This window comes from Arvicanthis niloticus, chromosome 24, assembly GCF_011762505.2.
Source record: "Arvicanthis niloticus isolate mArvNil1 chromosome 24, mArvNil1.pat.X, whole genome shotgun sequence".
Classification (NCBI taxonomy): Eukaryota; Metazoa; Chordata; class Mammalia; order Rodentia; family Muridae; genus Arvicanthis; species Arvicanthis niloticus.
The window spans coordinates 8,872,931-9,015,066 of NC_133432.1; the positions used below are offsets into that span (position 1 = coordinate 8,872,931).

Genomic DNA, 142,136 nt, shown 5'->3' on the forward strand with positions numbered 1-142,136 from the left:
AGGAGCAAGAACCTTTCTATCCAGGGGCAGGTATCACCCAAAACCCAGGGCTCAGTCCTGCTGTGCTCCCACAAAGCACTGGGCTTACAGGTGGGTGCACCCACACCTTGATGTTCATAAAATTGGTATTTTAAGATTTTATTTCGCTGGGCGGTGGTGGCCCATGCCTTTAATCCCAGCGCTTGGGAGGCAGAGGCAGGCGGATTTCTGAGTTCAAGACCAGCCTGGTCTACAGAGTGAGTTCCAGGACAGCCAGGGCTACACAGAGAATCCCTGTCTTGAAACCCCCTTCCCACCCAAAAAAAGATTTTATTTCTACTTACATATGTGTGTGTGTGTGTGTGTGTGTGTGTGTGTGTGCATGCATGCATATGGGCACACAGGTGCCCAAGGAGGCTAGAAGAGGGTGCTGGGTCCCTTGGAGGACCCATAAATTACATTTATGGTTACTAAATGTAATTGTGAACCCCTCAACAAGGGCACTGGGGGTTGAAGTCTGGACCTGTGGGAGAGCAGCAAGCACTCATAACCAATGAGCCATCTCTGCAGTCTCAACAGCCCACCTTTTAAGCCAGTGCTAGCTAGAGACTCGAACTTTGGTCCTCAAGTTTGTGCAGAGAACGCGCCTATTCGTGAGCCATCTCCCAGTCCTGAGACATTTTTCCCACCATGATGTTCACTCAGACTCTTGGGAAACAAGAGCCCCAACATGCTTTTCTTTTGTAAATCCCAAGTCACCCCAACTTTTTTGTTGTTCCAGACAAACCCTCCTCATCAACAGAGTTCTCTGGAACCTTGTCTGACATTTTTCCGGACTCAGCAAGCAAGCAGTGGCAGCAGCCGGATGCTTTAGGGAGAAACCTGAGTCTTTCCTCTCTGTCCACCAACCTCTCACACCTGAGAGCCCTGACAGCCAGCTTTGATGTGACCTTGAGTCTCTCCCTCTCTCTACCGCCATCCTGATCCAAGGGGGTCATCGGGATTAAAGCAGGCTCGCAGAGGATGCCGGATGGTGACATCAAGATGATCCGACCGACCCCTTGATGAGATCTTAGCACCACACACTCAACCTTCTTCTGAGCCAGGAGGTGACACATTTCTCTTTTTCTGGAAAGAGCCAGATAACAAAGAGCTTCTTGAGCTAGACATTACGGCAAAGGATTCAACTCTGCCCCGCCCCCGTGGTATTGAGACACTGAGCTACTGTATAGAAACGAATGGGATGTCAATAAAATATTATAAAAGCAGGCAAAGGCCGGTTGAGCACACAGGCCACTCCGCTGAGGTTGTCAAGTGAATAACAGAACGCTGTCTGATTTGAAGCTGCTGCTTCTAGCACCAAATACGTGCTGAGCAACCTGCCTGGTGGAAGATTCTCCAAGGCAGTGTGTTGACATTTGGGGTTGAACCGGATTTGTTCTCTGTGCACAGCAGGGTGTTGGGCGTTGCTTTGGCCACTGACTGCTAGATGCCAACTAACCCTTCGTTTCTGTCCCTACTGGTCTAGACTGACTATCTAGAATGGGGTTCCAGGGTCAGAGAGGACTGTGCCAGTCCCTGGACTCTCTGGATGGCTACATGACAGTCACCCTTCCCTCCGTTCTTATCAGCTCAAGTCTCTCTCACCTCCGAAAGGTGATTATTGCCTGAGTGAGGGGCAGGCAATAAGGTGTAAGTTTCATAGCAGGGGCCTGAGTCGGATCAGCTCTGTGTTTCTTGACTCCTAAGCAAGGAGTCAAACTCCTTTATGCAAGGGAGGTTCCACTGTATTCACTAGACAGTAATTGGTTAATTTTGTGTCTCCCCTGCTGTGGTTGTTCTCCTGCTCTCTTCTTTCAACAAGGCTCTCAGGGGAAGGCACCAGAGGGGTCATTAGGAAGCCCCTGGAGAAAGGTTACCCTATCTTCTCAGGATACCCAGAAGGACAAGAACCACTCCGCTCAGGTCTGTCATCTAGAGGGAATGCTCCTGGGAAGAACTGTGAGACAGGATCCAGGATCTCTGAGAACTGACTGACTCTCTTTGCTTTCTCAGTGGGATTGGGTCGCGGTCCCTATTTTGTTTCTTAAGTGGCTATTTACCAATCCCAAGACGACCACAAAGGCCACAGTCATCTTTTCTGTCCATCACGTCATTAACTCCCCTTGTGAATTCTCTGGTTCAGTACTCACAGCCAGCCCAGTGGTAGGTTTGGCATTCCCTGTCAGTAGATGGGAAACCCAAGGCCCAGAGAGAGGAGCAACCTGCCAAGGCACCCAGCTGTCATTTAATATGGCCATGACCCAGCTCCCTCTGGCTCCCAACCTTAAATCTATCCCCCTGCTATCCTCAGCTTTGGGAGGAGAACACAGGGTACTATGAGCTGGCTCCCGGCATCAGAGCTGGACTTGGCACAGACAGGCGTCTTCCAGAAACACAGCTGTGTGGAAGAGGCAACAGCCGTCCCTTCATTTGCCACTGACACAACCACACATACGTTGAAACACCTGAGGAAAGGCTCCCTGGCTCTCAAACACCAGAGAGAGTAAAAAATGTATTAATCAAAGAAAAGAACTATATAACCCTTTCCAGCCCCAGACAGTGTTGGTTTCTGTAGGAAATGAAAGAATGACCTGGGCCAGACATACATACATGTGTATACATGTATATACATATATGTGCATGTATATACATGCATACATACATATGCTTGTAAATACATACACACAGAGACACAGTTCTATGTTATTTTATAACATTTCCACGTTTATCATTGTATTTTTAGACTTTTTCAATTGTGTGTATGTATGTGTGAATGTGTGTGTATGCATGTGTATGTGTCTATATGCGTGTATGTGTATACATGTGTTGTATGTATGTGTGTTTATGTGTGTATACATACGTATATGTGTGTATGTGTGTATGCATGTGTTGTATGTGTATATGTTTGTGTGTGTGTAATATATATGTCACATGTGTGCAGATGTTCACAGAGGCCAGAAGGCACTGGATCCCCTGGACCCGGAGTTACAGGTGGTGATGAGCTGTCAGATGCGGGTGCTGGGAACTGAACCTGGGACCTCTGGAAGAACAGCAAGTGTACTTAACCTCTGAGCTGTCTCTCCAGCCCCCACATTGTATTTTAAAAGAGAAAAAGACCAATAAAAACTCCTTTTTTCATCCCTCCATCCATCCATCCATTCATTATTCCATATTATTCTGTCAGAGAGTCAGCTGGTCATACAGTTTCCATTCACTCAGTGAGATGGTCATTTATTCCAGGAGTCAATCTGTGTCTCGACCAGCTACACTCCCCGCCAGACACCTGGAGAATCTTCTCACACTAGAATCTTCCTCAACGTGAAGCAGCTCACACTCCCTTGCAACTGACAGGAATGTTTTGTCTTTAAAAAAAATTAAATAAATAAATAAATAAATAAATAAATTCATTTCAAATTTTATGAACTGTTTTTGAAGTGACTTTGTTGTTGTTTGTTTGTTTTTTAAGATTTATTTATTTATTATATATACATGAGTACACTGTAGCTGTCTTCAGACACACCAGAAGAGGGCATCAGATCTCATTACAGATGGTTGTGAGCCACCATGTAGTTTCTGGGATTTGAACTCAGGACCTCTGGAAGTGCAGTCAGTGCTCTTAACCACTGAGCCATCTCTCCAGCCCCTGTTTTTGTTTTCTTGTTTGTTTGTTTTGTTTGAGACAGGGTTTCTCTGTGTAGCCCTGGCTGTCTTGGAACTACCTCTGTAGACCAGGCTGGCCTCAGACTCACAGAGATTCACCTGCCTCTGCCCCAGGAGCTGGGATTAAAGGCATGCACTGCCTTTAATCCTATGGCTGGCTGAAATAACTCCTTAAAGCTTCCTGGCTTCCCTCCCTCCCTTCCTCCCCTCTGTCTTCCCTCCCTCTCTTCTTCCTTTCTCTTTGCCATGTTGCCCAGGTCAGCTTCAAACTCACTCTGTGTGCGGTGCTGGGGGTCAAACAAGAGCCTGCAAGATATTAGCAAAATTAAATTTGACGGGAGTGTTGGGAGAGCATGGTGTTACTGACCAAAGGGTTTGCTTCTCTGGTCAACACTAGACCTCAGGGACTGATGAGAACCACACAGACAGGAGGCTGCACATGCCCTGCATTCTTCTGAGGGCTCTGAGTGACTACATGACAAAGTCTCTCTCTCTCTCTCTCTCTCTCTCTCTCTCTCTCTCTCTCTCTCTCTCCTCTCACCCTTTGCATTTGAGATGAGTACTCTATCACTGAACCCTAACCCTTGGATTAGCTTTTGTTTTGAGACAGGTCCTCGGTAAGCTATCCAGGTTAGCTTTCAATTCACTCTGTAGTGCAGAAAAGTCCTGGCAATGCTCCTGCCTCAGGCTCCTTGAGTAGCAGAGACTACAGGCATGGGCTATCAGGCCTGGCTCCTTTATTAAAGGAACACAGTATGCTAGGCTCCAGGCTAGTGGGAGTGGAGTGGCCTATAAGAGTCCTGAGCCTGTGTGGTAGATACAAATGTTATCTTTATTTCTCAGTTAAAGAAATGGATACTTCAAAGGGGCCCATCTTGGGGCTCACTGGATATAGGTGATTGCCACCAAGCCTGATAACTGGAGTTCAATCCCCGAGACCCCACATGGTGGGAGGAGAGAACTTACTCCTGCCAATTGTTCTCTGACCTCCATACGCACTCCATGTCACACGTGTGCATACACATACAGAAAGAGAGAGAGAGAGAGAGAGAGAGAGAGAGAGAGAGAGAGAGAGAGCACAAATAAAAAAAAAAACTTTTTAAAGGCTACATTTCAAAGTTCAGCTCCCAGTGACCACGTGTAGAGGGGGTCAGGATAATTGGTATGAGCAAGCTTCAGAGACTGTTTCAGTGATGGAGAGACAGAGGCCTTTTTCCCTTGACCCTCTTTTCCCATAACCCACTTCTCCTCTCCTCTCCTCTCCTCTCCTCTCCTCTCCTCTCCTCTCCTCTCCTCTCCTCTCCTCTCCTCTCCTCTCCTCTCCTCTCCTTCCCACAGCCAAAGCTATACTCTATCTGCTTCAAAAACATCTAAGCTGCTGGGAGCCAACCCAGTACCACCTTGTGAGCCTAGTGTTTCAAGGGGGCAGGCTTCCAAACAGGGTAATAATCGTCCCATTAAAATTAATGTCCATGAAGTGAGCCGTTAAAAGCGTGGAGATTAAAAGGGAGGGGGGATTGTTCAATTTAAATCCAAAGGGCTTTTTAAATAGACACAGTATCTTCAATCTTGGACCACTACAGTCGGGCAATGGTTCAGCTGCCCTCTGTAAGGATGGCTGGGATTAGGGAGGGAGAGTCCCGGGAGATGGGGAAGGAGTTCTGGCCAGAAGTAGAGAGGACCAAGGTTTATTTGAGTCCACTGCATGCCAGGCGCTTGGCACAGGGTTCTTTCATTTAATCTGGGCCCTGGTCCTGGGAGGGAGGCATTATCAGTCTCAGAATACTGTCAGAAGCCAATGTAAAACCACAGGGAGAGCTTTGTGCCTGCTACTGGGTGCCCTAGTTCACGGCCAGACTTTGCTTTCCACTAACCCTTATCTTGGACAAGAGGCCTTATGGACTGGGGCCTTAGCTTCCTCATCTTGAAAACAAGGTACCAAGAGATTCTCTGTAGGAACACAGGCCAGACCTTGGCAGGCAGCTGGCATGGAAGGTACTCAATAGTGTGGGCAGTTAGGGCACAGTGACTGTGACGGGGTGATGGAGAGGGCCACCGAGAGCACCCGGTCACTTCACCAAGCTGCCAAGGGAGCCAGCAGCCACTGATGCAGCTGAGAGTTGGTCAAGCTGCAGGCTGCAGACCTGTCATTTCGGGGCTCAGGAGGATGAGGCAGGAGAGTTTCTGGCTAAACCACAGCCTGGGCTGCAAAGCAGAGCTTTTTGAAACAAAACAAAAGTAACAATAACATTACAAACACACACACACACACACAAAAAAAAGGTGGGCTCATAGCTTTTTGTCTTTGGGGGGGTTGGTTTTTCCTTTTAAACTTATCTATCTATCTATCTATCTATCTATCTATCTATCTATCTATCTATCTATGTTCTATCAACCTATTTATCATTTGTCTGTCTGTCTATTTTATGGGTGTGTGTACAGGTAGCATAGTTTGCTTACGGAGGATGGAAGTCAGAGGACAACCTGTGGGTATCAGTTATGTCCTTGGATCACATCGATTCACCGGATTTACCATACTGAAATTAAATCATCAGCCTTGGTTGCAAGCACCCTTACCCACAGAGTCATCCCTGACTCCTTGGGATTTTTTTTTAAAATATAAGATTCTTTCTGTAACCCTGGCTGACCTGAAACCACTATATGGACCAGGTTGTCTTTGAACTTGTGTATCCCCCTGCCTCTGCTTCTGTAGTACTGAGACTGGAGGATTACTGCTAGGTGCTACTCCACCAAGTTCGTGATCATTAAGAATCTTTTCCAAGAGACCAGAGACCTCACCAGGCCTTAACCATACTCTGCAGGACTGAAAGGGCCACGGAAGCTTCCTCACTGGCCACCTCCCTGCTCCTTCAGGTCCCAATCCCAAAGCTGTCCAAATTCCAGTGGCTTTGACATGGTGGGCGGGTCTTTCTAGCACCCTAAGGGGTCCCTGGAGCCCCCTCGCTGGTCAGCAGCCTCCCCGGAGGACTTCCCATGCTGGAGCTAGGGCGGAACTGGATTGGTCTTCCTTGGGGTTAGGTAACCTCACTGGGCATCAAGCCAGCGCCTTACAGGGTCGCCAGCAAACCATGACCCCGTTAAAAAAGATACAGCTCACAAAGCAAGCAGGCAACAAGAACTTCTCTCTAGAACCACGTTCTTGATTGGGGGGCGGGGGGGGAGGGAATGTCTTGAGTGCAAAGGCGACTCGTCCAAGTTGGAGTCCAACCCCACCAGCTCCAGGTCCCCCCCACCCCCCGCCTTCATTTCAGGGTTCAGGCTCTCACCCAGGGGTGCGTTGAGGTCAGGGTGAAGGGGGTGTGAACGCGTGTCAGAAATGTGTGCACCGACCCGAAAATTGACAGGTGCCCCCCAAACCGGGCAAGTCGGTTTGAATCCCCCTGCCTCGCACCACCCACGCCACACAACAGCCCGGGGATCTTTTCGCATAACAGCCGAATTTTCCCGGAGCTCCATCCACAGTGTGCACCGAGCTGGCTTTCCAGCCTATGTCCGAGCTGGAGTCGCCCGCAGCCCGGGAAGCGAGACAGCGAACGCCACGGGCCAGCATCCCTGAAGCCCCGCATCCCCGCCTGTCCCCGCCCTGTCGGCGTCTCGAGGGTTAAAAGTTACCTCTCGGCTTTTTCTCCTGCACACACTCCCCACCCCCCGGGCCGGATGATGTAACCCCCTCCCCGCGCCCTCCCCGCCCCCTCCACCATGTGACACTTTAATTAATAATAGCGCCGTCAGCACAACAAACGCGCGGCGCAGGGCGAAACTTGGGGTCCAGGGAGGCTCCTCCGCACGCCATGTGCCCGTGTCCCCGGCATCGCGGCCGCGGGCCCCCGGCCGTGTGCGGTTGCGGCGACGCTCGCCCCGGGCTGCGCTGGGCGGCGGCGCAGGTGACCGCGCTGCGGCTGCAGGCGCTGGGAGACGAGCTGCACCGACGCGCCATGCGGCGTCGCGCGCGGCCCCGGGACCCGCTGCCCGCGCTGCTGCCCGCGCTCCGCGCCCGCTGGCCCTGGCTGTGCGCGGCCGCGCAGGTGGCGGCGCTGGCGGCCTGGCTGCTCGGCAGGCGGAGCGCGTAGGCGGCGCGCGCGGGGCCTTCTTGGTGGGGGGAACCGGAGCCGAGACCCAACCCGGACCGAGCAACAGGTACGCGGGCGAGCGGGCGGGAGAGCGACAGCGATAGCCGGAGCCAGGGCTCCTCGGCGAGGAACGGCAGACCCGGTCTCTCCTTCCTCGCTTGCCCTCTGTCCCTCTCTATCCAGACCCTGAGTCCCTGAGTGTCCTTTCTCTCTCTCTCTCTCTCTCTCTCTCTCTCTCTCTCTCTCTCTCTCTCTCTCTCTCTCTCTCCTCATTCTCTCTCTTCCCTCTGTTCCTCTCCTCTCTTGCTCCCTCCTTTATCTCTCTCTCCCTCTCTACTTTCTCTCTCCTCTATCACCTCCCCTCTCCCTCTCTCCCCTCTCTCCTCCCTCATTCTCTCTTCCCCTCTCTCTGTTCTCTCCTGTCTCTCTTCCTCCCTCTTTCCTTTCCTCCTCCGTCTCTCTCCTCTCTTCTTTCCCTCTCTTCCCCTCTCATCTACTCTCTCCCACTCTCCTTCTCTCCTTTCTCCCTCCCTCCTTCCTCCCCCCTCTCTCCTCCCGCTCCTCTGTCTCTGTTGTCTTCACTCTTTCCCCACTCCCCACGCCTCTCCCCTCCCTTCTCCTTTCTCCCTCATTCTCATCTCTCTTCAGTGTTTTCACTCTCTTCTTTCTCGCATCCTCTCCTCTGGCTCGCTCTATTCTTCCCCTGGTCTGGCTCTCCTTTGCCATCCCACTTTCTCCTGTTTTCCCTTTCTCCAGTCTGCTTTCTCTCTCCTTCTCCCTCCCCTTCCTTCTCCACTCTCTCCTCCCTCAATATCTCTCTCTCTCTCCCTCCCTCCCTCCCTCTCTCCCCTCCCTCCCTCCCTCTCCCCTTTCTCTTCTGTCTCTCCCTCTCTCTTTTCTCCCTCCTCTCTGTCTTCTTTCTCCCTCCCTCCCTCTCCTCTCTTCTCTGTCTCCTCCACCTTCCTCTGCAGCATAGTGGCTTTAGAAGGACATAAGCCACCACAATCGCCGCCAACCCCAGTAAACACATGCAGTAGAACCACACCAGTCCGAACCAAGAGCCTCTCCGATTAAGCACCACGGATTCTCAGCCCTTTCCAAGCCATCTGGTATTCCCACTTGACTAGGTCCCCATATCTCCACTGTCAACTCCCTTCTCCTCAAGAGTCTGCAGTTTGTGACCCCCATTCTCTATGACCCCCACTCCTTCCCACCCCCGCTCTGGTGGAAGTTTCTCATGGCTAGGTCGTAGTCCTCTCCCCAAGGCAGGCACACTTCAGGGTCCCATCTCCCGGGTAACTTTGTTGCTCCATTTACCACGAGGTGTCGCGGTTTACAGCTTGGCCTCCTGTCACCCGCCTAGCTACGGTGTGAGGTGTGGGCGCCTGTTGTGTGCTCCGGACCGTCCCAGGGTGCTGGGCACCTAAAGTTTGATGTCAGGAGGCTGTAGGTGGGTCCTTGGTAGGGCGACCTGCGCGCACCGCTGTGTGCCAGGTGTCCTGCTAGGCGTTTTGGGGGAGCAAGAAGTGTCGGGGTCTCCTTTCTAGGTTCTGGAGTGGAGAGGCTTCAGAGAACGGGAGTGGGGTGACTAGGCTGACTTCCGAGAGTGGGTCAAGATGTGAAGATCACAGGTGAGGTAGCCAGAGACCCCGAGATAGCGCACTGATCCCAGCCCAGCCCCTCGGGCACGCAGACACCTTAGGAAGCTGGCGCGGCGCCTCAGGGAGAGGCGGCAGCCGGAGCGTGGGGGGTGGCAGCGCTCGGGGAGCTGCGGGGGTGAGCGGGGTGTGAGCCGGGAGCGCGGGCGACAGATGTCGCGTGGGCCCGCGCAGCCCGGGCTCTGGCGAAGAGAACTGTCGCTTGGGGCGCCCTGCGGCCCGACTCCCTGGCTCTGGAGGTCCCAGGCGCACCTCCTCTCCGCTCTTCCTTTCAAAAGTACCGCTCCCGCAGAATCCCGGGAAGCGGGAGGGGTGGGACCAATCTTTTGGAGGGTGCCACAGCTTTGAGACCCAAAATGTAGACTTTGGGAGGAGGCAGAAAGAGAAGGAAAGAAAAGGGGAAACTGGTTATGAATTGGGGAGTGGGAGCGTGAGGCGGGGAGAAATGGAAGGTGCGGTAGTGAATGGGGAGGGAAGGAAATCTAATAGAAGCGGGGGGGGGGGTGGTGGTGGTGGTAGGGATGTTAACTCTGGAGTTTTGGAGTACAAGCGGGATGGCGGAAGTGCTCTGTTGGTGTTAGTGTGGTTCCACCCGAGACTCGGGGCGAGGGCGAGAGCCTGTACAGGTGTGCATGCATGTCGGGAGTTGGGGTGTTCAGGAAACTCGAAAAAGAGGCTGCGGTCCAGGTGGACCGGGTGCTCCACTCTGCGCCCTGACAAGGGCGAGAAGTTGGGAAACTGGAGGCCCGTGGTGCGGTATGGATGCGGGGTGCAGGGGAGACAGCAGAAAACTTTCGCCTTAGAATTAACTTTCTATCCTAGCTCTGTTTCCGTCCCAGAGGTAGCTCCAAGCTGCGCCCAGACCCCTGCCTCCAGCTCCTTCCCGGCTTCTCCTGCATACAGCATTCCCGCCTCCAACTGCCACACCCCCCAGAGTTCTCGCTTCTCTGGTGCTCCTGACCCCCTGGAAGTGTCGTTGCTTTCCCCAGCTGGTCCCTTGCACCCCTGAATCCCACCTTGGGGGTAGTCCCACCCTGGCTTGAGCTCTCTACCTCATCCCATGACAAGATGACCACACCCATCCTTTCCCAGTCAGCCCTAGTTGGCTATAGCCAAGAAATCCCGCTGAGAGGGTAATCAGTTGAATTCTGGCTAGTGGATATGAGATGCTCTCCCCTTGCCCCAGCATTGGCAGGGGGGGGGGGCAGGAGGTTGTGGGGGGGGGGAGGGATGAGAATGGTCTGGTCTACCTTGTGTGTCTCCGGGAGGGTGTTTGGCTTTTAAAGAACTTAACTTTAACCAGGGTCAGTGGGCCCAACAAACTTGTTCTGAGCCCCAGCCGTGACCCAGTAACATTTGGTCCACAAACTTACCAATAAAAGGGACAAAAAAGAAATAAAGCCCCAAGGCTCAGGTTTTTTTTCCTACTCAAAACGGGGACAGTAGTAGCAATGATGTTACCGCACAGGGAACTTTAGGAGGGTTGGAGGAGCAATCCTTACTGCTTCTGGGGTGGCTGTTAGGGCTGGGGCTCCTGTGTGGCTCAGCGATGGATCCTGGCATCAAATTAATGATGATGATGATGATGAAGATGATGAAGATGATGATGAAGATGATGAAGATGAAGATGATGATGATGATGATGATGATGATGATGATGATGATGATGATAGCGGTTGCAGGTGTGAGCTACTGTGACTATTACTGAGCTGGATCCTTTTCCACCTTTGGCCATAGTCTCTACCATGGTCATTGTGGTGAAGTGCGCCATTCTTTTGAAAACGTGTTTATTTTATTTATTTATTTGTTTGTTTGTTTGTTTGTTTATTGTGTGTGGGCACGAAAGTGCCATGGCACAAGTCCAGAGGTCCGGGGACAGCTCGCATGAGTGGATTCTCTCCTCGTAGCATGTCCTGAGAGATCAAACTGAAGTGGTCAGGCAGGGATGGAGATGATGTCTGTGCCTTCTGAGCCATCTTACACCCCCACCCCCACCCCTAAGCCCTCGGAGGAAGTCAGTCTAAGACCCGGTAGGGTGCTAAAACAGACAAGGCAGTGGGTTAAAGCGCTTGCTGTGTAGACGTGAGGACCCTTGCATTTGTGTCCAAGCCCTGTGGAGAGACTTGAGGCTGTAACCCCAGCTCTAGAGGGAGGGGTGGAGTGAGGGCAGAGACAGGTGATCCTGGCATTCCCTGGCCAGCCAGCTGAGTTAAAATGACATGGGCAGAGGAGGGGGGAGGGGAGGGACTCTGGAAATAAAATAGGTGTCTGACCTCCACTGTGTGCGTGTGCACAGCTGGCTTGATTTATCTGCATACATATGAGGTAGGTTTGGGACCAGAAGGGCTGGGAATGTGGCTCAGTGCTAAAGGGTTTGCTCGGCATGCTGGATGGTGTTGGGTACCTGTCCTTTGTGGGCAGGTAAGGGCCATAGCTGCACTCAACCTGGCTGTAAAGGAAAGCCATCTCCTTCCAGGGTGCATTGGGGGGAGGGGTGCTAAGGCCAGTGCCAGGCCTAGCTCTTAATTCACTCCACTTGAAACGATTAGGGTCACTCTCATCATTTCAAAAAATGGGAAACTGAGGCAGAGAACAGCCGTTGACCTGAGTCTTTGCAACGTGGAGGTGGAGCTGGAGCGTCAAGCTTTGATGGGCTAGCCACCTCTTGCCCTGGCTTGGGGGTGGGCTAAGGGGGGGCGGACACCCGGTAAGGAGGTGGGAGTGGGAGAATGCACAGTACACTCTGCACCTCGGAGGCTGGTGAGGCCAGGGGGAGAATGGGTGTGAGGTAACCTTAGTCACTGCCCAAAGATACCGAGAGAAACAAAAGAGCCTGTGTGAGGGGTGGGGAGGGAGGGAGCTGGAGCTGTCTGCCTTGAGAGGGGGAGGGGAAGGAGAAAGAATGGAGCCCTGGAATCTGTCTTTGAGAGGGGAACCAGGGAAGGGTAGCCTACTCTTGCTGTGGGACTAGATAGGGGGCCCCAGCAGTGGTCAGTGACTAGGAAGGTAACAGATAATAGGGAAGCCCTAAAGAATTAACGGCGGGCTGGTCGGCCAGCTAGACTTTGGTGATTAAGTGGTTAAATCTGGAGGTGCATCCAGCAGGCCACCCTCGCCAAAATTCTGTCGGGCTCACCAGCGCTGACTTCAGCTCGGCAGGGGAGGGGATAGTCGCTGCAGGGGGACAGCTGTTAAGGGTGAACTCCTCCGGGGAAGGGGCCAGGAAGCCCAGCTTTCTGGTCACAGGATCCCTGCCTTTGAGTCATGCTCATGCCTAGTGAGAGGCCACAAGGGCACAAGTGCCAGAGTTACCCACGGAAGCAGGAATAGCTGCCCCAGATGCAGCCAGATGGATTCAGCCATCCCATCTCTAGGTTTTGATGTACCTTAGAGGGAGGAAGGGACCAGGCTTCTGTTTCCCACTGTGTCACTAATGTTTGTGTGAACCAGTGCTGCTTAGCCCCTGGTGACTTACTGGTCCCTGCTGCATAGTTAGCTATGCACTGGGGAAACAAATCCATCACGAATGAAGCAAACTGGTTTTTTTCTTTCTTTCTTTCTTTCTTTCTTTTTTCTTTCTCTTAGTTTCTACTACTGTTCCTGTCTAGTCAGGAGTGTTTTATGGTGCTGGGGATGGAGACCATAGGCTCAGCTATGACCCTGGACTAATGACTGCTGCATGCCTGCTGTATGCTAGGCACTATATCAAAAAGTTTGTGTATGTGCATACAGTGTTTGCGTGTTAATGTGTGTGTGTGTGTGTCTGTAGACCAGAGGCTGATGATGGGTGTCTTCCTCTTCTTCAGTCACCTTTTCCCATTTGTATGTGTGTGTGCATGTGTACGTGTGTACGTGTGTGTGTGTGTGTGTGTGTGTTACCCACACACCTAGTACAGGTATAGAGATCCCAGTCAGCATAGGAGTCCTTGATCATTCTCCCACTTTATTTTTAAGGGCAGGCTTGCTCACCTGATTAGCTCGCTGATTGGCTACGCTGGCTGGCTATGGAGTTCCACCTATCTCTGCCTTCCCCAGTGCTGGGGTTACAGGTGCACACTCTGGTGCCCAACTTTTCAACCTTTTACTCAGGTGCTGAGGATCTGAACTCGGGGTCCTCGTGATTGAACAGCAAGTGCTTTTGTGCCTGAGCCATTCCTCAGCCCCTGGGAGATGTTTTACTGGGAACAGGCAGGCAATGGTGAAGAAGAAGGCGTGTCCGGCTACTGTAGCCATGTAATGAATTACTCCGATGCTTATCTCACTATTCCAGTGCCTGTTGGGGTTGGGAACCCAGTCAGGGTATAGACAGACATGCAGTATTCCTGCTGTGGAGTGGCTGGGTTGGGGTGAGGGAATCTTCACTTACAAGCCTGGCTGTTGAGGCTGGAGCTGTCAATCAGAGCCTTCTCCCGAAGCCTGGGCTCCTTCACAATATGGCAGACTTAGGAGAAGAGCCTGATATGGTGACTAGTGACTCAGAACTCTTCAAAGAAGTGAACAGGGAGCCAGGAGGAAGCTGCTTTGGTTGTTCTGATCCGGCTCTGAGAGTCACCTGAGTTAAGAGCAGTCCCAATCTGGTCCAGGTTACCAAAAACCCAAATAAACCCATTCTGCTGCAGCTGTTCTAAGCAGAGGTGGCTTAGTTCTGAGAGGCACAGATAATGTGTGTTTTATTAGACAAATAGCATCTTGTAGGCAGCGTGAACACGTCCTATGAGAGGGCAGCTCCTGCAGGCAGTGTGCTTAAAAAAAAATATTTATTTTATGTGTATAAGTGTTTCCCTGGAATCCCAGAGCTGAGGAGGCAGAGGCAGGCAGATCCCTCAAGCTGACTGACCACCCAGGCAACTTGGCAGCTTGGTGAGGTTCTGTGAGACCTTGTCTCAAAAACTAAAGTGGAGAGGAATTAAAGACACCTGACATGGATCCCCCTGGCCTCGTAAGCGCGCACGCACACACACACACACACACACACACACACACCAAAGAGACACCACCTGTTGGCAGATCATGGGACTTATTTATCAGTTCTGACTTCACCATTAAGAATATTCAACCATGGGCTGGAGAGACAGCTCAGTGGTTAAGAGCACTGGCTGCTCTTCCAGAGGTCCTGAGTTCAGTTCCCAGCAACCACATGGTGGCTCACAACCATCTGTAATGGGATCTGATACCATCTTCTGGTATGCATGAAGACAGGGTTCTCATATACTTAATATTCATCCATATTTCATGTTCAAGGGGGAGCAGCTGGGTGACATGGACCCTGAAGTCAGGCTAACTTTAAGTCCCCACCTGTCACTTGCCGGTAGTGTGACTTTAAGCACATCCACTTACCTTCCAGGCCCCGGTGCTCCTCTGTGAACTGGGATCCCAGTGACACCAGCACACGTGGGTCCTGGTATTGAGGGTCTGACCCCACATCACCAAACTGTGAGAACCAGCTCTGTGTGTCTGGTGTCCAGGAGACAGGCAGGTCTAAACTGCATGGCCTATCATGAATGAACCTCAGAGGTGGACACTTTGGGATTGTGCGTGGCTTTTCTCTCCAGTGGAGGTTAGCCTGTGTGCTCGCATTCATGGCATGGGAAGGGACTGTAAGGACTTTTCTGAGTTTAGTCTAAAGCACTTGCTTGTGTTACCTTCCCTGCTTCCCACCTGTGCCTTGGCAATCTGCTGAAGCCGGCAGGGCTAGGATGCATGGCCAGTGCCCTGGGTCATGCTCCCAGGCTGCCTATGCCGGCCTTGAACTTCTCCTAATGGAAGAAGCAACCATGTACATTGATCGCTCACCATATCCCAGTGCTAAGGTGTGTAGAACAGAGAATGTCTGCGGGGATTCAGCAAGTCCCAGAAACGACACAGTAAACCTGGCTGATGTCATCCTTATGTGCTCCCGTCTACTTGGGAAAAGAGCCATTGTTTTAATCTGTTCCCAAAAGATCTGTGACCCACCCAAATAATAGTATTCTAAAGACATCCAGACCTGATATTAGGACAATCGATACCATTCAATCCATCTCCTGTACCTTGCAGATGGGGGAACTGAGGCCCAGAGAGAAACCCCTGGTGGTAAAATGTAGTAGGTTTAAAAGCCAGCTAGCTGTTCCTTCGCATGGGTTAGGTACAGTGACCTCCACGTGGAATGTGGCCTTAGCCCTGCTTGATTGAGGATTTCCCTGAAACACTTACAAAGCAGGTGCTCTCTTACTGAAGCCTGTATTTCCAGTTTTTCTTGAAATTATGGAAAGTCCTGGCAACAATGAGTCTCTGTGCCCACGTGGCAGTAAGACCCCCTTATATGTGGGTTACCATCCATCCATATACCATAGCTCATCCTGGCTCACTCGAAGGGGCTCCGTGGATTTCAGTGCATACCTGTGGCAGTCCACCCCCCACCTGGAGGTTCCCCCCTCCCTGACAGTCCTCCCTCCAGGCCCACGCACACCTGTGCAGATCCTACTTTAAGCGCCTGAGCTCATCCACTGAGATCTCACCCTGCGAACACTGGAAGGTGGGTATCACCCTCGTTATGGCTGCAAGCCATTCCTTTGTCTTTGTATGAAGCACCACTGACTTAGCTAGTCACCTCCTCCACGGACATCCACCCTTCCCCACTTTGTAACCCTGGAAACCAGCTCGCAGTGAACATTCTTGTTTGGATACCTTCCAAGCAAAAGGCATAGTTCTCAAAGGTGACGTCTCATCAAAGCATGTCCACGTTATAACATGTAGCACATACGGGCGCGATTGTCTTTATATCCATTAGTCTGCTTTATGAAGGGCTTGTCCAGGTTGAGCTTGGTGGCACACAACTGTAGTAGCATAAGCTCAGGAGTGTGAGGCAGGAGGATTGCTTGAGACAGGAGTCTGAGGTTAGCCTGAGCAAAGAGAGAAAAGAATGTATCAAAGCAAGAAAGGGATGTATCAGAGAGAGAAAGGAATGTCCAGTTTATTTGGGCTTGATTCTAGGTTGATCTAGCCCTCCTGAAAGTCAGTGGTTGGGTTGGCAATGGTGGGGGCTGGAGCATTTTCATCTCTAGCAGGTTGGGTGAACGTCTAAAGATTGCTAGCAGGGGCCAGGCCAAGGGGAGCAGACACCTTTCCCAGAGGTCTATCAGCTCCTGTCAGTCTCCAGCATGAAAAACTCAGGTGAAGACTAAAATAAGAACCCACTGGAGCCATCTTCCATCATCAAGGATGCTGCCCCAAACAGCTTTCCTCCGAATCCTTGCATCAGGAGCATTGCCGCCGTTTGACTCCTTCAGGCACATGGAGCTGTCGACAGCTGATATGCCTGTGCTCGGGTGTGCAGCAGATGTGGAATTGAGCATAGTTCTGGGCTTTGGAGGCAGAAAGGTAGGTGGGCAAGAATCAAAAAGCCGGGCAGTGGTACCTTTGATCCCAGCACTTGAGAGGCAGAGGCAAGCAGATCTCTGAGTACAAGGCTGTCTGGTCTACAGAGTGAGTTCCAGAACAACCAGGGCTAAACAGAGAAAACCTGCCCTCACCCCCCCCACACACACACACAAAGGAGAGGAACTTGTATCATTTTGTCCATCTGTCAAATTATACACATATGTGCTAGATCATGTCTGTCAGTGAGCTGTCTGTGTCTCCACAAGTCTAGCTGGACCACATGAGCCACCCTAATCTGATCATGTAACCTCTAAAACATTGTGTGTGTGTGTGTGTGCAAGATCACCTGTATGCATGCTGGCAGCTCATGGTTAATGTCTGGTGTTTTCTTCCATCTCTCTCCACCTCATATATTGAAGCAGGGTCTTTCACTCGAACCCAGAACTTACTGGTTGGACAGCATACTCTGGGAACCTCTGGCTGCCTCATTTTTTAAAGAATTGATTGATTGGTTGGTTGGTTGGTTGATAATTATGTACACAGTGTTCTCTGCCAGCATATATGCCTGCATGCCAAAAAAGGGCATCAGACCTCATTCCAGATGGTTGTGAGCCATCATGTGGTTGCTGTGAATTGAACTCAGGACCTCTGGAAGAGCAGTCAGTGCTATCAACCTTTGAGCCATCTCACCAGACACCCCCTGTCTTCCTCTTAAGCACAGGAATTACAGATGGATTTTCACAATTGCTTAGCTTTATTCATTTAAAAAAAAATTAAAAATGTTGAACATTTAACATTTTCTTTATTACTCTTGTGTGTATGGGTGTTTTGCCTGCATGGGTGTCTATGCGCCATGTGTGTGCAGTACCCACAGCAGCCAGAAGAGGGTGTGAGGTTTTTCTTTGGCTCTGGAGTTCAGGAGGGTTGTGATCTGCCATGTGGAGTTAGGAATGGAGTATGGGTTCTTGACAGAGCAACAATTGCTCTTAACCTCTGAGACATCTCTTCATCCCCCCATGACCCCCCAAACCACTTTGATACCAAGTGTTTCAGATAAAGGATACTGTGGGACACTCTGTGTATGTGTGTATGTCTGCACAAATGCTCAGCAAAGGAGAAAAGGACCTTAGTGTGCAACCTTCCACCCTTCAGTACAGAACCACACCCATCACTCCACCTCCCAGTGTTTACCTTTGTGGTATTGGGGATGGAAGCCAGGGCCTTGCTATTCCACTGAACCCCAGCTCCACTTTAACACAGTTCAGTTTCCATCTGTCTGTCTATCCGTGGTCCTTTTTTTGAGAAGATTTGGCTGACCTGGAAGTCCCAGAGATCCACCTGCCTCAGCCTCCTGAGTGCTGGGATTATAGGTCTGTGCCACCTTACCCGTACGGAGGTTTCTATCTTTCTACTCCACACACGGTATAGTTTATCAATCTGGTGATCGAGTGCTCCTTCTGTCGGGGAGCTTTCGAGTCCTTTCAAATGGCTGCTGCTGTGGTTACAGATCAAGGTAGGGGTGAGACTTTGGGCACATTTATGGGACTTGTTCTAGAGGTGAGACCTGAAACCCTCATAATAAAAATACACACCCAGGCCAGACCCTGACTTTGGGACTTGGTCACGTGGCATCTGCAAAGTGAGGGGCACACAGTCATTAGTGGTACACATGGGCTCATATCTTTGTGGACATCACTCAGTAAACAGAGCTTAGAGGGGCTTTAGAGTCGGTCCCTTTGGCAGGTGCAAGGCTGTGGCTTTGATGCAATCCCCCCCTCCCCCGCCCCCGCACTTGAAGACTGAGTGTTTAAGGCTTGTTTTACTTTATTGTTTTAACATCTTGGAGACGGTAGAGCCTTTAAGTACTGGGGTTTAATGGAAAAATCTTCCAGTCATCAGAGGTCTAGCCTGAAGAGGACGTTGGGACCCCAGATGCTTCCTCTTTTGCTGCCTGGTCACCGTAAGGAAAGCAGCTTGGCTGTGCCCCACCCCCCAGCTCCAAAGCAATGTAGTCACATCAGTGAGCCTGAGTAAACCTTCTCTCTTGATGCATCAGTTACCTCAGGTATTTTGTTACAGGGATGGAAAGCCGGCTGACAGACTCAGAAAACCCTTAGATTCCTTACACGCTCCATGATTTACAGGTAGGGCAAGCCAGGGGATGTTACCACAGGGGGTGACAGTTCTGAACGCCACCGCTTGTCCTCTGTCTAGAAGCCACAGGTGTCTTCCTTTTACCAGCTGCATTCAGTGAACATCCGACACAACCCCCAGTTTCTACCGTTTTTCTGGTGCAGTTCCCGCCCCTTTGTCTGAGCCCTCTGGTTGTTCCAGGTCACTTTAATGACCCCTCCTGTATTCAGAGAGACCATGCCTGTGTCAAAGGCTCTGTTTGCATCCTGGGTCTTCTTGGAGGCGGCCCCAGTCTGGCTTTCTATTGCTGTGATAAACGCTGACCAAAAGCAACCGAAAGGGGAGGATTTATTTCATCATATACCCTGTAATCCACCATGAAGGGATTTCTAGGGACCCCGACAACAGGGGACCAAGTGTTCAAATACTTGAGCCTATGGGGGACATTTCTCATTCAGACCATGACAAGCACTGACCTCTGACCTGCCACACCTTTCCCACTGAGGCTGGAGGGCAAATCAAGCGAGCCTGCCCTTCTTTAGTACAGAGGTCAATGCTTAGCACATAGTCAGCACACTAGATAGAACACAGTATGTACACAGTAAATACTCCTTCCACTCCCTCCATTGCCCTACCTTGTTAGCTCTGGGATTACTAAATGTCGGCCACAGGATCCCCACCTTCTGTCTCAGTCACTGCCATGGGCCCTACTGATTTTCCCGTAGCCTTGTGTGCATCTGTTGGGTGGATCGACAGCACTGGTTTTGGATTCTTTGAAGGTAGAAAGTAGGCCCAGGCCAGTGTGGGGATCCCGGTGTGGCATGCCTTGCTTGTGGAAAAAGGGAGTTAGCAGATGGGCAGCTGAAGCATTGTCTATGGTTTGAAGTCCCCAGTCTGGATCCTTCTGACTCACTGATGTAAACATGGGGCCCCTATAGTGGGTCTGACTCACTATCATGAAGTCAGTGCGTGTCCAGGGAAGAGGCAGAGGCTAACCCCAACCTGAGTCATAAGAGGAAAGGTTGGCAAGGGTTCAAGAACAGGGCTTAGGGTGAGGTGGTGCCCCAAGGTTGGAAATGAGGGGCTGTCACCACTCTGCAGAATGGGGCAGAGCATGGCTGGGGCTGGGGCTTCCTGTGACCACTGGGAAGTCCCCTGAAAAGTAAATATCCAGGGTCTATGTCCCCTGCTTGATACATTCAGCAGGAAGCCAGACACCACAGACACCCACTGATTCAGTCAACACCCTAGATTTTTTTTTCAACCAGGAAATAAATATCTGTGGACTTTCTCTCAAACCACTGAGTGTCTTCTTCCTGCCTGTGCCTCCTTCGATAACCTGTGTTGCCTCTGCTTCCGAAATCCGCCAGGCATGATGGTACACACCTCAAATCCCAGCATGGGAAAGTGGAGACAGGGAAGTTGTGAGTTCTGGGCCAGCCTGAGCTACATAGGAAAATAAACTGTCCATGAGCAAGTACTCTCCAGGACTGCCCTATCCTCATATGTCTAGGCAACCGACACTCTGCTTTCTGTGTCCAAAGACTTGCCTGGTCTGGTGAATCTTTCCTATAAATGTATGCTGTGCTGTTTCTCACTTTCTTCTTAGTTTCTCCCACTTACCGTAAGATTTCCAAATAAGGGTCAGTAGAAAGTCTTTTTTTTTTTTTTTTATAGCCAAATAATATTCCACAGCACGGACAAACCACACTGTACTTAATCTGTCCGTCTCTGATGCATGTTTGGGAGTTTCCACCTGTTGATTTTGAATCACGTTGCTATGATTGTCTGTGTACAAGCTTCATATATTTATATAGTGAAAACAGGCATTTCCCTTCCCCACTGGCTCCCTTATTCATTCATTCTCTCTCTCTCTCTCTCTCTCTCTCTCTCTCTCTCTCTCTCTCTCTCTCTCTCTCTCTCTTTGTTTTTTTTCAAGACAGGGTTTTTCTGTGTAGCCCTGGCTGTCCTGGAACTCACTCTGTAGACCATGCTAGCCTTAAACTCAGAAATTCGCCTGCCTCTGCCTCCCAAGTGCTGGGATTAAAGGCGTGCGCCACCGCCCGGCTGGCTCCCTTATTCTCAACAAGGCCTCCTCAGATTTCCGTGTCGTCTTTCTGTTATGGCTCACTGAGTTTAACTAGAGTTACCAGCCCGAGTGTGGGTAGAAAAATTGCCCCGTGGAGCAAGGACAAGTTATCTGTGGCTACGCCACTGAAGGTAGTGACACCTACCCCCCCCCAACAAATGTTAATTCTCAGTGGTCCCACTAGGAGCAGTGAGAACTCGTGGGTTCCGTCCCCATCTATGACAAAATGTCGATGGGCCCAGTCAATGAGTTGAACAGCCATGCCATGTCCAGAAGACATCTTTTTGGTACAGGTTCTCTCTCATCCTCAGCTCTTACATTCTTCCTGCCCGTCTCTGGCGATGTCCCCCTGGGTCTCAGAGGACCTGTCCCCTTTGGGGTCGAGCACTCCACCATTATGTATCCTTACACTGGAGCCCCTGGAGCAAGAATGGCCATGAATGCTATAGCAGCAACCAACAACCACTTTGCAACTGGGACTGAGGTCCAGCCCACAGGAGTGAACTCTTGCCTGGTTCTGTAACCCTGATCGGGTGCCCTTTTCTGGGGAAACCATAGCCCCCAAGGGAGCCTACTATTACGTTTTTGTTAGTCACGTTATCACTGCTTTCTGAACACTCACGTTCATACCGATGGATCAGTACCACCTCCATCCTCTCGGAGGATATCACCACAGCAGGCTGTAGGGTGATTACTATGTACTAGGCTTTGATGTTTGGTGTGTGAGCTCGGCTCACTTGCTTGCTAGCTCTAGCCTCATCCTCCCCACCCCCACTCCATATCCAGCCTTGAGAGCCTTCTGGTAGTCTGGCTAGTTAGCTGGAATCCAATTCTCAGTAGGGATCTCTCTGTGCTTTTGCTGCTGCCTCTCCCTGGGCTGCCATGTTTCCCAAGACTGCATTCTTCTCCAGGAGAGCAGTGTTAGGAACTTCTTCCCCTCTGTCTCCAGTGGCCCGGGAATTTCCCATGGGCAGGAAGCACTGCAGTGGGTCATGGCTATGGGGTGTGTGGGGACGACGGGTGAGTAAGAAAATCAGACTGTAACTCTGTCTGAAATACGGACAGATGGAAGTGTGAAAGGAACAGATGAAGGACTTGTTCCTAAATAGGAAAAGGTAATGAGCCTTTAGATTTTCATCAATCTGGGCTGGGGAGATGGCTCAGTGTCTTCTCTTCTAGAGGACCCAGGTTCAATTCCCAGCACCCACTGGACAGCTCACAACTGTGACTCCAGTTCTAGAGGATCTGACTCCCTCTCTGGCTTTCACAGCACTGTGCACAGATATACATGCAGACAAAATATTTATATACATAAAGGAAAAAATTGCAAAAAGATTTTCATCAATTCATCGATCCATTATCCATCTACCCATCCATCCATCCATTGATCCATCAGCCATTCACCCATCTACCCACCCACCCACCCGTCTATTCATCTATCCACCCAACCACCCACCTATCCATCTATCTATCCATCCATCTATCCATCCACCCACCCATCCATTCATCCATCCATCCATCCATCTATCCATCCACCCACCCACCCATCCATCCATCTATCCATCCATCCATCCATCCATCTATCCATCCATCCATCCATCTATCCATCCATCCATCCATCCATCCATCTATCTACTTCCCTCCCTATCATCACCCATCATTTATCAATTAATCATCTATTTGTCATTTATAAATTACCATCAATAAACTTATTTAATTTTGGTGCAGAGAACAGTACCTACCTTCAGGGCCAAAATTCAATTCATCCCACCTTCCCACCCCCAGTCAGGGTCTTATGTCCCACAGACTATTCTGGAACTTCCTAGTTTCTGAGCTTGGCCAAGGATAACCTTGTACTCATGATGGTCGTCGTCGTCCTCCTCCTCTTCCTCCTCTTCCTCCTCTTCCTCCTCTTCCTCCTCCTCCTCTCAAGTGCTTAGATTGTAGACATGCAAGATTGGCTATGGTTAGTGCAGTGCTGGGAGTGAAACCAGAGGTCTCTTGCATGTTAGGTTACATAGAGTTTCTCTATGTAGCTCTGGATATCATCACTGTGTAGACCAGGCTGGCCTTGAACTCACAGAGATCTGCCTGTGTCTGCCTCTCAAGTGCTGGTATCAAGGGTGTGTGCCACCATGCCTGGCTCAAAGTCTGTTTTTAGTCACAGACGACACTCATGTAAATGTTCAGGTCTGAGAGCAGGGGTGTGTGTGTGTGTGTGTGTGTGTGTGTGTGTTGTGCTTTTGGGGAAGGAGAGCTGTTCCTACCACATGGACAGAGCCTCTGGGACCGAGAAGAGCCAGGCCTGGAGTCTTTCCCTCCCCGGTCAGAGCTTTGTGTCTCAAATCCCCCTCTTCCCCTCCCCCTCTGCACTGACATCACCTCTGAAGCTGACTGCACTGACAGAAAAAAACAAATCTTTGTTTCTACAGGTTGGCGAAACCCTGTGTCCTTGGAGGAAGCTGGTTCCTGTTTTCCTGAGGGAGTAGCCCAGGGCGTGGAAGGATGCAGAGTGTAAAGAGCTGATGGTGGAACCATGGACAGAGGAAGCCCTCGGGAAGTCCAGCTGCAGAGATAGCCACCCCAGTGCTATTTAGCTATATATATACAAAACAAGAGAAAATACAAAATTCCGTATCTGTGCATGCCTGCGGGGGACGTGGTCCCTTTCCTTTCCACGCAACCTTGCGATGTGAACTCTGAGACTCTGTAATGTCTAGGGTGGCAGGGGAGAGAGATGCTGGCTGCCACGCCTGCAGGAAACTTACATGGACCGGTGGGATCAGCCTCAGCGTGGACCAACTGCTCAGTACAGATGCTGGTGTGAAGTAGAGGGGACTCTGCCAAAGGCAAGATGGACAAGACAGAGAGGACATGGGGCCCGTTTTCTTGGGGGCAGCCTGGGATCCCTCCATTTCTTGACATGTCCTAGCCTCTCCCTGACAGCTCTCTAGATCTTGTGGTGGTCCTAGCCAGAGAGACGGGATGTCATTTTCTTTCCCTACCTATATCGTGTGTCTGGTGCTTCACTTCACAGTCTCTTGGTGCTAAGTGTATCCTTCTTGGTATGGCCAGAGTCTTACAGACAGACCAGGAAGGCCAGGGGATGAGAGGTTTCTATTTTGCTCTTTGGATATACTCTCATTTTTTTTTTTTTAAAGGGCCAGGTGACAAGATTGCGAGCGAGCGAGAGGGGCAGGCCAGTATACAGGAGCTGCTTAGGAGATGGCAGTCCCTCCTCTCTCTGAGGCAGTACTCTGAGAGACTGCTGTGGCCTCCCCCAGTTTCCTAAGGGAATTCAGGGCTTAGGTTTTTATAGATTAAAGAGCCAAGAAATGGCTGCGTTCTGATGGAGCGTGATTTATAAGCAGGGGATGTTGGGGGAGGGGGCGGACCATTTAAATGAAATGTCCGGATTTCCCTGCTCCCCAAACACACAGAATAAGCTACTGTTTTCAGAAGTTTCTAGAAGGGCTAATATAAATATATATATATACACACATATATGATGAAGCTGTGTGCTAGACTGACATTTGGCTGCAACGGCTCACGGCTTCAGGGCTGGTGGTTATTATTATTATTATTATTTTGCTTTCGTTTTTTATAAAATCCCAACAGAAACAGGTATTACTCCTCTGCGTGGCTACTGTATCACCCGCATCAAAGTCTCTGTAAGCCCAGACGGCGAGCGGTATTTGCTATGGGCTCAGTGAGACAGTTACTCTTATTTTTATTTTAATTTTTTTCCCCTTTTTAATTTTGGAGACGAGCCCAGGCTGACCTCAGCTCACGAGCCTCCTGCCTTGGGATCTGGCATTTGGAACACTGGCTATCAGGGGAGTGTCATTTTCTCCTGGCTGGATTTGCAGGTGACTTGCCTGGTATCAGGGGGTCTGCTAGAAAGTATCAGTTGGCCAGGTACACAGGGCTACAAGGGAAATGGTCCCTGGCCAACTCTGTTGGGTGTGACCAGTAAACTGCACACTTTCTCAGTTTGCTGTCAATGGGCTCCTCTCTCTATTTTAAACCTATGCCTTATATTTCTCTAAATAACCCACTTTTTTTAAAAAAAAAAAAAATGCAACTGAGAACTCAATGCTGAAGCCTCCCCCTTTTATCTGCCAGAACTGAACTCAGCAAAGAAAAATAAATAAATAAAAGAGCGAGCTTGTTTGGCGGGGGAAGCAGCAGGCAGCAGGCCGTGCCCCTCACCCAGCCAGAATTACACAGAGGGTCCCAGAATGATCTGGAAGACACCCTCTGCTTGTATTTGGTCCCTTTCCTAGCAAGGAAAGAGTCCTTGCAAGATCACATTTCCAGAGAAGGTGTGTGCCACACTGGGGCTCACTGGAGTCAGCCTCTTTAAAGACATACTGTCCAGATCGCAGTGGGGACATGCTGACCCTGGAGAGACCCAGTGCGAGGATGAGGGGTGAGAGGAAAAAAAAAAAAACCTCTCTTTTTGTGTTTTGTTTTTGAGCCTGGCTTTGCCTGTTAGCTAATGATAGCTCCCTGGAGGATTTGAACTCCAAACACAGGGGTTGGCATCTCTGGTGATTTTCATTTCAATGAAGCTGTGTTGCTGAGAAAGCCAAGGCACCCGTGACCTTCCCGATGGAACTTTTCAGCCAAGTCCTCTGTAAATACACTCCCGTAGTAATGAAAACCGCGTATTTATCAAATCTGGGCCTTGGCTGGCACGCAGTTCATTTGAGTGCGCTTCTCCATTGCCCCGGGTTTGATGGGGTTGTTTTTTTTAAATGCCTGCTTTTTTTTTCTATGAGATCTGACTTCTTGATGGACATTTGTATTAGGATATTGAAGCATGCTGGCTGTGTCTCTATTGTCACTGTCTCTGCCGTGGTGTTACTTGGACTGCATGAGATAATGGAGCGGCCTTTCTGTTGGTGGTGTTATTGAAAAAAAAAAAAAAAATCCCAACTTCCACAGTGTGTGAAGCGCTGGCACGGTCTCTCCTTTATCCTCCTCTCCCCGGCTGCCAAGGAGCATTGATTTTGATTCGCTTCTATGTAGAGTCTGTGAAGAAGGAGAGAGGCTTTGAAATAAATTTTAAAAAGACCTCATACTGGGTTTCAGCAGACAGCAGAGGGTACGTGTGCGCGCGTGCATGTGAGTGTGTGTAAATCGGCGTAAAGCCTGGGAGGCCTCTGAGATCATTGCTAGGGAGATGGCTGTGTGATGAGCTGAGGTGCTATCTGCCACCTGGGTTCAAAAGCTACTGGCTTCTCTCTGAGGGTGAGTCCTGGAGTCTGTGGGAATGAAGCCTTAGAGAGTAGGTCCACTCCCTTTGGGAAGCTTCTCTCTTTCTCTTCATCCACCCACAAGCAAGACTTCTATTCACACTTGGGGTTCCATCTTCCTTTGTCTAGATGGAGTTTGAGCCAGAGTTCTTTTGGAGAGCTCAGAAAGCGTCCACTGTCCATAGTCCTGTGCCAGGAGGGCATGCCCCCACGCTCCCTCCCCCCACTCCTTCACAGTCATCCAGGAGACTGCTTTCCCACCTCTTTGATCGCCTTATTCTGTTTCCTTTCTACCTTGATGGGGGATGGTGACTGAAACCTAGTGGCATCAAGGATAACGAAGCCCTGAACGGCCGGATGGGATGACACTCTACAGAGCTGAGCGCGTGAGCTCATGGCGTGTATGCCACCCGACTGTTCTGTCATGTTTCTAAAGTTGACAAAATGTCATTCTTGCCCACTGAGAACTGAGGGGAGGTGGCATGTCCTGGCACGCGCTACACGAGTATCTCTGGGAGACACTGGGTCACTACTGGGGACTGCTTGTTTGTTATTACTATTACTGTTCTTTGAGACATGGAGCCAGGCTGGCCTTGAACTCACTACACAGCAGAGGATAACCCTGAACTCCTCCCATCCTCCTGCCTCCACCTTCTGATTACTGGCATGGGCCACCACCCCTGGCTTATGTGGTGGACCTTTTGGATGGCCACAGTAAACTGTTAGGAGTGGCAGTGACCAGAACACAGGATCTCTTCTGGGTTCATGCTGTTTTCTATTTTGAGCCTGGAGTCAACTTGGGGAGATCAGGGGGTCATAAGTTGCCTGGGGATTTGGGGAGAGGGACAGCAGACTATTCCTATAGGAGCTGGTCAGAAACCCCACCAAGAAGGAAGGCTGACATCACAGTGTCTCTTGAAAACTTTAGCCAAAAGTTTATCTTTTTAACATTTTAATGTATTCATTTGACACCTATTTATTGAACATCTACAGTGTGCCAGCTGAAGACCTCCACGTCTGAACAAACTGACTTAGCTATGGTACAGCAACAGTCCTTTTTGGAGACCAGATGCCGTGAAATGTCCCTTTCCAGTCTGGCTCATAATTTAGAACAGATCTGCCAGGTCACCATTGTGACCCCAAGCTTTGCTGGCAGATTGCTATATAGTATTTTCTGCATGCCACTCTCTGGGCTGAATGCAATTAAAATTTTTGCGACGTTGTCTCCTTCTCCGTGGGAGGATTGGTCGGTCCCTTTTGTACAATAATCAAAGGCCCCCTCACAGGAGCACAGCGGCTGAACACTGCAACGAGGCGCTTTCCAAGGCTTCCCTCATCCCATTGGTAGTACCGCTGATCCCATTTTACAGGTGAGGAAGCTGAGGGCACCAAATGGCAAATCAGCTGAACTAAGGTTTGCATTCAAGTCTGTGTGCCCCCTGCCTCCAAGCCAATGTGGTGTGACCTCTGCTGGATCAGATCAAGTAGCCCTGGTGTTGCTAGTTTAAAACGAAAGCATTGTGGGTGAAGGCAAGGTGTTCTAGCTCAAGGGCAGACATTGCTAACCCAAGGGCAGGGACAACCCTGTGGCTCAGCAGGGAGTGTCTACTTTAGCTGAAAAGAGAGATGCCTTATTTGGAGACACTTGAGGGCAGGTAGAATGATTTCAGGGGGTTGTCCCCAGTTTCAGAAAACTCTAGGGTAAGGGGTATCTAATGTGCAAGTAGCCTGTCCTGACCACTCCAGAAGCCTTGGGAAGTCTCTCACCCCTCTCCGGTCTATCTTCTCTCCCAACCTTGGATCCTCAAGGTCTTTGCACTAGAAAAGTCAAGGAGCCCATGTGTATGGTAGAGACAGCTGTGAGGGCATTTGGAGTCTGGGGGAGAGGCAGTAACTTGGGGGACATTCTGTCTGGGTCCTGACCTTGTTGCCTTGTGCTCTTTCGTAAGGGGGGGTGGTGTTCCCTACCCGGATGCTTTGTACATATTTGTTACACTTTTATTAAAAAATTGATTGTGCACCTCTAATGAAGGCCTTTGTGTGTTTTCTCTGGGAAGGTGGGTCCTCAGAGACCAGCAGATAACCATGGCAACTGTGCAGACTGTGAGGCCGCATGCTCACCCTCCAGTTTTGTCTGTATTGATGTGTGCTTGCATATGAAGGTCAGAGGTCATCCTCAGGAGCTGGCCTTATTTTTATTTATTTATTTATTTATTTATTTATTTATTTATTTATTTATTTATTAAGACAGGATCTCTGTGTCATTCTGGCTAGCCTGGAACTCAATGAGTAGACCAGGTAATCAGAGGGGGGTCCTCCTGCCTCTGCTCCAGAGTGCTGGGATTAAAGGTATGCAACACTACGCCTAGTATAAGCTTGTGTTTTAAAACTGGTTCTCTTCATTGGACCTGTGGCTCCCTGGGGCAGCTAACAAACCCTTAGGAGTACATTGTCGCCTTATGTTACTAATTTGCACTTAGATTTCCACCTCTGTCTGGCTCCCTGGCAAGGTCTATATTTCTTAAAATTATTCTGGTTTTTGAGCTGGAGTTCACTATAAAGCCCAGGATTGCCTTGATCCCTCAAATCCTCCTCTCAGACTGTTATAGTTAGGAACCAGGACACCTAGCATGAATCAGTAGCTCTCTCCTCTCCCTATGAGTGCTGGAGGTGGGGCCCAAAGCCCTGGGCACACTCAGCAAGCACTCTCCCACCAAGACACATGCTCACCCTTCAGGGCAGAATCTAAGTAGATCACAGAACAGGGCCTCAGCTGGGTGAGCCCTTTCTGGTCACTACTGACACCACACGGGATCCACACGCGATCCACAGCTGTGTGTGGTACCTGGACACCAGCGAGATGTGGGGCCTGCTGGGTGCACAGACTAAAGCCTCTTGAGGACTCCTATCAATGAGAGTCAAGGCCCCCCTGGTGTGTTTTTGCGAGTACAAAGGCAGAGAGAGGTAGTTTCAGACACAACCTGAGCTCGGTGCCCCCTTGGGATGCTGCTGGAGGCAATCTCCCCCAGAAGTCACTCTGCCCTTCGGTGCGTGTGTGCAGATGTGTTTGTATGGAGGTCAGAGGTCAACACTCAGGGACTTCATCTGTTGCTCTCCACAGATTTATTTTTGGAAGCAGAATCTGTGTCTGAGTTCAGAGCTAGGCTGGGGGCCCCAGGAAACTGCTTGTCTTCCCTACCCTACAGACAAGTTGTCTTGCCCAGATGTTTACATGGGTACATGGACTCTTGGGATCCAGACGAGGGCCTCATGCCAGGGTGACCAGCACTCTACCTACTGAGGTACCTCTGCAGCCAACACTTGGGCTTCTTTCTTGGCTTCTTAAGGGAGAAGCATCTGATGCCTCTCCATAGGCTACATGTGCCACTTCTCGACAGCTTCACCACAGGTCTACCTGGCTTCAGGATGCATGGTGACTCACAGATACAAGTTACATCCACAGGGGAGGTTTATTGACAGAAGGTTCTCAAAGACACCAAAGGCATGTCCCAAAGCAAAAGCACAGAGGACTTCAGACTGCTGCCCACTTCCTCTTCAGCTGGGGGCTGTCCCGAGGCTCCGTACCTGTGTCATTCTCCTTGGAAGGTGCTGGGCCTGTTAGGCTTTCTTCTTCCCACACGTTTCTTGAAGCTTTCTGTTTTAAATGATCTGTTTGTGTCCCCGGAGCTGGAGTTGTGAGCCCCTTGGCGTGAGTGCTGGGTATCGCACCTGGGTCCTCTTAAGAACGCAAGGCAAGCATTCTTAACCTTGGCCTTCTTGCCAGCCTCCCCTACCTTATTATTCTCAGCTTCTCACACACAAGACTTTGAGGACTCAGTGAGATTTGAGTCTGTGATCCACAACATGCCGGGAGCCAGATCCAGACCCTGGTTCTCCATTGTCCTGCTCAGTGCAAAGGACTGTCATGTCACTGCAGAAGTGTCTGTGTTCTCCAGGGGACACTTTCCCACAGCCTGCTGCCTGGGAAACTGCCTGAGCCCTCTAACCTGAAGAACCCTGCTGCTGATGGGGCGTGCCCTGGAAGGATGGCAACTGGAGAGCATCTCACTGTCCCAGGGGATGCTCCCCATGTGGCACTCCTTGTATGGCAGGGGTACGGTTTACTTTTACATGATGTTAGAGAAGTAATGGGGGGTGTTAAATCCTTGGTGCACTCACCAGTAACCCACACTGTTAGTTTACCTGTTTCTCCCTTTTAAAATGGAGTCTCATGGAGCCCAGGCTGTCCTGGAACTTGCTATGTGGCCAAGGAATGATCTTGTCTTTCTGACCCTCCTGCCTCTCCCACCCAGCGCTGGCACTGGGTATGCACTGCCACGCCTGGTTTATGTGGCGCTGACCATGGAACTCAGGGCTTCCCGCATGCTAGGCAAGGACTGCTGACGAGCCGTATCTTCAGTCCTATTGTTAGTTTTCTCGGTCCCAGCAAGTAACACGCCAGGTCTTGTAGCCCCACAGTGGGGATACAGGGTATAGGGACATCACAAAGTTTAGAGTCAGGTTTCCAAGCCCGACTCCCAGTGCCTGCCTCTGATTCAGCCCACGCTACACTTGTGTGCACCTCCTGCAGCTCCAACCCCTCCACAATGCTGACATCTCAGGCAAAGCGACCTCTCTGATACAAACCAGTTGCAGTGGTCCTGCTGCTCCCCTGGGCAACCCTCAAACCAGAGAGAACAGAGGGCCCATCCTCCCTTCCCTCTTAGGACATCCAGGCAGTGGGATTGCTTAACATCATGGCCATTGCCATAGCAACAGAGCTTGAAGGATGCCCGGGTCCCCTGAAAAGGGTGTGCTACTGGTACCAGGAAAGTGCCAGGGAGACCAAGAAGAGGAAAAAGTCCCAGCAGGGGTGCCCCAGCCATGGGTGCTGAATCTACAAGGGGAGGGGACAGGACCGAGGCTCCCATCTCCCCGGAACCTGCCAACCCCTACCCCAAGTATACATTCTAATCTGCCCAACAGCCTTGCAGTTTTCTCAAATGTGGCTTGGGCCAGCCTGTTGTGCGAATGCAGACTGTGAGAGAACAGAGTTGGGAGCCAGTGGAGGCAGGCAGAATTCCAGAAGCTTCTACGAGGTCACCTGTGTTATTTCATCCCAGGTTTCCAATCAGAGAGTCTCCTGGGGGAGGAGCAGCTGTGTCCTAGAGACCGAAGAATGTGAAGTGCACCTGAGAGCGGCTCCCAGTGTCCCCATGGTCCCGCTAAGGCGTTTAGTTAAAGATATAAAGCAGTCTTTTCAGAGATTCTGGAAGGCCTGTTGTTTCTCTGAGCTAATTACCTCACTAGAGAGAGGGAGGGGAAAATGGATCGCTCCAGAGCCGTGTGCCACTTATGACATGGATTGAAGTCTCCCAGGGGGAGGCAGCCATGTCCACCAGAGCTCAGCACAGGCCTGAGCTGTCTGTCAGTGAGGGACAATGCAGAAGAGAATAAGGACAGAAGGATGACAGAAGGCAGGTGGCATGCACTCTGGACCTGAGCTGACCCTTCTGAGACTGACTGTCCCAGGCAGAGCACAGGAAAAAGGTGTCACAAAGGTCCGGTCTTTCCATGGCTCCTGCTATGTGACCTGGCTGCTTGCATGCTCAGAGCAGTCTGTCTGATGTGCTGTATGCCCAGGCCTCGGATGCCCAGCCAGCGAGGAGCACTTACAGGGGAACTTGCAGCAACGGCACCAGGCAGCGCTGGAGACGCATGTATCAACCCCTTACTAGCTGGGCGGGCACACCAAGCTTCTCACCTGCTAAGGGTGTGAGACAGAGTACCTCCATCCCAGGGCTGATGTGAGAGTGCCCCCATCCCAGGAGGCAGCATGAGCAGGGTGCTGGGTGCATCCTGCTGTTTTTAAGGTCAGCTAGGTGGGTGAAGCCTGGTGTTCACATGTAGGACATTCTCCCAGCGGCTCTTGTGAGCAGTCCTGGGTCAGACTGTACTCTCTCAGCTCATACCAGTTTGTAGCATTGAGTATCAGTAGCTGGAAGCAGGTTAAACGAGGGGAGATTGCATATGGGTAACTCCTCCACTTAGAGGGGGATGGATCACCTACCTGTGGGGAGGCCACGTCTGAGTGAGGAAGGCTCCCCTTTCTGGTGGGGTAGGATGCACATACTGTACCAGGGAGGTGAGGATGTGTTGGTGTGGAGACCCTGGAGTCATCAGGTAGAGTGTCGAAAGGCAGGAGAAAGTGCTGGACGCTGTTTCCCAGACATCCCCAGGGCTGGGCTCAGCAGTGCTGGGCCCTCCCTGTCTGTCTCCCCAGACACTTGTGTTTAGCTTAGTACACCTGCAAGTGTGCAGACGTGGCCCCATCCTTCCAGCAACGCAGGGTATCCACGGCAACCGAGCGGCAGAGTGGGCAGGTGCGCTCCCTGTCCAGCCACAGGCAGAGGCATTCCTCACAGAACACGTGCTGTGGGGACAGCAGAGGGAAAAGTGTGACCCAGGAGCCTGGCGATAGCAGCCAACTAGCCAGGTCATCCATGCGTGTCCTCCAGGAGGGGAGACAACAGACCCACCAGCTCTAAAATAAAAATGTTGGTAGCTGGTGCCCTGGCTGGAAGATAGAGGTGGGGCCTGGGGAGGCAATCCTGAGAAAGTGACACTTTTGTGGGAGGGTGGAGTGAGCTGCAGGGCACACCTGGCAGAAGACAGCATGTGCAGAGGTCCTAGGGCCAGGACGTGTGACTGAGTCCGAGGGGCAAGACGATGCACAGACAGACAGACAGACAGACAGACAGATGGATGGCATTCTTTACCAAACCTAGCTTATATTGCCTTCATAGTTTGTTATACACATGAACCAACTTATACTAATGTGGACTTAATAGTCTCTTTTAAAGACTTTTATGCCTACATGTATGTTTGTTGGGTTCCCCAGAACTGGAGTTACAGGTGACTGTGAGCCACCCCTGTCCAGCTCTGAGGCTTTCTATTGCTGTGTCTGAGAAATTAATGTGGGCCAGGACAGAGACTCCCAAGACTCTAGTGTGAGGAAGACCCTGCATCTGCCTCCTCGGCAGAGAACAGAGTCAAATAAAGGAATTCAGGAAACCCTGTGTGCCTAGAGCCCTGGCTGAGGAGTTGAGGAGTCCCGGCCTGCCTCTGCCCACCTCTGCAGAGGGAGGAGGCACGTGAAGGATGGATGGAGAACTTCCCCTGCTGGGTTCAGAGGGCAAGGGCAGCTGGCTCTGGAGGGTTCTCCTCTCCAGGCTGTGACGCACTGATCGCTGGGTTGGAAGAGAAGCCCTAGAGACTGTGTTCACATGCCGAGTGTCTGAGTCTCGTTAGAATCTCCACGTTACACTCAGAGCAAGCAGCACAGGGGTGGACAGACCACAGACACAGGCCTGCATGGCAGAAGCGGCTGTGGAAGGGGAAGGCGTCTCTTGGCTCAGGACATCTGTGTGAGCCTGGAGCAAGCATGCAGACACGGGTGGGTCTAACAGGACACAGACAGGAGCAGTCCCACAATCCCTTCACTGTGATGCACTCTGCCCATGTGATCACATCCCAGCAAAGAGACTCAGAGAGGGGAAGACACAGGGCCAAGGATGCACAGCAGCTGGGCAATGGGAGTCAGGAGTCTAGCAGGCAGCTGTGTATCACGACCCGCGTGACCATTTCCTCCCTGTGGCCCATGGCGCATTGCTTATAACAAGGACAATACAGTAATGGAAGTCACCTCTGGAGTAGATTACAAAAACTCATGGCTTTCACCTTGCTTATACTCTCTGAGGTCCTCCTGGGCTTGCTCCAACAATACCAGCTTGGCAAGGAAGCCAGGGCTATTTGTGGCCACAACAGCCACCAAGGACCTTCAGTCCTACAGGCCACAAGGATCTGAATCCCATTCACAACCATCCCCTAAAGCTTGGAAGAGGCTGCTCCCTCAGGAGCTAGGAGACCCTGTGAGTTACCTCAAAGCAGAGGCCATGGGGAACCAGGGCTGGGATCCATGGCGCATGATAACTATGAAACCACAGATGTTTATAGTGCTGCTACCACGCTTCGGGACAGCTCGCTACACAGCAGCAGTAGCTGATACACAGTGTCTGAGTCTAGAGCAAACTCACCGTCCATTCTGTGCTATTGTGTATGTGTGCACACTGGGAGGGTCTGAGGCAGGAGGTCAGAAACAACCCATTCTGTAAAAACATTCCTGAAGATGAGGCTATTATGCAACAAGACACACACACACACACACACACACACACACACACACACACACACACACACACTCATATACACACGCACAGCTATTCCCTCACCCTGAGGAGGGTATGAGCACAGGCTTTGTTGGCCAGACCTCCGCATGTTGGCAAGATCTCTAGGAGAGGCGCCCTAACTCCCCAGCACAGCCTTCAGTGACTTCAGGCAAGAGGCCAAGGCTTAGTGGAGAGGGCAGAGCCGACAGCACCGGAGGCCCTGGGTGTGAATTCTGGTTCTGTATCTTGGGTGAGCATGTCTTTGCCTTTCTGAGCCCAATTCTGCTCTGTTAACAAGCAGGGCTCATCTCTCCCCACGGGTAGTCTTAAGATAGAGAAAGATACAGCCTCTATGCATTTTAAGCCCAAACCAATGAGTGTCTTGTGGGCTGGTCACCGCCTCAGCCAGGCTCACAGTGGTCCAGAACCAGGAATGTGCTTGGTTCTCTGACAACTAACTCTCTGCTCTTTGGCAAAGGAGCCCTTTCAAGAAGTATGACTTCAGGCTGAGCATCCCCCATTGCTGAGTTCCTGTATCTTGGCGGGTGGCATACCATGAGCACATGTGGGGAGACTACCCGGACCAGAGCTGCAGCCTCTGAGGGTACTCACTGCCTGATGACCCTCCATTTGCAATCTGTTTCCAGGTACTATCTCAAGGGGAACATTCAGGGCAGGGGAAGTGATATGCTGAGGTTTGCCTGGTAACTCTTCGAAGGTGAGACAGGAGGGTTATCTATCTATCATCCATCTATCCATCCACCCACACACCCATCCATCCATCCATCCATCCATCCATCCATCCACCCACATGCCCATCCGCCCACACGCCCATCCGCCCATCCATCCATCCACCCATCCATCCATCCACCCACACACTCATCCATCCATCTATTCATCCATCTATCCATCCACTCATCCACCTACCCACACATCTATCTATCCATCCATCCATCCATCCATCCATCCATCCATCCCTCCCACCCATCCACTCACTGTGCCCAGAGTATGTCTCTATTGCTAAACAAGAGAGTTGTAGCCTCCATGCTCAAGGTGCTTGCCATTTGGCTGAGGGGAGAGAGATCTTACATAATCATTTACTCCATAAGTAATCATGGAAGCAGCTGGAAAGGTCTTTGTGGTGAAAACTCACAGTGTATAAGACCATGATGTGTAAGAGTATAGAGTGTAACAATACACTATGGAAGACCTCAGTAGCCAGAATCACAGCTAGTCTGGGGAGGCAGAAAAGGGGAAGCCATTCTTCAGTGACATCTGAGCTCATTCTTCCATTCGATGACATAAGGCCCTTTCACCTGCCCAGGTCGCCTCTGCCCTTGCAGACCCAGCACACACCAGCAGAGCAAGGTGGGGATGCGAGCACAGTCTGCCAATGCTTGTGTATCTTCAGCCGCTGTATGTGGCTGTCAGTCCTAGCTCTAGGACAATGGTGTCTTGTCTGCCCGCTCCCCAGAGTTCCTCCTCCACCTTTGAGAAGACGTGGTGCAAGAATGGAAGAGACGGGCAGATTGAGGCCCAGAAAGACTGCCAGGAGAACGAATTCCACCTTGCCATCATGTTCAGATCATCCCCGTCACAGAGAAGGAAATACAGATGGCTCCAAAGCACACGCGGAGCTGCCCAGCCACGCTCATAATTAGGGAGATGCAAATGAAAGTGGGGCTCGACAGCACTGTCACCTGTCAGTCTGGCAAAGCCAAGGGCTTGGGTAATGCTGCATGCAAGTGAGGGAAGGAGCAAGCGGCCGGAGGCACGCTCTGTATGGAGAACAGGCAGGCAGTCTCTTCAAAGTGGGCAATTTAGCAAGACCCAGCAAAACGAGGGCCCCCTCACCCAGGAATTCTACTAACTAGGAATTCATGTTGCCAAGAGCCTGCCACCAAGACAGAGCGCCTGCTGGGAACAGCTACCATGTGCTGAGCCCCATCACAGCCCCGTCACGTGGGCTGCTGGGGATCTACCTGAGTGAACTCATTTAATCAACACCGTGGGCTCAGGCAGGAAAGATCAATCTATTTCAGTCACCTTCGTGACAGCCATCTTCCAAGTAACAAGAGATGGAAAGAGGCTGTGCCTCTAAGGATGTAGCCACACAAATGGTGGTCTATGCTCTGACTGTCAGCTCTGTGGCTGGACGGCAGAATAAGGGGTGATCTCTGAGCACCAGCCACAGGTTACAGGCGCTGAGTGACTCGGAGCTCAGGGAAGTTGTACTGCAAGTTCAGTTTGCTTTAAAAGGTATTTATGGGTGTATATGTTTGTATACGTGTACACAGACACACGTGCAGACTAAATACATGCTATATTGGTGTGATTTTGAATTCTATATAAAATGTCTTTGGCAAGAGATAAAGGAAGCTGGCAACTGTGTTGCTTCTGTGGTTGGTACAGGACAGAGACCTGGTGACAAGGACAAGCAGCCTGTCACTAGCCTTTGCATGTAAGTATGTATACATGTATATATCATGTATGCATGTGTCATGTATGTATCATGTATATATCGTTAATGCATGCATGTATGTACATATGCATGTATGTATGTACTATGCATGCATTATTTCCTGTGTGTGTGTGTGTGTGTGTGTGTGTGTGTGCACCATGGTGCATGTCTGGAGGTTGGAGAAGAATGTATGGGAGATGGTTCTCTCCTACCACGTGGTTCTAGGGACTGAGTGCAGGCCATCAGGCCACACAACCAATGCCCTCAACCACCGAGGAGGCACCATGCTGCCTCAGTAGCTCCCATCCTTGTATGTCTTACAAACAATCTTTTTCCTTAACAGGGCCTTTTGTTCAGAGTTATGGGAAAACTCAATGATGGAAACATGTCCCTCACCCAGCCTCAGTTTCCCCTCCAATTATTGCTTGCTTGAGAAGGGCATTTGTTAAAGCCAGGAGAACCGAGCTGACATGTTACTATGGAAGGACTCTAGGCTTGATTTAAATTTCATCAAAACAGCAGTTTTATCTTCCTCCCCGACCTGGAATCCAAACCCAGTTGCACATTCTAGTTAGCTGTCATGTCTCCTTTCTGGGTTTTGACTCAGGCACACAAACTGCCATTCTGTTTGCTTGTTCGGACAGGGGCTTGCCATGGAGCCCAGGTTGGCCTTGAAGTTGTGGAGGGAGATCTTTCTGTCTGCCTCTCAAGTGCTGGCATTCAAGATATACACCACCACCGCTGGCCACACTGTCAATTTAAAAGCAGATCACAGTGAGGGGGTGGGGCTGCAGCTCAGTTAGTAACTTGTTTGCTCTGCACACTTGAGGCCCTGACCACAGTGCTGTATACCTGTAATTGTAATCCCAGCTCGAGGCGGAGGCGGGGGCGGGGGCAGAGAGGCAGAGAGGCAGAGAGGCAGAGGGGCAGAGGGGCAGAGTGGCAGAGGGGCAGAGGGGCAAAGAGGCAGAGAGGCAGAGAGGCAGAGAGGCAGAGAGGCAGAGAGGCAGAGAGGCAGAGAGGCAGAGAGAGGCAGAGGCAGAGGCAGAATCAGGCTTAGCCATTCTCAGCCACATAGTGAGTCTGAGACTGCCTGGGCTACATAAAACCCAGTCTCAAAAAAAAAAAAAAAAAAAAAAAAAAGACAGAAAGAGCATTACACATTCAATTAAAACCAAACTTCTTCAAAGTCTCTCTCTCAAACAGCAATAAGGAATTTTTCTTGCTAATGCTAAAAGAGGAGCCCACCTCCTATCCCATCTTCCAAGGGTGTTAGGGAGGCCATCTGCCTTTCTTCTCATTCCTTCTGGAACCCAGACTTATGCAGAAAGCCTCCCGTACTGGAGCTCTGTGCTCTCTGCCCCGGTCCCCGGGGACTCTACATGAATCTGTCCTCCTCAGCTCTTATCACTGTCTGCCTTGTTTCGTAGTTAGTTATGAATACGTGTCTGAATCCCTAAGGAGACCACAGGCTTCCCAAGGAGGGGACCTGCTCTGTGTGCCCTCTGCCTCTCTGAACTCTGCCCTCACCCGGCTCACATTTACTGAACTGACACCTGGCCCCTGGGGTCAGGGAGAGGGGAAGGGGCACATTAGGGAGTCAAAGCACTTACCGGTGTGGCTTGGGGACCCCTGATAACAATGAAATCAAAGTGTAATGATCCCTTTACTGAAAATAATAAAGGCAGCGCTGGCAAGTCCTGTAGTGAGCCATGCAGGGTCAGCTCTGCACGACGACGGTACAGGCAGCTGACAGGGTCAGCTCTGCATGGCATTGGTACAGGCAGAACTATGTTCCTGTGACTGTAGTCAGACACATACACAGCACATGGCATTGTGATCATTTTGTATCTGTCATGGTGAGATGGAGTGGCACCCACACACTGCATCAGGGATCAAGAACATCCTAGAAGTCGGGTGTGGTGGTGCACACCTGTAATCTCAGTACTGGGAGATGGAGGCAGGATGAAGTTGAGTTCCAGCATTCCTGGGCTACACAGTGAGATAACAGCAAAAACCATCGACTGTTGCTAGGGCCGGTGTTCAGTGGTACAATGCAGTTAGCACGAGCAGGCCCTGAGTTACGTCTACAGCATGGACATTTTTAAACAATGTGTTTCAGACCCTGGGCCAGAGGTTGAGGTGCATATTGTATATACCAAAGTAGACCTAGTCTCTAGGTTGTCCCAGCATACCCCACCCTGTCTGCTGAACTCTCCAGCCCAGGCTTCCTCTCCCTCAGAAGTTCTTCAGTACATAACCCAGACACTTTGATCACCACCCCCCATACCTGCCTCTCTTTCTTTCTCTCTCTTCTCCTTTCCCTCTGTTTCCCTTTCCATAATGACTTAACTGCCCTTCCTCCTGAGTCATCGCCAATAGGTGCCCCAATAAACCTATCAGTGTACTTTTATTTGGCCTGAACTGGCTCATTTCACCAGCAGGGAATACCCATCAGAATGGATGTGGCTGGGATGCACACTTGGGACAAGTGACAAGGTGACAAGTTCTATGTTTACCAACAGCGCTGAGGTTCAGAACCTGCCCTTGGCTACTCAGCCAGAAAAAAAGCAGGGCCGAGATTTGAATCATGCTCTAGCTGCCTCTGTTCTTAACCAGGTTGCCCCTAAAGACCACACTGGAGCCTTGAGATATGCTCACAGGACCAGCTTTTCCTGGAGTGCGGTCCCACTGGGGGCACTACTTGCTCACCTGACACAGGAGAATCATGGGGTCTCGGAACTCAGCTTGGCAGATGGCACAGACAGCGCCAGCCTCCGTACACTGTTGCCCTGTGGCTCGGACACCGTAATTCTGTTTGAAGGGGCAGGGGGAGACAAACACAGTCATGAGCCCTTTAGTGAAGCAGTGTCTGCAAGGTAAGGAAGGGCTGCTGTGGGCTGCACCATCTGGTTCCCTGGGCCTCACTCACCTGGGAGGTACAAAGGAGCTTCAGTGCTTTCCTGAGTCCACCCACTCGACCACAGATGTCGAACGACTGAAAGGAGAGAAGAGCGAAGGCTGAGAGCAATCTCCTGGCAGCCCTCACTGTCGGCTTTCATTTCAGGAAAACTTCTTCCCATTTCTATCAGTTTTGCCTGACTTTTGTCCTGACACCCAGTATCAATAGTCTCCTCTGTTACTCTGATCAAATAGCATAAGTACCATCTTTCCCCTTGCCAAGCCCAGGGTAGGCATTACTAATCAATCACATCACTTTCCCAGCACTATAGCCAGTCACCACTAGCTGATCATAGTGAACAACATAATGCCCCCGAGGCTGGTTCTGCATGGGTTGCTTGGCTGGTCCTGTTGGAAGGAAGCAAAGTGGACACATTCATTGTTCCTGGGCCCTTTAATGACAGAAACAGAGGCAGAAGAAAGGAGAGAGGCAAGGAAGAGAATGGGAGTTTACTTTTTGGGGCCAATAATATGGTTCAGTAAGGTACTTGTCATCAAGCCTGAGCTCCTGAGTTCAATCCCTAGAACCTTGTGGGGGAAGAAGAGACCTGGCTCTCACAAGCTGTCCTCCAGCCTCTACATGTGCACTATGGCGTTCACGTCCCTCCTCCAATACTAAATATATTTTTAAAGTGTTAGTGTATGTTATGATGCTATAACGTGGGTGAATCTCACAAACATCATGATAAATCACACAAGCCACACCCAAAGGTCGTTGTACATCCCACTGAGAGCAGACACCCAGCATTGAACTGGTGTCTGCCGGAGGCTGGGGGCAGGAGGGATGGAGAATGGCTGCTGTCCAGAAGAGCTGGGTACTAGATTGTTTGTTTGTGAAATCAGGACATGCTTTGGAATCATATAGGAGAGGTGGTTACAACACAGTGTGACAACCAATGCCACTGACTGTACACGGCCTAAGGTTAGCAGCAGCCAACCCCGGTCATTCAGGCCTGTAATCCTTCCCAGCTTCTCCGGAGGCTGAGGCAGGAGGATTGGGTGTTCGAAGATGGCCTGGAAACATAGACCCTGTGCCAGGGTTTTAAAGAGGGATCCAGTGTAACGGCAGAGTGCCTGCCTGCTATGAGCAGAGCCCTGGGTTCCGTTCCCAGGACTAGAGCAAGAAGGAAGGAAAGGATAGACTGAGGATGGCTAATTCTATATTATATGAAATACATTTTGATATAAGACAGGCAGACGTTAGTGGCTAGTCCTAGCTACTCAACAGCTCCCAAGCCTGGCCCAGCAAGCAGCTCACCTTGCAGAGACTGTAGAGAATGATCAGGACCCCTCCCAGGAAGTAGCTGTTGGAGGAGTCATCCCCCATGATGTACTTGTACCACAGCTGGATGGGCACAAGTGACCTGAACAGCTGGCTCAGCTCCTCGATGACCAAATAAAACTTTCCCTGTAGCCACACAAAAAGCATCAATTAGTGTTAGCAGTGAAGACCCAGAGGACAGAGCTGGGGCCCAGGCAGGACCGTAATGACAGTCCAGGTCACAGGCAGGCCATTAATCAGCTTTGGAAAGCACTCAAGCTGCCTCTAATGGGGACCAATGGATGTGGCCAGGGAGATGTGGCTCCTGACTGAAGTCCTTGTCCACCACCCACTGCCCACTGTCCCCGGGATCGAAGTGTCAGATCAGGTATCAGGGACAGTGAAACAGAGCGCTTGGGATGGGGTGTGGGTGTGGTCAACTGTCTGCCTCAGTGCAGTATGAAGGGCAGAGGGTGGCTCACTGCTCTCCCCAAACTACTCAAGAGGGCTGACTCTGGCACCTCAGGATAGAAACAAGGAAGGCCAGACTGGGAGCCAAGGCAGGCATCCACTTGTGCAGTTCTACCTCTTGTGGCCTCCAAAGGGGCCAGAGGACACCTGGGAAATATCTCAGCACAGGGCCTCACTCCTGGTTGACTCTCAGAATGAGGTTCCGGTCTCTGACCTCAGGGGTTGCTCTGAGACATAAAGATATGGATCAGGAAGAGGGCCTGCTTCCATGCTGGGGATGCCACAGGTGCAGGCTCCTGCTACCCTTTGGCCTTGAACAAGCCTCAGGAGGGAGGGCGTCTGCTGGGACAGAGGGAGGAGTAAGCCGCTTCTTCAGGGATCTACTGAATGTAAACACTACCTTGGGGAGGGGGCCCCTTGAAAACCCTCCAAGGATGTTCCCTGACAGAAATGGAGATGGGCCCACTTGTAGAAAATGTTCTCAGCAGCTGTAGTCACAAGACCCACTGACTGGAAACTGCCCAAATGCACCGCCCATAGCTGAACACTCAACACCGACTCAGGCAATATTTATGAAATAGGAGACTACTCCGAGACTGTACCTAACAGATGACTGATACGTCTATCAACACGGATAGATTTCACAGGCATTCTGTTGCTTCAAAGATGGTCATAAAAGCATCCACACTGGGCTGGGGAAATGGCTTAATGGGTAAAGTGTTTGCCAGACAAAAGTAAAGACCAGAGTTCAGATCCCTACCACCCATAAACAGACAGGCGTGGAACAATCCCAGTGTCTGGGAAGCAGGGACAAGGGACAAAGGTCCCAGGGAAAGCTGGCCAGCTAGGGTAGCTGGATCAGTGAGCTCCCCGTCCACTGAGAATCCTGCCTCAGTGTATAAAGTTATGGAGAAAGACACTCAACATCAATTTAGGGACTCCACATGCACACACACATGCCATGCATGTAATCATACATGCACCTACCTCTCACACACACACATACAAACATACACATGCATGTTTTCTCTCTCACGCACATGTACACGCATCCCCCCCACACATGTGCGTGCATACCTCTCTCTTTCTCACACACACATGCGCCTGTCTCTCTCTGTCATACACACATACACATACATTCTCTCACACACATGCACTCTCTCACATATGCACCTCTCTCTCTCACATAAACACACTCTCTCTCGTCTCTCTCTCACACACACACATCACTCTCTCACACACATATGCACCTGTCTCTCACACATACCTCTCTCTCTCTCACACACACACTCACATACACACATCTGCCTCTCTCTCACACACACACATGCACACTTCTCTCTCTCTCACACACACACACATCCTTTCTCTTTCTTTCTCCCTCTCTCTCCCCCCTCTCTCCATGACAACCCTTGTGTACACACAGTCTTAGAACAGGTAACACTAAGCCAGAGAGAGAAGACCGGAGAACTGTGGCTGTCCAGGGTGAGGGTGAGACTCTAAAGAACACCAGGGGATTATGGGAAATGGCTTCTTCACTGATTGTAATAGTGCTTATGTGGGTGTGGTCACATGTCCCAGCTCACAGAATTATGCTGTAAAGCTGTGTACTTTATAACATGTAAATCACACTCAAGTAAGATTGGGTAATGTGCGCGCGCGCGCGCACGCGCGCGCGCACACACACACACACACATACACACACACACACACGAGCCAACAGCCCTTCCTCGGGTGTCCACAGCCTTAAAAATGTCAGTGAGCTCTGTGCCTCTTAACTCCTCTAACAAAGCAACCAGGGCTTTGCACAGAATGTGCCAAGAAAGACTGTCACCAGGATGATCTTTGTAACAGCAAAGAGGTCACAAAGGAAATACCCAAGAGGCGGGGCCTGCCTGTTGGAGATCTATGATGGAGCGCCACACAGCCATGAAAGATTATCCTGTGAAACACCAGCTCTGTGGTTAACCACACACCCTATTACCCAAACAACCAGGGTCAGCACCCTGCGTAAGTCACCCTAACACCATAAATCTTGGGATATGACACACCGGGAAGGACGGTGTCACTTCTCTTGTTCTCAATGGAATCACGAGTAAAAGAGAGACAGATTCAAATCATTGAGTCTGCAGAATAACCACTCAGCACTCTTCAAGACAAAGATGAAGGACTCGGTGACGGCAGATGGCCCGGGAGAAAAGATAAGCCAGTGCAGTTCGTAAGCGTGAATTCTTTACAGAAACTAGCGCCTGTTGCTTCTCTAGTGTAGAGTGCTCGTGTGAGCCACGGCTTTTGTGCGGAGGTCAGAGGACAACCTGCAGGAGTCGGTTCTTTCCTTCAGCCACGCAGGCTCCAGGGTCAGACTAAGGTCATCGGTCTCCGCAGTGAGCACCTTTAGGAGCCAGGCCATTTCACCAGCCGAAGGCACAAAGGGAGCCTTTCTACTCTTTCCATTTATCGTGACGAGTCGGCGCTTGGCATCCAAAGGCGACTCCTTGAAGCAGATCCGTGTAAGGATCAGGAATGGTCATCCAGCCATCCGCTCCCACTGTGACTGTTTGGCTGAGTCCCTGTGTGTGTATGTATGGGGGGCGTGTGTGTGTCCCCTGTATGTGTGTGTGTGTGTGTGTGTGTAGGTGCCCTGAATGTGTGTATATGTGTGTGAGGGGGTCCCTTGTATGTGTGTGTGTGGTCTCCTGTACCTGTGTGTCCCCTGAATGTGTGTATGTATGTAGGGGGTTCCCCTGTATGTATGTGTGTGAGTCCCCTGTATGTGTCCTTTGTATGTGTGTGTGTGTGTGGTCTCCTGAATGTGTGTGTGTGTCCCCTGTATGTGTGTGTGTCCTTTGTATGTGTGTGGGGAGGTCTCCTGAATGTGTGTCCCTTGTATGTGTGTGTGTGTCCCCTGTATGTGTGTGTGTCCTTTGTATGTGTGTGTCTGGGGGGGTCTCCTGAATGTGTGTGTGTCCCCTGTATGTGTGTGTCCTTTGTATGTGTGTGTGGAGGTCTCCTGAATGTGTGTCCCCTGTATGTGTGTGTGTGTCCCCTGTGTGTGTGTGTCCCCTGTGTATGTGTGTGTCCCCTGTATGTGTGTGTGTCCCCTGTGTATGTGTATGTGCCCTGTATGTGTGTGTGTCCCCTATGTATGTGTGTGTGCCCTGTATGTGTGTGTGTGTCCCCTGTGTATGTGTGTGTGCCCTGTATGTGTGTGTGTGTGTCCCCTGTGTATGTGTGTGTGCCCTGTATGGGGGGGGTCCCCTGCTTTCTGAAGGGTCTACTTTTCCCTTCAGTCTCCATTCATACGGGCTCTCACGCCAGAAGCATCACCTAGAGGCAAATCTAGTTCCTTTGGGAACTTATGCAAGTCAGGGGATATCTGCCATGTGGCAATGTAGGTACAGACCCACAGATGGCAAGGAGGCTCCACCCTCTCTCCACAAGACAGCAGGTCCCAAGCTCTGCAGAACCCACTGCTTTTCTGGCTTTTAAGCTCAACGGTTCCATGCTTTGCTCACATCTGACATGCAGGATATATGATAAGCGACCCCCAAAGGGCTTGCGATCCTCAGGTTGAGAACTGCTGGCCCTACACCCTGACAAAAATGACTGGTGGTGAGGACTATTTAGCCAGCAGAGGGCTCCATGAGTGGACAATGGCTTTGTGTTTCTAGGTCTACTGTGGGGAATACCATGGCAACTGTGTAGCCAAGCAGCTTCTTCACGGTGGGCAATGGGAAACAGAAAAAAGGGACCAGAGTAAGATGTATCTTCCAGGGACAGGACCCAGTAACACTTCTCCCAGCAAGGCTACACCTCCCACCAACGGTACCCAATTACACACCCATGAAGAAACTCATCCATCCATCCATCCATTCATCCACCCATCCACTCATCATGTAGACTCCTCAGGAACCATCCCTGGAGACAACATTCTTACAGACAAACATGGAGGTGTGCCTCTGTCTGCATCCCATTTTGTATGCACATGTGCAGTGTGTGTATGTGCATGTGTTGGTGGGTACATATGCAGGTATGTATGCAGGTACACACGTGTGCATTCATGCATGTGTGGAGGCCAAAGTTAGGTGGGTGTCTTCCTTGATCAGTCTCCACCTTGTTTTCTGAGGTGGGGTCTCTCACTGAATCTGAGGTTCTCCTGCAATGCTGGCCCACCATCTTCTTGTCTCCATCATGATGGAATTATGGGTGCACTGACCGCCTTGATCAATATTTTTATTTGAATGTGGATGCTTGAGACTGCACACAAATCCTCACGCATGGCAGGCGTGTTAGCAACTGAGCCACCTTCACAGTGCCTGCTCATGGTTCCTAAGCCAGTCAGGGTGACAGTCAGCTTTAGCACGCTCCATGTCTACATGACTACAACCCTGTAGTCTCTCTCAGCATCTAACAGTAACCTGCATTTCCCACTTATTCCTGAGTTCTGCTCCCCTCAAAGAACATTCCTCTCCTGTACCTCACCAGCCCTCAGTCCTCACTTCCCCCTTTAGAAAAATGTGTGTGGTGTATGTATGGCTTGCACGTGTATTCACGTATGTTCATGTGGTGCTGACATAATGTGTCTTCGGAAATCTCGCCCCACTTCATTACTAAAGCAGGGTCTCTTGCTGAGCCCAGAACTGGTCCAGCGTGCCATGGTATCTATCACCTGACCCCACCCAAGAGCTCAGATTAAAGAGCTCCAAGCCCACATGGCTTCCCTGTGGCTGCTGGGAATCTAAACTATGGTCCCTATTCTTGTGTGCCAAGTGTTTTATCCACTGAGCCATCTCTCCAGACCCCTTAATCATTTATTTTTTTCTTTCTCTGCATCAACCCACCCTTCCTCTCCATCCAACCATCCATCCATCCATCCATCCATAATACACACACCGACCTATCTATTCATCCATCCACCCATCCATCCATCCACTCATCCATCCATCCATGTTTCTTTTCTTTATATCCCTCTTCCCTCCTCCCCCTCCTCTCTCTCTCATTTCTCCCAGCCTCAGCCCCCTTCTCTCCCACTGGACTCCAAGGCCCTCAGAAGAGATCTTTGAATTCAGGGTATCCACCCTGCATCTCTGACTCAGGGCATATCCTTGCACACAGTAGGGCAGAAGGCTCCACCCTCATTATTCCTGGCACCTTCTTACACTTTGCTGATAGAAAATCAGAGTTGGAATGTGGGAAAGAACGGCACTTCATCAGCAAGCCCTCGTGTCAGGGAAAATACAATTAAGGGAGCGAGAGCCTAGCGGAACCATCTTAAAAGTAGCAATTAGTTGTGGGGTGGGGTGGCCACTGGGAACTGTGCATATCCAGGGAGAACACACGTCCTCCCTAATTAAGCAGTTTCCTAATTCCAGGTTTCTTGCATGTTACTTCTGACGACCACCAAACAGAAGGCGGGGTTTCTATGGCACGTCCAACAATGGGAGGGTGATGGGGTGCGGTTGCCTCTCCTCCCTATCACCAGGAAAGACACTTGGAGACTGTTGTAAGGCTTGTGGGGTGAGGGGTGGGGAGGTGATGGGAGGGCTCTGGGCTTGGAGTGTGATGGGGGAAGGGGGTGCAGGCAGGGGCGGTCCCAGGCAAGCTGCAGTCTCCCTTCCTCACTGTCAGGATGGGTTGGGACACAGGAAAGCAGGCAAACAAGGAAAGAACAAAAGCTTGAAGAACCTGGGGCTGATGAGGAGGGCGGGGCATGGAGGAAGGAGATGAACACTGAGCACTTCCAGTTGATGTGAAGAGTGGGGAGGATGGAGGAGAGGGAGCATCCAAGACATCAATGTGGACACAGAGAGGAAGGCTTGGTTATTCGTGTGTCCCGAGACTAACAGTACTCACACTGAGTGTTCTCCCATGAGGCAGGACAGCTCAGAGCTCAAGGTAGGAGACTCCCACGCTTGGCTCTGCCACTCACTAAACGGACAGTAACGTCACATGTCTGAGCCTCACTTCCTTCACCTACATACAAACACACACATGTACACATGTAAACATACAGTCCACACCTGCCTACTGCACTCACACACATTCACTACCATCCATACCCCCACACTCCCAGACACTTACAACACACACACACACACACATATACACATTCATATGCTGATACACACACTCATACATTCACACATACAACCACATAAACTCACACATGCATGACTTCATGCAGTGGCATTTGGGTAAACCAGGCCCCTGGGGGTAAACAGTCCCTGATTTATGTGTTTGCCAATTTCTGTGGTGTAAATACTTCCATACAGTCCATTACAAACTTCCGGAAAAATCAACTTTCCACTCTCAGGAGCCCAGGTGCTCTGGATCCACCAGGTGACCATGGTAACACATACCACGAAGATCCGAGGGACTAAGAGGTCTAAAGTACAGGTTCACAGCAAGAGTGTAGGATGTGGCAACAGGCAATACTCGGTCTCATGCTGATCCTGGCCTGGGAGTAGTACATGTTAGTGCCATACTGGAAAGAGACATGGGATAGTTCAGGTTCAGAGAAATAAAGGGTGGGGACACAGTGGGGCAGGGTGGCTTCATACATGAAACTCTAAGTTCCATTCCCAACAACAGAGTGCAAGGAAGAAAAGAAGGGGGTGGGAGGAAACCCAGAAAGGAAGGAAGGCAGGTTAGAATTGAGGCAGAGATGTCTAGACTGTCCAGACCTGAAGAGATGGGGCAGTCTTTCCTTCCCTGCTTTTGCTGTTTGTGAGGCTGGTGGGGGTGGGAGTGGGGAGCAAGAGAAGAGGCTGGGATCCTGGGCCAGCCACTTCTGCTGCTTCAGCTGAGGTAACAGAATCAAGAGACAAGGCCCTGATGGGCTGCCCAGGCCAGGAGGACATTATATGGCAGAGAGATGAGCTGTCCCCAGCACACCCCAAATGAACTTGAGAATCACAGAACACAGAGAGTTAATGACTTTGGTTTCAAGCCAAGAACAAAAAGAAGAGGAGAAGGGGCAAGAGAAAGCACAGGGAGGGAGGATGGGAGGAGGAGAAGAGGGAGGAGGGAAAGAGGGAGGAGGAGAGGGAGGAGGAGAGAGGAAGATGAGAGGGAGGAAAACAGGAAGAAGGAGGAGAAGATGAGGGAGGAGAATGAGGAAGAAGAGAAGAGGAAGAAGGAGGGGGAGGGAGGGAGGAGGAGAGAGTAGTAGCATTCCAGCAAGGGCACTCTGCAGTCTCTGGACCACACTACATCTCCTCAAACTCATACACCAAAGCCCTAATCCCCATCCCTCAGTATCCACAGGGGAGGATTCTAGAATCCTCCAAACAAAACATGGTCAAATCTGCAAGGCTCAGGTCTCTCATACAAGACAGTAGAATGTCCGCATAGAAGCCACACCCTGTAGGCTGCAGCAGCTTCTGATGTGGATACAATGTAAACACTACGTAAATAGACTGTTGCTTAGAAAACAATGACAAACCTTCTGTCCACTTCAGTATAGCGGCAACCCTCCTGAGTAATGCGGAGCCATAGTAAGTTTAAATGGCTGGTGTGGAACTTGGAGACACAGCCAGCTGCACTGGGACACAGGGCCCTGGGAAATGATATGAACATGTGATGGCACCTTGTGACAGGATTGGAGCCATTATAAGAGACACCATGGTTGGGCAGTAGTAGCACACAGCTTTGATCTCAACACTTGGGAGGCAGAGGCAGGAGGATCTCTATGAGTTAGAAGCCAGTCAGGTCTACAAAGCAAGTTCCAGGACAGCCAGGGCTACACAGAGGAACCCTGTCTCAAACCAAGCAACCAAGCAACCAAGCAACCAAGCAACCAAACAACCAAACAAAAAAAAGAGACATCACAGGCTAGAATGGCTGTTCAGCACCTAAGAGTCTTGTCGCTCTTGTTGCTCTTATAGAGGGGACTCAGGTTTAGTTCCCAGCACCCACATCAGGAAGCTTACAATGTCTTAGAGATTTTACATAGTTTTCTGGGTACACATATACACTCACACAGAAACATACATAAAAGTAATAGGTTCATCCCTGTAATTTCAACCTCATCCTCATGAGGGCTTGAAGGCTGAGAAAGGAGGTTGCTGTAAGTCTGAGGCCATCCTGTCCTATACAGAGAGAAGACAGTTACTCGAAAGCCAGAATGATGAGTCTCGCTGGGAACTTGGCTTTTACAGCCTCTAGCGATGTGAGATGCCATCCAGTTTCAGGCTGGTTGTCATAGCAACCTGAACAGATGAGTAGGGCTGGCCAGTAGTGGACCTGTGAGTCAAGCTTAGGTCTCTGTATGTTCCTATTGGCTAGGTTCAAATCCTAACCCCGCCCTTTCCCAGCTGGGCACCTTTGGTGAAGTACATCTCTTCTCTGTGACCAAATCCCTTCCATGCCCTTGGTGTCCCTGGCTGCCATGACCAATGTTCAATTCACTTAGAGATCCTGATGCAAACAGCTCTAAGCAGTAAATTCCTCGCATGGTGGCCCAGAACAAGCTTTCAGAATACAAAGTCAATCTTGGGTCCAAAACTGTGTCAGATTCACTCAGACCTATCAACAGGGAATCTCTGCACGTAAGGGGCTTTAAAGAAAACAACTCTGAGAGCTTGTTTGGAGGTTCTAGCACAGTGGTTCTCAACCTGTGGGTCTTGAACCCTTAGGGGATCAAACAACCCTTTCACAGGGGTCGCATACCCGATATCCTGCATATTAAATATTTGCATTATGATTCAAAATAGCAAAATTACAGTTATGGTGACCAGTGGGGTGAGAGATGTCACAGCCAGATCATCCCTGTGTTCAAAACAACTTTGAAATGAAACCTCTGAAGTTGGCTGAGGAAGACGGTTTGGCAGCCATTGCTGAACTGGACACAAAATTATCATGTAAAGTACCCAGTGAGGAAAGAAGCAAGCAGTGACTGGGGTGGAGGCAGGGCTCAACTGGACTCTTCCGGGCATCTGTAAAGGGTGTAGACTCTCCTGTGTCCTGGGTTAGAGTTCTAATGAGCTCCTGCCAAGGTTCTCCTGACAAATGTCAACAGTGGAAGCCCCTGTTGACACTGGTAACAGGGGCCAATGGGAGTCCTCCTCTTAGGACTGATGAGCTAAGGCCTGAGAGGTGTGGGGTTCATCCAGAGACATGGGAGGACTCAACGAGGGTCTGCTGTGGCCCTGTGGGCAGTCTGCCAATCATAAAGTGTCCTGAGGTAAATGCACCATGCCTTCTTGATCAAGAGAGTGGGGAAAAATGGTTTTCCTGCAATGACACTGTGAAATGTGTATGGTTGTGAGTCCAACAGCCCAGTGAACATCTTTCATGGCTCTGGTACTCTGAGTGAGGTGTTCTCCCTCTCCCTCCCTCTCTCTCTCTCTCTCTCTCTCTCTCCTCTCCCCCATTTCTCCCTGAACCTCAGCGGTCTGCTCTGTCTTCCAGAGGTATTAACCCAGCTCTGTTGTCTGAGCCTCTAATCGCTGTTAACACAAGTACTGGAGTCCCCTGGGATTATGAGGGTCAGAGAGGTAACAGAGTAGCTTGGAGAAATAAGTGGATATCTCAAAACCCCAGAGAAGCTGGGCGGTGGTGGCGCACGCCTTTAATCCCAGCACTTGGGAAGCAGATGCAGGTGGATTTCTGAGTTCAAGGCCAGCCTGGTCTACAGAGTGAGTTTCAGGACAGCCAGGGCTACACAGAGAAACCCTGTCTCGAAAAACCAAAAACAAACAAACAAACAAACAAACAAACAAAAAACCCCAGAGGCAAGATGGCTGCAGCTGCAAGTACAGGTGGATCTAGGAGCTCAAACATGGTGTCAAGGATCCATTTACTTTCCCACTTGTCAGCTGTGGTTGTCTCTGCTCCTCTTTGGTGACTTAAAGCTTAGGACATCATATGCTCTGTACCCAGTACCATAGAGGCAGGTGCTGCTGACTGTAGTAAGAACTTTGGTTTCTTTAAAAAAAAAAAAAAAAAAAAAAAAAAAAAAAAAAACCCCCCAGACATTTTAGGTGAATGTGTTTTCATTTTAATCCCAGGAATGGGGATGTGGGGGCTGCTTCACAGCAGGTGACTGTGATTTGCCTTGTGCTCTGGTAGGGGAGTGGTTTTGCCAGCTGCAGAGAGTTTTCACGAGTGTGTGTCATTTGGAATTCTGGCGACTTTTCAGAGGCTACATGAATGCTAGCACCCTGAGAGTGTGGCTGTTAATGGGTTGCTGTTTGTTAAGTAGTTGTGTGCAAAGAGAGGAGAAGAAATCAGATGTCCTGACCTCGAAGATCTAACTTGCCCCCAAGGAACTTGGTGCTCTTAATCAGCAAGAAGTAGTCTATCGGTCGATCCCTTTCCTACACCTAACTTTATTCAGGGATCTCTTTTTCCCCTTCTCCCCTCTCTCCTTTCTCTCCTACCTAGTGTTAGGGGTTGAAAGGGTGGAAGAAAAAAGGACCCACAAAGTAACCACAGTCCAGCTACAGCTGACTCTCACTGTACAGAGTCATTGCCAGAGGCACAAGTGGTAAGGGTTCCTGCTTCAAGTCACAGAGCTAGAAAAATGCTGGACCTAGCAGATCTGTTAAGGCAATGGAAGCCAGTAGCAGCATTTTTGGTAGCTTGAATTCTCTGTGTTTCTTCCTGAGCCTGGGCACCAAAGTACATAGCAAATGTTGGAAGGGGCCGGTTGTAGTTAAGCCTCCTCCTGGGAACAGAGGGCTGAGTCTGAACTTGGTCACCTGATTCTCTGAATGGCCACGGTGGGGAGGGTCCCATGACAGTTCTTTCAAAACTGTACAGAGCCAGGGGTTCCTGTGGTAAGTCAGTGGTCCAGCAAAGGCAGGTAGATAGCTCTGCTGCCTGAGACCACAGCCTGGCTGCACCCCAAAGCCTCCTTTACTGTGGGGGACTAAAAGGGGAATACTGTAGCCTTGAGGGCAGAGGAGACCTTTGGCCTCAGTTCCCGATTGCATTTCCCCCCCAAGCTGACAAAGAGGGCTGAAAATAAAGGCTTGTTTTTCTAAGAAAATGACTTGCCAGGCTGCTGGGATGTTGGGGCCTCAGGTGCCAGTACCCTCAGGACAAAACAGCTCCAGCAATCATCTGAAGGGCAGAGCCAGTAATGGAGGGGGCGCATCGGGACTTCTCCAAGAGGAGAAGAAGAGCTTAGCTGACCTCTAAGCTCTGGGAGAAGCTGGAAAGGCTGCTGAGAAGAATACAGAAAAAGGCAGAGAGGACTATGGGACAAAAGACTGGGCCAAAGACAGGAGAGAAACGAGCCAGTCAGAGAGGCCTGATAGAAAAGGCCACTGAATAGGTTGGCCTGGAGCTCAGGATCCTCCTGCTGCAGTCTCCCAAGTGCTGGGATTACAGGTACCCCACCAGGCCTGTTTTATAACCGCCTTCTTTAGCACACACCAAGCAGGAACTGCACAGCCAGATCCCCTCTGAGAGGGAGGTGGTTACCATCAATTCCAAGCACGAGACAACTCAAACACTGGGCTACGCCATTTAGAGAACCATCTGAGCAGAGAGGAAAGGGACACAAAAGGAGACGGACTGCCTGTTGGGTGAGGAGAGGCTGCTGTGCGTGGAAAACTTAACACCCTCATGCTATCCCCTCGGCTGATCAGAGGCTGTTCTTATTAGCACCGTTAGCAGGTGGGAAGCAGGCTCAGACAAGACAGGCAGAGGAGCAAGGACTTAAATTCTGTGGGGTGCTTCAAGACACCCGTGAGGAAGACCGAAAACAAGAACCTAAGAAATATAATGAGATGTGAGGAGAGGGGAAGAAGGGGAAAGGAGGAGGAAGGAACAAGAAGAAGAAGGGAACACTGGCAGGAGAAAGGGGAAGGGGAGAGCAACCCAGAACCTAGGAAGCTGGGGTGGGGCTAGCGGCTCCGCGTTGCTGGGCAACAGGAGCTGCGATGACGTCAGCGGCAGCCCAGCCTCTCCCAGGTGGATGAGATCATCGTGGTCTCCCCAGCTCCCCACAACAGGCTCCTCGTTAGCGTCTGGAGTGCCCCTGGCCCGCAGGACGGCGCAGGACGATGACATCACTCCCGCGCCAAGAGACCCCGGTGCCCAAGGAGTGCTGAGCTCTAGGCGCGACTGACAGTCTAGGCGGTGTTTCCGACTTGCGGCTGTACTGGGTCATTAGCAGGCTCCGCACTTAAGGTGTCCCAGCTCCAGGCTGGGGTCAACCCCACTGCAGAGAAACCTGATCTTTGTAGTCTCAACCGAGAGCCCTTCCCACTGACCCAAGTCTCCAGGATTGCGGTTTTGTGTGTATGCATGCATATGTGTCTCTGTCTGAACTATGTATATGCACCGCATGTGTGCTTGGTGCCCATGGAGGCCAGAAGACCGTAACAGGTGCCCTGGAATTGGAGTTACATGTGGCCATAAACGGCCTTGTGGGTGCTGGGAGCCAAATCCATGTTCTCTGCAAGAGCAGTCTGGGCTCTGAACTACTGGGTCATCTCTTCAGTGCCCAGGATTTACTTTCATCCCCGAGTAGTGCAGACTGTGATCTTATGGCTTATGGTTAATGATAATCACCTGACCAAAGGGGCAGGCCCTGTCTCCTCAACTGAACTTTTATTCAGTTCCTACACCACACTAGAGTTTGTCAGATCATGTGTGTTAAATATTTTGTAAGTGAGGCAAAAAAATTATTGGCTTGGGTAGTGTTGACATTCAAACTCCAGTCTGACTGGGGGTAAAACTGGGTATATTCCATGTTCACTCCATCCACGATCAAAAGCTTGGTGAGACTGAAGACAGACAAATGTACAAAAGGCAGACGTGGGAATGGTTTCCCGTGGACAGCGGAAAGGAGGATAGCTACAGAGAGTGTCATGGAGGGGTTCTGTTATGTCTTTCCTTTAAAATCTGCACACATTTCTGTGTCTTTTCCTTCCTTCCTTCCTTTTTTCTTTCTTTCTTTTTTTTTTTTTTTAAATTTTTGGAGACAGTTTTATTATATAGCTCTAGCTGACCTGGACCTCACTATCTAGACCCTGGCCTTGAACTCACAAAGCTGTCTGCCTCTGCTCCCTGAGTGCCAGCATCAAAGGCATGCACCATCATGGGCGGCTTAGAGCCCGGCTTTCCCAACACCTTGGAGCCTTTGTGAACGGCGAGAGTGTGGAGGTTCACACCAGCGGGCTCCCTGGTCAGCTTCAGCTCTGGGAAGGAGGGTTGGTAGAGGAACGGGAGCAGGGCCATAACCGGATGCAAGCTTCTGTCGTTTACTAGAGGGGCACGGGGATCCTCTCAGGGGCCACATCAGGGAGGTTGCCACCCTCGGCATGGTAGGATACAGTTAACTCCTGGAACCCAGCACTAAGCCTCCCTGCCTCGTCCGAAGTACAGACTCCTTACCAGCCTTTCCTGGCCTCGGGATACCATGACCGCACGTGTTCATGGCGAGACCTTGGCAGGCATCACCGTAAAGTCACACCAGTGCTATGGCTGTTTGCTCCTCTGGAAGGACCTGCTGGCTTCACACTGCCCAGCTCTGACCCAATCATTTCTCATAAGGGGGCACACACCTGTAATCCCAGCACTTGGGAAGCTGAGTCAGGAGGCCTGCCATGGGTCCATCCTTGGCTACAGAGTGAGCGAAACTAGGGCAGCCTTGTGGGTAGCTGTTTTGGGATGTCTGCTTCCCTACCTGCCCCCTGCTGCACTGGGATGTTAACCTTGGAAGCCCTGCTGCTGAGGGCTCCTCCAGCACAGCACCCAACTGGCCAGAGGCTTAGATGATCTTAGCCGATTATGCCTGGGGGTGAGTCACGTGACCAACAGCTAGCCTGCTTTCCTTACCAGCAGAACAGAGGCCTGTCTGAATCTCTGCATGTGGACAGGAGCAGGTGTAGCACCCCCTGCAGCACGAGGAGGCCTTTGGGAGGACTTCCTGTGGCATCTACCATCCTGGCTTGGCCTCACCAAGGTCAGGACCAGGCCAAAGGCCTCTGCTTCCTTGCCCAGGGGCTTCAGAGTTTGAGTTCTCTTCATGTGTAAGAACAGTTATCAGCTAAGGTCTAGCTCAGCAAAAAGGGGTCTTGAAGAGTCAGGGTCACGGAAGGCTTCAAAGAGGTGCCAGACCCTACCCAGCCCACAGAAGGTCAGGTCCCGGAGAGTTGGTCTGGATGTAGGCAGTTATTTCCGCCCTTGCTTTTGTTTCTTGAGCACAGGAACTGCTGTGGAGGCCTTCTGAGGCTGCCTCAGGCTCTGGAGTTAAGGGATGCACTTGGGTTGTGCCCAGCTCCATGTGCCCTGTCCTTGCCTGGACTAGGCACTGGGTAGGCCCTGCTTACCAGCGATAAGCAAGGAGCACCACTGTAAACAGTCACAGCAGCCAGGCCTGGGTCTCTGTTTCTCCACTGGGGCCACCCTACATCGGGTGACAGAATTGGGACACGGCCAGGCCTGCCCCCTAGACAGCCACCATCGGAGCTGGAGAAGGGTGTCTCCTTCAACCTGGAAACCTATTTCCAAAGGAGATGGGGAGGTGGGGCTGGGGGCTGGGGCTAGAAGAGCCAGGATTTCAACAGCAGCTGTGTTCTTGATTTTCCCCCAGGATCCCGGCTGCTCCTCCTCCGTGCTGAGTGTTTGCCATTAAAAACAAACAGTATCATTTGGTTCAATATAAAATGAATTAAAGGAAATTAAACTGTGGGGGCCATGTGGTCTGCCTTGTCTGCTGTTGTCTGAGGCTGTTTTTCATTTTTCCCAGCGGGGAACAACAGCTTGGGGGGTGTGGAGCAGGGCAGGGCTGAGTAAATAAATAAATAATGCAATCCCCACACACACACAATAGTGTAAGCCGAGGTGTGAGAACTCCCAGGTGTCCACTGGGTCCTGTCCTTGCTGTCTCCCTTGGTGGCTGACCGTAGCCTTTGAGTGTCTCCTAGGGGACGGAGTAAAGAGACAGGAGGGGACAAAACAAACAACAATGATAGTCCCCTGAGACATAAGGCTGAGAGGCTGGCGAGGGTGTGGGCCTGGGTTGCCAGGGGGCAGTGATGGCTGTCTCCCACTGTGTTGAGTGGCAGTGGCTGCCACTGTCCTGTGGTAGGTTGGCAGGAATGTGGGCCTAGGACGTGTGCATGTGCACTTGTGTGCTTGCATATATGTTTGCATGTGCGCCATGTGTGTGACAGCATACTGAGAAACTGAGTTCTGAAACAAAAAAATAGAATTCAAGTGTATGCCCCACCACCCATTAACATCTATCAAGTCAGTTAGCTTCTCTGTGCCTCAGTTTCCCTGTCTGCCAGGTGAAACATCTAAGACTATCTACCTCACAAGGTGTTATGGCATGGGTGGTGGTTTGAGTAAAAATAGCCTCCATAGGTTCATATATTTGAACACTTGGTCCCCAATTAGTGGTACTCCTTGGGAAGGATTAGGAGGTGTGGCCTTGGTGGAGGAGGAGTGTCAGGTGGGAAGGATTAGGGGGTGTGGCCTTGGTGGAGGAGGTTGTCACTTGGGCAGGATTAGGGGGTGTTGGAGGAGGTGTGTCACTCTGAGGTTTCAAAAGTCCACAGCAAGCCCAGTGTGTGTGTGTCTGCCTGCTGCCTGCATATCAGGATGTAAAGCCCTCAGCTACTGCTCAGCACCATGCCCGCCCGCCTGCCTGCCTCTGCCATGATGATCATGGAGCAAGTGCTCTCTTTTCTAAGAGCTGCCTCTCACAGCGAGAGAACAGTAACTCGGACAGCTCGGAATGAGCTCCCACAGATGAAGCTCCAAGGGTGGAGCAGATACCTCTGCTCTTTCCCATGTTTACACTGGATTAACATGACATTTATTATTTTATTAAAACTTTTGCTCGTGGCTACAGTGTTACCCCTGCTAGGGCTTCCAGGCCATCTTGAGGCTTTCAGACCTGCTCAGCCTGCCACGGAGCCTGGCACGGAGCCCGCTCCTTGAAGTGAAGCTCTCAGAGCACTGGGGCGCTCCTGCTCCTGCTCCTGGCTCTGCTCTGGGGAAGGAGAACCTGCCTGCTACGGATCCTAGACAGATTCCCAGCAGAGTCAGGGAGATTAAACTGCAGACTGCTCTGGCAAAAATCAACAAGGGAGATACTGGGCCGAAGGGTTGGGAGCGAGGAGTCATGCTGGGTCCACATTTCACCCTGGGGCCCTTGCAAAGGACAGTGGCTTAGCCTTCCTTAGGATGGGTTCCTGGTCCATTCTGATGATGAAGCCCTTCACAGTCATCTACAGCAGGAACATGGCGAAAGTGCAGCCTGAATCCAGCCCTGCAGGCAATGCACACTGCTACAGTCAATGGGAGACAGGGAAACCACTCCACACAGTGGAAGACACTCACTCCAACAATTCAATCCTGCGTGGCTACATTAGAGAAACATGGGCATTGTATCTGCCATGTTGGCAAAGACGAAGGGCCAATCTAACCATCACATTATACTGGGTCAATTAATTCTGGGAATATTACGTAGCACTGGAAAGGAATAAACCGTGTAGGTCAATGGCGTGTGATGGTTTGTATATGCTTGGCCCAAGGAGTGGCACTACTAGGAGGTGTGACCTTGTCAGAGTGAGTGTGTCACTGTGGGCCTGGGTTTAAGAACCTCACCCTAGCTGCCTGAAGTCAGTATTCAGCTAGCAGCCTTCAGAACAAGATGTAGAATCTCAGCTCCTCCTGTACCATGCCTGCCTGGATGCTGCCATGTTCCCACCTTGATGATAATGGACTGAACCTCTGAACCTGTAAGCCAGCCCCAATTAAATGTTGTCCTTACAAGAGTTGCCTCGGTCATGGTGTCTGCTCACAGCAGTAAACCCTGACTAAGACAGCGTGTGTTCAGACCAGCCAGAGCACTTGCTTGCTATGGTCCTGACTGCAGGGCACAACCCTGCGGATTCTGACTGTGAGGTGGAGCGTGAGGATGTGTATTCGTACTGGCTGCCAGCAGACTTAGGATCATGCACGTGTGTAGGTATGTGGGTGTCATGCATGCAGAGGCCAGAGGTCCATGTTGGGTATCATCCGCAGGTGCTCTCCACCTCACCTTCGGAGACAGAGTCTCTCACGGAACACTCACCAGTTGCATAGTCTGGACGACCAGAGAGCGCTAGGGATCTGCCTGTGCTGCGTGCCCTTTTCCAGGGCTGGGGTTATAGATGTGTACTGTCGTGCCCAGCTTCTACATGGGTGCTGGGGACCAGAGCTCAGACCCCCGTACTTGTCCTGATCGAGCCCCTTCCCCAGGTCCTGATGGCTGAGTCAGCAATTATTTCCTGGGACGCAAAGGAAAGTGAACAGCAGGATTATGGCTCCATTTTGCAGATGGGGCAGTGAAGGCAGAAGAGGCCAAGCTGCTGGTAACTGGGAGAAGGGCACTCTGGCAGGAAGTGCACAGACTCTGGGTCCCACCTTTTAATCACCAGATTGTTTTCTGGATGTGTTGCTGGAGCTATGTCCAGGGTTGGTGGGAGGTAACAAAAAGCAAGGTGACCTAGAAGAGCACACAGTTGTTGCCATTGCTTCTGTGTGCACACAGTGCCTGTGACCATTTTAACTTCCAGAAGGAGGATCCCAGTGTTTAAAACAGGGAGGGATGGGCCAGTCAACACTTCCTCTAGATATAAGCTACTAAGGGTCACATGGGGTCAGGCCCTCCCCTGACCTCCCATTGTATCTGAACTCAGAACATCCGCCTTGCAAGCCTTGCAAGTGTGTATTTAAGCACTTGACTGATGGTGGTGCTGTTTTAGAGCAGGACTGGAATGTGGGCGGGTCTTGAGGGCTTACCTCGCAGGCCTGTTCCTCACACCCACCTTTATCCTCAGTCCCCTCAGGATCCCTCTGCTACAGCAAAGGGCAGTCCCTGCCTCCGCGCCTTCTCTGCCATGGACTCTCTACCCTGACTCACAAGCCAGAACACAGCTCTTGGGTTGCTCTGTCAGGTGTTCTGTCACAACAATAAGAAACGTAATGTTATGACATACCTTCTTCATCACTCTTCAAAGATTCCATCCCTTGGGGTGGCAAGATGGCTCAGTGGGCAAAGCGCTTGCTGTCAAGTCTGATCCCCAGGACCACACGAGACAGAGAAAACACACTGGCAGTTGTCCTTTAACTGCCACGTGAGCTGTGATGTATGCACATATACACACTAAGCAAGTATAACTCAAAAACTAAACATTAAAAATGCAAACATGCCCTCATGCTGATGCATTATGGGTTAGGACTTCAATACTTGACAAGTTCTGAGGGACACACTGCAGGCTGTTACTTTAGGGGCTGGCTGGGGACATAAGAAGACAGCTTTAGTGGCATTGCTAAGTAGCCCCACTTAGCAGTAGCTGCTGGCAGTGGCTTTCTCCTCCCTGGCCCTCAGGGGACAGCAGGCGACCTAACGATGAGTTCCTCAGAGCAGTCAGACTGGCAGAGCCAACCTCACCATGCTTTAGCTCACCCTGGTCATCTGGGGCAGCACGACAGACACCCCGCTGCAGAGAAGACAGCTGAGCACTCGGTGAGAAGCCGAGGTTCCCCGTGATAAACAAAAGAGCCAGGACTGAGGTCCAGCTTTGATGATTCAAGGCCTGGGTGAGATCTGCCGTGTGGTGGCGCTTCCCTTGACAAGGAGCCTAAAGAGTCCTTAAGACAAGGTGCTGTTTTTATGTTTCTCCATCACAGAGTCGAGCAGAATGACCCATGTCAGCTACTCTTACACAGTGGTCGCCTTAGTCACTGCTGTGACCAAATACCTGAGAAGAATGACCTTAAGGAAAGAAAGGCTTATTTTGGCTCACAGTTTGAAGATCTGGTCCATTGTGGCGGGAAACGGTGGCTACAAGAGCTTCAAGTGGCTGGCCACAGTTAGGAAGGAAAGAGATGAGTGCTCATTGTCTGTCTGTCTGTCTGTCTGTCTGGGACCCCAGCTTTCAGATAGTAGCGCCCACCTCCAGAGTAGATCCCCTCACCTCAGTTAACCCCGACTAGATACACCCTCACAGGCATGCTCACCCCACCTCAGTTAACCCCGACTAGATACACCCTCACAGGCATGCTCACAGTTTGTCTCTTAGGTGATTTTAGATCCCGTCAAGATGAAAATCAACACTAACCCTCTGGAGCCCAGACGCCCCCCAGCAGATCACGTTATACTGTTAACTTCCAGCCCTGTCCCCATGGGCTCATGGCTATCACATAATGAACAATGCATTCGTCATATTAGTGGGGTGCTCAAGTTTGCCCCATCCTGAGAATGTTCTAAATGGCAGTGTCCAGCAGAACTTGCAGCAATGGTGGTGTGGCTGGAACTGGGCACCACACACGCTGGACAAGCTCTGCCCCTGAGCTGTGGCCTTGGCCCTGAAGACACTACCTGTGTTGGCTGCACAGCGACAAGCCCCTGCGCAAGTGAGGCCTGTGCAGGAGAGGAGCGTCTAGAATTCAGTGACTTCCCATGCAGACAGCACAGGTGGCCTGTGCCCTCCATGTGGGCCAACACAGCTGCAGGGTTGCAGGCCAAGCGACACTCATTTTCACAGAGAGAAAGGACTGTGGACTAGGTGGCAGCTCCTGTCTATTCCTAAGAGCAGCAGAGGTTGGGGTGGATGGTGTCCTGTGAATTTAGGTCAGCTTTAGCCTCTTAAGTAGGGACAGGATGAACACCGGTGTGAGGAGTGAAGTCTGTGCCTCAGAATGCTGAGGCAGGAGGACTGACAGCTCCAGACTAACCTGCACTGATAGTGGGACCCTGTCTAAAAGGCCAGAAACGAGGGCTTGTCGGACGGCTCAGCGGGTAAAAGTGCTTACCGCTCACTAAGCCTGATGACCTGAGGGACCCACATGATAGAAAAATGACCCCTGCAAGCTGGCCTCTGACCTCCAAGTGTGCCCTGTGGGCAGACTGCCCTCCACGTAAATAAATAATACAAAATCAGAAGAGAATAAAGCATAAACAAACAAAGATGAGAAACAAGAGAACAGCGTAACGGGTGTGGGCAGAGGGGCGTGCGTGGGGACAGCAGTGTGGGGACAACAGCTAGGAAGATGTCTTGCTCAGCTTTCCAGCTTCCAGACGCACCACAGCCTACAAGCCAAAGGCCCTGGAACCATCAGTGAACTGGACCAAGACAGGACCGTGGGGAGGGGAGGCAGGTCTAGCTTTAATCCCGACAGGCGGTTAGGGTAAGGGTCTTCTTGTCAACTCACAGCAACTCACAGCTCGCTCAGCACAGAAACTACTAAGACCCGAGGTCCCTGAGCACCTGAGCTCACACCCCATGGGTGGTGATGCAGGCAACAGGTGTACACACAACAGTCTGATGTACTGTGTATGAGGAAGACGACTCCATGATGTTGCAGGTCAGGTCAGGGAGGCTGAGACAGGAACCATGGGAAGGAAGCAGTCATGGGAACAGTGGGTGGCTGCCACAGGCAGAGGGACAGGAAGTGTGAAGGGCTTGAGGAGAATGCAAAGTCCCCAAGGAAGCTGGTCTACATGGAGAGAGGCAGAGAGGGAGGGAGAGGGAGTTAGTGTGGTGAAGAGAGAGGTGGAGTAGAAGCCAGATCTGGCAGGCCCAAGCTACATGCGTTGTACATATTATATGGGAATAATTAATTGATTGATTTGATGTGGGCAAGTGCTCTACCAAGTTACACCCCCTAGCCTATTATGTGGGTTTATAATGACAAATGGCAGCTCAGGGCCAGGTGTGGTGGTTTACACCCAGAATCCTAGCACTCAAGAGACTGAGGCAGGAGGATTAAGAATTCAAAGCCAGCCCAGGATACACAATGAAAACTCCAAGAAACAAACAAAAGCAAGTGTCAGCTCAGATCACCAGACCAGGGTGACAATCTGGAGACGAGCTTGAAGATCAGTGGCCGCCATCTTTATCCCAAGGATCCTGACTCACCAAGGGGCCCCTTTGTGAGGGTCCCTGACAGACCCTGTCATGCTAGGAGACAGGAGGGAATTCGGGAATTGGTCACAGCAGAGGGATGATTAAGAAGAGGAAGAAAATGAAGACGCTCCCCAAGTCCCCAGGCAAGGTGGCTCACTCAGCTGCACGTCAGGCCATCCAATGGGGCCAAATACCAGAGGCCTCCAATATCATAATTGCAATGTCCACCAACCCACTCTCTCAGTGGCTGGCACGGAGGCCTGTGTAGGAGCATCTGTGCTGAGGGCCATTAGGGGTCCCTAACAGATGTGTCTCCCCCCACACCCACCTCACCCCAGCTGCAGAGGAACACCCGTGGCTTTCTTCCTCCCAGACAAGGATTGATGAGGACTCTCCAGAGCTCTCAGACAGGCAAGGAGAGGCTGCGGACCTTTTCCCAGCCTGCAATTTATCTTGGGAGGACCATTCACATCACTTGTTACAGGCTGGATTACGCTCTGACCCGGCACATTAATCTCTCAGAATAAAATAATAATCATCAAGGAAGGAGCTGGGCGGTTGCCAGAGAGGCATTAATAACTGTCACCCACACATCAGAGGTGTGGGGAAGGGGTGTCAGCGCCCACCCCACCCCCTGGTCCGACAGAGTGCCGTCTGAAGGAGAGAGAAGCCAGCTCCTCCAGCTTGGATTGGTGAGTACAGCAGGGATTTGTGTCCACAAATCTGACTCTTAACTAGCTCAGAAGACGCACTAAACACATCTAAGAAGCTAGGTTTACCATGTATACGTTCCTGCACACAGACGGTCCTGTTGGCACCACTCACACCAGGTGGTAGGCACCCTAAAGTTCCTCGGAGAACAAATGGCTAAGTGAATGGTGGTCTGTCCACATTGTGGGATGGGGCCCAGTCATGGAAAGAAATGAAGGCTGAGCCAGGCTCCAGTATGATGGTGTTGTGTTTTCTCGCATGCGCATGTGTGTGCACCAGAGCGGGGACATGCAGATGTGTGAAAGGTATTCTGTCAGAGAATGCAGAGAAAGACCTTAGGAGTTATCCTGTAGTGCTTTCCCCTTTGCTGCCTGAGACAGAGTCTCTCACTGGGGATCTGCCTGTCTGTGCCCTGCAATGCTGGGGTTACGGGCACCTACAGCCATGCCTGGCTATCCTCAGCCATGCCTTGCTAGCCTGTGGTCCTGGGGGTTAAAGTCAGGACTCTCTGCCTGCAGAGCAAGTGCCCTGACAGCACTAGGACATCTCCTAACCTCTGGTTTGTTTGTTTGTTTGTTTTCCTTTTGAGTAAGGTCTTACTTCGTTCCCAGGCTGCCTGAGCTTCCAATCCTCCTGCCTCTGTCTCTTGAGCACCAGGATTACAGGTGTGTGCAGCTGTGCCAGCCCACGCACAATGCTGATGAAGTTGAAGACATAATGTTGGTTCAAAGCTATGATGTGATCCTGTGTATAGGAACTATACACAGTGGGCAAATCCACTCCATCCACGGAAGGCAGATCAGTGGCTGCGTGGGGCTGGTGGGAGGAGTCTAGGGTTACTGCTTAATGAACACAGGCTTTCCTCTGGGGTGATGGGAATGTTCTGGAACTACACAGGGTTGCTGGGTGCACAGTCATTGTACAAAATGAGTCAGAGGCACCCTTTTAAAAGATTACTGGTTAATTTTATGTGAATTTTACCTCAAATAAAATATTCAAAAAGTCCAAGACAACTGCCCTTGCCTTATGAGGCCGCTGTGAGCAGGGGCTGTGGAGAGCACCCTGCTCATGAAGGGCTGAGCCACACCCCCTCTCCTGCCTGTGTCAGCTCGAGGTCTGCAGTCTTTGCCAAATCACTTAGCTCAGTCTGTGTGAAGAGAGGTCAGAGCACCTCCTCTCTGAGGACTGGTGAGACTGAAGGTGAGGGTGTGCTGGGGACTCTAAATGCCACATGGAAGGGGTGTGTCCACCTTTTGCTAGAGATGTCCCCTGAGCTTTCAACACAGCCCACCCCTGTCAGTCTCTGTAGAGCTCTTGAACAATCCACCTGCAAGATACACTGCCTGGCTCCTGGTGATGGCCTGGATTCTCCGCCATCGTGACTTTGTATTACTTTGTGCATTTCTGTTTTCATGACTGCCTTGCTTGGACATCTGCACAGATATAGTAAAAAGGGCGGAGCTGAGGATGGGCTCGCAGCTCTCACTGTCCTAAGTGGAGAAAGTGAGGGGACAGCGGGGCCAATCCTCCCTTCATCCTTCCATTCATCCTCCTGTCCAGCTATAAATCCACCCACCTAGCCTTCCTTCCTTCTGTCTATCTTTTCATCCACCTGTCCATCCAACTCATTCACCCTTCTCTCCACTCACCCACTGGTCCATCTTTCTGTCCATCCTCCTATCCATCTTCCCACCTACCCCTTCATCCATTTATCCATTCATTAATCCATCCACACATCCATCTTTACCCCCTCATTCATACATTCATGTACCACACACAATTTACCCATTACTTTCCCATTCATATGTTTCATCCATCCATTTGCCCATTCACACACACATGCACACGCGCATGCACAAACGCACACACACACACACACACACACACACAGAGGCACACACTCATGTATGCACCCGTGATTCTGAATGCATAGAGATGCTGTGGGCCAACAACAAATATGTTAGATGCACTCATTCCCAGCTAGAGATGCGGTTTTAGCCATAGGGCTCAGAGAAAAGTGATGAGCTGAACCATCACGTCAGTTGTCTGAAAAGGCAGGAACAAAGCAAGGGGGTTAGAGAGGAGAAACAGGGAAAAGCCCCTGGGTTTCATGGCAGCAAAGTTCAGGGTACAGTGGCAGATAGTAGGGTGCTATTCACTATGTACACCATCTTAGGCAAAGTTCAGGGTACAGCGGCAGATAGTAGGGTGCTATTCACTATGTACACCATCTTAGGCAAAGTTCAGGGTACAGCGGCAGATAGTAGGGTGCTACTCACTCTATACGCCATCATATAGGACTTCAGAGTCACTTAAGGTACAAAGTGGACAGAAGCAGCTTCTTCCACCAGGAAGAAGCAAGGAAAACTGTTTAAGACCATCCCCAGGTTGTGAACATAAGCCATGAGCTCATGACCAACCATGTTCTGAGATCCAGAATAGCCAGAAGATGCCCCGACACCCAAGCTTGAAGAAGGTCTCCTGCACACTCCTGGAAACCAGCCCATTGTTTTCACCTGTGCTGGGAAAAACCTTCTGCAAGTAGCCAAAGTCCAGGTTTCCTTGCTGGTAGCTGAATGGATTGGGGTGTGTGTGTGTGTGTGTGTGTGTGTGTGTGTGTGTAGCATGAAATTCACTTACTGGCCATCCCCTAAGCTACAAAGAGACAGACTCAAGATATGAACTTGGTAGACCAGACCCCCTTCCCAGAGACAAGAACAGGAAAGTCCCAGAGGACAAGGCACATGACAGTGGACCTCACAAATATGTCACTACAAATGTGGGAGGGCCCCCTGCCTCTGTCACTCTCTGTGTCACCAGCTACTGTCTGAAGCAGTGCGCAGTGCCTCTGTCCACCCACAGTAGAGAGCCACAGTGCTCTGACTCAGGGGTGACTTCCTACTGTCCTGTCTGCTCTTTAGTGTCTGACTGTGGTCCTGGGCAAGTCACCAAACCATCATGTGTCAGAGTATCTACATATACAAGAAGAGAGTGACAGCCATGGCAAGATCAAGTTTATGACAAGCAAATGCCACGGATCCTACCAGCGGTGGACAGTTTAGCAGCTGCTCCCCATAGTAGCCGGAATGGGTGGGGGAAAAAAGACCTCTATTGACAGTCTGTTCTCAGGGTCATTTAGCGCCGACCACAAAGTCTGGTAGGGACTCTGCCTCTCCCGCCTCCCAGGCGGATCCTGTAGACTGTGCAGAGCCAGGATGCTCCAGTAGTGACAGGTGCTCAAGTGAGAGGAGGGAGGGGCACAGCTGTGTCTGCTCGCTTCAGCCCCAGCTCCTCCCAGCCTGCAGTGCTGTGCTCCATGCTGGCTGTGGGTAGGGACACGAGGATCACAAAGGTGAAATACCCTGTGCACACAGGTGGCTGCCCGAGCCTGTATTCCTGAAGGAAATCACCTACTTTGTCCAAGCAGCTAACAAACGGCTGTAAGCTGTTCCTTGTCAAGGCGCATGGCCTCCAGGAGGTGGATACTATGCATCTTGAATTCTCACGCATTAGACCTATTAGAACTTGGAGGAGACACAAAAGCAGAAGTTTCTAAAGCCTCGGGCTTCCCAGTGCTGGAATACAAAGCTACCTTACAGTGCACACAAAGCCTGAGAAACAGGCACCTGGCCAGGACTCTGCCATCTCAGACATCAGGAAAAGCTCTGGATCAGGTGACATGAAGGTTAAGTCTTATCCATGCAGGTGGAGCACCCCAACCAAGACTATAGCATCCCAAATGCCTGAGAATCTGCAACTGTTTGCTCAGACAGGAAGACACACACAAGTGGAAGATTCTACCCTGACCTCCCATGACACAGTGCAACAGAAAGCAGGTGTTGCCACCTCCACCATGTGCTGAGACACAGGTGAATTCCATGTTCACACACTCCGACATACTCATTATGAATATGCAGATACCAGCACTTGGGAGGCAGAGGCAGGCGGATTTCTGAGTTCGAGGCCAGCCTGGTCTACAGAGCGAGTTCCAGGAAAGCCAGGGCTACACAGAGAAATCCTGTCTTGAAAAACAAAAACAAAAAAAACAAAACAAACAAACAAAAAAAAAATGCAGATAGCCTAAATGAACTCTGAAAACTGTGATCCAGGTGTTTCTGAACCGAGGCCAATGAGTGTCGTGAAGCAGTCCTTGGACAGCGCCCTGAGCACAGGGCTCAGGTACAGCACTTTCTCCTTCCCCAAAGCAACTATTCCTACAAGGTCAGCACTTCTGAGGGGGAAGGCGTGATTTCCAACAGTAGAGGGTGAGGAGCTCGGAGAGCTTTTGTTATCTGCAGGGCTCTTTTGTACCCAGTGGCTCCTCTCCTGAGGAACCCAGAGACATTTAGGGCACAGAGATGTGGCCTCATCCAAGAAAACCTCTACACTGTAGGGTTTGGGCTCACCCGAGTCAGTGCATGGTGGGGAGAGGAAGGAACCTGCTCAAAAGTTAACCCCTAGTGGCCTGGGTCAGTTGTCACTCAAGGCTGAGGGTCAATTCGACCCGTCATTCTTGGAGTGAGTGGCAGTGGCTCAGTCCTCCAAGTTCTAAAGGCCATGTCTCAAGAATTCCTCATCCCAAAGCATTTCCCAGCTGCACACTGCAAAGCACCACTGCACGCGCGTGTGCGCGCACACACACACCCTCCTTTGCCGTGGCAGGCATTACTAATTGATCACAGAGCCTTTTCCTGCAGAACCTCAGTCACCTTTACAAAGAGTCCCTGGAATGTACAGAGTCAAAGCTGTTAGTGTCACCCTTCTCTGAGAGATGCAGGACCCAGGCAGGGGGACAGGCTCTATTGAGGAAAACGAACAGAGGGGTGCAGACACAGGGACATCGTGGTGGGTGGCAGCGTTACAACAGCTCTGTCCCGGTTCTTTCCTCCTCTGGGAGGCGCCTGGGGCCTTGGGTGGCAGCAGGCAGGCTTACCTTGGACTTGACGGCCAGGATGATCTTGGGCAGGGCCGCGATGAGGCACTTGAGAGCGATGGTGATGTACTTGAGCACAAAGTCCGCGATCCCCACGATCCACAGCAGGTCGAAGAAGTCCAGTGTCTCCAGGTTGGGCTTCAGGAATATGAGGCTGGGGAATGTTCAGAGAACCAAGTCACTCATTTAGACCCTGGGCCTTGGCAGCTTCCCCTCACTAAGGAACCTTGCAAATGTCACCAAGAGAAAATACACCATCCTTCTGTAGCCTGCTTCTCCATCTGCTACTGACCTGCATGTGACCTCAGATGGAACTGTCAACCTCTCTGAGTTCCCTTGAGGATTAAAATGACAATACTCGGCTGGAGCATCATAAAGGTCCCCACCATTTGAGTTTGTGTTGTATGTATTCACGTGTGTGCAGGTGTATATGTGTGTACAGATGAATCTGTACATGTATGCGAAGGTCAGAGGTCAACTTCAGGTATTCCTCAGAACACCTTTTTTCTTTTCCTTTTTGTTGATACAGGATCACTTGCTGACTTGGAACTCAGCAATTAGGTTAGGCTGGCTGGCCAGAAACCCCAAGTTTCTGTCATCCACTCCCATTTTACAGATAAGAAAACAGAGGCACAGGAAAGTGAAGAAACACGGTTAAGTCATGAAACTGGCAAAAGACAGAGGTGGGTGTGCAGCCAGGCATCCTGGTGGCAGGGGATGCTGTCACTCAATCCAGGCTGCACACTCAGTGTGGCACCTGCGCATGACCAGACATGACATAGGCCCACTGCACCTGTCTACGCCAGGGGGTTACGATCCCATTTGCCTGTATACGACCCCGTAAGGGGCAAACCCACTGCATCCGTGATTAGGGAGGACGCAAACCCACGTCACGTGTGCAGGACTGGACCGTCTCACCCGCACACAGCCAGGCACGTGTGAACACAATGCACTGCCTGGACCCTGCAGTTTGCATTTCATGCTCAGTTGCTGTACTTATCCCAACAACAGGCAGTTTCCAAACTAGTCCCAGTCTGCAGCCCACACTCTGGCTCTGCTCCCCAACTTCCCATTCATAATTTTTACAGCAGGGAAGCACCCTGTCTCCCACTGTGGTTCCAACCCTGCTCTATTCAGCTCAATTCACTTTATCTTCCCTAGGGGTCTGAAGGGATGAAGCAGTTACAGAGATTATGCCATTTTGAATGGGGACACCATGACTCAGAGAGGCAGAGTCACCCTCTCATGTGCCTCAGCTAGAGTGTGGCGCTAGGATCGGAGCCAGGCTGGAGGGCACTGGCTTCTCTCCTCATCCCACTGGCTTAGAGGCTCTGCGCGACGGCCTGCAAGGCTACCACCTACTTCCTCCATCACAGGGAAACTCAGCACACATGGGGAAATGTTTTCTAAGTGCCCAGGAGACCTAGCAGGGCAGAACGTGTGGGGTAAGCCTGTATTCTAGCAGCGTCAGCAGCCTCCAGGGACAAGTGTGAGGCGCTGACCTCACTCCGGGGGCTCTCATCCTTTCCTGAGACCCCAACCTCAGGCAGACCACACTACTGAGACATGGCTTCCTATATGCCTCAGGCTGGCCTTGAATCCCCCATGCTACGCTTCAGTTTCTGTGTCCCCATGCGGGGATGACAGGTATGTGCCTACATCTCCATGGCTTTTCTCTTTAGCTTTTGGTGGTGGCAGTGGTAGGTGGGGCGGTGGCAGTTGGGGCAGCAACACAAAAGTATTTCCCCACTAGGGCAGGACACCAAGCATAAGGCAGGGGCTGCTGGAACCACTCACATACAACTGGAGACTGGTGGCACCAGAAAAGACAAGGTCTCTGCCCTGTGGCTCTTCTGGCGCCCTCTCTGCCAGTCTCCTGAGCTGCCAGCATGACTCAGCCCTGGTCTGAAGAAGCCCTGAGTCTGCAGCTGGGAACAAGATGGCGTCTAGAAAACAGCATGGGTGGGAACTGGTCCCGACTGCTGGGAAACCTTACCTCCTCCTCTGCCCTGCAGCAGGACCTTAGCATTCTGGACAACCGACTGGAAAAGTATAGTGTGAGCCATGCTTTGACTGACTCCCCGTCACCGCTGCAGGCCCCATTTTCACAGGGGGAAGCGGTTTTTCCATAATCCAAGAGCCTACCTCCCGTTTCCACCCTGTTCAGAGTCCAACCCTTCTTTCTACCCACAGGAATCCTTCTGACCACTGCCACACAGTGAGAACACTCCGGTGAGATTCTCTGAACCTAAGACTCCCAGACACTTGTTCTAAAATGTTCTAAGATATTCATTCTGCCCACAATACCGCTCTTTATCCTTAACAAACAGCTGAGGTTAAAACGTCCCCTGCTCAGGAAGGGCTGTTAGGACACATGTATTCTTTTCCCAGTGTGGTACAGCACAGGTCATGGAAAAATCTCCTCCCTTAATCGTTTAACATAAACACATTCCCTCTGTGGACAGCTCTCACCCCATCCATGGCTCCTCCCACAAAACCCCAGAACCCATTAAATGGGCCAGCACCACCACCCCTCCTGCTGACCCCCATTCTTTCTCTACTCTACTCCCTCCCCCAACTTCCCTCCCTCTCTCCTTCTTTGATACAAGGTTTCATCCTAGCTTCCAGCTGAAATACACACACAGTTATCCCTTGGCACCCATGAAGGATTGTCCCAGGGCATCCCAAAGATGCCTGAATACAAAGTCTCTTGCCTGCGACTCAACCTCACAATCCTTCACCAGCCAGTCTTTACAAGACTCTAAATATCAAATGCTATGTAAATATTATGTAATGTCATGCAAATAGTTGCTGTTTGGTTCAAGGAGAAGTAGCCTGGAAAGAGCCTCTGTGGCTTCAGTCCAGACTGTTTCCTGAGTACTTTGTTTCTAGAATGAACAGCTATGGAAGGCTAGTGGTTCAATAAAATTATCACTAAAATTAATTCCCTGTGGTCTTCCTCATCTTCATGCAAAGTTGCATATCCACTGGTGAGCGCTCTCTCTCTCTCTCTCTCTCTCTCTGCACATTCGAGAGTGTGTGTGTACAGGTGCAATCTGAGTTTAATCAGGGCCTGAGGCTGGCATCCTTGTTCATGTTCAGCTGTGCACCCCAATCCCCAAGATGGCCCCTCTCACCTGCTGTAGAGCTGCTGAGAGCTGAAGGTATAAAGGACGTACAGTGTGTTTCCCGCCAGAAAGGCCAGAATCCACAAGATGACCAGAACCGATCTCTTCTCCTGCAGAGAAAGTGGGGATGCTGTGAAGCCAACCATGCTTGTGGTAGGACGTTCTAGAATGTTTGGGGTGACTGGAAACTTCATAGTCTTGAAGCAAGCAGAAGGTGAGGGAAGGTTCTGGTGTCTTTCCCTCTTGCTGGGACTCAAGGACTAGTCACACTGAAGGTGACAGGGAGAAGGACGCCTGTTTGGAGAATTATCTACAAAGACTAAAGCTCCCATTCAGAGCACAGACTCGGGAGTGACATGGGCTGGCTGTATCCTGTTAGCCTGCATTTGACACACTCCCATTGGCTCCATCTCCTCTGGGAGCTGCCCAATCCTGGACACCCTACTTGAATGGGTGTAGCCTGTATTTGCTACGTTGTGGTTTCTTTTTCCCACCCTTTATCCCCCACGCCCCTGTTTCACCCCCATCACTAAATGGCAGAGAAAGAAGGATAGAGGGGGAGGGATGGGGGGAAGGAGAGAGAAATAGAGATAAAGAGAGAGGTATGAATCTAATTTCTTCTTATTTCTTTTTTGACAATGACTACCAACAAACTACAACCAACCCCCCTGAACGACCAACAAGCACTAATCCTACTTCTCAGGGCCCTGGCATTTATGTACCCTCTGAAAAGTTTCCAGAATTCCAAGCATCACACAATCGCAGAACCTATTTGCAGCTGGCAAAATCACACCTCTGCTAGAGCACGGGGCAAATCATAGTCAGCTGCTGCACGGTGCCCCCATCTATCTACACCTGGGATTAAAACGAAAACATATTCTTATAATATTTCTGTCTAAAAGAAACCAAAATTCCAGAATTCTCACTACACAGAATTCTCATTTCCACAGCAGCATCCACCTCAGGAGCGGATTAGTGTGTACACACACCTGCTCTGCAGAGAGCAGTTTTATAAAACAGTTCAAATGAATGTTTCCCAGCAGACTGGATGCCATGTTCAACCCCTTCTGAGCGCTATCACCTTTAACCACCTGATGGGTCTGAGTCGGTAGCATGCCTTGACTGGGCGATGGTGGGCTGCTGAACACATCTAAGTCGTAAGTCACCAGTAATAACACTTGGATCACAATCAGCCATAAAGGTGAGACAGTGACTCAAGGGCTGGGAAGTCAGGGAGCAGTCTGGAGAAACACGTGCAGCCAACAGCTCCTACTGTTATCCAACAGCCATGGCACCTACTGTGGGCCTGAAGGTGAGCGGAATTTTTTTTTTTTTTAATTGTGTGTATGTGTGAAAGAGAAAGATATGTGTGTGTTCGTAACTGCAGGTGTGCACACGCCACAGTGTTTGAGTGGAGGACAATGCTGGCTGGAGGTCCCCGCCCTCCTTCCACCTGGTTGGCTGCTGTGACCTTGACAGACCTTTGTCAGATCTCCAGTCTGCAGAGGTATGACACAGGAAATCAATTACTCTTACAGCCTCAGAGGACTCACCTTCAAGGACACCTGCTCCTGGAGGGTGGAGTTTGCGTAGGCGAAGGTGCTGGCCATCCCGATGCACACAGCAATGCCTGTGGGAATAGCAGGTTGACATGGGGGACATGCTGGCTTCCACCCGCTCAGGCCTCCAGCCTAGCCCGAGACCCTGATACATGCTGGAGAAAAAAATCCACCATGTTTCTGAAGTTGGCAAGGATGCTGAGCCCTCATCTGGGCAAAGCTTAGCGAGTTCAGAGAGAGCTGTGCAGGATGGCCAGACCAGATTCCAAACTCCAGCTCTGTTACTTCTGCTGTGTGACTGCAGGCAAGTTGCTACCCCTCTCTGAGCCCCAGTACCCTCATCTGTGTGATGGACAGACAGCTAATAGCAGCAACCTCACAGTGGGGCAGGTCACACAGGCTGTAACCTCCAGCAGTGACTCTGGATATTACCCTGTCTGCTCTAAAATGAACCTGGAGTTATTTGTAATATGGACACAGGAGACCACAGGGCTAAGGGTGAAGGTGGCAATCTCTGCTGTCAGGCAGAGGGCGGGCCAGAAGGGAGAACGGAACTGCACTGGGTTCCACAACTCATTTCATTACCAATGTATGCAATATGCAGCCTAGGCCTGCTCCTGTGGAATGACTTCCAATCCTGCTGTTGCTTCAGACAGGACTGAGATGCGGCTGGCGTTGCAATGTTGTGCCCTAGACTCTTCTAGATCAACTGCACAGAAGTGTTTCTCTTTGTTAGAAACGAAGAGAACGTGAGAATGGTAACCCTAGTCCTTTCCGTTTTGGATTAAATAACAAGAATGGTGAGCTGCTTAGTTGGTAAAGGGGCTTGCAGCCAAGCCTGACAACCTGAGTTCAATCCCCAGGACCCACGATGAAGGGCAGAGCCGACTCTTGAAAAATGTCCTCTGACCTCCACATAGGTGCTACTGTCCATATGTTTGTGCACACATGCACACATTAAGTAGACAAATGTAAATTAAAAACAACCACATAGCACACTGAAGCTGGGCATGGTGGCGGTACACACCTGTCAGACCTGTGACCCCTGCACCAAGGAACCTGAGGCAGGAGGACACCAAATTTGATGTCTACTGAGGAAGACACTGTCTCAAACAAACTGATAACTAATGAAAAAAACTAATGACAACACTCAAGGACAAATTAGCTGCAAGGGCCAGGCATAGTGGTACATGCCCATCATTCTAGCACTAAGGAGGTGGAGGCAGGAGGATTGCTGCAAGTTCAAGGTGAGGCTCAGCTACAAACTTATACTGACAGCCAAGGCTACAAATGAGACCTTGTGGAAAAAAAAAAAAAGAAAGAAAACAAACAAACCCAAAAAAACCACCCTTAGACACAAGTTTGGCAGAATTCAGGGCGAGACTTATAAGGACATGCTGGCTTCCATGCCTAGGGACAGAAGGGAAGGGTAGTGACATGAGGGGTCTGCACCTAGGAAGGGGGTGATAAAGTTGGCTGGAACTCCCCAGAGAGGGGAAAATAAGAAAACAAAAGATGTTCTCATCTTGAGATTCTCTTTTTTGTTGTTTGGGGTATTTATTTATTTATTTATTTATTTATCTATTTATTTATTTATTTATTTATTTATTTATTTAATATTGTGTCTGGGTCCCTGAGCATGAGGCTACACATGCCATGGTGTGTGTAAGGAGGTCGGGACAACCCTCAGCAGCTGTCTTCTTCCCCAGGACCATGGGTGCTGGGCATAGAACTCAGTAAACGGTTGCAAGCACTATCACGCACTGAGCCGCCTCACTGGCCCTTAAGGTTGTCTTGTACAGGAAGAAGTAACTGAGTCCAAGTCTGTAAATACTGCTGGCAGGGCGGCACCATCAATGCTGCAGAGAATGTCACTGAGTCACGAGTGTGCACTAGGTACTTGGGTAAGCACTACATGAGGCCTGGTCATGCCGAGTACCTGCTATGTGCCAGGCTCTGCCAGTGCGTGTGTGGGTGTGTGGGCATGCATGTGCATGTGTGTGTGAGATGGTACTCATGGAGGGATCAGAAGACAATCTGAAGAAGTGGGTTCTCTCCTGCTACATGGGTCCCGAGGACTGGACTCAGGTCATCAGGCTTGGCACCAAGGGCTCTGGTGATTTGAACATGTGGCAGTAATGAACACAATGGTAACCACACACTCGAAGAGCACTTTCTTTATATGTGTGACACGTGTGACCTCAAATACTTCTTCAGCGTGACTCCCCAAAGTACAGTCACCCACCAGCATTTGTGGGAAGTGTTCTGGGATCCCTGTAGACACCCAAGTCTGTGGCTGCTCCGATTTGAACATGAAACGGCATGGTATTTGCATAGAAACGACACACATCCCCCGTAGTAGGTTCAATCACCTCTGAACGCTCACTGTGACTGTGTTGTGGATGGAATGCTAGCGGGGCAAGTTCAGTAGACACTCCTTTTTCCCGACTGTTGTGTTCACATGTATACACATGTGCACATGCACCTGGGACACACACATCGACACCAGATGTCTTTCTCCCTCACACCCCACCCTAGCTTTCGAGACAGGGTCGCTCACTGAACCTGGGTAGTGAACTGCAGGAATTGTGTCTCTGCCTCTCCAACACTGGGATGCCAGCTGTGTGCCCAGCTGTTCACATGGGTACTAGTGATTAACCGAAGTCCCCATGCCTACGGGCAGGCCATTTACCCCTTTAATCCACCCCCATCTCTTCCTTGGGTAGTTGGCTGAATCTGCAGATGCAGATTTGGGGATTGGGAGGAAGAGCTGTTTGTATTTTTTTTGGGGGGGGGGAGGGGCGGTTTCGAGACAGGGTTTCTCTGTGTAGCCCTGGCTGTCCTGGAACTCACTCTGTAGACCAGGCTGGCCTCGAACTCAGAAATCTGCCTGCCTCTGCCTCCCGAGTGCTGGGATTAAAGGCATGCGCCACCACTGCCCAGTTGTGGTGCAGCTGTGGTGCTGTTTGTATTTAACCCCTATCTGAAAGACAGAGCCACGGCAGGGCGCTAAATAAAACACCCAGTGTGGTGCAGCTAGGAAAGGCCGGAGCTGTGCTCCCAGAAGCCTGACGCTCTGCTCTTTCCTTCTTACTGACAGACCGGCTAAGGAAATTTCTATCTCAACCCCACTGAACAGAGGAGAAAACCAAGGGTCAGAGAGGCCAAGCCACTTGCTCAAAGTCATAGAATTCAGCTGGAAATCTGAACCCAGGGCTGATCCAAAACACCATGCACTCCTGCACGGAGCACCATGATGCTTGTACGCGCTGGTCCTGGCTCTGGGCATGCGCAGTCCTTCTCTGGAGCTGCGGGCCCTTTGGGACTCACCCAGCTTGTGTTGGAAGCACAGTTTGGCCAACAGGATGAGGATGAAGGGCAGTCCTTTCTGAAGCCAGCAAATCACAGCCTTCAGCTCAGACAGTGCGGGTGCCGGAGTTCCGGGCTGCTCGTCGACCCCTTCCTCCGAGTGCCCACGGTGGTCCCCACCCACATGCTGCAGCAGGGAGCCCCCGCGGTGGGTGCTGTGGTGGAAGTGGTGGTGGGCCTGGCGGTGGTGGTAGGTGCTTCCTTCGGTGCTGCGGCCGCCGGCCTCATCCCTGGTGGCCGGCATGGGGATGAAGACATCCCCGCCACCCGCTGTGGAGCCCAGCACCAGGCCTGCTGGGAAGGGGCTGGCAGGCAGGCTACCTGCCAGGCCTGAGAAGAGCGCAGGAGGGGAGGCCGGCTCTGCCTTCAGGCTCTCAAATACACCACCCTCATCCACGCTGGCCTCAGGGCTGAGCGCCTGGCTGCGACTTCTGCAGACAAGATGACAAAGCTCCCATCAGACCAGGCCCCAAACTCACACTGCAGATCAGTCTCTGTGCTGGGAGGGAGCAGATGTAACTCCACTATGGTGTCTAGAGGGAAGGGGGGAGGGGTCTGCACACTTAGAGGACATAAGCATATCCCCAGGATTGAATCCTCAGTGCTTTATGAGAAGAGGGAGTGAACCAGGAAAAACCCACAATCAGAAGCATCAAGAACATCCAGAACTGTGAGACAAACCTTTCTTCACAACGTCACCCAGCCTGTAGTGGTCTGGTTTGGTAACAGAAACACAGATCAAAAGATATGAGACAGAAAATTAGCACCCTCATGGGATGGTGGGCACCAAGTACCAACAACATGACCGATGCAACTGTCTCCCCTCAAAATGCTGGGTGCAGTCCTAGGCCCCCGAAACCCAGGATGTGACTCTATTTAGGAGAGGGTCTTAAACAGTAGACACAAATCATGAATGGCAGAGTCTCTGTGGAACAGACACACAGCAGGGGGAGAAGAGAGACTCTAGAAAGTAGACCCTGCCCCTTGCAGCCTCCAGCACCATGAGAAAGCAAGTCTGTGTGTGAAGCCACCAGTGGCACCAGCTCCAATAGGCTTGTGATCCCAGAACCTGGGGGGCTGAGAGGAACCTAACTTCAAGACCAGGCTGGGCAACTTACCCTGCCTTGGGAAAGTGGGAAAAAGGCTGGGGATTGTTGCTCATGGTAAGACTCAGGGTCCCATGTGTTTCTGAATGACTCATGAAATCCTCCTACCAGCCTATATTAGGTATATATAATATCCCCATTTCACAGATAAACCAATGGAGGCACACACAGATGCAAGCACTTGGTCATGGGTGAATTGCTGGTGAGGAATAAGAACCAAGGTTTGGTCCCAGGTGGACCAACACTACAGCCTACATTTATTTCTTTATTTTTGAGGCAGGGTCTCATCTATCCCCAAGCTGGCCTCAAACTTGCTATGTAGCTGAGGCTGGTCTTGAACTCCCACTTCTCCTGCCTCCACCATCCAAATGCTAGGTTTATACGTGTGTGCCACCACATCAGGTTTATACAGTGCCCTGGGATTGAACTCAGGGCTTTCTGAGTTGCAAGACGAATGTTCCGTCACTGAGCCACACCCAGCACTGACTGCGCTCACTCTTAGACACTCCCCATAAAAGCTGCTTCTAGCCTTGACCTGGTGCCATCCAGCTCTACTTATTATATAGATATGGTTAGTTGCTTAATTACTAGTTAATCATTAATTCAATTAATATAAATATAGGTGTAGCTGGTATTTCACCATCACACTAAAAGCTCTCTAAGGACTCCCAGTCTATATTTCTAGAAGACTCTGCTAAGTTCTAGAGACAGATAACAAGTGCATTCCTATTTTATAGATAGAAACTGAGGTTCCAGATGAGCACCCCAAACCCCACTCTCTCAGTGGACTTCTCACCTCTCAAGGGCCTCCTGTTTCAGGCCGCTGTGGGCACTAAGCTATCCCCCAGCCCTCCCCTGCCCCATCTAGGTTACCTGCATTTCTCCATCAGATGTCAGCTGACACATGTCCTCCTTGATGGGAAGACAGTGGCCACCTCTCACTAAAGCCAGCACCTGCCTGCAGGGGACTGATCTCAGTGGCCAGTTTACTACCTACCTTTCCTTAGAGACTCATGGCCCTCAATCCTAGCTGTGTGCTGTGGTTACTGGGCGGAGCCCAGCAAAGCTGCAGGTGGTCCAGACCCATGTATCAAAGTCTTTGGGGTTAGGCCCTCTCCTTTGACAAACCCTCTGGAGATGAGAGCATGCAGCGACAGGGACAACCTTGATTGATTACTCCCTGTGTAGCTCTCAAGAAAGCACAATGCATCGCACAGAGCATGCTCAACCAATGTTGTTTGGAGGAATGAGGGATTAGTCTGGCCAGTAATTAAAGGAGTATGTCTTAGGGGCCAACTGTATGGATTAGTGGGTGGAAGTGCTAGCTGCAAAGCCTAGGTTCAAATCCTGGGACCTACATGGTGAAAGGAGAGAACTGACTCCTGCAGGTAGCCCAACACACAGATAAATGGAGTTGTTTAAAGCACTTAATTGAGCCTGATATTTACAAAACTCACTTGATGATGGAATTATCCCCCCCCCCCCCCCAGTGGAAAGCCTACTACTGCTGTACAGGACACTGAGGGCAAAGGTTGGTGTGGAGAAGCCTTGAGGATGTTTCCTTCACAAACTGGGTTTCATGGTACATCATCCTAACCCTGGCATGGCTTGAAGCTGGCTACCTCATTACTCTCCCCTCTGGGCCCCCTTCCTGGTGGCTCCAAAGCCTGGGAATTGTGTGGTCCTCCTCCCTTGGGCTCCGGATAAAAATACTGATGATATTAGTGGCGGCAACAATAACAGACACCATGGCTATATGTCTCGGAGGGACCGAGCTTTCTCTGCATTTCAAGAGCTTGGCTCAGAAAGCACATGTCCTGCCAGGTGCCCAGGCCTGTGCGGATGACCCCATAGCCCCAGGGGACTCTGGAAAGCCTCCCCCAACCCCTGAGCTTACTTGAGTTCCTGAGGCTCCAGGGAACTTAAGTACAAATAAGGAAAGGGCTCAAACCACCAAGGGCTTTTTTCAGTTGGCCTCCCTCCCCTCAGCCCCTCTCCTGTACCCAGCCGGGACTGTAGCCTAAATGGGAAAGAATATTCCTTATGGAGTTGGAGGCTATGCACTTCCAACTTAACCACTTAAGAGAACCGGCTCTCACAGCCCAGGGGAATGGATCCACTTGGATCTCAGAAGGCAAACTATGTGTCTGAAACAGCCAATGAGATGCAATCACAAGGAACAGTGGGTGTCTGAAGGCAAGGCTGACAAACAGAGCTTGATCCCTGGGACTTACAGGGCAGAAAGAGAGAACTGACCTTGACCTACACAAACACACACACACACACACACACACACACACACACACACATGCCGTGACACAGGCACTCTATTCACTATAAGAACACACCCAAGGCAGCCGGTTTTATAAAGAGAAAAGGTTTATGTAGATCACAGTTGTTAGCATTTTGTCTAGGCTCCGCCCCACAGTTACCTGGCAACAGCCAGGTATGCCTGACTCACTATAAAAGGGGCTGCTTGGTCCCTCCTCTCTTGCCTTCTTGCTTCAGCTCTGACCCCTTGCTCCTGCTCCTCCTCTCTCCCCGTTCCCCTCCTCCCTCTCTCTCCAAGTGCTCATGGGGAAGGGATGCCTCAGCACAGGCCTGCAGAGGTATCCCCTATCCCCCACACCTGATGGCACATCCACAAAAACATATGCCTTCTCTTTTTATCTTTATAAAACACAACAACAGTCTTGGAGGCTGAAAGAGCCAATGGTAAGTCTGGCTCAGTGGCCATATTTGACCTCATCATCTAGTGGTGTGGTTGGCAGTGGCAGCTGCCATGTAAAAACTGGATGGTTGGGCTGGAGAGACGGCTCAGCAATTAAGAGCACTGACTGCTCTTCCAGAGGTCCTGAGTTCAATTCCTAGCAACCACATGGTGGCTCACAACCATCTGTGATGGGATCCAGCGCCCTCTTCTGGTGTGTCTGAAGACAGCGACAGTGTACTCACATACATAGATTTAAAAAAACAAAAAACCAAAACTGGATAGTCTTAGTAGTAACCTGTGATACCAGTACTGGATGCAGATAAGTATATAATGTAAATAAAGAAATGTAATTAAAAGTACAAATAAATAAACATTACAAATAATGTAATTTTAAATTATAGATGTAATTAAAGACTATAAATAAATTGTGTAAAGAAAAATTAAAGCACAAAGTAAGTTTGATTGGAACAAATGGACCAAAGGTCAAATCTCAGCCCTGCCACTTCCTGGCTGTGTGACTTTGCTAATGGTCCTGCCCACTGGGAAATTCAGTCTCTTATCTTCAGGGTGCTCTTAGGGAGGCTTGGAGTATACCCTCAGAGCATGGTGGACAGTGTTTATCTGCCATTGTTTCTGCCCCCAAAGAAGTCCTCGGCCCAGAAGATCCTTCGGGCTTGCTAACCGGAAGACAAGTGCTGCATACGTGTGCTTGGGCCCTCGCATCGGCAATTCTGACATCATCTGTATCACCTCTCTGTGGCTGGAGAGGCAGAGACCTGGAGGTGCTGCTTCCCACCAAAGACACCACAGCTGGCGCATCTATCCTCATCCATGTTTATGACAAGATAGATGCCTGAGATTGGATACTGGTGCACAAAACATGGTCCTCTAGGAATACTATGGCTGTTACCTTCCTGAAATCACAGCAGCTGCATGCAATCCTCACAAGACTGGGACACGGACACACACACACACACACACACACACACACACACACACACAGCGGGTGGAGAGAGAGAGGGAGAGCACGTGCACGAAATGGGAAGGTCATTAACCCCACCCCCACCCCCTCGCCTGTCTCTTGCACCTCCACAGCCTCAGGAAGAGCTAGACAGTTTTCTGAAAGGAGGATTCCAATGTGAGTCTCACCCCTGCTGGGCTGGGCTTTTTTGGTGATGTAACTCATTTTCGTGAAAGTGACCCTCCCACCCCCAATAAACTCATTGGTTCACACTGCAAGCGGACAGCCATCCGGGAACCAGGGACCAGTTCTCAGCAGGCACAGATCTGCCAGCTCCCTGACCTTGAACTTCCCAGCCTCCATATTGGTCAAAGATGCTCCAGTCAGCAAGCCAGACCCTATGGGGATTGCTGCAGCAGCTCAAGGAGGCCAGGAGTCTCTATGCATGAAAAACAGGCAGGAAAGAGTCTGAGTCACACGGATCCATGTGGATCTGTCTCACAGGGTTTGACGACTGTCCTAAGACAACAGCAGCTGCCCTGTGTCAGTAGCACTGGTTTCCCTGTCTTTGCCTCCAGGTACAGGTGACTGCTAAGCAACCCACTTTTTACATGGGCCCTAGGAATATAAACGTTGTTTCCCAGACTTTCCTGGCAAGCATTTTATCCACTGAGGCTACCTGGTCCTCTCTGCCATGTTTGAGAAATAAATCACACTCACCCACACGTGCAACCGCCACTGCCAATCACGCCACCAGGTGATGAGGTCAAATACGGCTCTCTCAGCCTCCAAGACTGTGATCTACATAAACCTTTTCTCTTTATAAAGCTGGCAGCCTTTGGTGTGTTCTCACAGGAAGGAGAAAGTGCCAGATGCACTGCAGAGCAATTCTCTATTGAGTCTGTTTTATGTGCAATAATTAACATTGATAAGCCCAGGGTCACTAGAAGGGAGGAAATTGGGGGTGTGGTGGGGGGCGGAGACTCTTACCTTTCAGGGAGAATGTTGTCTGTGTTGCTGCTGTGGCGTCTCTGCATTTTTCTTAACACCTGAAAGCCGACACGACACGTGTGTGAGCCACATCTCCTGACACACCCCTTCCTTGCCTGTTGCCATGGAGACTGTAAATAAGTATCACTCCGATGTCACATGACTGAGGCTCTCGACAGCTTCCTAAGTACATTTGTATCTTTTCTGCCACACAGTCCTTAATTTGGTATCACATCCCACAGGAGAGAGGCACCGCCCCATCCCACACTGAGGAGACAGAGAGTCACAGGTGGAGGTGCTTCCTACACAAAGGGAGAAAACAAATGGGGGGGGGTGCAGACAGGTGCTAGATGGGGTGCAGCGAGCGGCACACAGTGCCCTTTAACTTGCTGTGTGACCTCAGACAAGCCAGTAACCTCTCTGTGGCTTCCCCACTCCCCATCAGTTCCCTGGAAGAGAATGGAGCAATGGAATCCAGGCTCCTTCCATCTTCCATCTCACCCATTTCTTAAGTGAAGGTGCGAAGCGAGTCCCCATGGAGACACGTCACCTGGTGTGCAGCAAGGAGCCACATAGACCTCAGAACTCCATGTTGACGAAATGTGCCGTGGGCATTCAGGGTTCCTGATGGGATGTGGCCACTGGGTCCCAGAGAGAGCAGGCCTTCTCCTCTTCTTTTTCTTCAGAGGGAAGCGCAGGGCAGGAGACTCAGTGGAGACATCAGACCTTGGGTGACATAAAGCACTTGTATGAACAGGTCTTGGGATGACTTGTTACAGAATAAGCTGGTGGATGTGACTGGGTACTATAACAGCTCAGTAGTTCTGGTAGCCTCTGAGCTATCTTCCTCTGAGGTTCTGATGGTGGGTTATGGCATTAATAGGCTTGTCCTATTAGCAGACTGTATCCTGGAGGTTGGAGAGATAGCTGATAACCTGAGTTTAATACCCAGCACCTCTGTAAGTAGCCAGGCATGGTGTTGCACTGCACTGGGTAATCCCAGCACCAGAGAGGTAAAACCAGGAGGATTCCCAGTACTCCCTGGCCCAGTCTTTTTTTTTTTTTTTTTTTTGGTTTTTTGAGACAGGGTTTCTCTGTGTAGCCCTGGCTGTCCTGAAACTCACTCTGTAGACCAAGCTGGCCTTGAACTCAGAAATCCGCCTGCCTCTGCCTCCCAAGTGCTGGGATTAAAGGCGTGCGCCACCACTGCCCGGCTGGCCCAGTCTTTCTACCCGAAGAGTCCTTGGTCCCCATGAGAGATCCCATCTCAAAAAATAAGATGGACAGTTCTGGCAGAATGACGCCTGAGGGTGACCTCTGACCTCCACACACACTTGCAACCCCCCCCCCCCCCACCACATGAGCATCCATACATACCTGCATGTGTGGGTATGCATATATACATATACATGTACATATACACGTGTGTGTGTGTGTGTACACAGGCACACACTGAAGACTATAGAAAAAATGATTTTAGAATTTCCATTGGCTTCTAAGTGAAACCAGAATCAAAATCAGAGTTGTTGGAGACCTCCACATTGTGCCCGAGGCATCATTACCTTCCTGTCACTTCCAGACACTTTAAAGTTAAGAGTCCCGGCTTTTGTATCTGCCGTTCCTTCCCTGGGATTCTTTTTCAGCTGAGGGTTAAACACTACCTCCTTCCAGAGGCCTTCTCTTGGGTTTCCTGTTGGGTCTGGGCTGCTTTTCTCATAGAACTTAACCAGTCACTGACACATTGTTTACTATGATCCATGAGAAATCCTGTGTCTGGTTTGCCCCTCCGCCTCGGCATTGCAGAGATGGAAGGTGGACATTTGTGCAGAGATTAAATCACCCCGAGCTTCTCCAGCTACAGATCCCTCACCTTGTCTTATCCTCCCACACCAATAAAAGACCAAGAATAGAAGGGGCAGGGCTTAGAGAGAGGCTGGGTGTAGCTACTGCTCCTGCAGAAGACTTAAGTCCAGTTCCCAGCACCCACAAGGACAGCTCACAACTACCTGTGTCTGCAGCTCAAAGTGATCTGACTCCCTCTATTGGCCTCGGAGGGCACCTGCATTCCTATTTGCAAACCTACACTCACAACATAATTAAAAAATAAATAAAAACAAGATCTTTAAAGAAATAAAGAATATGCTTCTATGAACAGGCTCAGTTTCCCAGCATATTTTCCCTACACAGAGAGATCCATCTCTTAGTCCAGGCCAACACAACTGGATGCCTCTTAACTCTGCTCAGCCTTCTCGGGACCGCCAACCTAGGAAGCCACCAGCTAAGGCGCCCGTCTTTTCTGCAAGGTTAAATTAGCTGGGAAACGACTCCTTGGTATCATCTTCATATTCAGGCAAACCCTCTAGCACCGAGCTACACCCTCAACCCTGCCATCTTCATTAAAAAGAGAAAAGAAAAAAGAAAAAAAAAAAGAAATGTCATCATATAACATGCCTCAAGAATTTGCAATCTGGCTTGATACTCCGGGTTGCCCTACTACTCCTTATCTTCAGGAAAAATAAGACACGGTATCCCCAAGTTTCCATCTACAAGCTTGGCAGAACGTCATAAATTAAATGCCCAGGATTCTGTGGCAAGCAAGCGGTCCAACTATCCTCATATGGAACCCTGGAGCACACAGGATGCTACGGAATGAATGAATGGACCGTCTTGGTCCCACACACCCTGGCCCTCCCTATGAGGCCACACCTTCCCTACAGGACGCTTGGGCGCGAGCGGCATCCCCAGACCGGACAGGGAAGCGCCTCTACGGCCTGGCTCGCAGGGCCGCAGGGTAGCGGTGGGCGAGCATCGCCTTCGTTTACCTGCCAGACACTTCAGCAATCACGGCCTCTGCTAATCCAGCCCAGCCAATCACAGGCGTGGCCAGGGAGGCACGTGACTTCCGGCCGGTTCAGCCTCCGAGAATCCCGTCGGCGCTAGGACCCAGGCATAGCGAGGCCTGCCTCCGGTCCGAGATGGCCCGCCCCTGCGTCCGTATTCAGCCAATGGAAGGCCGTGGCTCCGGCAGAACCAATGGCGAGGAGGCATGGAGGGGCCTGGCGGTGGCGTCACTGGGTAGGGCGGGGCGTGCGGCGGATCACGTGGCCGGCGCGCTTGCTGCGGGAAGGTTAAGCAGTGCTGGGAGCATACCGGGGGTCATGCCGTGGGGTCGTCTCTGCGCCTGCGCCCTGCCGGGATGCTGAACCTTGCGGCGCTGCTGTGGCGCCGGCTCCTGCGCAAGCGTTGGGTGCTCGCCCTGGTTTTCGGGCTCTCGCTGGTTTACTTCCTCAGCAGCACCTTCAAGCAGGTAAGCGACTAGCCTCCATCCTTCCTCTTCCCGTCCTCCTCAGGCCTCCTCCCTCTTGATCTAAAATCCACCATCAGCCCTTCTCCGCTGCGTCGTCCTCCTCTACCCTTGTCCTTTCCCCTCCCTCGTTCCTTCTATCCTCCACTCCCTCGGATTCTCTGCCTCCCTCCCTCTCATCCTCCGTCCTCCTCTGCCTCCGACCCTCTTACCTCTCGCCCTCCGTCTTTTTCCAACCCCTCCTCCTTGATCCTTACACTTCCTCCCTTCCTTGATCCTCTGTCCTCTGATGCTCCTCTCTCCAGTCCTCCACCTTGTAGTCCTCATGATATGCAGCCGTTCAGCTCTCTGAGCTTTCTGAGCTTCTTCCTTTCAGGTCTTGGATCATCCACTACTCCTCCCTCCGATCCTTTAGTCCTCCCTCCAGCTCTCTCATCCTCAACCGTCTAGTCCTCCTCCCTCTGATTGTGTGATCCTCCTGTGCTCTGACTCTTCTACTTAGTCTCCTGTGCGGGCCGCAAAGGGAGGCATCCCGCCGCTGGTCTTTGTACTTCCCCTCCCCCATGCAGGATCTGGCTGGTAGGCCAGGCGGAGTGGGTCCTCAGACCTGTGCATCCTCCTCTGGCACCGTCCCTGCTCCACACAGTCCCAGGTCGCGTGATGGCCAGGTGGACAGGAGGTAGAGATGGCAAGGCCAGGAAGTGGCCAGGGGCTCTCTGTGCCTGTCCTGTCCACCTTGGTGACCCAACAGGCTTCTTTTTTAAGCACAACTTGGTTGGGTGGATTTTTTTTTTTTTTTTTTTTAATTTCTCAACCTCTCTTTTCATTTTTCGTCCTGGTTGAGAATTCCTGGAGTCCTGGCATCCTACTGTAGCAGGACACAGTTCCCAGCGTTTGCCTAGAAACCACACTTGACTGAGTTACGAGCTGTAGGTCACCTGCGCCTCTTCCTCTGCTCCCTTGCGTCCTTTGTCCTTTTCCTGTTTTACTGTTCTTACGGGTTTGTTCTCTGGTTTTCTGTATCACAGTCCAACTTTTGAATGGTTATGATGTGCACATTCGTTCCTTTTTTTTTTTTTTAATGGAGGCTCTTACTCTCTTGTCCAGATTTGACCTTGTAATCCTGTCTGGCGTTTCCAAATTCTGGTCATTGTCTCCATTGCACCCACCTGGAACAGAACTCTCGGCTCTCCTTTGCACTCTGATCTGTTGCCTGGTCCGGTGCCATAGCGGCCAGTCTGCTTCCAATTTGTCTCACAGTCTGTTCTAGGGTGATAGTCTAGACAAGGTTTCCACCACAGGCCTTCCCAAATGTGTAATTCTTTGCTCAAGCGAAGAGGGTTCATCTGAGTTGTCCGTGTGACAGAACTGCTTTTGGTCATTTTGGGTCTAACTGACCATAGTGACTCCGGTCATGCTGGGTTCCCCAGTATCCTACCCACCATCTGGCCACTTGCCTTTGTGGTAATTACTAACCCAACATTTCTTGTTTGTGTGTTTTACTTGTCTGTGTCATCTCGCCGTCTTATTCAACATAATGTTTTTGAGGACAGAGACCTGTGTGTCTTATTTGGACACTACAGCCTTCATTTCTGTCCCCACCCCCTAGGCACTTCCTGGGGACCAGATGTTGGTTCAAGTGAGTCTTGGTTGTGGTGACTTGACTTTTCTCCTAGGCCAGTTTATTTCTTTTTTTATATATAATCTTGGCTCAGATGCTGTCTACTGGGTGACCTTTCCTACAGCCCCATTTTAATTACTGTGTGTGTGTGTGTGTGTGTGTGTCTGTCTGTCTGTCTGTCTGTGGTAAGGGTAGGTATAGGTGTCTCCCTCCTGTCCCCCTACTCCCCATACAGGGTTTCTCTGTGTAGTCCCAGCTGTTCTGGAACCCACTCTGTAGACCAGGCTGGTCTTGAGCTCAGACATCTGCCTGAGTGCTGTGATTAAGGGTATGCACCACCCCTGCCTTGTTTTATTTATTTATTTACTTACTTACTTATCCTTGAGATTTAAGACTGTACGAGGGGCATTATGAGACCTCTCGTTTGTTTGTTTGTTTGATCTGTTTCCTCTGAAGCCAGAAGCACGGATAACTGCCTTTGCTGACCTGTGCTGTCCCGTTGTCATGACAGGGCCTGTGGCCAGTAGATGACTAAACACTCTGGACATGTGCAGAACCTGTGTGAGATCAAGTCCCCTGGAGGTGAGAAGAGCTTGCGTTCTTAGTGTGGGCTACTGAAACATCACGGTGGACTCTGGTGGTCCGAACACCACATATGCACCCTGGCCGCTGGGAGGTCACAGACTGAGATGCCAACTGATTCTGCGTGTGGTGGTGCCCCCTGGCCTGCTTCATTCTCACACAGTGGAGAATGCACCCTGGTTCCTTCAACCCCTCCCAAGGGTACCAGTCCATTCCTGGGAACTCCACCCCATGGTCTCACAGATTTCTGGTTACATAGTAGACACCCCACTTCTCAGTTTGTGATGTCACTGCTCTGCTGATGATGTCTTGGATGTGAAGAGTTTAACATTGATCCTGGGATGGGGGTGGACAGTCAGTTCACAACTGGATAGATACACACAACTCCATTGGCCCTGGGACTAGTGTCGCATGCTGTCCGCCTGGCTTTCACCTGCAAAATGGAGGTCTTAGAAGTGGTTAGTGGGATGTGCTGTCGGGTTGTAAAGTGGTACCTCTAAAAGAGTGGCAGCCATGCCTCCACACACCCCACCCAGCGCTGTGCTGTCAGCCTCTGCTCTGGCCCTGGAGTATGGACAAGAGAACAGCCTCTACCTGTGTTTCACTTCTGGCTCTTGGAACACTCTCTCCTGTGAGGCTCTTGGAGCACTCTCCTGAGTGGCTCATGGAACACTTCCCTGTCTGGCTCTTGGAGCACTCCCCTGTGTGGCTCATGGAGCACTCTCCTGTCTGGCTCATGGAACACTCCCCTGTCTGGCTCATGGAGCACTCCCCTGTCTGGCTCTTGGAACACTCCCCTGTTGGCTTTTGGAGCACTCCCCTGTCTGGCTCATGGAGCACTCTCCTGTGTGGCTCATGGAGCACTCCCCTGTCTGGCTCTTGGAGTACTTCCCTGTTAGCTCTTGGAACACTCCCCTGTTAGCTCTTAGAGCACTCTCCTGTGTGGCTCATGGAGCACTCCTCTGTCTGGCTCATGGAGCACTCCCCTGTCTGGCTCTTGGAGCACTCCCCTGTTGGCTCTTGGAGCACTCCCCTGTTGGCTCATGGAGCACTCCCCTGTCTGGCTCTTGGAGCACTCCCCTGTGTGGCTCATGGAGCACTCCCCTGTTGGCTCTTGGAGCACTCTTGTAGGCTGTTAGGATTGCTTTGCCTAAGACTCGTTTTGTGGCTGCCACGTCTTCCATTCTCTGTTTTCTTCCTGTGTGGCTTGCCCTCGAGTTTGTGAAGTGGAGCCACAGTCTGCTGTTGCTCCTCTGTCTCATCTTTAGGTCCTGTGGCCTAATTACCTCTCTGTGGAGTGTCCTTTTCTTAGGGGTTGGGTGTGGTTAGGAATTAGGCTTCTTTGAGGAGGTGTGGGCTGTGACTGTGATACAGACCAGCAGGGGAGGGGGGGTTGGGGTTTCAAAATGACATTCTTTTGTGACAAGGTGGCAGACGTGAGCCACCGTCCCTGTGTGAAGTGTTTTTAAAGATGGAATCATGCCAGGAGTGGAAGCGCTCATGTGTGGTCCCAGCTCTTGGGAGGGACAAGTCATGCAGATCACTGTGAGTCTGCGTATGTAGTGACTCACAGATCCCAGTCTTCGTCATAAGTTCCAAAGAGATGTATATATGGAGTGGGGGTGAGGGAGGTCTGGTCTAGGTGCATGTGTAGTTCCCACCCGGTGGTATTGTCTCTGTTCATTGGGACACTGGTGGCACAGAGAAGAAATGTGTACTGTGTTAAGCTCCTGGGGCTTTTCAGAGTAACTTAGCCAGTCAGTTTCTAGAGTGTGGCCTGCACACCCCAAGAGAGCCCACTTCAAGGAGTCAATGAGGTCCAAATTAGTTTTGAAATAACCATGTTTCCTGTGTTCAGCTGTGGTGACACTTGCCCCAGCAGTAACCGGTTGTGGTGGAAAGTGCTCTCAGCACACTAGGGCAGGAGCCGTAGCATTTGCCCTAGAACAGATTCTTTCCTGTTGCCTGGGCAGATAGAGCAGCTGGCTCACTGAGAAGGAGGCAAGGGAAATAACTGATTGAAAGCTCTTGTCTGCTTTGTGCTGAGGTACAAGCTAGGCAGCCTGTGGTGCCTTCTGCATACTGAACTCTGGCTGACAGTTGAGTTACTAGCTAAACTAGCCAGCCCTGCCCCTCCCCCCTTTCTCACTTGGAAGAATGAGTAGTAAGTGGTTTGTTTATAAGACCTGGGAGAGAGCCTGCTCCCTCAGAGACATTCTCCACTGCCAGAGATAAAATGCAATTTGAGGGGGAATCAGCCGTTTGAGACTGTTTCCTCCCCTGAGCTTGTTAACTTCCATTAGCTGTGACATGAACAAGTGTGGTATATAATGTGACAGAAGTGTGTCACCGTTTGGCAGATCTACGAAGATCTCTTCGTGGAGCAGGACATTACTGAGTGCTCAGGAGTGGGAGGTGGTGCTCAGGGCCCGTGTGCTCACGTTGACATACTGTTTACTTTCCAAAGCAGCAGCTCACCTGAGTGTGTACCCCAGTGGCTTTAGTAAGGCCACAGTGCGGTGGCTGTGAGCACAGTTCACAATTGAGGGCACTTTCACGGACTTGCTCTCCCTCTCAGCCCTAAACGATCTCCAGTCTACTTCCTGTTTGAAAATGTATTGCATTTTTATTTATTTTGTGTGAGTGTGTTTGTGTAGTGTTGCAGGGAAGGAAAGAATGCATAAGGTCAGGAGACACTTAGGGGAGTCCTTCTTTCCCGTCATGTTGGTCCCCCAGGATTGAACTTAGGTTGACCACCCTGGTGGCAAGCACCTTCACCCACTAAGGCATCTCAGCAGCCCACTGTGTTCTGGGAATCAAACGCTGGCCATCAGGCTTGTGTGGCAAATGCTTTACCGCCTGAGCTATCTCTCCTGCCCTCATCCGTATTATATGGAATCTTTTAACATGAGCTTTATGAATGCTGTGATGTTTCTAGATCCACCTGTTACCGCGTGACCTGGTGTTCCCTGTAAGCAGCTGTCACATCAGGCCACTCATCACCCGTGGGCATTGGGGTTCCATCTTTTAGCAAAGAACACCCACTTAGGAGGTTTGGTGTGGACATGTTTTCCTAACTCACTGGCACAGAACTAGGAATGTATTGCTGGGCCAGAAGTTGAGCGCTCTAAGGATCCTTGTGGTTGCTTCCCAGTGGCCACATTGTGATAAACTTGTAAGAAAAACATTTATCAAGCTTTGGTATAGAGCTTGGTGTCCGGTGTAGTACAGTATCACCGGTGGTTATAGGCAGAACAGGCTCAGCCTCCCTTCTGTCTGAACATACACTCATGAGGACCTCGTTGACACAGGCCCTCCTCCATGATCAGCCGTCATGAGTCAGTCCTGTCCTGACTTGGTTTCCTGCCTGACTGACTGCCATCTGCCACCCTGCGGCTGGGTGCCCGGTTAGTCTCACCCGGCCTGACCTTCCCCTCTCATCTCAGAAGTGGAGGTGGTAAGAGGAACGCACATGGGTGGAGTAGGAAAAGAGATGCTCCTCCCACATAGAGAGGAGGCCTGTGGTACACACAAGTCCCCAGGGCTCCTTGGCTCTGCATCCCAGAGGCTTCTCAAGCTTGTGCAGCAGCCTCTGCCTTGGATCCTGAGATGCCTCTTTTCTTTGGTTTTTATCCTAATTAATGCTTTAGGGGATAATTTAAATTGTTAGAGATGGGAGTGCAGAGAGGATGCCATCAGGGGAGAGTGTTGGGGACGGTGAGTGGCGCCAGGTGACCTGGGCACAGCACTGCGCATGGGGGTGGAGGCAGAGCAGGCACTCAGGTCTACTCCCTGGGTGCCTGCCATCTGCTGTGGAAGTGGGAGGGAGGGAGGGAGGATAGACCAGTGAGTTCTGCTGGAATGAAGTTACCTATGCAGATTCTTGGTGGCTATCTGTGTTGCTCTTCTATTTCTGTGATTCTACACCATGACCAGGGCAACTTAGAGTTTGGTTGGTTGTGGCTTAGAGTTTCAGAGAGTTAGAATGCATGACTGTCATGGCGGGGAGCATGACGGCAGGCAGGCAGGCAGGCAGGCAGGCAGGCAGGCAGCAGGTAGGCAGGCAGGCAGGCAGGCAGAGTGCTGGAGCAGTAGCAGAGAGTTCACATCTTGATAGGCAGGGAGAGCTGACTTGGGCTTTTGAAACCCAAGAGCCACACCCCCAGTGATACTCCTCCTCCAGCACACCCCCAATCCTTCCCAAGCAGTTCCACCAACTGGGGACCAAATATATGTATTCAAATATGTGAACCTATGGCAGCGGGGGGTGGGGGGGCTGGTGTGGGGTGTGTGTGTGTGTGCTATTCTTACTCAGACTACCACATAGGCATTGTATAAGGTGTGGCGAGTGCAGAGAACTGACCCCTTTCCTTCCCTCTCCTTTAAACTGGTTACCAACAAAGATTTGAGCTCTGCAACATTTGCAAGGCGTGGCGTGCCACAGGGGTCATCTGCAGAAGGGCCACTGGGACATTTGCGTGTTGTTTCTTCTTGTTTTTATCTGAATTTTTGCTTCTCTCACTTGAGGTGTTTTCTCGCTTAATGCACAAGTGTTTCCCCATGTTTACAAACTCTGGGGGAGGTGGCTCTGTGGCTAGGAGTGCTGGCTGCTATCGCAGAGGACCTGGGTTCTGTTCCCAGCCAGCACCTGCTAACTCTAGGTCCATGGGATTTAATACCTTCTTCTGGCTTCTGTGTACACCACCCCCATACACACACACTCACACATATACACAAATAATAAAAGTAAGTCTCGTTTTTTTAAAAGTTCTTTACGATTCTTTGCAGCTGTAATTCTCCATTGTCGGACTGCCAGTCTCAAACTTTAGCTGTTTGAGGCACCCTCTGCCCGTATCTCCTTTGTTGAGATTCCTGTGCAGATTAAGGTCAAATACGCCTTGGATTCTTGTGCTGGACCACTTCAGTCTCTCACTGAACTGTCATGATTACCCATAAAACCTACACAGCACACTTCCTAATTAACCTTTTGGAAATCTGAGGAGGGACCATGTCTGCAGCTGTTTACAAAGAACATTCTCTTGTGCTTCTGCCCACTTCTGGTCCCATCTTTCCTCTGCAGGATCTGTGGACACCTAACATCCTGAGGGTTGGGTGGCTCTGATTCACACGCAAGCCTTTGTCAGCAGCCCATTGGAGCACTTGTCTAACGTGTCCTTGGTACTTTGTGAGAATCCCCTTTGAACGGACTTTTTTTTTCCATTGTTGTTATTTGAGACGGGGTTTCTCATTGTAGTCCTGGCTGTCCTGAATCATCTCTGTGTAGATCGGCCAGGCTGGCTTTGAACCTGCAGAGATTCTCCTGCCTCTTGTCTCTTGAGAACTGGATTAAAGATCGGTGCTGCCACGCCCAGCTTTGAATGGATCTTGAATAAAGAAAATCACATACTTGGTGAAATGCTTGAAGAAAGACGGCCCAGAGGGAACTCTGTAGGGAAGTCTAATAACCCACTGGGTGGAAGATGATCTCCTGTCCCTTCTACCCTGCCTCCAAAAGTGCACCACAGCCATGATTTAGGCACACAATGCCCTTGGCAGAGGTTTTGAATATTCATGTTTAGCAGGGTGCTGAAGCTCAGGTGCTGACTCCTGTCCTGCTCACCAGGAGCTAGCGAGGCCCTGTGGTGGAGATGCGTCTGGGATGCGCTGCTCTGGCCTTCCGCTAAGGGTCTGCTCCTGAGTGACAGGCTGCACCTAAGGGAGTTCCTGTCTCCTGCGGTTCTTGCAGTCAGCCCCTCTCTTTCTATAACTGAAGTAACAGCTCCCGAGTTGTCACCTGTCCTGTCCTGTGCCGGGTAGCCATATCCTTTAAAAGAAACAAAAAAGAAAAGGCAGGACACACGAAATCCATTTTGAAGAGCCTGTTTTACATTGAGCAAACTGAAGAAGGGGGACCCAGTCCTGATGGGCTTGTAGTAGGAGAGAGACTACCTGTCTCTCAGAGGGTGATACCTCAGAGGGTTCCTCAAGCCTTGGTGAAGTTAGGCCATCTGGCACTTTATCTGCAAGTGGTTGACAGGGCTTTCTCAGAGCCCCACGCTGAACTGCAGGGTCATCCTGTGTGCAGAACCAGGGTCTGTTGCTGGCCTGCGGAGTCTGTTTACTTAATGATGGCACATTGACATGATGGATCCATGGCGATGTGATTATCTAGATAATGCGGGTCCTTGGAAATGTTTTACTATCCAATTAGTGTTGATCAACCCATGGTGAGGCCAGTATACACTGGGTCAGAGGTCAGAGGTGAACATGCCAAAAACAAATGAGCTTTTATTTTAGTTGTTGTGATTTCTGAATTTCATGTTGATAAGCATTGTTTTTTTTAACTAAACCTTTTCTTTTGGTGGGGGGTGGGGGGGAGGGGATGAGAATAATAGCTTAGCAGGAAACCTGCAAGGATGGTATAGTTTCTCCAGGCCAGTTAATTCCTTCTACTGGTAACAATGAGCCCATTTTCATATAAAATGGAAAGTAAGATTACTCCAAGGATGAGTAAAGGTGATGTTTAAATAACTTTTTGCATTGTAAATTGTCTGTGTCGCCATCAGATACGCAGGGTCTCCTTAGTTACAGAACACCGTTGGTAATGCTTAAAGAAACAAGCCATCACGATAGGAGTCGGGGTGGTACACACCATAATCCCATAGTCCCAGCACCAAGCAGGCAGTTGTAGGAGGACCTGGGGCAAGCTGGGGCTACACAGGAAGATCCTACCTTAAAGCCTCCAAAACCAACAGGCCATGGTGCCTCACACCTATAATCACAGCATTTAGGAGGCTGAGGCAGGAAGATTGCTGTGAGTTCCAGGCAAGCCTTGACTACAGGATGAGAAGCTCTGTCTTAAAACACAAAACAAGGCAACAGGAGAGGGTCTTTTATAGTTCTTTTGTTATACATTTATGGCCAGAAGCTTCCAAAGATGGCTGCCTAGTACTGGATGCCTCTAGCTTTCCAGCAGTTGGCTCCTTCCTCCCAGCTCAGTGATGTGGTTCCTGTCTACGAGAAGGGATCCAGGCTCTCTCTCACTCAAGGGCCACTCCTCTCTGGCTGGGCTTGGCAAAGGGCTACGAAGGCAGAGTGACATCTCTAGAAGCAGTTGTTAAGGATGACTGCCCCGAAGAGCCTTGCAGGTTGTCAGGTTTCCTGGGGTCCTAAAGTCATCACCAACCCTACTGAGGTTTGTACATGAGTACTTGCCACTTATGCATGCGGCTGAGGACTCCAGGTCTAAAGGTATCAGGTGACAGCCCGAGATGATTGGAATCACATAGTTTCCTCCTGGTTGTAAAAGTATTCCAGCTTTGTGTTCTGTCCTATGTTTGTATATGTATTAGTATCTAAAAACTTGCTGGCGAGAGAAAAGTGGGTTTTGTTTTTGTTTTTTTGTTTTGTTTTTGTTTTTTGTTTTTGTTTTTTTTGCTTTGTCTCCCCCCCTCCCCTCCACCACCCCCCCCCCCCCCCCGACTTCCATAGATTCTTTTGACTGTTTCTGGGCCCTGCACATCAGTGCCGCAATCGGGGAAGATAGCTTTAACCTGGCACGTTTTCCTGATGGCATAGACCACGCCTGTGCCAGAGGGTTGGGGCGAGGGTAGAGAGATGGAAGTGTCAACTCCTTTAGGGTAAATGAGATTGCAGTCAAAGCGCCTTGAACACTCCTTTCCCCTGTGGTCTCATTGCAGGAAGAGAGGGCTGTGAGAGACCGGAACCTCCTCCAGGTTCAAGACCGGGAGCAGCCCATTCCGTGGAAGGTGCAGTTTAACCTAGGCAACAGCAGCCGACCCAGCAACCAGTGCCGGAACTCCGTTCAAGGGAAACACCTCATCACTGATGAGCTGGGTACGCCTCCCTCCCTGCACTCGAGGCCCAGAGACTCTGGGTTTGATAACCTTCCCTCCAGATGCTTTACTTCTTACTAGTCTCCAGGGATGCCCGTGTCTGTCTTCCATACTCTCCTCTCCATCCCAGGCTCCCTGCAGCATCTGGGAGCTTACCTGATCACCCAGACTCCTAGCAGTTCCCTCTGCCTACAGCGCCAGCCTTGGCCTCAGTCCCAGGTCACTGCCTACCAGATACAGTCATGGGGTTCCTTATCTCTTTCTAATTGGGGGGTGTGTGTATGTCTGTGTGTGTGTCTGCGTGTGTGTGTGTCTGCGTGTGTGTGTCTGTGTGTGTATGCGTGCACCACGTCATGTATGTGGCAGTCAGAGGACGGCTTGTCAGGGTTGGTTGTTTTCCTTTCACCATGTGGATCCCAGGGATTGAACTCACGTTGTCAGGCTTGTTGGCAAGCGCCTCTCCTGGCCGAGCCATCTTGCTTGACCTGTAAGTATCCTTTATAAAACGGAAGTTGAGCACAGGATTGTTGCTTCACAAGAAAATGCAGTTAGCTGACAGGTGGACTGGTGGCCTATAGTCCCGGGCTTGTGTCTATGGACTCAGAAAACAGGATGTTTCAGTGTTAGGTGGCAGTTTGTCGTTTTCTTTTATCATAGCTACAAATGGTTAATTTAGGTCAGACAAAGACTCACACGCTCCTTCAGTTATTAAAAAAAAAAAAACCAAACCAATACTCAATTTTTTAATCAATAAAAATCCCACAGAGGCCACAGGTTTTACTTTGCCTTAACAAATATGGGGGAAATGGTTTAATAAAGAAAACTTGCAACTGTTGATACTGTTTAGCAACAAGATGCCACCGTGTTGCCAGGGTAACAGCAGGGCTAAACAAGTTAGCCAATTAGAGTCACAAACTTTTCAAAAGCTGGAAGTTAATTTCCCAGGTAAGACCAACACATTTGCCTGCCCTAGTCTCCTAGGACTTGGTGAGAATAACATCCTCAGAGCCAGAGCCGATAAGCACCACTGCTTTCTCTCTGCGGCCCTGGCTGTCCTGGAGCTCGCTCTGTAGACGAGGCTGGCCTCGAACTTACAGAGATCTGCCCATCTCTCCTGGGCACTGGGATTAAAGGCGTGTGCCACCATTGCCTGATGTATATGTGTGTTGAAACATCATGATGACCCATTCTTATGTATGGTTCCTGTGTGTGTTTGTGTGTGTGTGTGTGTGTGTGTGTGTGTGTGTGTATCAGCTGAAAATAAAGAAGGAGTTGGAAAAATGGGTGAGTGGCCAGGAACACTGCTCATTCAAGGGGACCTGGTTTTGAGTCCCAGCATCCAGGGAAAGCAGCTCACTAACTGCCTATAACTTCAGCTTCCTGGGCTCCGAGGTCGTCTTCTGGCTTCTGCAGGAGTCTGCACTCACATGTACACACACATACAATTAAAAATAAGAATAACTTCAAAAAAACAAAATGTGATTTTTGCATGATTCATGATACATGGGGAACAGCCTGGGTGAGCTTGTTCTCCCCAGAAATTAGACCTGGTCACGTCACGGAGAGGTGAGGGCAAGAGTTCAAAGCCGAGAGCTGGGAGTTGGCAGTGGTAGGAAAGGCCTGAGGTGTTAGCTTCCAGCTTCCCAAGGAAAGGACAGGTGTGTCGGCAGGTGACATTGGGGGACACAGTATTGCCCATCTCCTTGACACAGACGGAGTTGCTGTGTTGCTATCATCCGGAGTAGAATCCTGAGGCACGCACTGACTCTCTGGGAATTTCGTTTAGAAGCCCTGACAACAGCATGAGTCTGGGCATCTGGGAAGGAAACGTTTCCCAGGGCATCAGAATGTTCATCTCTTCACCCCTGAGATGCAGTAGCAGAAACAACAGAAGCCACCAGCTCCCTGCCATGGGGATGGATCTCTCCTGGTCTCCCAAGTATTGAGGGCCCTCTAGTGTCCCTGATCGTCGGTGTTCTGCCAGCTCCCACACAGACCTTGTTTTTCAGAGCAGGTTTAAAAAAACAAGTTATTCTCCAACAGCCTCACCCTCTGAGGACAGAGCTGGGGCACTCAGACTGGCTGGTTAGGAACAGCTGCTGCACACCTGCGGGCCCTGCACACACCCGAGGGCCCCCCATACACTCCAGAAGGCCCCTGCATACACCCGAGGGGCCCCCATACACTCCAGAAGGCCCCTGCACACACCCGAGGGCCCCCCATACACTCCAGAAGGCCCCTGCATACACCCGAGGGGTCCCCATACACTCCAGGAGGCCCTTGCACACACCTTAGGGTCCGCACACACACACACCTGAGGGCCTCTGCACATACCTGAGGGGCTAAATGGCCACTGGGGGCATGTTTGAGGTTGGGAGATGGCCCTTACAGATTTTTCTGTCCTGCTCCTCCAGTGCAGGGAACTGCCTGCCTAGAAGCCCTGAGCAGTTAAGTAGTCCCAGTGAGGAAGCCTGGCTGAGGCTGGATGTGCATATCTGTGTGATGGGGGTTCTCAGTTGTGGAACAAATTAGGATTTTTCTCTTTTTTGAGGTTTTGAGAACATCCCTAACTCTAGGTGGTGGTTGTGCCTCCCCGTTTGTGTGTGAACTCCGGAAGCAGAGTCATGAAGGTCCCCAGCTGCACAGGCCTGCCTTCGCCTGGCGGCGAGCTTACACTTAAGCAGTAGACTTGAAAGTGCTTGACCGTGGTAACAATGAGGATCTAGGGATGACTGAGGATTCTGACTTCCCGTCGTCCTCTGCCCAGGTGAAGCCAGCCCTGGACATGTTACTTCCTCATCTGGTCCTGATGCTCAGGATGCCCTGGTCCTGTCTGCCTGCTTCATCCTCGGAGGGAGGACAGATGGCCAGTTTCCTGCTGAGCTTTTGTCTCTGGTTTCAGGCTATGTCTGCGAGAGGAAGGACCTGCTGGCCAATGGCTGTTGTGATGTCGGTGTCCCCAGCACGAAGCAGCACTGCTGTGACGGGTGCTTGGCCAACGGCTGCTGTGAAGCCTACGAGTACTGCGTCTCCTGCTGTCTGCAGCCCAGCAAGGTACCAGCTCCATCCCTTGTCTTCTGTGCATTTTAGGGGGATGAGCTAGGCACCTCCTGCAGTGTTCTGTAGGTGCAGTGGCCTTTCCTAAGAGAGGAGCTGGTGTGGCCCCCTCTCCCCCAGTCCCTCTCCTTTGCAGGGAGGATGGTGCCACTGCCAACCAAGTAGCTGGTGAATGAGAGAGGTTGGCCTTGACCTCCTGGTGGGCTGGCTTGGCCAGCAGTTACTAGTTACTACCAATACTGAATGCCTTGTTTCCATAGCAACTTCTCCTGGAGCGCTTCCTCAACCGGGCAGCTGTGGCCTTCCAGAACCTCTTCATGGCAGTCGAAGACCACTTCGAACTGTGCTTGGCTAAATGCAGGACCTCCTCCCAGGTCAGAAGTGGTGCTGGGGTTACAGGAGGGAGCCAGAGCTGGAGAACACGAGCTGATCGATCTGGGTAGAGATCCAGGGCGGAAAGGGGCTTCGTTGACATGTACTGCAGTGTTAGTGGGTGAGAGTGTTAGATCCAGTACCAGTGAGAGGAGGCAGTCACTTGTCTGGGGCAGAGTTGTGGTTCGCTTCAGGATCCAAGGGGCTAGAAGGTGGATATTCAGGCACATGAATATATCTGAGGCTTCTAGGGTGAGCACATGCTGCCCACCATTGAGTGTTCTGATCTCACAGCAGGGAGTGCCCTGGAGGGCCTCTGCCCCCATCACCACCCCATCTCTGCTTATCTTCCCTTTTCCATTTATCCTGGGCTCAGAGCCGCACAGATACAAGTTGGAGGACAGCTTGGGAGGGTCCGTTCTCCCCCTACACCATGTGAATCCTGAGGACCAAGCCTTGGCGGCAAGCACTTATCCGTGCTAGGCCATCTTGACTACCCAGTCTTTCTGGCCAGGCCCTTGTTTCTGCCATTTCTCAGACAGCCACATGTCTGTTACCCAGGCACACTCCTCTAGGATACACTTCCGCTCTGTTCTTGTTAATTCCTTTCCCATCTCTGGTTTCACTTGAGATTGAGAACATCCTGGGTCAGGAGAGGGGGCAGTTCAGAGAATGTGAAATTCCACTGGTCTCCGTGAGGGGGCGTCTCAGGTGAGTGGGCGGGAAGGGAAGTTGATTCACTTGCTCTTCCTGACTTGGTTCCTGCAGCTGACTGAGCCAGAAGTCACATCCTCTTGTGCAAATAGAGATGGTTCTCAATGGCCACTTGGTTCGCGTGCCTGGGGCCTGGGCTGCGAGTCTCTTAGGTGGAATTAATATGGTGCGCGGCTTTGGGTGTGGGAAATTAATGAGCTCCAGGCCAGCCAAAGCCTCAAATTGCTTGTATGAGAAGAAATTGCTGGGGCGGGGTGTCTTATCAATGGTGATGGGGTCAAGGCATTGTCTGGGCTTAACCTCATTTGCTGTGCCCAGCCAGGGGCTCTAGGGGAGGATGCTTGGCCTGTGCACAGGCTCTCAGTGCATGACTGCCATTTGACATGTTAGGACTCCGTCAGGGACTGGGTCTGTCCAACCACAGGGTCAGAGGCCGATCCCACTGCTCCACTGTATCTCCGTCTGTCTCAGATTTATCTTGTTTGTTTGTTCTTTTCATATTTACTAGTGGGGGCGAGGCACGCCACCACATGTACTCGGAGGTCAGAGGACAACTCATACATCTTGTCTCACTTCTCATTCTCTGTGGGCTCTGGGGATGGAGCTGAGGTCCTCAGGCTAGGGAGCGAGCACTGTGTTAGCCCCTGGCCGTCTCACCTGCCCTCGTTTTGTTTTGTTGTTTGAGACCGGGCTCTCACATAGTCAGGCTGGCCTCAGGTTCACCGTGCTGCTGAGACTCTCGAGTCACAAATGTGTTCCACTTCACTCAGTTTTACGAGCTGCTGTGGGTCAAACCAAGGGCTTCGTGTATGTTAAGCAAACACTCTGCCCTCTATGCCACATCCCTAGGCCCTGTTTCAGATGGATTGGGTAGTCTCAGAATGCCTAGCGAGGTTGTTCAGAAGCTAGAGGTTGGGCAGGGACCGTGTGGCTGTCACTGCAGCTGACTCTAACGTGCTTCTGTCTCCCTTTGCCAACAGAGCGTGCAACATGAGAACACGTACCGTGACCCCATAGCCAAGTACTGCTACGGAGAGAGTCCACCTGAACTCTTCCCTGCATGAGGCCTGACAGAGGTGCTGCATGCCCAGAACCAGTCTGGTCCCTGGAGTAATGAAGGAGAAAGCCACACAAGGATCCTTGGCCTTGACCATGGCTTGTGGCTCCCTCACCAACGGCTGGAGCAGATGGGCGGAGCCATTCTATAGAGCAGGCTGGACGAGGCCCTGGTACCTTGCAGGGCCCTGGGACTGCCGGTCAGAGGCCAGGTGCTTGCTTCTGTTTTGACCTTACGTTGTAGTTATTTGTTGACTCTTCAGAGCGGTGGAAGGTACGGTTTTCTGTGCAGGTCACCTTTGCCTGTCCAGGCGAATACATTGTAGGAGGTGACCATTGCTCTTGGGTCCTGAGCATCATGACTGAGTGCTCCCGCACCAGATGTGGGTGCTCCTGCACCAGATGTGGGTGCTCCCACACCAGATGAACATTTGAAACGTTTGTCTCCAGGAGTGCGGGTGTACAGACTCAGTTCTGGTTCTGTTTTAACATCTGACCAGCAGGCCTTATATCCGTATCCCAACATTCAGGGGTGCCTGAAGACTCTGGGGGGGCGCTGGTCCCCACCGAGCCTTCTGAGAGCTGCCTCAGCGTGCTCATATACTGAAATGGGAGATTGGAAGCCTGAATCCCTGGTTGACTCTCCCGGTGGAGTTTGCCATCGCTGTGTCTCCTTGAAACCCCTCAGCCTCAAGAGGGGCAGGGGAGCCTTTCCCTTGTCTGTCACAGAAGCCAGTGGGGACAGGCGAGTGTGTGTGTGTGTGTGCGCGCGTGTGTGTGTGTGTGTGCGCGCGCGCGCAGGTGCAGTGGCTATTCATTCTTGGTTGCCCTCCACGCCTGGTAGCGTTTATAAAAAAAAAGCCCAGCTCTTACTCCAGCTTATAGTGAGTTTAACATCCACTGTCAGTGGGAGATGAACGGGTTAGCCACAGTCTAGAGAGCGTTCCAAAGGCAGGTCCGTGTCCAGTGTTTACAGGACAGTTGTTATCAGTGACTGAAACTGAAGTTTTAAGCCTAAGGTCAAGACACTTCTTCCTGAACTCTCCCATTCTGTTTTCTGGCCAGCCATTAACACACACTTCCTTCCCAGACCCTTTATCCACCTTTACGGTGGTGGGTCATGGTGTTTTGTGGGTTTGGTTCAGGTTGACCTGGGATATCGGTGGCCTTGTGGAGCCTGTTTTACAGCTGTGTGTACAGATAGAATTTCCTTCAACTCCTTCATGATTCCTCTTACTGTTCACTAGGAATTGTGACAAACTGGTGGGCAGCTGCTCTCTTATTTTGCCTTGCCATGCTGGGATCGAACCGAGGACTTTGTATGTGATTGGCAAACTTGCTGTCACTGAACCACAGCCCTGACCAGGGAGTCGATTTTTAGCGTTAGATCCCACTGATTCTTTTCTGTTTGCTCTGGACTTCTCAGTGTATTTACTCAAACTTCGTGAAAGAACTGGGTGATCCTGCACGTTCTGGCACATACTGGAATGTTCTGACATGTGGTATGTGTTTGACACCAGCCTTGAACACCTAACTCTTCTTCCCTGGGATCAGTCCACCCTTGGTCGGCAGTGCTGTTGGTTGGCCTCGTCCTTGAGTTCAGTTTTAGAGTGCTGACCCAAGTTTTACCATGAACAGTCAACGCCTGTTGCCAGCTCTCCGTGGTTGGCACCAGAAAGGCATGCTGTGTATGTCCCTTGTGATCAAGAATTCAGTCTGTTGTGCTTCACTTAATAGATGAGGACGTTGCAAGAGACAGGCCCTCCCGAGCCGCAGCCAAGACAGAATCATCAAACCCACACAGGAGCTCGTCTTGAATCCTGCCCTCAGGAGGAATCACCTCCACACGGTCTCCCCTAAGAACGGGTGGCCTTCAGTTATCCCAGACAGGAGAGGGCAGGGTTGTCATCTACATCCACACAAAAGTAACACAAACATCACTTTCAAATTGGCTGTGACTATGGAGTGTGGTTTTGTGCTTTAATCAATAGCCGTGTGTGTGTGTGTGTGTGTGTGTGTGTGTGTGTGTGTGTGTATCTTCACAAATTCTCAGTATTTCAGACAAGCATGGCACTGACCAGTGAAGGGGGCCCCTACTCACCTCCCTTGAAAGGTTGTTTTTGAGCTCCCTTGACGGGGTTCCTAGAATCAGGGGCTGTAGTTTTATTTACAAGACTCAAGTGAATCAGTCGTGCGATGTCTGCAGGGGATGCCTGGGGAACAGAGGAGGTGAGAACATCCCCAGCCTAGAAAGGATGTTTAATGTTTAAGTGTGAGGGGCTTCAGACAGGTAGGTCTCAGGTGCTTCTCTCCAGTCTGAATGTGCATACACTGGGCTTCTTGCTGGGAATCAGGGTCTTAAAGCAGGTACAGGAGAATGTAGCCCCCAGCCCTGCCAGCCCACAGCCAGGGGTGAAGGATGAGCTCCTGCATTCTTGTAGAAGTAGAGCAGGTCCTTTGGGGCATTGATGGAGCCCTTCACACACTCTGAAGGCTGACCGCGGGCCTTCCCGGGAGTGGCATGGAGAATGGTGGTGCACTGGGATTCTGGGTCCAGTTCTTCCCAGCTTTGGGCTTTGCAGGTAAATCATGAGCTGGCCCCTTCTCATAGCCAGGACAGGAATGTGGCTGGAGCCTGGAACCACTGCTTCTTGACGTTGTAACCTTTGAGTTGTGGGCTTTTCATTTAGAAAATGGGGTCACATGTTTACCTGTGAGTGTTCCCTGAGGTATTCTGAGTGAGACTCAACCTCCTGAGAGGCCAATGTCGGCAGCCCCTGGGAAGCTATCAGGCAAGGATGAGGGGTTGAGGGCTAGCAGGATGGAAGAGCATTGGTTGTGGTAATTAGGAACTTATGCTAAGAGGGTTGGTTTGGTTTGGTTTGGTTTGGTTGTTTGTTTTTTAACTAGGGAATTTGGTACTATCTAACTGTACAGTGAGGACAGGCTCCAAGGTATGGTTGAGGGAAGGTCTTGTAAATATGGGGGAAGGGGAGGAGCACAGCCAGAGGCACCTGGAAGAGTCCAGAGGAAGGAGGGAAAGTATCAGACTGAGCATCGGACTGACCATGACCATGAGAGACAGAGGAAGACAAAGCCAAGATCAAGAGTGCATGGCCAGCCGGGCGGTGGTGGCACACGCCTTTAATCCCAGCAGGCGGATTTCTGAGTTGGAGGCCAGCCTGATCTACAGAGTGAGTTCCAGGACAGCCAGGGCTACACAGAGAAACCCTGTCTCAAAAACCAAAAACAGTGCTTGGCTAAAATGGCAGGGTTCTAAAGGGAAGAGAAGCTAGGGGAGGGAAGCTGGAGACTAGGGCAGGGCCTGAGTGAGGAGATCCAGAGGTGGGGATTGAGGAAGCCTGGAGGTCGATGGTATGTGTGTTAGCAGGCTGACAAGCACCTTAGCTAGCCTTTTGTCCTGAAGTAGGTTTGCTTGTTTTGTTTTTTGGACCTGACACTAATGATAAAATAATCACCTAAAACTAAAAATCACAGAGCCTAGAGATAAGCACCAGCTACTTTCTCCTTCCTCTCACTTTCCAGGTGGAAACCAAACAAAGAAAGGCATGCTTCTTCCTTGGAAACACTGCCTGTGGGGTTGTTATCGGCAGATCTGTGTCTCTGTCTCTGTCTCTCTCTCTCCTATCCTATCCTTAGAACAGGCATGGCCAAGGTCTAGAACTGGGGCTGTCTGTGACACCAACTTCTCATTTAGCTCGCCAATGGGTCACAAACTTCCCGCTCATTCTGCAGACAAGTTTCTGCTGGGTGGATGGTGAGCTCCCTAAACACGCATTGCACAGGGTAACTGCACGGTGCCTTGAGGCAGGAGTGTGCTGTCACGCAAGCGTGTCCTGTGGGGATCACAGCGTAATTTAATCAGCACTTTAGCATGGTATTTCTCCAGGGTGGGGAAATAATGAAGTCAGTGCTCGGTGCTGGGAGTTCTCAATTCAGCCTTGGGCACAGCGGTGACCTAGAGCTGGCCTCAGTTACCTCAGCACTGACAACATCCTTGGTGTGACTGTCCTAGCTGCGGGCCAGGGAGGGAGCAGCATCGTGAAGTCCCATCCCATTAGGGACAAGTGGTATCTTCCCTATTCCAGCTGTGAAGATAGTATTTCCAGACACTGACCCCACTGAGGGTCAGGGGTCAGGGGTCAGGGAGGGACTGCTCCTGTGTTACAAACCACTGCCCTAACTTCTAGAAAGAGGTTTGTGAATGTGAGACAATTGCTTGAGTGTCATAGGAGGGAAAGTTAATTGAGAAGAGGCTGGGCTGAGGTTTAAATTCCTGAAGGCTAAGGGTGGAAGATAGAGAATTTGAGGACAGCCTGGTCTACAGAGTGAGTTCTACGACAGCCAGGACTATACAGAGAAAAAAAGTAGGGTGGGGTCTAGCTCACTGAGTTAATACACACAAACTGATGCTTGTATTAGCAGGTATCTAAATAGATGTAGAGCCAGGCACGGTGGCACGGGCTTCAGTTTCCGGCACTTGGGAGGCTGGGCAGGCACGGTGGCAGTTGCCGGCACTCGGGAGGCTGGGCAGGCACGGTGGCACGGGCTTCAGTTGCCGGCACTCGGGAGGCTGGGCAGGAGAATCCAAGTCCAAGGACAGCTTGGGTGTCATACTAAGACCTGTCTGAAACACAAAATTGTTTTTTTAAAGTTTAATAAAATATTTTCTCAATTAGATGTTGGTGATTCGGATGATAAATGAGACAGTCTCTGCATTGCCCTAGGCATGGCCCAGGCATTTGCCACGAGTACGTCTGTGTACATGTGCGTGAGTCACGGCGCATGCACAGTTGTGTACTGTGTAAGAACAGTGGTCTGGAATCCGAACAGCATCCTGACCCACCTCATAAGAGCCCGGGCATCCATGATCTTGGACAAACTCGTCTTTCCGCTTTCGGCTTCTCATTGTCCTTATCAATTACTGCTTGCTAACATCCATTGGTCCCACATCCTGGCTTTGACCATCGGGAGATCCCAGCACTGAGGTAAACAGGACCAGAGTCTCATCTCTTCAGTGCTCACTGTGGACTGCACTCCTCACAGGGGAGGGGGCCACCAGCCACTGGGATCCCGGCTGTCCTCAGAGCATCTCCTCTCCCAAGCATCCGGAGATTGATCAAAGTCAGACAGACGTTCTCTTCATCTTCCTTCTCTGATTTTCTTGGGTACCACTTGCGGGTCATGCTTGCTGCCCTGTACCTGTGGAGATCGCTGCTGTGGTCCTGTTGTAAGTGTAAGTCCTGGGATGCACAGAGCTCTGTGAGTGCAGACTCCTTCACGAAGCACTGAGGTACTTACTCAGTGACCTCGAGCCGAGATGCCTGGAGAATGTCAGATTTACCAAGTAAGATCTCTCTAGACATCTCGGCATACAGGTGTCTCTTACAAGGTAGAAACCCCAAAGACAAGCCTTCAAGATTAAATTGAACCCGTTAGTTCCTGGTCTCAGAGGATACCCACAACTGCGATGAGACGTTTTGCCACATTTTATGTCTAATGTATACTTTATATTTGTTCATAAATAAAAATGGAATCCCAATACATGCAGTTTTACAGTACCGTGTTTCTGGCAGGTTGACTTTATCCAGTTAGAGGAGATAGTCTTTCCTGGAGAAGTGAAGCCCATGAGAAGTTACAGCCCTTTACAACGGCTCTCCTGTCAGCTCTGCATTCTTAACCCTTTCTCTTCCTCTGATTTTACCCATGTTTTTTTCACAGATAGGTTTCAGGCATTTTCCAAGGCCAGAGCTGAGCTGCATCCAGCCATCTTTGGGGATGACTGCATTGTCCCTGAAGTGATGACGAGTTGAGGATGCTCCATATCTCTTGGGCATATTGTTGATTCTGCAAAAAAATCACCAACACACATAGAAAAGGATAAAAAGCCTTGCCCCCAGAGGCCTTGCACGTGTGGCTGCTGTTTCATACGTGCACCAGTAGGTGGCAGAGAGGAGAGAGGCTCTGTCTAAGTTCAATGTTCTGACCAGCAAACATCTGAATGATCAGTAGCCTAATATTCCCTGATAAAAGTGAGCCTGAGATGACCACCAGTCCAGCGCCACAGAGTGAGCCCGAGATAGACCACCAGACTGGTGGTCTAGCCTGAGATCACTAGTCTGGCCCCGCACAGTCCCTGGGAGTTGGGGATAGGAAGTCCATGCTTGAGATGACCGCAGACACTCAGAGACCCTGGACACCTCTAAGAGGAGCAAGTGGTGGAGAAATGAACGAGAAAGAGACACAGAAGGATGTGGGCACAACGAGAAGCAGAACCGGAGGCTTAAGGGTGGCAAGGAAGAGCCCAGTGTGAGTGATGTCAGCCTGGGATGCCACCTGGGACCATGTCTGGGTCCATGGCCCTGCAATAACAGAGGTCTGCTACCACCAATGGCCAGGCAGACGTCCCTGGACTGATCTGCTATCCGGGGACATGTTGATGTCTGAGGACTGTGCAGAACGGCCCCACCCCTCACGTGATCATTATGGGAGAGCTGGCCCTGTAAGGGGATATGGGAGTAGGAAAGCTGACCCTGCCCTTAGCCAGCTGTGGTGCTTGGGAGAGCAGGTCCACACATAGTGGGAGTTGTGGGTGAGCTAGCCCAAGGGTATGGGTGTAGGAGAGCTGACCCTGCCACTTTCTTCCTTGTGGCATGGGTGAGAGACAGGTCCCCTCCCCTCCTTTTTGCTCTTGCCACCTAAGGCAGGCAGGAAAGCTGACCCTGCCCATGGGAGAGCTGGCCTGTCAACATTTTTGTGGTGTGGCAACTTGGGCGAGGGGGAGACATCCACCCCTACCCTCACCCTTTGCCAACTATGGGGCAGGAGAGCTGGGAGAACTGGCCCTGTCCCTCACTAGCTGCACCCCTCAGGAAAGTGGGCCCTGGGCAGCAAGGTAGAGCTGTCCCTGATCGTAGGGGCTGCTGGTGAGTCAGCCCTGAGCAGGAGACCCAGACTGACCAGCTCAGCTACTTCTCAGGCCCAGATCCAGGGCTTGAATTGACTCTCCCCCCCCCCCCCCATATACCCTCATCAGTGAACCGCTGGGGTGCACAAAGGGGTCAGTCCTACAGATCCAAACTACAGGATCTCCATGACACAAGGCAACAACAGGCTATCTGAGAGGGAGTCCTAGTGAGAATCCAGTGTTGATAGACACACCACAGCTGCTGCTGCTGCTGCTGCTTCTTCTTCTTCTTCTTCTTCTTCTTCTTCTTCTTCTTCTTCTTCTTCTTCTTCTTCTTCTTCTTCTTCTTCTTCTTCTTCTTCTTCTTCTTCTTCTTCTTCTTCTTCGTTGTTTTTCGAGACTTGTTTCGAGCCTTGGCTGTCCTGGAACTCACTCTGTAGACCAGGCTGGCCTCGAACTCAGAAATCTGCCTGCCTCTGCCTCCCAAGTGCTGGGATTACAGGCCTGCGCCACCACCGCCCGGCTCACACCACAGCTTCTAAGAAGAGTTTTTTTTTTTTTCCTTTGCTGGGGGTGGGGTGTTGTAAGGGTGGAGGGCAGGTACGAGAGAGGAGAGGGAGATGAATGGGACTGGGGTTCGTGATGTGAAGTTCACAAAGAACCGATGAAGAGTTAAAAAAAAAAAAAAAGAATAAAAAATGGTGCTGGTGTGATGGCTCTTGCTCGCTGCTCTTCCGGAGGACCTGGGTTCCATTCTCAACACCCACATGGCTGTTCACAACCATCTGTAAGTCCATTGGGTCCCATGTGTACTAAGCACGCACGTGTGTGGTAAACCTACATACATATAGAAAAAAGACCATACAGAGAAAAAGAAATCTTTGAAATTTTAAAATCTAAAAGGTCCAAGGAAGGCTCCAGGAACCAGTATTGTCCATGAATAGGTAGCGAGGGGAAAGCAGATCCAGGCCTGGGGCAGCGCACGTCCGACCCCCATCAACAAGAGAAAAGTTCAGGGACTTCAGTGTGAAGGTGTCCCTCTAAAAGTTCCATGGCAGCCTCTGTTTGGAGCTGTGTTGCCTCCCATCGGCACACGCAGCTCCCCTCCCCCATGCTGAATATAAATCTTCCTGGTGGGTGTGGATCTGGACGGCCCTTCAGGTCAAGCTCCTTGGGCGCCCGTCCACGGCATCCAAACCTGCCTGGGTTTTTTTTTTTTTTTTGGCCTGAAGTCTGTGCTTAGCGCCAACCCAAGACAAATAGTCTCAAGGCAGCTCACCAGTTGGTTCGGTTGATTTATTTGACACAAATAAGCTCGCTGACCTGATTTAGCATTGCAGGGGACCACGAACCGAGTCAGGCATGATCTTTTAAGGACCCTGCTTCTGGCTGCAGCCAACACGTCTCGCTCAGTGCTGGTGGCACGCATGCTGACAGTTGCCGACTTTGCCACTTGGTGGCGCCAGTTGCATAGGTTTTTCTATCCCAGATGTGAGCCTGGCGTTGATTGTGGTTCAGACTTCCCTAGGATGCCCCCAAAACAATGACTATGGGTAGAGAGCTATCTGGTGAGGCAGCAAATCAGGACTCCTTCCTACTCCTGGCAGTTTTGGGGGACCAGGACCCTCAGGGAGGAGAATATAAACGTACTGCCGGCAATGAGTCCCTTAGCACCCCTTTCTCAGCCTCTGTCCCGGCCAGGACAGAACATAGGTGGATCTTCTTAGCCATTCTTCGGTGACAGAGATCAGGAGCGTGAAGGAACCACCCACACTACCCCTTCTCTGAGGTGCTCACCCCTTTGAACTCATAGTCGGAAGAAGATACCAACGCTCTGGTTCTTCTTGGCTCAAGGTCACAAGCAACCATGCCTGGTGGGAATTCCAGACAGGGTGTCTCCAGATACCTCTAGAGGGCACATTGTGAGCATGCCCTGTGTGACATGGTGCTAAATAAATAAACCGCTTATGATTCACCTGCCACCCACCCTCCTGACCTAGGCAGGTCTTCTCATCTCTGTTTTATGGACACAAAATGCAGGGAAGATTTGCACTCTCTTCCTGGCTTTAGCATGGGGGTGGGGGTGGGGGAAGGTACCCTCCACTGTGAAGAGAGCTTCCTGTCCCTGCTGTGTGGAAAGGGGGGGGGGTCCTCAGTAGGGTCCCTGGGAGTAGCAGGTTAAGTGGGGGGCTTTTTTTGGGGGGGTTGTTTGTTTTTTGTTTTGTTTTGTTTTGTTTTGTTGAGATAGGGTTTCTCTGTGTAGCCCTTGGCTGTCCTGGAACTCACTCTGTAGACCAGGCTGGCCTCGAACTTAGAAATCCACCTGCCTCTGCCTCCCAAGTGCTGGGATTAAAGGTGTGCGCCACCACTGCCCGGCTCAGGTTAGGTGTTTGCCCTGAAATTTGTTCTTTGGCCTGGGGTTGGTTGGTTAAATAAAAGTTTAGACTTTTTTTTTTAAAGACTTGTTATTATTATTTTATCAAATTATAATTTTTACTTTTTAACACAGGGGTTATAAATACAAAAATGCAGGATGTGGGGAAGGGGATGACACAGGAGCATAGGTGTTCAGGGGAGTACAGATATCTTTCAGAACAGGGTATCAGCTGGGTGAAGGTTCAGGGGACAGGTCACTATGACTCTGCCTATGATTCACTTGTCCTTATCTGAGTTGGCATCAGATCCATTACAGATGGTTGTGAGCCACCATGTGGTTGCTGGGAATTGAACTCAGGACCTCAGGAAGAGCAGTCAGTGCTCTTAACCACTGAGCCATCTCTCCAGCCCCCTCTTCCACACTTAACCACTGGACCATCTCTCAAGCCTCCTTTTTTATCTGCCGGCCATTGCCAGAAAGGGATTTGGGAGAATGTCCTAGAAGGGGAACCTAGCATTTTAGGTCAACTCTGACAAGTGGGCTGCATCTTACAGTCCTGTGGTCCTTGTCATGGGCTGAGTTGTGAGTCCCAAAAGTCTTAAGTTGCAACCTTTCCCCCACACTGCAGACCGTGATTGTTAGGAGGGAGGGCCTTTAAGGAAATGATTGATGGGCAGTGGGACGGCTCAGTAAGGAAAGGCTTTTGCTGCCAAGCCTGACAACATGATTGTAATTCCTCGGAACCACATGGTGGAAAGAGAGTCTCCACTCCCAATAAGTTAGCTTCTGACCTCCATCTGTTTACAGGGGCACATATATACATACATATGTGCTAAGAAAATCAAGAGAGAGAGAGAGAGAGAGAGAGAGAGAGAGAGAGAGAGAGAGAGAAGCTTCCATATACAAAGGGGGAGGGAGGGAGGGAGGGAGAGAGAGGAAGAGACAGAGAGAGAGAAAGGAGCTACCATACACAAAGAGAAGGGGGAGAGGGAGGAAGAGAGACACAGAGAGAGACAGAGAAAGAGAGAGAGGAGAGAGAGAGAAGAGCTCCCATACACAGAAGGACTACCATGAGAAGGCACAGAGAGAAGATGACCAGCTGCAAGTCATGGAGAGGGACCTCAGGAGAAGGCAGCCTACTGCTGTCTCCATCCAAGAGCTGTGGGAAGATAACTCTGCCGTGTGAGCGGCCCAGTCCATGTGACACTCTGCGGTGGCGCTGGCTACCCAATGCTCAGCTTTCAGAAGGGCCAGCTTCTGGGTCGATCTTCAAATTCAGAGAAAAGCTACCTCCTTAGTTTCCCTGGCTCTGCTGTGTCTCTGCATACCTTGGCTTGAGGGTCTTTCTGTGAATGGTTTAAACAGTGACATCTCGGGTCTTTCTACCATTGGACGTGGCTCACAGGACCTGGAAAGGATTGACCTAAGCCAGTCGTGTTGAACTGGAGGGAGACCCCCTCAGTGCGCCATTCAGTCATGTCTGGAGGCTTTTGATTACATGTCTTTATGTGTATGTATGTATGTAGACATGCGTGTGTCATGGAATTCTTGTGGAGGCCAGAGGACAACTTGCAGTAGGTTGTGATCTCCCGCTGTGTGGGTCCCAGGGTTTGAACTCAGCTCCTTAAGCTTGACTGCAAGCCCCTTTACCTGCTGAGCCATCTAGCCAGCCCTGAAAACGTCTTATAACTACCACGGAATATGTGTTCAGGGGTGCCACTCGTGCTGACAGTGGAGGACACACTGGTCCCCAGCATCTCCCAGTGCTCAGACCAGCCTCACCCCAACAACTTGGGTTCAAGAAGCCCCAGGATATGCTCTGGGCCTGCAAGTGAGTGTGCTCTCGGGACTTGTTCTGGAGTTCCTCTGTTGTCGGACATTTGGGTCCCTTTTGCTTTGGGCTGCCATGAGTCACGCTGCTTTGACACTTGTGTGGTTACATGCGGGCTTCAGTTTTCCTGAGGATCTTTTGCAGTGGGATGGCTACATCTGATTTAGCTACTCCGTGTTTCGTTTTTTTGGGAGAGATTCCAGACTTCCAGAGTCATTCTGTTCATCGTACCCTGTAGCTCAGGTTGGCTTTAAAATTGCCAAGTAGTGGAGGCTGGATTTGAACCCCTGATCCTCTTGCCTCCGGCCCCCAAAGGCTGAGATTACAGGTTGTATCTAATACACCACTGTATTACATTACTTTTCCGTTGCTGTGATGAGAACCATTGTGACAAACTACAGTGAGAAGAAGGAGTTCAATTTGGCTCTCCGTTCCAGAGGGATCAGAGTCTGTCTTGGCAAGGAGGCGTGACAGGGACCATGGAGGGAGCAGGAAGCTAACTAAGGGCTCACAAAACGGAAGTGGTGAAAGGCTTTTCCCTCAAGGCCTGCCCCCAGTGACTACTATCTCTAGCAAGGAAGCACCGTCAAAGCCCCGCCCCCAAACGCCACCAACTGAGGATCAAGTGTTCCAATACCAGAGCCTATGGGTGACATTCTTATTCCAACCTCCACACCCTCCAGTTTTGAGTGGAGTGTCTTCTATGTTTATAGGTTTGCAAATATTTTCTTTCTGTGGGCCGATGCAGATGTCATCGGATGGATCCCTGTAGCATCTTTGATAGCCTCCGGTTCCGCATGCTGCTTTTCTTCCCTCCCAGATGTGTCTAGCAGTACCAGGCCTTCTGTAAAACCACTGACAGGGGTATATCCTACATCCCAAAGCTCTACGATAAAGGCAACCCTTGATCTTTCTCAGAGTTTTCTTTCCTACCTTCAGTCTAATAATATCCCCAAGTCACAGCTGAGGGCTTTCTGGATGGAAAGTCATGACCAGACAGCTTAACACCACGTCCAGCAAACTTTCTCTGTAAGGGGAAAATGCATTCAGCAGATAGGTTCAGCTCTGTGAACATTGAGACTTATGAAAGTCGATGTGCAAACAAAGGCGTCTGCTTATGTACCAATAAAACTTTATTTATAAACACAAGCCCAAGGGGCAGATTTAGCCTTCAACCCTGGTTCAGTGGACCAGCCGTTATGCTCAACGTTATGTTGTCCCAGTTATAGATTCCAAATGTGAGGGAAACCGGGATCTTTCCTTAAGTGTTCTTGAGTGCATTGCTTACAGCAACAAGAAGCAGCCTTCAGAGGACCTTGACCAAGAAGGTAGGAACTACGGGAATTTGAATTTTTAACCTGAGAGCAGATGCTTAGAAATGGTGATTCCACTCACTTCCCAGTACCCCTCGGTGGAAGGCTGGGTGTTTTAATTAGCTAATGTTGGCAAATTGCTTCTCAGAAAATGTTAAAATGTTTCATGTTCTAAGTGCCAAGAGCCCTAATTAACACTCCTTAAAGATACCACCTGGAACTGTGATGTTTTGTTGCTCGAGGTCTAAGCCTGCAAGAACCTGCAGAGGAAAAAATAAAATAAAACACCTAGTTTTTAAGCAAACCGACCCCAATAAAATCATCATGAACTCTCTCTGTCATGAAGTCTCGTTTATTTCCTTCTGTGGCATGTGGTTCTCAGCACCTGTCGTGTGAAAGCCGCACTCCCTGAGGTGGTGGCTGGTTCTGTGTGTACGTATCTGATGGGGACGGGGCAGGAAGTGAATTAACCCATCCATTTGTGGTACACTGGAGGCTGGGCCCTAGTGTGTCAAAGCTATGGAGAGGAGGGGCTTGCGGCTGCCTTGTCACCCTGCAGGGGCAGCTCTCACTTGCAGCCCGCTCAGGCAGAGCTGGGTGCCTGCTTTGCTACTCTTAACCACTGGGTAATGAATTGGCTCCCCAACACTCCTGTTTCTCGTGTGCTTGTTGCGGAGACAGAAGCAGCCGATCTGTGTCACTGTCAGGAGTCAGCGAGACACGGTTAATGCGGTTCTAAACCACAAGATGTGTCAGAGAGGTTGCCTCAGCCATCTGATGAACTACCTGCTAAGTTAACTCGAGCAGCAGGACCGGGCCAGGTGGGAGAGGAGCCGGCAGGGGCAGGATCCTGATTAGGGTGAGATTCTGCATCTGACATTGGTCCTGATACTCCTGATGGTTGGGACCGTCCTGGACAGCCTGGGATAATGAGCTACCTCTCCATCCTAGATACCAACAACACCCCCCCCCCCCAGACCCGGCTCCTTGCCTAAGTCATACCAGCAGCCTCCCAGGTTCCCACGGGGCTCCCCAGGGACTGTTCCTCTCACCAGGGAGAGGGACCTTTGAACGGTTTGTTGAAGGTCAGGTCACTCTGCTCTGCTGCACTCCCAGGCTGTACTGTACACCCACCCTCCCTCCTTCCCCTCTCTCTTTCCTTCCTTCCTCCTTCCCACATAGGGACTTTCTCACCCAGGCCACTGGCCTTGAACTCCCAAGCACTGGGTGACAGGTGTGCTTCTCTCTGCCTGGTGTCTTCACTGGATCACAGACTTCACCACTGCGGTGTCCCACATCAGCACCTGAAACAGTTGGAACGGGGGTCTCCAAGGGTTTGGGGACAACGGAGCTTTCTGGACACATTGCTGTGATTTCCTTGCAGTTCCCTAGAACCTGGTCTGTGTGGGTCACTTCCTTCCGAAGTTTCCCGCCTCTTTCCCTGGCTGGCCAAGTCAACCTAACGCATGGTTGTGACTTTGCTTTATGTGACCTGTGTTCCTGACTCCTGCCTGGGTGGGCTTTGTGAGGGTGACTGCTCTCTCCCTCTGCAGCTACCTCTGAGTGCCAGCACCTCTTATGCAGCATGCTGTTGGTTGTATCCCTTGGGTTCAGATGAGGATGAGAATGCTTCCCTCCTGGCCTGGACACTCTCAGCAAAGCCTGTCCTACTAGGGCTTGTCTCCGGAGCCCCTCTGCCCTGTTCCTGTCTCCTCTTCCACATCAGGTGGCCCCAAGCTCTGAGACCCCCTTCCCATGGCCTCACCCTCCCCTCCCAGCGTGCAGGCTTCATCACTGTGATTACAACCTATTAGCCACAGTGATTGTTGCAGGCCTGGCATCTCATTACTGAAATAAAGTTAACATTAATGGGGGTCCCGCAGCTCCACTCTGCTCACCTCTCCGAAAATGCGTTCCGGTGATTAGCATGGAAGACACACATGCATATATTCATTTTGCAGCTTGGCCCTCTGCCCATCAGCCTTTGCCTCTGGAGACCAAGCTCTTCAGCTGCCAGTGGGTGGAGGCCGAGGCACTGAAATTGTTCTGAACCCACGCACTACCGGGCAGCAGGTTATGGCTGATATCCCTGTCCCTCCCCACCCCAGTGAAAGGAAACCAACCCATTTCCTTTTAGGGGTGTAGAGGGAAAACAACCCAGAGGACCAAACAAATGGGCCTCTGAGGTGAGCCCCAACCCTGACACTTAGGAGCCAAGGCATGTTGTCACAGGGCAGTTCCCACTCATGCCTGCTGCTGTGACTTCATGCTGACCAGTGGCTAAACTTTCTTCCCCCCGCCCCCCCCCCCCGCCCCTTCCCACCCTTGCCCCCTTCCCTTCCCTAACCCGCCTCACTCGTTCTGGCCCAAAGGTTTATTTATTTATTTATTTATTTATTTATTTATTTATTTATTATATGTAAGTACACTGTTGCTGTCTTCAGAAACCCCATAAGAGGGCATCAGATCTCATTACAGATGGTTGTGAGCCACCATGTGGTTTCTGGGACTTGAACTCAGGAGCTCTGGAAGAGCAGTCAGTGCTCTTAACTGCTGAGCCATCTCTTCAGCCCCGTGGCTAAACTTTCTAAACCAGACAAGGAACCAAGGAAGGGAAGATGGAGGGAGAGGGCTGGGAGTGGTAGGTAGGACAGATGACAGTAGGGAAGTATCAGACGGACACCACCCCTATTGTCCCTGCCACCTCTGGAGCCTCCTCTTCCACTCCATCCTATACTGGGAATATAAAATCCAGCTGCTTGGTGATGGTTTCTTACCATTTATAACAATCAGAAGCTCCTAAACCAGACATGGGTGTGCACACCTGTAATCCCAGCATCTGCAAGGTGAAGGCAAAGGGATCAGACTTTCAAGGCCATCCTCGGCTAAATAGTGAGTTCAAGGCTGCCTAGAGCTATATAGGAGACCCTGTCTCAAAACAACAACAAAAACCAGTCCAGAACTGTTGACCTCTCCCCCACCCCCCAGCCCCCACCCCCGAGCATTGACATCCTGCCCACTTTGGATCTGTAGATCCACAAATCATCCTTCCAAGGGGACCCAGGAGCTGGCTTCCCAGGTCTGCCTAAGGTAACCTGTGCTATGTCTGCAGAGCAATTTCTGGAGGCTGATTGAAGAAAGGAACCATTTGTGCCCCCTGAGCTCTACCAGAAGCAGGCAGGAGAATGTGGCACAGGGAGACAGGGACCCTAATGAGATTCCCAGGCACCGTCTCCGCCCTCATGTCAAGGAGACATTTCAAAAGGATTTGACACTGAATCCTCACCAAGCTGTCTGCTAAAATGCAAGGTGCAGGCCCCCAGAGAATCTGGAGCTTTCCGAGGGCGCGCCCGAGATAATCAGGCTGTACCAGTGTCTGCTAAGCAGCTGTTCCCACCAAGAGGGACAATGACCCGGGCCCCAGCCCTCGCAGGGCTGGTTTCAGCCCCGTCTTCACCCGCTGCCAACTCTTTGATCACTTCTCAACGAGGATCTGTAGGGCATATTACAAAGTGCTTTGGGCTGCCTGCCAGCAGGCACCTCACTAAACCATGACAACAGCCAGAAGTGTCAGAGTGGGAAAGAGACGGAGCTTGCTGGATGCCTTTTAAAAAATAATTATATTTGAATTTGAAAAGCAATCTTCATATATGTAAGTAGTGTCATTTATATGGAAAACTATGCCGGTCGCTCGCTCAACCCTTTTAATATTTGATGGCGCTTTGGCTCCGGCTCCCTTCATACTTGAGATAAGGGTCCAGCGCTTCTCATGGGTTTCTGAGATTCCTAGGCTGGGGGAGAAACCACTGGAGACCTAGATTCAGCTTCTTCCTTGCTCCTTCTGCATCCCTCTGCATCCTCCCTTCAAGCTTTGTTTAAACCAATGGAGAGCATTTGTGGGGTTAAGGTGGGGACTGGGTATTGAAAAATAAACCAGGGAGTGGGGACAGTGGATGACCCAGGGTTCCCAAGGGGCTGGGTGTGAGCATGATACAATAACACACGTTTCTGAAAATGTCATCATAATGGAAGCTATTACTTTACATGCTAATTAAAACCGTAAATTAGAAGAAAGAGGAGATTTGTCTGCTGTTGTCATCGGTGACATAATTTACCCAAGTTTTAGAAATCACGGCAGCGTGTACACAGGATTGCCGTTAGCCATTTTTAGGTGTGGTGTGTCGCTTCTCTGTGGCACAGCCAACACCACCAACCTCTGCAGAACCTTCACACCTCACACTAAACAGGACACCTACCACACATTAACCCCAATCCCCTCTCTCCTGCCTGGCCACCAACCTTCCTCTTTCTCTCCCTGCGATTTGAAGGTAGCAGGTTCCCGGGTACTGAAATCACGCAGTCGTTTGTGTGTGGCCTCTTTCCCTTAGTGCAATGTCCCCAGGGTCCACTCATCTTATAGCAGGGGCAGAATTTCATTCCTTTTTTTTTTAAATTTTTGAGGCAGAGTCTAATATGTCCAGGGCCAGCCAACAACCCACCATGCAGGTGAGCGTGAGCTTCTGATCTTCATCTCCAGCTCCTAAGTGCTGGGATTACACACCTGTGTCACCAGCCCTGGCTTCTGTGGTGTTGGGGATCGTACACATTAGGAAAGCACCCTGACAACGGAACTGTTTCATCGACGACTATCTTCTTCCTTTTAAAAAATATTGGTTGAGCCGGGCGGTGGTGGCGCACGCCTGTAATCCCAGCACTTGGGAGGCAGAGGCAGGCGGATTTCTGAGTTCGAGGCCAGCCTGGTCTACAGAGTGAGTTCCAGGACGGCCAGGACTACACAGAGAAACCCTGTCTCGAAAAACAACAACAACAACAGCAACAACAACAACAACAAAAAAAAAAATTGGTTGAATAACAACAACAGCAACAACAACAACAACAACAACAAAAATTGGTTGAATCCATTGCATGCATCTGTATAACACCCCACTGCATGCATCTGTATAACACCCCACTGCATGCATCTGTATAACACCCCACTGCATGCATCTGTATAACACCCCACTGCATGCATCTGTATAACACCCCACTGCATGCATCTGTATAACACCCACTGCATGCATCTGTATAACACCCCACTGCATGCATCTGTATAACACCCCACTGCATGCATCTGTATAACACCCCACTGCATGCATCTGTATAACACCCCACTGCATGCATCTGTATAACACCCCACTGCATGCATCTGTATAACACCCCACTGCATGCATCTGTATAACACCCCACTGCATGCATCTGTATAACACCCCACTGCATGCATCTGTATAACACCCCACTGCATGCATCTGTATAACACCCCACTGCATGCATCTGTATAACACCCCACTGCATACCTCTGTATAACACCCCACTGCATGCCTCTGTATAACACCCCACTGCATACATCTGTATAACACCCCACTGAATACATCTGTATAACACCCCGTTGCATGCATCTGTATAACACTCCATTGTATGCATCTGTATCACACCCTGTTGCATGGATTCTGTTATTTTCGTTTATCTGTTTATGAATAGTGGGAAGTCTAGTTTCCTTGAATATTGACCACCTGCCAGCTGGCTGTGAACTCAGGTCTACATATCTAATTTAGTTCTGACCAGGGCCATCAGAGGGCTAGGAAAAGAAATCCAGAGATAGGATAGGAGAAAGAACTCACTATAAACTGGGGGAAACTGAGGCTCAGTTTCTGATTCCGTAGGTGTTGGGGATCGTACGCATTTGGCAAAAAGACTGAGGGAAATTAGGGCCCATGGCTGGAAGGACAGTTCAGTGGGAAAAGTGTCTGGTCCTCACATATAATAATCAGGACATGGCATTGTTAATCCCAGTGCTGGAGGGTCTGGAGGTACGTGTGTGTAGTGCGCATGCGTGCGCGCAGACACACACACACACACACACACACACACACACACACACACACATACACACAAATTCTGGAATGGTGTGGAAATGAACTAGTTCCCTGCTCCCACACAGCAGGTCACAGAACCGGTTCTTGCTAAATGTATTAGAATATCTCCCGTTGTCACACTACCCTGCCTGACCTAGTTCCTCAGGGAAGTGGAGGCAGCCGTCCACAAAACATCTAAGAGAAACAGTGGGGCATCTCGCCTAAGAGACAATGCTGTCCTGGAAAACAGGGACAAAGGCTCCAGAGCCACCAGGCTGGGACTGGCAGGGGGCTGTTTCTTCAGGGTGAGCCACGGCTGAATCTCTGTGAGGCCTCCTCTTCTGTAGACACACATCAGACTATTGCACGTGGTCTGTCTATCACTTCTCTCTGGTTCCTCTCCCATCTCGGTCTCCTAGGCCAGAGATGCGAGCCCAGATGGAGGCCCGCTCCCTGCCTTAAGGGTGAAAATGCTTGCCCTGAAAGTTCGTAGCGCCCAAGGTCTGTAACCACTGGGCAGCCTGGCCCCTCCTTCCTTCGGCTCCCAAGGAGAGCCGGCTGTCTGGTTGAGTGAGCGGCCCTATAAATCACGGTGTCACCACTTAGCCAGCCAGAGTGATTTAATTAATCTGTTGTGCTGTCCCCTGAGTATCGCTTCACCTGTCTGCTAATCAACCCCCATCAGCAGGAGGAAAATGCAGACCCTTTTTCTTTGAACTGAATAAGATGAAGGAGGAGAGGGGCAGGGGAGGGAGGAGTGACTCGTGAGGTGGTGGTGGTGGGTTACCCCAAGTGTCACAGGACCAAAGTCTCTGTTTGCTATCTCTACCCGCCCTCCTTTTTTATACACAGGTCTTCCTGTCTCCGTTGAGTTGCAGAAGAGGAGCACTTTTTTTTTTAAGTGACATTAATATAGAAATCATCCATTGTCCACCTCTATTCATCAGAATTAATATCTTGCCTTGAGATCTTGTGCAGCTTGCATATTGCAAAAAACCCGAGGGAGGCCCGTGCTTTGATCAAGTGTGTGCCTTTGCGCACACACCCTTCATTGATAACTAGGGTGTAGGCACCACTCAGGCAGAGGGTTTTGACAGATGACCACCCCAATTTCTGTCACAGGCAAGCCGAATACACGCAAGCCACAATCTGTAGTGTGAAGAGGCAGGACTCGTTGACAGTGTAACACTTTAAAGGTGACATGAGCTATTCGCAGGAGTGCTTCAAACCCAAGGTCTTGGAAGGCTGAAGAGAGTACCTTTGACTCTTAACGAACGAACGGCTCCATTTTACAGATAGGAGAAACTGAGGCTGACCAGGGGACAGGAAATCCTCAAGAAACTTCAGACTGCAGAGTCTTTGGAAAGAACTCATCCCATGGCAGAAGCCTCTTAAAGGGAATTCGTAGAAAGTCTCTCTGGCAAAACAAGTATCAAATAAATAAATAAATAAATAAATAAATAAATAAATAAATAAGCAGCGACAACAAATCGTTCCTTTGATACGTCAACAGAAGATCTTTTATCAGTCACACCAAGACTTGGATTTGTCTCAATCACGGTAGGCTCCCACCACGCCCCTGCACATAGAAGTGGAGTCCCCGCCCTGCCTGCTGATGTAGGAGAGTCTTAAGCCAATCAAAACAGGGTGAGGACAACATTCACTTGCCTGGGAGCACTCCTTGTACAGATGTGTAAAGATGTGTTGGGAATCACAGAGGGCCACTGTACTGCAATCGTGTCTTTTAAAAGAAGAGGGGCTCAGAAGGAGACACGGGTGTGGATTGTAGGTGGCTTGCCCAGCATCTTGGGAGGAGAGTCCACATACAGTCACACCTTACGCACTGTGATCACTGAGCCAGCACCGTTCTAGAACTCGGAACGGGAGCGGAGTGACTGACACACGTAGGAAGTCAGAGGCTGGCTGCAGCCTAGGGTACCCTTGGCAGGAAGAGGGGTGCAGAGTTCCAAGGGTGTGCCTTGCTGGTCCTCCCAACACAGGGGGGCAGTACAACCTCTCTCCCTCTGTGTGAGTTCCTGGCGTTTCTAGGAATAGGTATCTTCCTGCCTTGGGGAGGGGAGAGGAAGTTGCTATTCTCACCCATCCCCAAGCTCATGGACATCCAAGCGAGCACGGCTGTCTCTGGCAGAGGAGAAGCCATGACCAGTCTACCCGCATCCCACGACATAATGTAAAAGGGCTGAATATGGAGTCTGCAGGGGGGTTGAATTCTGCCATATCTGTGCACCCCGCCCTCCTCAGTTTCCTTCTCTGCCCATCACACAGAATGGGTGTTAAAGTGAAGCGGGGCTGGCCCGATGGCTCAGCCGGTAAAGATGCTTGCTACTTACCAATCCTGGTGACTTGATTTCAGTCCCCGGAACCCTCATGGTAGAAAGAGAGAATGGGATTTCCACAAGTTCCCTCCAACGGAAAGGCCTAAGACTCCCCAGAAGGGGACCCCAGGGGATCCCACTCGAGCATCAGGATGGCACGCACCCAAGGACACATGAGAGACTGACTTGTTGCAAGCACATGAGGCAGTTTAATATCAGAGCTCTGGGCCAGCCCATATCTCCATATCTCACATAGGACTGACCCCTCGGCTCAGGGGTCTAGGGTTTATATATGGGCGGGGTGGGGAAAGGGGGAACTTTCGCATGGGTGCACACGATTGGTTGTTTTACTTTTTTGAACATCAGCAGGCTGTTGATGGGGCAGGGTGCAGTTCCTCTCTTGGCCAGTCAGTTTCTGGGATGTTTCAACAGGACTTTGTCTTGTAACTCCACCTCCTCTGTAACTAATGAACTGGGCCCAAACCTGCTGACAGGCATTTTTAACTATTTAGGTTAAGGAAAAGGAATCACAGGGCCCTGCTATTTTTATTAGTTTTTCGTGGGACCCATAAAATTTTCTTTCACAACCTCCACATGAGTTACATGTCTCGGGCCCTGCTCCCTACCCTATAAATAAGTATATAATTAAAATAATTAAAAATAAAGTGATATGAAACGACAGAAGACCTCAGCGGAGCACTAGGTGCAAAGGAGCCGCCAGATTGATGCAGTTTCTTCTCCATCCCTCGAGTCTACAAGTAGGATTTCCATTTCCAGGTTCCCACCGGCCATAACATGTACTCCAGGCCGACTCTGGTCCTCAGGGACCAGCCCAGGCAGCCATTCATGTGTTTATTTCTTCTCACAATTTGGAAGCATCTGGTCCGGCTTGTGGACCGGAAGAGCGCTAAGAGGCTGCTTTTGGAGGGCCTGCGCCATCTGTAATTGGAGGGAGAGCGCTTTGCCTGCCTCTCTCTGTTCAGAAGCATTCCGTTTGAAAGCGAAGGTGCCGCTATTGCACCCAAGGGTTACATTGCACGTAAGCAGGTGTGCACCGAGTTTGGATGTAAGAAATGGCAGAACATTGCGGGGAAAATTGTGAGCAAAGATCTGTGTGAATTAGATTAAAACCCAGTGGGTGAGCTCGCGGGGGTGGGGGGTGTTAGTCTCTGTCTGCATCAACGCTCTGCAATCTTGTTTATTTATTTTTTTTCCCATTCAGTCTTCTTCTTGCAAAGCAGACAATGAAGAAGGTGCTCAGAGGCTTACTGAGAATAGGTGGGTAAATATATTCATTCAAAAAATGTTTACTAGTTGGACACACCCATGATCTCAGCCTGTGAGAGCTGAAGGCAGCAGGGTCAATTGTTCAAAGCCAAAGTGAGAGTTTGTGGCCTCATGAAGAGTTTGAGGCTGACCTGGGCCGCCTAAGACCCTGCCTCAACAAAACCAGATAACAAAACGTACTGAAAGTTGGACATGGTGGTCTGTAACTGTAAATCCAGCACTGGAACACAGACCTCGGGGATCACAGGTTTGAGACTATCCTGAGCTACCTAATGTAACTCTGTCTCAGTAAACCAAACCACCCAAATCAAAAGTGACAGATAGCACACCCACAGACACACAAAACAAGCATTAGCTGAACATCTGTGCTGCTCGGGTCTACAGTGTGTCCAGTTTATGTTATACCAAGTGGTATAGAGACGGTGTCTCCTTCACTGGGTACCACCAGAAGCAGATCAACACAGGACATAACCATAGGTGTTGGCTGTCACCATGAGCAAATGAATTTACACTTGTGGGGACCACAAAGTGGGTGATCGGGGAAGGGTTTACAAGGAAGGAGATTAGGAGACAGGAGGAAGGGAATCCACAAAGGCCAGAAGAGGTGGGGAGACCAAAACAAAGGGCTCCATATTCTGTGATGAGTGGTGAGCAGATTCTACACATATATGATGGGTCGCCCTGCCTCCTCCAGCATCTAGGGAGCGTTAGTCTGTCTAGGGAACGTTAGCCTGCTTTTACAGATGAAGATCTCAGATGTGGCTGGAACAGGCTGAATCAGCCAAGGTCACGGGCTGAGGAGTAGAGGACGGCTGTTTCCAGGTCTGCTGGTTTCAGCTCTCCCAAGCACCCTGCTTAGTGTGGTTTGAATGTGGACAGATGAAGCTGGTGGGTCAGGGGAGGGCAGGCTGCAGAGGACTTTTAACGCTGTGTTACAGAGAAGGGACAGATTCCTGTAGGCAGTGGGAGGCCAGCAGAGGTTTTTAAGTGGATATTGATTCTGTTACCAATGGGAGATGGATGGGAGAAATACCCTGTGTGGGGCTGAAGCCTGAAGCCACGACCACCCATCAGCTTTCCATGCTGTCTGCTAGCAACCCAACTGATAGGACTAGACTCTGGGGAGGACTCCAGGGAGGACTCCAGACCTCTGGGGAGGACTCCAGATCTGCCAGCCACCCAGTGGGTAGGACCAGACTCTGGGGAGGACTCCAGACTCCAGGGAAGACTCCAGACTCCAGGGAGGACTCCAAACTCTGCCAGCCATCCAGCTGATAGGACCAGACTCTGGGGAGGACTCCAGACTCTGGGGAGGACTACCCTTGTGTATCCCACTGGCAGGAAGTCCTTCTCTCCTCTGTGTTGTTTTGGCTTGGGTGTGTAGTTTTCTATCATGGTACAAAGCTCACATAACACATGTGCATAAATTAAGACACACATATGTAGTGGGTTGGCCTAGTGCTCCTTATGTTCTAATGCTAATACTAGGTCCCCAAGACCTGGTCGTCCCAGAGATGAGAAAGTCTGCATGTAGACCCAAGTGACATTGTGTGATCTTGCCCCCAAGTTATTTCTGATTGGTGAATAAAGATGCTGATAACCAATAGCTGGGCAGATAAGATAGCAGGGTTTAGGATTCCCGGGCTTGGGGGTTGGAGGGGAAGAAGGTGGAGGAGAAGAGAGAAGCCACCATGAGTTAAGTGAGTCATGAAAATGTGGCCCTGAGCGATGGCCAATTGGAGTTAAGAGCAGCCCAGGTGAAACATAGTAAGTAATGACTTAGGATTATCAATAGGAGAGTAGATTCTCACAGCATAGAGGGCAGGCAGCTGCCCAGCTCCTGTGCTGCTTAAGGCTTATTGTAAATATAAAGGTTGTGTGTGTCTTTTATCTGGGAACTAAAGGGTCAAAGGTCAGATAAAAATCCCAGATTTGGATTAAAAAGTCTACAACACACACACACACACACACACACACACACACACGCACGCACACACGTAATAAGTGGTAGAAAACACCTGACTTACCAGGCATGGTGGTGCATATCTTTAATCATAGCAGGGCAGAGGCCTGGCAGATCTCTGTCAGTTTGAGGCCAGCCTGGTCTTCAAAGCAAAGTTCAGGCCAACCAGGGCTACATAGTGAGACCCTGTCTCAAAAGGCAAAACAAAACAAAACAAAACAAAACAAAACAAAACAAATGAAGACAAACTCTCCACCTAAATCTTACCCCACTCTTCCTAAAAGGTGAGCACTAATTTATTTTTATTTCATGTGTGTGGATGTTTTGCCCACATGTATGTCTGTGCATCACATATGTGCAATGCCTTTGGAGGTCAGAAGAGGGCACTGGATCCCCTGGAACGGGAGTTTACAGATAGTTGTGAGCCACCGTGTATGTGGGTGCTGGGAACTGAACCCGGATCTTCTGGAAGAACAGCCAGTGCTTTTAACCATTGAGCCATCTCTCTGGCAGCTAACTCTTAAATTATGCTGACTTTATGGCAACCAATACATTCAATTTAACATTCAAAAGGCTTGTGGTGGAAACTCGGGTCCCACAGCTATCCCGAGAGAGTCTTGTTCGGTGTCACATTTTCTGATACAGATGCAAAATCCCGCATTAGGCGTGAAGCCATTAACATGTTTTTTTCCATGGTTCTAACTCTCCCTCTTCTTCTCTTCATGGGATGTCCCATGTTTAGGTGACCTTTGCTAGGCTCCTCTGTGACATCTACAGACAGACATCCACACTGTAAGCTGCTGCATCTGGGCAGCTTTTCTTCTGAACGTTTGCCACACAGTTACTACTGAGCTCTGGGCAATGCTTGTTTCCTGAGACCCAGAGACGTTGAGTGTACTTCCCGAGGATAACCAGTCAGGTGGCCCCAACCTCGTGCTGGTGCTGATGCAAGAAGAAGAAGAGACACCAGTGCTTCTTGGAAACTCCTGAAGATGCTCGGATCTCTGTTATGCTGGCAATGAAACCCAGAGTCTCTGCATGCTGGGCAAGTGATCAGTGAGCTACATCCCCAGCCCCTAGACTTCTGAAACAGGCCATACTATGCTGTTGAGGCTAGCCTCAGACTCTTGTGTATTTCAGGCTGGCTCCAAACTCATTTCAGTCCTCCATCTTGGCCTCCAGAGTGCTGGAATTATGTGTGCACCATAGTGCCTGGCTGTTTTGTTTGTTTTTAAAAATGTCTGGAGTAGCTGAAAGCTGTCAAGTCTCTTCCTTCTTCTCTTTTTGAGTCAGGGTCTTATATCCTAGGCTGCCCTTGAATTCTTTCTGTTCTCAATGACTTCTTGAACATCTGGTCCGCCTGCTGTTACCTCTCAAATGCTAGAATTATAGACATATATCACCATGCCTGATTAATGTTTTGAGATTATGTCTTTCTTCAATCGTCTAAGGTGGCTAAGAGTTTGCAGTCATCCTCCTGCCTCAGCCTCCCAAGCTGAGAGACATGTAGCATGACACCAGACCTTCAGATTTCCTGTTTCTGCCAATATGTATACCTTGAAGGTCTCTCCAAGCTATTTCATAATTCTTTTGCAAGGTTGGATGCTTACTCCTACCTCCATCATCCCCCGACCTAACATCTTTCTACAAACACCTGAGCATGTTGGCACGCCCTTGAGTGTACGTCTCAGAGCATGTGGCAGATGTGGACGCAGAACAGATGCTGCGGGTTGGATCTGCTGGATGGGGGGTATTGTACCTTGAGTTCTGACAGGTATCCTCCAGTCTCACTCCAAGCAGCTGTGCAGATCTGGCTTTCCCTAAGCGTGACTGAACACCGGCACTTCATGCCCCCTGTCTCCTGGCATCACCAACCCGATTCATCTTTGCTCACTTGACTCTCTTCAGATCAGTCACGAGTGCATGGTGCATGTTTTCTGCATGCTTATTGGCCAGAACTGTTTGTTTTAGGACTGTTTTCTTGTGTGTGTTTGTGCATCTGTGTGTGTGTGTCTGTATGTATGTGAATGTATATGTCAATGTATGTGTGTATGTAGTGTATGTATATGTGTGCATGTAAGTGTATACATGTTGTGTGTATGTGTCTGTATGTATGTGTATGTATATGTCTATGTCTGTATGTAGTGTATGTATAAGTATGTATGTGTATATATGTGTGTGTATGTATGTGTGTATCTGTATATATGTGTGCATGTAAGTGTATATATGTGTGTGTATGTGTGTATGTGTGTATGTGTATATATGTATGTATGTAAGTATGTATATGTATGAATATAGATGTATTTGTGTGTTTTATGCAGTTTTTTTGTTTGAACTCTGTCTTCTTCATGAAGATATATATGAGCCTTCTGAACACCAAGGAGGCTGGCTCCAGATATTTTTCCCAGTTTATAGTTTATGTTTGTAAATTTTTTTTTTACTGTATAGACTTTAATTTTTGTACAGTTGGATCTGCCCATCTTTACTTTATGGCTGTGACTTTTTTATTTCTCCTTTTCCTCTCCAGGATTCTATACATATTTAATAATATTCCACCCCTTTCTCAGGCTTTTTTTGACTCTAATGTTTGAATTTAATCCCTCTGGAATTTATTTGGTTGGTGAGGAGTTCCAGCTTATATTTAAAGGCTTGAGGAAAGTTTTCTTTAAATAATTTGTTTGTTTGTGTTTGTGTGTGTGTGGTGTGTACATGTGTGTGACACATGTACAGAGAATGAGTGGGCATAGGAGGACAATTTGTGGGGCTGATTCTTTTTCTACCATGTGAGCTTTGGGGATCAAACTCAAGTCATCAGGCTTGTCTGCAAGCATCTTTGCCTGCTGAACCCTCTAACCACCTAAAGGAAGCGTCTTTGGCCTACTGATACCCAGGCTGCCCTCCACTGGGGTGATCACAGAAGGCCGGGTGAGGAGGGGGCTTGTGAAGGCTGAGGCTGCTGCAGGGGAAGCTTCTGCTGTCACATCCAGAGTGGCCGGCCCTTCTTCCTGGTTCTATGGAATGTGGTTACTTCTGGACTACACATCTGGGCTAATCTTTCCTTACCTAAGCTCAGACACTCTTCTTTGAGAGCCTCATCTTGTCTATCTCCACAGGCCCAGTGCTTCTTGCTTGTTAGACCCCTGGAGGGTGCACAGCTGTAACAAGGTCACCTCAGCCCTGGTTCTGCTGACCCTTGACTCAAGTGACTTTGAGATTTCAGCCTAGTCTTCCATCTCTCTGAGGCCCACAATCTCTAAACCTACCTCCACGAAGCTCCTAGAATAAAAGGCATGAGGGTCATAGTGGCATGTGATGGGTGTTGTGAAAGCTACTGATGGAAAGCTGAGCTCTGGGCTACCTCTGCTTCTACATTGCACTGCATCCACTGCACCAACTGCATTGTCTGCTACATCTGCTGCATTATCTGCTGCATTATCCACTGCATTACCTGTGGCACCACCCACTGTATATGTTGCATCATCCATTGTATGCACTGCATCCAAATCACCCACCACATCATCCACTGCACCATCCACTGCATAGTTCACTGCATAATACAATGTGTTATCCACTGCATGCACTATGTGCACTTTGTCCACCACATCCCCCACATGCCCTATATCTCCCGTATTCACTGGATCATCCACTGCACTATCCACTGCGTCATCCACTGCGCTATCCACTGCATCATCCACTGCATAGCTCACTGCATAATACAATGTGTTATCCACTGCATGCACTATATCATCACTGGACTATCCACTGGATCATCACTGCCATATCCACTGCATCATCACTGTCATATCCACTGGGTCTTCACTGTCATATCCACTGGGTCATCAACTGTATCATCAACTGCATCCACTGTGCTATCCACTACACTATCTACTAGATCATCACTGCACTATCCACTGGATCATCCACTGCACTATCCACTGAACTATCCACTGGATCATCAACTGCATCATCAACTGCATCCATTGCATCATCCACTGCACTATTCACTGTATCATCCACTGCATCATTCACTGTATTCAGTCTCCAACATTTCAGCAGCTGTAATGCAGGAACCCCTCTCAGGGATGTCTCCTTTTCAGTGAAGTAATTAATTAAAGGTGGAAGAATTACATTTTATCTCCTTGTGGGCCGAAGCTTACTTTTTTTTTTTTTTGTCATATTTTGGTGACAGGACAGAGCTCCTGAACAGTTTCCCTCTGATTGGGCCCCAGATCATTACTCAGCAAGGTCTCCAAGTCCTTGGCTCTGAGGATGTTCAGACAGGCCAGGGAGGCTGGGTGCAGAGTCAGATCCTTGAAGAGCACAGAGCTGGGAACTCGGCAAGATTGTCTATTCAGAAGAAAGTTCTGGGCATTGGGACTGATCTCGCTGGTTGATCCTAGCGAGATCCAGTTCTCTTCAATGCCTCAGTTTCTCCTTCTAGGTCTGCAAATGGAGACTAGTGTCAAGCAGGCCCCTGGCTCTCACCCACTCAGCTGAGATCAGTAACACCCCTTCCTGGGGACTTTGGATAGCCTGTTCTCTGGTCTGTCCCCATAAGGATGACTCTACATCTGCTATGGAGCTAGTGGGTTGGAAAGTCTGACGTGCTCAGCACAGAGTTGGGTATGGAGCAAAGGAGCATGCATACAACAAACAAACAGCAAACAAATGGGACACAGATCTAGACAGGAAAGATCAGATGGGGCGGACATGGCGGAGATGCCTAGGATCTAGCACCCAGGAAGCTGAAGCAGCTTCTGATACAGAGCGAGACCCGGTCTCACAGAAGCAAACAAACAACGACAAAAAGATAAAATGAAATGCAAAGAATACAACAGCGTTCTCGTGTCACTAGGCTAAAAGAGAGCACTTCAGAGTCTGTAGACATTCCAGATTGGACTCTTAAACCCGCGTCCATTGATTTATTTTTAAAGAGCCACTTTATTGACGTATGATTGACATGCAGGGAGCTGTATATATTTAATGTCTATGTCTGGGCGAGCTGGCAGCTGAGCAAGGACTGACAGCTTTCACTCCAGTCCGTCTCAGAAACACAACTGTAGCTGCAGATGCTTCCTCCAGCCACTCCCCATCCTCTTCCTCACCAGCTTCTTGTCACCTTGCATTACTTAATGTGTATCTACTATGTTGGTTGACTGTCGCTGAAACAAATGTCTGAGGTGAGTCATAGATATATATACACACACATACATATATATGTATGTATACACACACACACACACACGAATCACTTTTGGCTCATGGTTTTGGAGGTCTCTTTCCATGGGGAATATGTGTGTGTGCATTTTTGTGTGTACATGTGTGTTTGTCTGTGAATATGTTTGTCTGTTTATGTGTGTGTTTGTCTGTGTATGTCTGTCTCTGTGTGTGCGTGTGCTTGTGTATGCATGTTTCTGAGTATAGAACCCAGGGCCTTGTGCAAACTTGGCAAGTGCTTAGTCACTGAGCCATACCCACAGCCCAAGTTCATGAGTGACATCCTTTGCTTTGGTGATAAGGTGGCACATCTTGGTGGAGGCATGAGGCAGAATAGGGTTGCCCTAACTATGGCAGGAAACTTAAGGGGAGAAGAAAGGTCCACATATCTATGTCAATATTGTAAACTTGACACCTAGCTGGCAGGCTTCCAGGTGTATCTGCGAGGTATTCTTACATTAAAAATCAAAATTAGCCTCTGAGAATTGTCTGTGAGCCCCTTGGTTGTTTTAACTGTGGTGGAAAGTCCTGACCACTGTGGGTGGCACCATTCCCTAGGCAGGTGGAGACAATGAGCTGAGCACTGGCATGCTTGCATTCATTCATTCCTGCATTAATTCATTGCTCTTTGCTCTTGACCGTGAGTGTCATGTGGCTGCCTGCTTCGGGTTCCTGCTGCCTTGACCCCCGAAACAAGGGGCTGTCACTTGAAATGGTGAAAATAAGCCTTTCTCCTCTAAGTCATTTCTTCCAGGGTATTTTCACAGCATCTGGAAGATACCCTCCAGAGACAGGCTCTCAAAAACCAGAAAGCTTCTGATTGGTTCTGTCACGTAAAGGTCCCAACAGCCTTATGAGACTAAACCTTTAACACATGGGCCATTGGAAGATATTTAACTAGAAAGTCTATTTTCTTAGCAAGGGAAAAAAATGAGACTGGGTCTTGCTATATAGACCAAGCTTGTCTTGAACTCATCATCCCAAGGTCTCGAATTATAATGTGTGCCAACATGCTCAGTTCCCTGTCGAGTTTTAAGTATGCAGGACAGTATTGCTGAGTGTGGGCGGTGCCACCCACGGATCTCTAAGATTTAGAATCCTACACTGTTATATATTTGACCTTCTTGGCCGCATCACCCCCTCCCTGACCCCAGCCTCTGACCCCAGCCTCCAGCCCCCATTGTACAATCTCTGTATTTGTAAGCTTGGCATTTCTAAGATTCCTCATACAAGGGACCTTGTGGCACTGGTCATTTTGAGTAATTCATTATGACAAACCTCACATCCTCTGGTCTGTCTGTCTTCTCACAGATGGCGGTGTAAGACCCCCCCCCCCCACGAAAGGAGGATCTCCCTCAAGCCTCAGGAATTCACGGCCACCCAATAACTCACAAGACACCATTCTTGATGCAACAGCAAGAGGTATATTTCGGGGTCAGTCCCGAGGCCGAGACTCATAACCCATGCAGGGGCAGAGGAGTAGTGTTGACCTGTAGGCTGGGAGTGGGCTGGGAGTGGAGTACTTATATAGGAAAGAACCACAAACCAAGGGAGGGTGAGGGGGTAACCAAGGAAACATAACATAAAAACAGTGGAAAGTCAGCTAGTTCCTGGAACCACCCAGATGACTTGCATCTTTCTTTGTGGTCAGGAATGTGTCTTCCTGCTTTGGGCCTTCCCCACGGGCAGGTGGGTTCTCTTCCCTGAGGTCTGAGGAATGTTAATTAGCCCCTCCCTTCCTCTCTTGAATGTTAATCCAGCAAGTGTCCTCTGACTCAGGGATAATGTACCCCTCCCGGAATATAGAATGTATCCCTGGGCAGTAAAGGCCTAAAATCTTGTATCTAGTTCCACATTCTTGGTGAAACTAGTGAACCTGCATTCTTTTGCTCAGGTCTAGGAGTCATAAAAACTTTCTATATTTTTCATAAGCTTTCTATATCTTTCAGTGGGACCACATTTTCTTTATGTATCTTGGGTGGACACAGGTTGCTTCCATCCTGGACTGTTTGTTGTGAAGCATGTCTGGGGACCTGGGTGTGGTGACAGCTTCAAGGTCCCAACTTGAATACCTCTGGACACACAGCTGGAACTGAACTATCAGTCCCACTTTTAGGAAGAGTATTGTTATTATTATTTTTTTTTAAGATAACAAGAGTTGGAAAGGAGGCAGAAAAAAAAGGAAACCCTTGTAGGTCGTGGCTATAATGTAAACTGCGGAGGCCACTGAAGAAAAGGATAAGAAGGATCCCTGTAAAACTAAAACTGAAAGAAGCAAGGTGGTGCTCACCTGCGGTCTTCAGTGCTTGGGAGGCTGAGGCAGGAGGGTCATGGGTATGAGATCAGTCTAGGCTTTACAGGGAGTTCCAGGTCAGTGCATGTAAACCCAGATTCTACCTAGGAAAGAAAGCTAAGGAAGACACCAATCAATAATAAAAGAAGCCCTGCCGGATATGGCCGTCCTGGATAGTGTTAGGTCAACATGACATAAACTGAAAGGCAGAACCTCAGTTGAGAAAAAGCCATCTGCTGGGTGGTAGCGGGAGCATCAGTGTCCCAGCACTGGAGGCAGAGGCAGGTCCCTGGTTTACCGAGTAAATTCCAGGACAGCCAGGGCTACACAGAACAAACCAACAATCAAACAAATAAACAACAATAAAAAAACTGAGAGAGATGGGGGGAGAGCGCCATTTGAGAGGAGGGAGCCTCCATTGAGAAAACACCCATATGGGAATTGATGTGGGAGGGCCCAGCCCATTGTGGGTGGGGCCAGCCAAGATGACCTATCAAGAGCCTGTCCCAAACAAAACTTACTTAATAAACAAACACAATCAGACAACATGTAGTCTCTGGGGAAGATTTCCTCACTTAGCACTGTGTGTCCTCCACACCGCCACATCCGCAGAGATGCTTGTAGAACCACAGATTTCTTTATCTCCACAGCGAAACACTATTCCACTGTCTGCCTGCACCCGCTGTTGTTTATCCATGATTTATATTTTACTTTGTTCAAAAAAATTTTATTACGTTTATTTATTTACTGTGTGTGTTGGCCTGGAACTCTGTCTAGCGTAGCAGGCTGGTCTTGAATTTGTAAGATCCTGTTGCCCCAGCTCACAGGCAAGCCCCACCCCATTCCACCTGAGTATTTACAAGAAATGAGCAGAAGGGAGGGAAACCTGGGCTCGCCTCTATGGGGATGGAGTGTCTTTAGGGGAGCCACAGACTTTCCAAAATTAGATTTCGGAGATGGCCCTGAGACCCTGTGGGTTCACCAAAAACCTTTTCAGATACCATGACTGTCGTGGTGTGTGGATCGTGCGTAAAAAGGCTGTTTAAAGGAAAAGATACGAGGTTCACGCTTAGGGAAACTTTGCTGTATAGACAATACCAGTGTCACCCTTTGTCACAGAGGACAAGGCTGTAAATGCTGACACCAACCGCTTGCTGAAGCATTAGCAATTGGTAGCCATCAGCAAAAAATAAAATAAGATTTTTTTTTTCAGTATCGGATCAGAGTGTCCCTCCTGTATCATTAACTAATACGGTATTGGTATTTTATGCTGGCAGCCGGCGCTGTGAAAAGGCACATTGATTTTTGGCCTGTGGTAGCAGGGGGAATTTTTAAAAATTATATTTATATATTGTTTGTGTGGCTGTGCATGTGACACAGCATAGGTGAGGTCAGAGGACAACTTGTGGCAGTCAGTTCTCTCCTTCCACCAGATGGATCCTGGAGATCGAACTGGGTCAAGTTCGGCTGCCTGCACCTTCACCCACTGAGCCATCAGAGACAGGAATCTTAACCATGTAGGGCTTGCATTTGACAGAGTCCCAGGTACTCTCCCTCTAAGTCAAATGTGAACCAAGGGATGTTGGCATTTGGCCACCGGTTTGTCGTGTGTGTGTGTGTGTGTGTGTGTGTTTGTGTGTGTGTGTGTGTGTGTCTGTCTGTCTGTCTGTCTATCTGTCTCTGTCTCTCTATCTGTGTGTGTGTCTGCCTGTCTGTCTGTTTCTCTCTTCCTCTCTCTTTCTGTTTGTCTGCTTCCCTTTCTCTCTGTCTGCCCGTTTCTCTCTTTCTCTGTGTGTTTGTGTGTCTGTCTCTCTCTGTCTGCCTCTCTCTCTCTCTCTCTCTCTCTCTCTCTGTGTGTGTGTGTGTATGTCTGTTTCCCTCTCTGTCTTTCTCTGTGTGTATGTCTGTCTGCCTGCCTCTCTGTGTGTGTGTGCGCGTGTGTGTGTATGTCTGTCTGTCTGCCTGCCTGTCTTTCTCTCTGTCTCTCTCTGTCTCTGTCTCTCTCTCTCTCTCTCTCTCTCTCTCTCTCTCTGTCTCTCTCTGTCTCTCTCTGTCTCTCTCTGTCTCTCTCTCTCTCTCTCTCTCTCTCTCTGTGTGTGTGTGTGCTGGGATTTAATGATGGGGTAGATTGGGAATCACCACTGCCTTCAGAGGCTGGCCCCACCTCTGTCGGGAGCTTCCCCTCCCCATTCCTCAGATGCCTATAAGAACTCTCACCAGCTACCCTCACCAGAGTCCCTCTCAGAAGAGCCAAAGTCCCCTTTTGCCTTCTTTCCTCCAGGGCAGCCAGCACAGAGCTTCCTGCCTGGACCTCCCGTGTTCATAGGCTCTTTCTGTCCTCAGCTTTTCTCTGTGCCCTAGGTCAGCTCCTTCCCTTTCCTTTCGATGGCTTTCCTGTTTCTCATCATGGTGACACTCCACAGCCTGGGGCTTGGATAGAAGTCCCCTTTGCTCTAAAGCAGACACCATCCAGCTTCTTAGCTAGAAAGCCCTTAACCCGCATGTCATTCCAAAATGATGTACCGGACAAGGAAATGCTTGTTTCCATGAACCCCAAACCTCCCAGCACTACTCTCTGCGAGACACCATGGCACCAGAAGTTCTTTCATGCACATTGTGAGATTTCCCCCTGGGTTTTCATCCTGTCTTTTCTAGATGCCTGCAGGCCAGGCAGGCAGCTAACCATAGCTGGGAGGTTCTTGTTACATAGGATGTACCTTTGCTTGGGGACAAGTGTTTATGGAGCATGTACTTAGCACCACGCTATGTGGCAGATGTGATAGCATGGCTGGCAGTCACAAATGTGAAAGAGCACGCATGGTCAGAGCTCGGGGCCCAAAGTTTCAGGAGACAAAGGAAACATTTGACAAGAAGACCCGACCTGCATGATGCTGGGCAGTGTTCAGAAGGCCCTGTGGGACTTTTTGTCTCGGCAGATCCCTTTCTCATGAAGAAAGGAAGATATTTTACAAGTTCATTAACAGAAAGCCGGGCGGCCAGATTTGTCATTACACCACCACATCTTCCTTCTTTTAATTTTAAAGCAAGCTTTCTAAACTTGCTGGCCCTTAGATGTTGAGCCCGATGTTTTGGAGTTTCTGGGAATGCGTACTGTGTAGAAAAGGCAGCCAAGCTGATGGGCCAAGAGGGTTGGCCCTCCAGTTACCCAGGGATGCTCCTGCCTTGGCCCTCCATACCACCACAGGAGTACTAGCGTCACAGGCAAGCACCGCTGCTGGCTTTCAATTGTCTGTCTGTCTGTCTGTCTGTCTGTCTGTCTGTCTGTCTGTCTTACACAGGTGTGCAGTACCTGGAGAGGCCAGAAGAGGGCATTGGGTTTCCTAGAGCTGGGATTTAAAATGTTATGGTGTTTTCTGTGTCTTCTCAGCTCTGCCACCTGTAGGCAATTACTGATTGTGTGTTTGTTTCTAGATAGGGTCTCTCATTCTGTAGAGAATTCATTCCCAGGTTAGCCTCCAACCCTTGATCCTCCTGCCTCTGGCTCTGGAGTATTGGGATGATGGGTGTGAACCACTATGCCTGGCCTCTGTTTACTGATTCTTAAGTCAAAGTGGAATGCAGGTGGAGGTCAAGGTGAGCAGGGGATTTGCTACATACACACACACACACACACACACACACACACACACACACACACAGCCCCCATCCCCTCACCCCAGGCCTCAGCAATCTCTTTCAACTGAGTCTTTTCTACAAGTCTGAGGGTCTGATAATGAAAATGGAAGGATAGCCAGGTGATAGCTGAAAAGTTCCAGGTAGGACTGGCAAAAAGACTCAATGGATAAAAGCCTGATGACCTAGTGACCTAAAAGCCTGATGACCTATATTTAGTTCCTGGATGAAAGGTAGCCCTCCACATGCATACCATGGGACAGTGTACACATGTTTAAACACCAGTACATATCATACATACACACACAAGAAGGAAGGAAAGAAGGAAGGACAGTCATAAATTTAACACATAGATCTTCTAGTTGGAAAACTGGCCCAGAACTAAGTGTGGTGGTGCCCAGCTATGATCTCAGATACTTGGGAGTCTGAAGCAGGAGGATTATGAATTTCAGGCTATGAAGCAAGGCTCTACCTATAAATAAATAAATACATAAATAAATAAATAAATAAATAAATAAATGGCACAGGGTATAACCCCAGACCTCAGAGAACAGAGACCAGAGCAGTAAGCAGGAAGCCCAGATCTGCTAACGTGCCTGGCCACACACAGCCCTGAACAGGCCATTTCGATCATTGGCAGTCACCCACCAGGAGGCTTGTGTTCAGCCAGGCCCACCCATCTACTCTGATGCTACTACGACTGCCTGCAGCCATAGTTAGACTCCAGACATGCTGGATCCAGAGTCCTTGCTTCTAACCACCTCTCCCAAAGACAGAAGCAAACTCCCTTTGCACCTAACCAAAGGCCCTATGTAATCAAACCATCACTTTGATACTGTCAAACACAGGGGAGGTCACTGAGAGTCATCTGTACCGCATTACCAGGGGCCCGTGGAGTGTGGGGATCTTACCTGTGTTTATTCTGCAGCATGGGAAAGAGTCACATGTGGTTTGAGCTTCTAACTCACTTAAAAAGAGAAAGTAGGGAAGGCCAGTCATCCCAGCTATTCCAGAAGCTGAGAGGCAGGAGGATTGCATGTTCAAGGTCAGCCTGGGTTAGTGAGCATGGATCCTGCTTCAAAACAAAAATTGCAAAAAGGGCTGGGGATATACTTCAGTGGGAGAAGACTTGCGCTGGATTCAGTCTCCAGCACTGGAGAAACAAAACCTCAACAATTAAAAAAGAAAAGAAAAGACAGAAAAACAGACAGACAGACAGACAGACAGACAGACAGACAGACAGAAATGAGGAAGGAAGGAAGGAAGGAAAAGAGAGGAGAGGGCTGGAGAGAAGACAGGTTGGCAGAGAGTCATTTTGCATGCACGAGGGCTTCAGTTTGATTCCCTAGAAATCTAGGAGGCACTGGGGGGCAAAGATGGCTGTCAGTGAGACTTACTGGCCATGCACATTAGCTGTCTATGACAAGCTCTGGCCAATGAGAGACCCTGTGTCAAAAATCAAGGTGAATGCTACTAATCACCTGATCCCAGGATGATAGCAACTGTTTTGTGGCTTCTGCATGCACACTCCAAAACACATGCTTTAGTGCGATTGCGTGCGCGCACACACACACACACGCACACGCACACGCACACGCACACGCACACGCACACACACACTTTTTTTTTTTGAAAGTCGAAAGTAAGAATCCAAAATAACAGGATGGAGGGCTGTTTCGATCCAGAACGCCAATGCCAGCTCTGAACTTGGGCTCCTGGTTGCAGTGTCTCCACTGGCTTCAATCTTGGGGAAGCCTGTTGTTTTTTTTTTTTCCTTTCTCAAGGCACATTGGATTTCCTGGAGGCCCCTGTGTGCTGGGCTCTGTGCCAGGCTCCTTTGCTTTTTCCAAAAGAACCCTGGGGCGTGTCCCCACACTGTCGTTCCACTTCTGTCCAGTGCCCCTCCCCCGGTTCCACAGTGGCCATAAAGTGGGTAGAGCTCTCAGCTGCGAGCAGGGGTGGGGGCAGCCGTTCTCCCCTCTGCTCTGAAGTGTGATGGGAGGGGAGTCCCTGCTGGGACAACATTTACTTTGTACCTCGGCCAGGAGAGAGGGAGAGGGGAGGGGGTTGGGGCTCACACGAGCGAGCGTACCCAATTCCAAAATATTTCTGACAAAACCTGGCACTTCTGGTTCTAATTAAAAACCCTGAACTCTGGAGCAAATTTCAGCCCACAGCCCTCGCTGGGAAAGGGGGTGCAGCGGAGACTTCGCTTCATAACCACAACAAAAATAGCTTCTCCTGAGGAAGGCGCCCGATACTAACAAGGCCACGTTTGTTTTACCTCCCCTGCCATCTGGCTGGGGATGCCAGAGTCTGGCTCTGCTCCTGACTCCTTTGGCAGAGAGGGGACGGGCGCTGCGGACAGCTTCTCAGCCTCCTGGCAGAGAGGGCCATGCATCTCCACCTTCAGATAGCCGGATATCCAGGCCAGATGGAAAGGTCACCCATCCCGACTCTGTTTCGGTGACCAGCGCACAGGAAGTATGGTTCCAGTACGTGAAGAAGAGTCTAGAGCTTGCAGAATGCTCTAGCTCACGGGTTCTCAACCTTCCTAATGCTGCGACCCTTTAATACAGTTCCTCATGCTGGGGTGACTCCCCCCCCCCCGCAACCATAAAATTATTTTCGTTGCTACTTGATAGTCTTGCTACTTTTATTAATCATAATGTACATATTTTTGGAGATAGAGGTTTGTCAAAGGGGTCACGACCCACAGGCCTGGAACCACTGGTCCACTCTGACATGAAGGGGGACAATTCTCTAGGGTATCTTTAGGATTTTATCCGAACCCCAATCAAGCACAGGGGAGGCTGAGATGTTGGGCGAATCTCCTGTGCACTGTGTAAAGGTTGTCTCTGTATGAAGCATCTCGTGTCTCAAGGTTTTGGAAGCATCTTGCCCATCGCCTTCTGATTGGATTAATAACGAGGCGAACGGCCTATGGCAGAGCAGGAAAGGATAGGCGGGGCTTCTGGGGAGAGTTAGGAACTCTGGGAAAGTCTGAGCGAGGAGAGTCATCAGTCTGACACCATTCCCCAGTCAGACTGGAGCAAGTGTGGAGAACGTAGATTAGTAGAAATGGGAAATTTAAGTATAAGAGCTAGTTGGGAAGAAGCCTAAGCTAAGGTGAATCTTTCATAATTATTAAAAAGTCTCTCTGTCATTATGAGTGTGTTGGCACCTCAGAGACAATTCCGCTACACTTGGACTTCAAGTCGAGTTGAGTCTGGTGTCTGAGGTTTGCAGCTGGGTGTTGAGGCACACTGAGGTTCTGCAGATGTAAGAGTGGGGTAGTCTTTGGGCTGGCACTTGCCCATCGTCCCTGCATCAGAGTGCAGCTTCTGGCACAGGACAGGGTGGGCCTGAAGAGCCCTAAGGTCAAGCACACACTGCTGGTGCGACCAGAACCCTCCGTGCTACGTCAAGGTGCATTTGTTGGTTGGAGGACACTTGGTATTGTTCCTCGGAGGGCACATCTGAACAAGCCACTGCTCATCCCGTCCCATGTCACATCCAGCTATTCATATTTCTTACTTTAAAAAATGAATATATATGTGTGTGTAAATTTATATTATATGTATATGTATGTACATGTATACACGTGCATATATATATGCATATATATGTATATATATGTGTGTATATAAATATACATCTTTAGGATTTTATCCCACCCCACCCTCCACCCTATGTGTATAAATGTATATACGTGTACATATATGTATACATATATACTTATATATACATATAGATGTATACTTATATATAATATATACACATATATGTATACACACACACACACACACACACACATATATATATATATATATATATATATATATATATATGCATGTACATGGGTATGCACATGTGGAGGACAGAGTCTGACATTTTTTCCTGTATCAGTTTCTATCCTATGTTGGAAGGTGAGCAGGGAGGGCCCAGGAAGGTGACATGTTAGGCCCTAGTGGGAGGTGTTTAGCTTTGGGGGGTTCTCCTCCATGACTGGGTTATTGAGGTCGCACGCTCATTCTTGCTTCTTGTCACTTTACTTTCTCCAGGCCCATCTGCCTGCCCCATGGGCAGTCTCCCGAGATGCAGGGCCCTGGTCCATGGACCTCACCATCTTCAAATAAAAGCATATTTCTTTTTGTTTGTATGACTTACACAGCCTGTGGTATTATGGTACAGCAAGACACAACACTAAGGCAGAGGTCCTCAGTAATCTCGAGCAAGCAGTTGTAGTCACTGAGTCTAAATCTGTGTTTTTCAACCTGTGGGTCGTGACCCCCTGGGGAGTCCAGTGACCCTTTCACAGGGGTAGCCAAAGACCACCAGGAAAACATAGTTATTTACATTATGACTCATAACAGTAACAAAATTACAGTTATGAAGTCACAACAAAAATAATTTTATGGTTGGGGTCACCACAACATGAGGAACTGTATTAAAGGGTCGCAGTATTAGGAAGGTTGAGAACCACTGTTCTAAAATCTCTGTTGGGCAGTTGGTCTGTTTGTCTCAGAAGGCAGACAAGAAAACAGTGTCAAGGGCTGGCTGTGTGGCTCAGGATTAGGGAGATTGCCTACGTGGGTTACACTGTGGGTTTGATCTCCAGTGTAAGAGAGAGAGAGGGGCCGTTGGGGGTATGGGGGTGGAGATTCTGGCCCTCCAAATACTTTCGGTACAGCAAGGGTCTAGACCTTTAACACACACACACACACAGAGTCACTCAAAGAAGAGCATGAGATGGATTTAGAATATTCCAGGTAGAAGAATCCAGGCCATAAGAGCATCTTGAAACAGGAAAGAGCCCTGGGTGGTTCTGGAATTTTCTATGTCAAATAAACCCATTGATGTGTCGCAGCTCAGCTTAAAATAGCGAAGGAGACAGGTTGGTGTGAGCGAGAGAGGAGAGACCAAAGCGGCTGATGTAGAGCAGAGCCCGTGGCTGCCGCCTGTGCCTGGTCGGCTCCAGTCCCTGGCACTGGAAAGCACCGTGCGTGTCTAAAAAGAAAGAGAATCCCAATGGTAGGTCCAGGGTGGATTGAGGAAGTCCCACCCAGCAGGAGGAGAGGCCCCGGAGGAGGAGGGGAGGCAAACCTGGAGGAAGGCATTTCCAAAGCAGGATTTATGGGTCATGGACTGATGTTTATCCAGGGACATTGTGAACATTGTGCGACTCGGGGCCGTCTGAGTCCAGCAAACCCAGCATCTTTGGGAAGTGGCGAGCGGAACCTGCCACGTGGTTAGGAGCCTGCCGGGCTGTTTCAGCCTTCCTGAAATAGGTCTTAAACACCAGTAGAGGGCACCTATGGCGCCTAAAGCTCACAGTCCATGACCCAGATCCTCTTCCTCTGGATAGGAACCGAGTGGCATGGGTAGAGGAAACCAGGTGTCTCTCGCCAACCCTTCCTCTCCCCCCCCCCCCGGGGGACAATTCCTTGCTACTTTCTCCATTCCCCATCTAAGAAGACCCGGCCATCTGATCTCCATCAGTGGTGGTGGGGTGTGTGTGTCTCTGATGGGCCGCCGTTACTCATCATCTTAAAGTCAGTCTGTCCCTAGAAACAGGGGGATTGGCTGCCCGGGTCTCACCTTCCTCTACTTTGCTATCTTTCAAGAATTGTACAGATAGGATCAGGCCTGAGAGCAGAGATAGCTCTATTCTGTGGTTTTCTAGGCTCCTCCTGCCCTGTGAGTCTGGGATTAGAGTTCTCCTTGGGTAGCAAGGAGACATTGACAGAGCCTCTCTGATTCCCTAAGCATCTGGGTCCTTCCGGGCTTCTGGGCTGATAGAGAAAAAGGAGCTGCAGAGAGCTCTGTGCGGCCAGAAGCTGCACCCATACACCGGCCTCCCTCTTCCAGGGAGAGCACGTCTTCGGTCTCTCTCCATTTTGCAAGAAACCAGCAGAGATGCCCAAGGGAGGAGAATTGATTGGAAATCTTTTTACTGTTGTTGATGAAGCGCTGACGAGGCACGCGTGTGTAACTCAGCGAAGGAAAACTCACAACCCCAGCTACCAGCTGCATATCAATAGGAGCACGGAGCCAGAAGCCCGTGGGCCAGAGAAGGAAGCCACAGCCGGCCCAACCTCCTGGCTGTGAAGACCTCTGCCTGTGCCGTCATTATTTGTCCCGTCACCTCACAAAGGGTTGGAGGAGACGTGCAGTGAGCTGCAAGGTTTTAACTATGTGGTTTGATGTTTTGAAAAAAAAATGTACACATCCAGATGACCGTCACCTCTTCTTCCATCAAGTCGAGAATGTTTCTATTATCTTCTAAAACTTCCACTATCTCCTTTGAAGCCTGAAGGTACCGGGTGACTTTCTATTACTACGGTTTTGAATTTTTAAAAAATAATTCAATATACTGGAATCATTCTGTGTTCGCTCTTGTGTCTGGCTTTACTTTTTAAAAAAGATTTATTGATTTATTTAAATTATATGAGTACACTGTAGCCGTCTTCAGACACACCAGAAGAGGGCGTCA

The 142,136-nt window shown here is 50.2% G+C and overlaps 3 protein-coding genes and 1 non-coding gene across 13 annotated transcripts; 3 read left to right on the forward strand and 1 right to left on the reverse strand.

The window, feature by feature from the left end:
• Positions 1-7,480: 7,480 nt before the first annotated feature.
• Hrk (harakiri, BCL2 interacting protein) lies at positions 7,481-28,299 on the forward strand. Its single transcript, XM_076922604.1, has 2 exons — positions 7,481-7,839; positions 23,444-28,299. Exon 1 carries the CDS (start codon positions 7,494-7,496, stop codon positions 7,770-7,772), a length of 279 nt encoding a protein of 92 aa, XP_076778719.1. The 5' UTR covers positions 7,481-7,493; the 3' UTR covers positions 7,773-7,839; positions 23,444-28,299.
• Positions 28,300-29,717: 1,418 nt separating this feature from the next.
• Positions 29,718-84,910, reverse strand: Rnft2 (ring finger protein, transmembrane 2). 7 transcript variants are annotated; one of them, XM_076922594.1, is made up of 11 exons: positions 84,811-84,910; positions 82,539-82,714; positions 81,989-82,119; positions 76,180-76,649; positions 72,844-72,920; positions 71,300-71,400; positions 68,163-68,316; positions 41,181-41,330; positions 39,894-39,959; positions 39,674-39,775; positions 29,718-32,705 (listed from the first exon to the last, which is right to left on the reverse strand). In XM_076922594.1, exons 2-11 carry the CDS (start codon positions 82,560-82,562, stop codon positions 32,571-32,573), a joined length of 1,410 nt encoding a protein of 469 aa, XP_076778709.1. In that variant the 5' UTR covers positions 82,563-82,714; positions 84,811-84,910; the 3' UTR covers positions 29,718-32,570. The 7 variants fall into 7 exon arrangements, 6 of the variants coding, with proteins under 6 accessions (XP_076778709.1, XP_076778711.1, XP_076778710.1 ...); XM_076922596.1 differs by having other exon boundaries at positions 81,989-82,047; positions 84,811-84,909; XM_076922595.1 differs by having other exon boundaries at positions 84,695-84,825.
• A 160-nt stretch (positions 84,911-85,070) lies between these two features.
• Spring1 (SREBF pathway regulator in golgi 1) lies at positions 85,071-106,117 on the forward strand. Of its 4 annotated transcripts, none has more exons than XR_013107012.1 (6): positions 85,071-85,295; positions 95,196-95,352; positions 98,254-98,405; positions 98,669-98,782; positions 100,475-100,762; positions 105,251-106,117. XR_013107012.1 is itself a non-coding variant. In XM_076922602.1 (6 exons), exons 2-6 carry the CDS (start codon positions 87,460-87,462, stop codon positions 100,556-100,558), a joined length of 543 nt encoding a protein of 180 aa, XP_076778717.1. In that variant the 5' UTR covers positions 85,139-85,295; positions 87,425-87,459; the 3' UTR covers positions 100,559-106,117. The 4 variants fall into 4 exon arrangements, 3 of the variants coding, with proteins under 3 accessions (XP_076778715.1, XP_076778717.1, XP_076778718.1); XM_076922602.1 differs by adding an exon at positions 87,425-87,495 and having other exon boundaries at positions 85,139-85,295; positions 100,475-106,117; XM_076922603.1 differs by adding an exon at positions 87,370-87,495 and having other exon boundaries at positions 85,187-85,295; positions 100,475-106,117.
• A 343-nt stretch (positions 106,118-106,460) lies between these two features.
• LOC143438294 (small nucleolar RNA SNORA17) lies at positions 106,461-106,592 on the forward strand. The gene has a single exon (XR_013107236.1). It is a non-coding gene; the product is annotated as a small nucleolar RNA SNORA17 (small nucleolar RNA).
• Positions 106,593-142,136: the final 35,544 nt, after the last annotated feature.

Excerpts from the sequence above, each read along its gene's own strand:
- Spring1 (XM_076922600.1), top strand. The coding sequence starts at position 85,185 with ATGCTGAACCTTGCGGCGCTGCTGTGGCGCCGGCTCCTGCGCAAGCGT. Across the intron at positions 85,296-95,195 it reads TCAGCAGCACCTTCAAGCAG|GAAGAGAGGGCTGTGAGAGA; the intron begins GTAAGCGACTAG and ends GTCTCATTGCAG. Across the intron at positions 98,783-100,474 it reads AATGCAGGACCTCCTCCCAG|AGCGTGCAACATGAGAACAC; the intron begins GTCAGAAGTGGT and ends CTTTGCCAACAG.
- Rnft2 (XM_076922594.1), bottom strand. The coding sequence starts at position 82,562 with ATGTGGCTCCTTGCTGCACACCAG. Across the intron at positions 41,331-68,162 it reads TCCTGGCCGTCAAGTCCAAG|GGAAAGTTTTATTTGGTCAT; the intron begins GTAAGCCTGCCT and ends GTGTGGCTACAG. Across the intron at positions 39,960-41,180 it reads TTCTCTACAGTCTCTGCAAG|TCGTTCGACATCTGTGGTCG; the intron begins GTGAGCTGCTTG and ends CTCTCCTTTCAG.
- Hrk (XM_076922604.1), top strand. The coding sequence starts at position 7,494 with ATGTGCCCGTGTCCCCGGCATCGCGGCCGCGGGCCCCCGGCCGTGTGC.